Source organism: Pelodiscus sinensis, chromosome 13 (assembly GCF_049634645.1).
Source record: "Pelodiscus sinensis isolate JC-2024 chromosome 13, ASM4963464v1, whole genome shotgun sequence".
Taxonomy (NCBI): Eukaryota; Metazoa; Chordata; order Testudines; family Trionychidae; genus Pelodiscus; species Pelodiscus sinensis.
Window position 1 is genome coordinate 4982394 of NC_134723.1, and position 106661 is coordinate 5089054.

The 106661-nt window shown below is 52.4% G+C and overlaps 4 protein-coding genes across 10 annotated transcripts; 2 read left to right on the forward strand and 2 right to left on the reverse strand.

Annotated features, from left to right (window-relative positions):
* Positions 1-904: 904 nt before the first annotated feature.
* Positions 905-24915, forward strand: SYTL4 (synaptotagmin like 4). Of its 4 annotated transcripts, none has more exons than XM_075896739.1 (17): positions 905-1040; positions 7781-7944; positions 8193-8408; positions 9026-9135; positions 9399-9513; positions 11177-11275; positions 11997-12126; positions 12206-12296; positions 12567-12670; positions 13401-13484; positions 13828-14006; positions 14240-14342; positions 15830-15991; positions 17696-17789; positions 19062-19161; positions 23269-23477; positions 23770-24915. In XM_075896739.1, the coding sequence occupies exons 2-17, from the start codon at positions 7823-7825 to the stop codon at positions 23910-23912; spliced, it is 2061 nt and encodes a 686-aa protein (XP_075752854.1). In that variant the 5' UTR covers positions 905-1040; positions 7781-7822; the 3' UTR covers positions 23913-24915. The 4 variants fall into 4 exon arrangements, with proteins under 4 accessions (XP_075752854.1, XP_075752855.1, XP_075752856.1 ...); XM_075896740.1 differs by lacking the exon at positions 905-1040 and adding an exon at positions 1049-1221; XM_075896741.1 differs by lacking the exon at positions 905-1040 and adding an exon at positions 1259-1389.
* On the reverse strand, positions 24685-40605 carry SRPX2 (sushi repeat containing protein X-linked 2). Of its 2 annotated transcripts, XM_075896746.1 has the most exons (12): positions 40300-40605; positions 38774-38862; positions 38158-38322; positions 34444-34527; positions 33768-33959; positions 30160-30336; positions 29517-29643; positions 29254-29375; positions 28686-28865; positions 27252-27385; positions 27054-27175; positions 24685-26460 (listed from the first exon to the last, which is right to left on the reverse strand). In XM_075896746.1, the coding sequence occupies exons 3-12, from the start codon at positions 38225-38227 to the stop codon at positions 26280-26282; spliced, it is 1389 nt and encodes a 462-aa protein (XP_075752861.1). In that variant the 5' UTR covers positions 38228-38322; positions 38774-38862; positions 40300-40605; the 3' UTR covers positions 24685-26279. The 2 variants fall into 2 exon arrangements, with proteins under 2 accessions (XP_075752861.1, XP_075752860.1); XM_075896745.1 differs by lacking the exon at positions 38774-38862 and having other exon boundaries at positions 40300-40604.
* On the forward strand, positions 35777-59575 carry TSPAN6 (tetraspanin 6). Of its 2 annotated transcripts, none has more exons than XM_006137425.4 (8): positions 35777-35926; positions 51415-51603; positions 51918-51992; positions 53066-53164; positions 53837-53989; positions 54818-54901; positions 57898-57986; positions 58746-59575. In XM_006137425.4, exons 2-7 carry the CDS (start codon positions 51592-51594, stop codon positions 57964-57966), a joined length of 492 nt encoding a protein of 163 aa, XP_006137487.1. In that variant the 5' UTR covers positions 35777-35926; positions 51415-51591; the 3' UTR covers positions 57967-57986; positions 58746-59575. The 2 variants fall into 2 exon arrangements, with proteins under 2 accessions (XP_006137487.1, XP_075752865.1); XM_075896750.1 differs by lacking the exon at positions 35777-35926 and adding an exon at positions 48992-49150.
* A 9573-nt stretch (positions 59576-69148) lies between these two features.
* Positions 69149-88228, reverse strand: TNMD (tenomodulin). Of its 2 annotated transcripts, none has more exons than XM_006137424.4 (7): positions 88065-88228; positions 87766-87900; positions 80021-80161; positions 78468-78569; positions 75056-75209; positions 71465-71637; positions 69149-69731 (listed from the first exon to the last, which is right to left on the reverse strand). In XM_006137424.4, exons 1-7 carry the CDS (start codon positions 88092-88094, stop codon positions 69522-69524), a joined length of 945 nt encoding a protein of 314 aa, XP_006137486.2. In that variant the 5' UTR covers positions 88095-88228; the 3' UTR covers positions 69149-69521. The 2 variants fall into 2 exon arrangements, with proteins under 2 accessions (XP_006137486.2, XP_006137484.2); XM_006137422.4 differs by having other exon boundaries at positions 88047-88226.
* Positions 88229-106661: the final 18433 nt, after the last annotated feature.

The window sequence follows — 106661 nt, forward strand, 5'->3', positions numbered from 1 at the left end:
GTTGGGGGGCTGGAATAGCTCTGGGGTTACTAGGGCGGGGGTTGGGGGGGCTGGAATAGCTCTGGGGTTACTAGGGCGGGGGTTGGGGGGGCTGGAATAGCTCTGGGGTTACTAGGGCGGGGGCTGGGGGGGCTGGAATAGCTCTGGGGTTACTAGGGCGGGGGTTGGGGGGCTGGAATAGCTCTGGGGTTACTAGGGCGGGGGCTGGGGGGCTGGAATAGCTCTGGGGTTACTAGGGCGGGGGCTGGGGGGCTGGAATAGCTCTGGGGTTACTAGGGCGGGGGTTGGGGGGCTGGAATAGCTCTGGGGTTACTAGGGCGGGGGCTGGGGGGCTGGAATAGCTCTGGGGTTACTAGGGCGGGGACTGGGGGGCTGGAATAGCTCTGGGGTTACTAGGGCGGGGGTTGGGGGGGCTGGAATAGCTCTGGGGTTACTAGGGCGGGGGCTGGGGGGCTGGAATAGCTCTGGGGTTACTAGGGCGGGGGTTGGGGGGGCTGGAATAGCTCTGGGGTTACTAGGGCGGGGGCTGGGGGGCTGGAATAGCTCTGGGGTTACTAGGGCGGGGACTGGGGGGCTGGAATAGCTCTGGGGTTACTAGGGCGGGGGTTGGGGGGGCTGGAATAGCTCTGGGGTTACTAGGGCGGGGGCTGGGGGGCTGGAATAGCTCTGGGGTTACTAGGGCGGGGGCTGGGGGGCTGGAATAGCTCTGGGGTTACTAGGGCGGGGGCTGGCCCCGCATGGGGGTTCCCAGGGCAGGCTCAGGCTGGGGCAGGGGCTGGCTCAGGGCGGGGGTCCATTCCCGGGGCGGGAGGGGGGCGCTAGTGACCCCGTGCGCGCTCCACCCGCTGCCCCCGGCCCGCTCCCTTTCCGTCGGGCGCAGGTGAGTGGGGCGCGGCCCCTTTAAGGCTCAAGCCCCGCCCCCCGGGGGGGAAAGTTTCAGCCGGGCCGGCAGGCGCCGCAGGTAGCGCTCCGGGCCCCGCCCCCGGCTGCTGGGAGCCCCTGGAGCCGGGCGCGGCGGCGGATCGGGGCGGCGTCCGCAGGCAGGTCCCGGGGCCGGGGTGCGGGAAAGGGGCCCCCGCCTGACGCTCTGCCGGCCCTGCCCAGGGAGCCGGCCCCGGGCCCGCTGGCTGCGAGCCGCGCTTCGTGGCGCTGCGGGCGCGGCTGGGCTTTGGGAGAGCGGAGCCCGGCTGGCTGCGGACGCGTTCCCCTCCGGAGCGAGTGGTGAGCGAGCGCTGGATCGCTGTGGCCCGTGGGAATATGGGCAAGTGGCTGCAACTGCTGGAAAATTTCAGTGGTTCCATGGTTAAACCGGCTCCCAGCGCGCCCTGACTCCAGCCTGCCAGCCTGCTCCCTGCTCCCGGCGAGCCAGCTGCTGTCTCGGATACAGAGGTAGCGGCGCGGGGTGACAGCCGGCTCCCCCAGTGCAGAGGTAGCGGCGCGGGGTGACAGCCGGCTCCCCCAGTGCAGAGGTAGCGGCGCGGGGTGACAGCCGGCTCCCCCAGTGCAGAGGTAGCGGCGCGGGGTGACAGCCGGCTCCCCCAGTGCAGAGGTAGCGGCGCGGGGTGACAGCCGGCTCCCCCAGTGCAGAGGTAGCGGCGCGGGGTGACAGCCGGCTCCCCCAGTGCAGAGGTAGCGGCGCGGGGTGACAGCCGGCTCCCCCAGTGCAGAGGTAGCGGCGCGGGGTGACAGCCGGCTCCCCCAGTGCAGAGGTAGCGGCGCGGGGTGACAGCCGGCTCCCCCAATGCAGAGGTAGCGGCGCGGGGTGACAGCCGGCTCCCCCAATGCAGAGGTAGCGGCGCGGGGTGACAGCCGGCTCCCCCAATGCAGAGGTAGCGGCGCGGGGTGACAGCCGGCTCCCCTGGAGCAGAGCTGCTGTGTCTGATACAGAGGTACCAGCGTGGGGTGACAGCCGGCTCCCCCAGTGCAGAGGTAGCGGCGCGGGGTGACAGCCGGCTCCCCTGGAGCAGAGCTGCTGTGTCTGATACAGAGGTACCAGCGTGGGGTGACAGCCGGCTCCCCCAGTGCAGAGGTAGCGGCGTGGGGTGACAGCGGGTTCCCCCAGAGCGGAGCTACTGTGTCTGATACAGAGGTACCAGTGTGAGGTGGCAGCCAGCTCCCCCAGAGTGGAGCGAGAACCTGGGCAGAGCCGTGAACGTTAACCAAAATGTGCAGGGTTATTTGTTAACCGTAAACTTTACATGGTTAAACGGTCACATCCCTAGGGCAGGTGGTGCAATCCCTGTGATGCGCGGTGTGTGTGTGTGTGTGTGTGTGTGTGTGTGTGTGTGCATGGCTGCTTAAGCTGGTCCAGAATCTGCTCCCATTCCCTAATTGTTGGTTTCTAGCCCTGGGGCAGTTCAGGGAGGAGAGGAAGACTTGCAGCTTGTGTTGGGCGTGGGGAGTTTGTTTCCCTATCTGTTCAAGGGCCCCTGGTATCTTACACAGCAGTCCCAGGCTTCCTGCTGCAGGAAAGGGCCATGACTCTAATAACTCAGGTCCCTGCTTTGTTCTGCTTGTGGGAGGATGCATTCATTTCTATCTATGAGGCGAATGTCCTGTCATGAAAGAAGGAGGGCTGACATCTACCCAGATAGAAGCAGTATTTGTCTTACATGCTTGGACAGTGCTTGGTGTGCATGTGGAATCATAGCTATCGGACTGTTGTGTTGAAAGCTTCTCCACTTGATAGATGCAGGTAACCTTCCTCCAAGTCACTTTCCTAATTAGAAAACCTTAAACAACGAATAGTCTAGTAGCACTTTAAAGACTAACAAAACATGTAGATGGTATCATGAGCTTTCGTGGGCACAACCCAATTCAAACCTTCATCCATTTGCAAATATTTTCTCCCTTTGCCAGAGGTGTTCCTGTGTTGTAGCACACTGGGAGACCGGCCAACTTCAGATGGTGCAAGCAAGGTGGATTTGTTTACAGGTGCAGAGGGGTGTGTGTGTGTGTGTGTGTGTGTGTGTGTGTGGGAGTGTGTGTGGTTGGTATAACTTCTGTGGTCAGAAGGTGTAAATTGGAGAATTTCAATTCACACCTTGCAGTCACTTTTGTGTTATCCCTTTGCCATGCCATACGTCAGAAGCTTGAATCTGAGGACCCAATCCAGAGATTGTGTCGAAGCGGGTGGAGGGGTGGAACAGCTTTCATGTGAGGACAGATTAAGACAACCAGGACTGTACAGTTTAGAAGAGAGACTTCTAAGTATGGCTCTGATAGAGGTCTATAATCATGACTGAGGTGGAGAAAGTGAATAAGGAAGGGTTACTTACCCTTGGGGTAACCCATGAAGCAGGTATCAATGAAATTTATAGGCTGAATATTTAAAACAAAAGGAAATGTGGAAGTCAACTTGTGGAACTCATTGCTAGGGGAAATTGTGATGGCAAAAGTATAATGGGGTTCAAAAAAAGAATTAGACCAGCTTGTGGAAGATAAGTCCCTCAATGGCTATTAGCCAAGAGAGTTGGGGCCATGCTTTGGGTAGTCCTAAACTTCTGACAGTTGGAAGCTGGGACTGGATGGTAGGGGATGGATCATGTGATAAATTGCCCTGTTCTGTTCATTCCCTCTGAAGCACCTGACACTGGCTGCTACTGGAAGACAGGATACTGGGCTGCGTGGACCCCGTATGTCGGCTTGTCTGACCCCGTATGTTCATTCTTACAGTCTAAAGCCGTGGTGTCCAATGTGCTTGCTATCATGTCTGTTGCTTCAGAACTGGTTGGACGCCACGGTTCTAAAGGGTCTGGGTTACGTGTAGGAAAGTGAGAGTTTCAAGTCCAGCTGTTGTAATGCATATGCAGAGTGGATTAGAAGCAGGTGCGATCTAAAGAGGTAAGCCCTCCCTCTGTATGAACCAGAGTTGGCCCCGAGTGTATGCACTTAAACGTAGGCGAGGGAGGGTTCTTGCCTTTCCTATGCAGTTCCACATACAGAGAAGCTGGGCAGTCCCAGACCTTGTGTGGAAGTAAGGCAATGCCAGACACTTGGTTGGCTTCCCCTGGGTTGAAGGGAAGCCGTCAAGAAGCCGTGGAGCTGTGTAGCTACAGGAGAATAGAGCAGTGGCCCTTCAAAACTGGATTGAGATGGCTCTTTGGAGGTGGAAGCGGGTGCGTCTGAGTCCGGTTCTGGAGGGTGCAGTGTTCCTAAGGAAGAATCAAACTCCCCTCCCTTCACCCAGCAGACCAAGGAGCAAGCATCGGCGGGGGAGAAGGAGGGTTGGAAGTGTAGTGAGCAGAGAGCATATGGCTAGGCTAGGGGAGGTCCCCTTAGAGAGAACTGGCTTCCCATCAGAAGCAAGAGCTTCCTCAACTGGTTCAGCTTCATTCTTTCTCTTCCTGGTCACTGGGGTGTAAGCCGACACTGCACAGCGAGAGGAAAGGGAGCTGACCTCTTTGCATGGCACTCCTGGGCTTATGCAAAACAGCCTCCACTGCTCTGGCCTGGGTCCTTTCCCGCATCTGAGTGTGACCGTTCCATCTTCAAGTGGTGGCCCTTCTCAGCAACCAAAGTTTGGAGCAGGGGCCCTGGCAGTGAATGTCAGGGAGGATACTGGAATAGGTGGGACCGCCACGAACAAAAGAGCCTTCTGGGGCAGCTGCGCTAACGAGAGAGCTCATCAAACTCCTCAGAAGGAAAGATTCAACGTTCCTCTGTCTGGGTGCATGATTGGCATCTTAGTGTTAGTCGGAGCAAAGATCGGTCCGGACCATCTCCGGATCACCTGAGGCCAAGACGAATACTCCTGAATATAGAACAAAAAGGGAAAATGCTTGTCCCTCTGCACACCTGCCTTAGGACACCTAAGTAATTTAGAAAAGCCAATTCTAAACAAACAATCTAAGCAACTTCCATCCTCTCCCAGCCTGGCCAGTGCTCCAGCTGGCCTAGGAGCTGCTGCTGTTGATTTTCCTCAGATTTAGGACTTTAGGCAGCCATCAGACCAGAGCTTCTCTGTGAGGGAAAGTGCCACCTTGGAGTTGAAAAGGAGAGACCAGATGAGGGCATCCCCAAAGCCTGCTGATTGTGGGAGAGTTGAGGGTGTTTATTCAGCCCTTGGGAGCCCAAACCTTATGCTGCAGTAAATGTGGAAATGGCCAGCCTAGTTGTGATTTAGAGAGAGCCCAGATCTACATCCTGCTTCTTAGATCAAATCCCAGTAGCTGATACGGACTCGGAGCAAGGTGTGAGTTGGAGGATTACATTCTGAGTAGGACAGTGGGCATGGAGTAGGAAATGAATCGGCGTGTACAAGCATGTTGCTGGCAGGGAGACTGGCGTTACTTTGCTTGTTTCTGGATGCTCGATCTAAGTGCCGGTCGCTGGGGTACGAGGCTTGCCAGGATAACCAGCAAACTGCAAGTTGTGAAGTAAGAAGTGCACCTCGAGGGTCCAATCCCTGACAGGGCAGAGAGATGGCTTCAGTCAGGCTTGGTAGTTCAGATAACCCACTTACGCTCCCTATTGCTTTTGTTCTTATTGCTGCTCTTTGTTGCTTTCCTTTTAGCACCCAGATTCTAGCTTCTTGCATGTTTGTAGAGCAAGGCTGTTTAAAGGAACAGGGACAGTTTAAAATTCACGTTACGTTTCTTACGAACCTAAATAAAGGGCATCTTGGATTATTAAAAACGGAGTTTTAACTGGTTTTCAATGTTGTTTTGCTTGAACAATGGCCAGTTGATCAGTTTCACTTGCCAGTTCTCACATGCATTAGCACAGTACTGGGAACCAAAGGGTGATGCTTTTTAAACGTTCCTGGCAGCGTTACTAGTGATCTCAGAATCTTGTAAAAATCTTTCTCTTTTTAATGAAGAAACAAAATATTGAAGCCAAATCCTTTGTCTTTGACACCACCCTTTTGCAGTGGAAATGGTGGGCCTTTTTAAAACTACTACAGCACACTTAATAGACTGAGAAGGGGACTAAGGAACCAGCAAAGATGAGTTCTGTAGTAGAAGTGTCTCTTTAGAGTGCTGAGGTTTGTTTGACCTTTCGTTAAAGAGGTGGTTTACAAAATGGGGTGAGAATTTTTTTCACACCTGGTAAGTTACAATCTAACAATGCAACCTATTTTTGCTTAGTGTCTTCAATACGGAAGATGTACTTGTCTATCTAGGGCAGTTAACGAATGACTTGCTCTGTCTTGACTTGTGTTCTCGAGTTCATTCATAGGTAGGACCACACTAAATTCACGGTCCATTTTGATCAATGTCATGGGCATAGGATTTAAAAAAAAGTCATGATTTCAGCTGTTAAAATCTGATATTTCACCTTGATGTAATTGTAGGGGTCCTGACCCCCAAAAGAAGTGGTGTATGTGGCAAGGTTAACGTAGGGGGGTGGTAGTACTGCCACCTTTCTGCACAGCTGCTGGCAGTGCTGCCTTCAGAGCTGGGCAGCGGTGGCTGATGGCCAGAATCCCAGTTCTGCAGGCAGACCTGCTGCCAGCAGCAGTGCAGAAGCACAGATGGCAGGATAGGATACTGCCACCCTTAGTTCTATGCCGCCCTGAAGGCAAAGCAGAAGTAAAGGGGACTCCCTCACCCCTTCAGCTCTTTTGATCAGGGCTCTCAATCTGAGAAATGCGAGCCTCCCCATGAAATCTATGTGATATAGGGTAAACGCACCCACAAGGTCCGGGATTCGTTTTTCGTGGCCGTGAGTTTGTTAGGGCCCTTTTCATAGGCAAAGCCGAAGGCCCGGGTTGGCTTTCTTTTATATTTCAAAACAAAACTTTAACCCCCCTACCCCAAACACGTTTGAGCTGGAACGGAATGAGATTCGAGACCGCCTTCCCGGAGTCCTGGCCACCTGCTCCCACGGAATCTCTGAAGTCCAGCCCAGCTGTAGCCATGACAACCGAGTGTGATGTCATCTCGGAGGCAGGAAGGTCACTCCGGCAGCATCGGGAATGTGAACTTCCTGCAGGCAGTGGGGAAAATGCACCCCGGGAGAAAGCAGGGGTCCAGACGAGGAAATGAGCCAGCAAGGCTCGGCGTGAGCCAGGCAGGGACGGCGCTCGCGCTGCTCTCAATAGCCGTGTCTGCTTGCTGTCGTGTGCCACGCAGCCCCCGGGAGCCTGCTCCTGCCATGGGGGAGGGATGATTCCGAAGGCTCTTGCTTGGTGCTTTGCTGCCGTGATTCTGCTGGGCTGAGCTGGGACAGGAAGTGACCTAGATATGGGCCTAGATTTACAGAAATCGTGCTCATGGCAGCTTATAGAGGGGCCTGATCTTTTTGTTCGTTTGCCTTCTCTGGGCTCAGAGGGGAGTCTCGTAGGCCAGGTCCTCACCTCCATGGAGCTGGGGAGGGGTGTGGGGCTCAGACTCTTGGGCAGGTGCCAGCAGGGAGGAGCAGTGCTATAGCTCTGAACTCCAGTCCATCCTGCTCTTCCCTCCGTCGGCCCCCTCGGTCTGGACGCAGGCAGGAAATGCCAAGCGCGCTGGTGGAATGACTCAGCCACTGGATGGTTCCACCGAGGCTCATTAAGGCCACGTGCAGGGAGCCAGGTGCTCCCAAACACGGAACCTTGTGTATTGGGCACTGGGCGGGCCGGCTCCTAGGCCAGGGCAGGATGCCGGGATCCTGCTGTTGTGACTAATGCACGGAGCACCGGGGACTCCCTGCAGCCTCGCTTTGAGGTGGGCCCCACGGCCGCAGTGAGGGGCAGTCGGACGACTGGGGGGTCAAGGCGTTATTGCTTCGTACAAATCCCCAGTGGGTTACGGGACCCCAGGCACTTGGCTGGACTAACTTGCTAACTTGCCCCCAGCTCTGAGGAGTCCAGCGGCTGCCAGGGGAGGGCCGGCAGGTCATGAGAAAAGCCATGTCGGAGGCTATGGACCTGTCCTTCCTGTCGGAGGCTGAGAGGGAGGTGATCCTGCAAGTCCTGCAGCGAGATGAAGAGCTCCGCAAAGCGGAAGAGAAAAGGATCAGGTGAGAGCCTTCCCCTGGCAGGCCCTGCTGCCTTACAGGCAAAACCCGCCAGGCCAGCATGTAGCAGGGTGGGGACGGGTCTTTCTGCCCTGCTGGTGTTGTGCCCTGCCCTTCCTGGAGGGGGAAATGGGTGGTGGTAGCTGCCCAGGCATCACTGCCCTGTTCGGACCCGCTTGGAGGGGCAGCCTCGACTCCGCTCCCAGGCCTGCGTGTGGGTTTAGCGGCTCCCGGGCGTGTGTCCCCGACAGGCGGCTGAAGAACGAGCTGCTGGAGATCCGGCGCAAAGGGGCCAAGCGAGGCAGCCAGCGCTACAGCGAGCGGACCTGTGCCCGCTGCCAGCAGAGCTTGGGCCGGGTGAGCCCCAAGGCCAACACCTGCCGCGGCTGCAACCACCTGGTGTGTCGGGACTGTCGCTCCTACAGCGTCAACAGCACCTGGCGCTGCAAAGTCTGCACCAAGGAAGCGTGAGTGTGTGTCTGCCACAGTCCTGGTGCCCTCCTGCTCCCGTGCACAGCAGGGCTCTTGCAAAGTCCGCTGGCTTCCTCTGCCATCCCGAAAGCCCATCCGTCCGTCTCTTCTGCTGAGCGGGGTTGTCTGGCTTGTCTTCTGCTGCAGCTGACCCCCTGGGCTCCAGCCTTCCTCTTTCCCTCCCGCTCAGGTCCAGCCTCTGCTGCTACAAATCTTCCTTTCCAACGCCCCTCATCCCTGCTCGCAGCAGGCAAACTATCGGTGGTGAAAAAGAGCCCTCTCTGTTCCCTTCCCCTTCCATGTGTCCTTGGCTCCCCTTGTCCCTCTCCCACTGTGGTACTGCAGCGTCTCTCCTACTGCCGCTGGCTCTGGAGGAGCTTCCTGCTGCCGATGCACCAAGCATCCTGTGTCTTTCCCTTGCTGGCGGCCTTTCGGAGCCTGGGTGTGCCCAGGGCTATCCTGTCAGCTCTTCGGGGCCGGGATCTTGTCTTGCTGTGCTTCTGAATCCGGAAATTGCCATGCCCGCCTACGGTGCCCCACCAGCGGGGGGGGGGGGGAGAGGCTGACCTTGTGGAGGGCGAGAATGGCCTCTCACTGCCTCTTTCCCCTGCAGGGAGCTGAAGAAGACAACCGGCGACTGGTTCTATGACCAGAGAGTCAATCGCTTTGCAAACAGGCTGGGGAGCGACCTCGTGCGAATGTCCCTTCGGCGCAAGCCTCCAGGTAGGACCCAGCTGCGCTCTGGGTGGGGAGCCAGGAGGAACACCTCTGGGACGTGCCTTTTTTTTGGTGGCCTACGTGCAGAGCCCTGGTTCACCCCTCGGGGGCCCTCGAGGTCGGAGGCAGGCACTGGTGTTCTCCTTCGTAAGGGTGTCCAAGTGCTTGAATAGGGAAATAAGGCCCCCCCGGTCTCTGCAGGCTGCCCCACTGGGCTGCTGCTCTGCCGTCTCGGTCGCCTTGGCATTGTGGGTTTGTTTTTCTTCCAGCCAACAAAAGGGAAACAGTGGGGCAAACCCTCCTGCAGCAGGCACAGCCGAGCGAGCCGAAAGGCTCCACCGTGGCAGAGCAGAAGAGTCCCCAGGAGCGACAGAAGGAGCCCAGGTGAGCCTTGCATCCCCCCTGCGTGTGTCCTTGCTCGGAGCCAGCTCCACCCTCCCTGCATTCGCCTCGGATCTCTTGGGGAAGCCGTGACCTGCGTGGGCAGAGCAGGGGGCTTGGAGAAGATGCCATCTCAAGGGCGGAGAGCTGGTAATAGCAGAGGGCACAGCCTCGTGTTTGGCATGTGCCGCCAGGCCAGCCCCCAAAGCTTGGGTGGAGCCGGGGTTGTGGGAAAGCAGCGACCCTCCCTGCAGCACTCTGCGCTTGCTCCTGAATAGCTGGAGGGGCAGGGAGATGCCCTGCTGGGGTATTTGCGCTGGCACTGCCGGCAGGGCTTGGCGCCCTGCACCACGCAGCCTCCTGGGGAGACACAGCAGGTGCGTGTGCATGGGGCTGCCGGCGATTGGGGCTCTGCGATGGCGGGTTCCTGACCCACCCTCCCTGCTGTCCCTGAAGAGCCAGAGACGGGTTTGCCAGAGTGACCGCTAGCACGAGCGGGTGACTGCGCTGTAAGGTTACAACATGCTGTGGAACCCCCGGCGTACTCGGAGCCTGGCTGCTGAATGCTCGAGCCGACGCCTGCGGGTCTCCAGGACGTGGCAGGCAGATTGGGGAAGAGCCCGTCCTCGCTTAAAACTGGGTCACTTGAGTTGCCCCCAGCTTTACACAGGGAACCCCCAACAGGATGGAGTCCCAATTGCCCTGGCTTGGCGTGGGTCTGGTACCGAGCCTGGTGGGCAGTCAGGAAATCACGTCGGGGGGGATGTAAGAATGGCCAAGAGCCAGGAACTGCGGAAGGGAGGAACGGGTGCTGCTGCTCCTGCCCCATTCCTTCAGCCAGAGGCCCCGGGGTGATGCCCTCCCCTTGCTAGGGTGATGCTTTGGGGCCTGTGGGTGGCACGTCTGTGCGGGTCCACGGGCTTTGTGTGAGGTTCTGTCCGTTCAGCTGGTCGCTGGCGTCCTCCTGCCGGCTGCAGCTGGAACGCTACCAGCCCTTTGGCAACGGGGCTCTAGGCCATGCTGGAATCTGTTGTCCCGAAAGAGGAGCCCGGGGAGGAGGGTGTTAACCCAGCCCGTGGTGCTTTCTGGCTCCTGGGCAGCTCAGTTGGGCTGTGGCATGAAGCTGTAAATGACAGGAGCTGACCAGTAATGCTGCCTGGCTTATGGGGCCCATATGCAGCTAAAATAGAGCAGGCCTTTTTAAAGCGCCCTCAGCTTGTTGATGCTTCTTGCCGGGCTGCTTCCTGGTGCTCTTAGCTGAGGAGACTCTGCCGTTGGGTGATCCAGCCTTCCAGTGGAGTTTCCCAGAGAGCCTCAAGAGGTCTCCACGCCAATCCACGAGCAACGTGCTTAGGCAGGTCTGATCTGAGCAAACTCGTCTTGTACTGACCCACGAATCAAGCGGCTCTGTGTACCTTAAACCCATCTCCTGCCCTTATCGATGAAACAGCTGTGTTCAGGGCTGGTGTCTTCCTCTAGGCCCTGGGTAGCTAAGTTCAGTGCTGCCCAGGGGCCCCCAAGGCCCTTGTTGCTATAACAGCATAGTGGTGGACACCCTGGTTCTCCCTGCCTCTCGGGAGGGCTTGGCCTCCTGCGTTGCAGTCTGGAACTGCCCTTCCTCCTGTCGGGACAGACCTGTTTGTTTTCTCTCTCCCCCGCACCCCAGCATGCCCCCTGAAGCCTTGGACCCACGAGACGGGAGGAGTGATACCGAGTCCATGGAGAACATGAGTCTGGATGGGTACAGACCCCACGTCAGCTCCAGGTTAGAGACTGATTCCTGGGCTCTGAAACAGTCAGATCCTCGGCGCTTCCTGTCCTGCTTTCGTCTCCTGCTCCCCTGCCTTGAGGCAACGGTTCAAAGGGCAGAGGAAGGGTCCTTTGGACACCGGGAGCAGGAGGAAAAGGGCAGGCTTGAGGGATGCTTCTGAGGTGAACGGGGACCTCGTCTCCACTCCCCGAGAACGCTTATCTGAGACACTGACGGGGAGATGGCTCCAGAGGTTCCCCCCCTTCCAGCAAATGCAGCTGCCTTCCAAAGCCTGGCCCCTTTGAACCCAGGGCTGCTCTGCTCTGTGTGCACGGAGCAGGCTGGTGTCCAGCTGCTTGTAAAATCCTGACACGTCCTAGGAGGCCGGGCGCCACGAGCGGGGCTAGGCACCAAGCTGCTGCCACCCAAGCAGTAGTTAGCTCTGAGCTGGCTGTGGTGCAGAGGACAGGCCGAGCGGCAAGTGCGGAAGGCAGCTCTGGGAAGAGGGGTTGGGCTGTTTGGTTTTAAATCTGGCCCTGCGTGGCCAGGGGTTCCCCTGCTCAGCCCGTTAGCATGGGGCTCTAGTGAGCTGTGACACTCAGTCACTCACAGGGCCGTGTGGTGCTTGTTGAGAGAGACAAGTGATCTGTGGTGCGGGTCCTGGCTCTCCCCTCCCCCACGAAGAGCTCTCCGGCCGATGGAGACAGGGCAAGTCTGACTTCCCCCCTGTCCGCAGGAGAAACTCCCTGGAGAAAACCGTCACTTTCCAAGAGGGGAAGCAAAGGCCAGGTCCCGTGGGCACCAAAGGATCCACCCTGCCCATCCCCAGCTGCTCCCGAGACACTCATCTCTCCGGCTCAGAAAGCGTATGTGTCCACTGTGGCGTCGGGGGCTGCTAGACACACACTGCTTCCTCCTCTCTGACCAGTCCGTTTTCCTTCCTAGGAAGCTCGTGTGGGGAGTCCCGGGGCGGCATCCGCAGATGAGAACGAAACCGTCTTTAAGAAGAATCCCAAGAGAATCCTGAGGCCTTCAGGTGAGTCGCCCTCTGAGGGAAACCAACACGGGGCCGAGTCGGGCAACCGTGGTTCTGTTCCTGACTCTGCTGCTGGCCTGCTGGGTGACCTTGGTCAAGTCACTTCACCCCACCTCGGTGCCTCTGCCCATAAACGGGAAATGGGAATGCTGGCCCGCTTCCGGGCGTGCTGTGAAGAGCGAGCCAGCACTAGCTGCATCCGTAGCAGCCCGCGTACGCTGCATGATGGGCTGGGATTGGCAGCGGCTCGCCCTCCTGTCTCCGACACAGAGTACACCAAGTCCGTCATCGACCTGCGCCCGGAGGACGTGGGAAGTGAAAGCGGCTCCTTGGGAGACAGAAGCAAGTCGGTCCCAGGTCTCAACACTGAAGTGGTGAGAGCCGATTGAGCTGCCTCGAATCCGCTCGTTTGCTTTACACAGAGAGGCTTCTCCTTTGCACCCCCCCATTTTCTGAGGCTCGTGGGATGGAAGGGGAGTTGCTCCCCACCTAGCCCCCCCCACCAGTACAGCTCGCTGTGAAGCACAGACCCTGCTGCGGGTCTCGAGCGAGAGCCCCTTGTCCGAGTGAGCCCTCGGCGGAGAGCTCTGCTCTCTGAGGCTGTGGGGAAGGAACTCCGTCAAGGGCTGCCGGCCCTGCTCCCAGGGAAACTGCGCTGCGGGGCCGGCAGCCCCTGCTGGCTCGGCTTCCGGGGAGCCAGCGTGTAACTTGGGACAGGAGGCCGGGTGAGCCAGCCACAGAAAGGGGCTGCTCTTCACAGCTGGAGCAGCCCCCTGCCCGGGGTAGGCCCCACGGGCCTGGGGCAGCCCCTACGGTTAACCAGACAGATGCTTATTGGTCAACCGTTTACATCCCTAGTCAGGGGGTGGCGCTCCTCTGTGCTGGCTTGCTGCCCGGGCATCTTCCCCCGGTCTGAGGGGAATGTACCTGAGAGGAGTTTGCGTTGGGAGACCCGCCCCCCCCTTCCCGGGTTTTAGAGTCTGGGCCCAGGCCGAGCCCGTAGCCTGCCCGGCTCTCTTTAGCCCTGGAGTGGGCAGGGCTGCGTCTGGGGGGTCTAGGTGCCTGTTTCTCCGGCTGGTACGTGTGGCCATGTCCCTGTTGCAGGAGGAGGAGGAGGACATCGACAACCTGGTGGAGATCCATCGCCGGAGGACGGCCAGAGGCAGCATGCGCAGTGGCACCTCTTCGGTGAGTCCCTCCATTACTCCCTCCCCCCAGGCCTGCTGGAGGAAATGCTTGAGAGAGGACTGGGGTTTGGGAGCAGAGAGGCAGCGCTGTCTTATGGTTAGAGCACAGGGGCAGGCAGAGCTAGGGACCAAGCCAAGCTCTGCCTGGGACTGGCAGCTTGAGCTTCTCCCTCTGGCTCGCAAGGGGGTGTGAGGCGTCTGGGAAGTGCTCGGTGCCTTTCACCCCCTGGCGAACCGGTTGATGTCCCGTGGCCGGGAGGGCAGACGTGGGTGGAGGAATTGGAGACGCCCTGGTTCTCCGTGCCCCCAACGGGCACAAACCTTACCAGGGCCGTGTGTTTCAGAGCACGCTGGGGAGCATGGTCAGCATCTACAGCGAGGCCGGGGACTACGGCAACATCTGCGTCACGGGAGAGATCGCCTTCTCGCTGAGCTACGAGCACACGACACAGACCCTCTTCATCCACGTGAAGGAGTGTCGCCAGCTGGCCTACGCTGACGAGGCCAAGAAGCGCTCCAACCCGTGAGTGCTGGCCTGCGGAGGGGGCTGCCTGACACAGGTGCCCCCCTTGCAGCGGGGCCTGGACTCGTCCTGCGCTAGCTGCTGCCGTCTGGAGTGGCAGGGTAGCTCCTGTGCTGGGGTCTGAGCTGCCGTCCGGAGGCAGGCCTGGTGGTGGGGAGGCGGGAGCCGCAGCACGTGCCAAGTCTGGGGCTAGGCCTGTGACCCGGGTGACGCTGCCTGCTCGCCTCCCCTAGATACGTCAAGACGTACCTCCTGCCTGACACCTCCCGGCAAGGCAAGCGCAAGACAACCATCAAACGCAACAGCATCAACCCGCTGTACAACGAGATGCTCAAGGTGAGCCCCTGGGGTGGGGGCCATTGGGACGTCCCACCCACCCCTGAGAGCCCCATCGCAGCTCCACTGGGGAGGCAGGTGCTTCACCCAACTCGTAAGACCCAGGGCAGGCAGGCTGCTCCACCAGACACCCCACGCTTCATCACTGGTGGAGGGAAAACAGCCCCTTCCTCCTGGCCCCTCAGCTGGGGCCCCTGGCAGGGGAGGGCCGCTAATCTCCCATTCAGACCAGGACTCTAGAAATCCTGCAGGCAAGCGTAGAGCCCCCGGAGGCGCCAGGGACTGACCTAACTGACAGCATCTCCATGCAGGGCTCTCTAGTGTGGTCCTTGCGTTTTTTTGCAGCCCCTGTTGCCATGGTGACTTGGCCTTGCATTAAGTGAGAGCCCTGATCTGTGTAGGATGCTATGACCTCCCTGCAGGGGCGTCGCTCTCCTGTTCTGCTTGCTTCTCTTGTATCCTGCTGCCTCCCCAGAGGGGGAGCGGCTCCCCACTCACAACACCCTTCCCAGCTCTGAAAAGTTGCTTCCCGAAGCCCCCTCCGGGCCATGACGATATCACTGGAGGGCAGCAGTGTCACAGGAGCAAGGAGCCGGCTCAGTCCCAGCACTGTGGCTCCAGCAGGGACAATGCTGCCAGACGCATGCGTCGCTTCCTCGCTTCTGCTGCAGAGTCCGTGCTGCAGCGACCCAAGGAAATGCCACGCAGCCCCCTTCCCTGCTGTAAATGCACTGGGCACAAAGAGGAGAGGTTGGAAATTCAGAAAGGGGAACCAGCAAGCTCCGGGGGTTTCCAGAGCCTCCTGTTTCAGGAGCCTCCCCTCCAAATCTGTGAGCAACTCCACTCTGCTCTCCCGAGGCCAGGCCTATGCTCCCCTGCTTCCAGAGCTCTACCCGGTGGTGCTTCCCATTCCCCCAGGGGCCAGGGCTGCCCAGTGTAGTGCGACCTTAGAAGGGGTGTGCAGGCCCTGCTCCTCTGTGGTCTGGAGCCTACAGCAGATGAACACACCTGAAGCTGCCTGGGCAAAACAGGTAGTAGGATGGCTGGCCCACTTGTGCCTTCAGCCAGGTCCCTGCTAGGGGGCAATGTTGAACTAAGAACACGACTACCAAAGCTGGAGTTGGACCTTAGCTCGACTTACCACCGTGTCCCCACTGCAGGGGGGGTCAATGGGAGAAACTCTCCCATCAACTCCCCTTACTCCTCGTGAGCCGGTGAAGTACCGGAGTCGACAGGAGCAGGATCAGCGGATGATTGAGCGTGTCCTTATTAGACCTGCTAAATTGCCCAGCTCTCGGGGGTGAAACCCTGAAGAGAAAAGGAATGTGGCAATAGCCAGACATACCGGAGAGGCTCTCAGGAGGAAGTGGGAGAACTTCATTCTCCCTAGGAAAGACTAGGGCCATCTCCTCATGGTGCAGGCTTCAGATATGGTCCTAGCTGCTCCTGGAAGCCACCCTTGACTCTCTGCTCCTGTCTTTTCACAGTATGAGATCAACAAATCCCTCCTGCTCTCCAGGATCTTGCAGTTCTCAGTGTGGCACCACGACCGCTTTGGCCGAAACATCTTCCTGGGGGAGGCAGAGATCCCCATGGGTTCCTGGAACTTTGAGAGCCAGCTGGAAGAATGCCTCCCCTTGCATGGCAAGGTAGGGCCCCTGCCGCTCTTGCAACTGACCTGCCCTAGGAATCCACCGCACCTCCTCCCAGCCAGGGAAGTGGCTCTGGAGCCAATGTGAACGTCTCCTACCCAGGGCTCTTCATTAGTCTGGCAAGGGCCTCTTGTTGTGGGAGATGCTGTCTTCCCTCTAACGTAATGGCACAAAGGGTACGTCTGCATCCACCCTGGGCTTGCATCGATGTACCTAGTTCTGCTCGGCTGGCGCAGACAGCAGGACCAGCTAGTCACCCGAGCACATACCCAGGGGACTCTGGCCCATCAGTCCGTACGTGGCAGTGACGCTTAGCAGGCAGCCTGCTTCCTATGAGGGTGGTGGGCACCTGCTTGTTTTATAAAGACAGACACGTGCCACATCTACCTTCAGAGATCTGGGTGTGATGAGCACGTCCACCAGACTGTCCATAGTCATATAAGTCTGGCGTTCTGGGTCTGCTTCGTGCGTCTGCTTGACGTGACAGCAGGGGAGTCCATGAACGTTCTTAAGGTGGCGCGGATTCCTGCTGCTGCAGGGTGTCAGCCCTCCGGCGTCTCCTGCTGAGAAGCTCCAAGACTGATGGCTTCTCCCATGGACCTCCGAGGACTTGATCCAACCCCTGTTGCAGGCAGGCGAGTGCCATTAGCCAAGCACTGTGGAACAGCTGCCGTCTTGGTAAACTCAGGTTTGCACGGGCAGTAGAAATGGCTGCGCTTCCGGCTGTCTGGGATTCTGCACGAGTCCGGTTCTCCTGCATCTCTGAGACCTTTGGGAGAGCCCCACATGAGAGAGAGAGTGTGTGTGGGTGGGTGGCAGCAGCTTCCCTGAGGCTGGGTCTGTACCACACCTTGTCCTGGTTATCAATATAAGAAACCTGTCTCTAGGTAAACACTGAGGGTATGTCTAGACTACATGCCTCTGTCGGCAGAGGCATGTAAATTAGACATACCAACATAGTCAATGAAGCGGGGATTTAAATATCCCCCACTTCATTAGAATAAAAATGGCCGCCGCGTTGTGCCGGCATGAACCAGCAAGGAAAGCCTTTGCCGACCGATCCTTTATGCCTCGTGCAACAAGGTTTACAGGATTGGTCGGCAAAGGCTTTCCTTACCGACCGCCTTGACTGCCGGTTCATGCCGACAAACAGCTGAGCTGGCACAACGCAGTGGCCATTTTTATTCTAATGAAGCAGGGGATATTTAAATCCCTGCTTCGACTATGTCGGTATATCTAATTTACATGCCTCTGATGACAGAGGCATGTACAGCCGCTCCCTGAGTTACGACCACCTCCACTTACGACCATCCGCATTTACGACCAAAGCGGTGGTAAATGCAGATCTGAGTTACGAACGGCGATCCGCGCTTATGAACAGCGCGGTCGCCATGTACCTCTATGGGATCCGAGTTACGGACCAAGTGTTGGTCTATAAGTTGTTCGTAACTCGGAGAGCAGCTGTAGTCTAGACATACCTTGAGTGTTTACATAGGGTTTGCACTGGCTAGGATGCCAGACTTGATTGTAAAAATCCAATTGAGTCCACACAAAGCAGCACAGACATGTAGCTAAACTGGCTTTAGAAGAATAAGCCCTTGATGTTGGGGGCGTGTTAGTGAATAGACGAGGCTGCAGTGGTAGGAATCTGAGATTTACTAGGGACGGGTGGCCCTAAAATACCTGATTCCCATTTTTCAGGACGGTGCTGGCTCCCAGCAGTACCGAGGGGAGTTGGTGGTTTCCATGAAGTACATCCCTTCCTCCAAACACCCTGGGGGCAACGGGAAAAAGGGTGAGTTGAGGTGAACTCGGCTCGTGGGGTAATGTGTAAACACAAGTGCAGAGGCTAATGCGTGCTGGCGTCCACTATGTAATCCAGTGTCCACACATCCGGAGCCCATCCAGGAATGGGGACTGCTTGTCGCGTTCTCGGGAGGAAGCCAATCCATCACTGGACCAAGCAGCTGTAACATTTTAACCATCCGCGCTGAAACGCGAGTGACCTCCAGCAGTGCTGCAAGGCGGGCTTTCCTTTAGGCAGATCCAGCCAGAATGGGAATGGGTAGAGCCCTGCGCAGGTACAGAATTTGCATCTGTATCTGTAAAAATGAGCCCTGGATATCCGCAGCCACAGGCGAGCGTAGCAGTGGCTGTACAGCTGCTATCCGCCGATTTGCAGGGCTCTTGATGCAAAACTTGTATCCGTGTCTGTATCTGCAAAAATGGGCCAGGGATGCGGATATTCATGGATTTACAGGGCTCTAGTGACGGGCTTCTCATGCAAGCTAGAGCGGGATTCCCGGAACTTCTGAGCGGAGAACTGCACTGGCAATCTGCATCCGTTTCCTGGCGCAGATCAGCTGCCCTTGTCTAATGCAGTGGGATAGTTCTCCTGAGGTCCAGGGCCCTGCCTGAATCAGGCCAGGGACTGATAAAACACAGCATGCTGGGACTGTACCTCTGTTACAGATGGGGATGTCAGAGGACCTGCTGTTCTGGCATTCATGAGCCGGCAGTTCTGTTTGTTTGTACGACCTTGCTGCTTAGATGCCCCAGTTGTGGGCCGGGACCTCATTTTCCCCACTGTGAGAGGTGCTGTACAAACACAAAACAGTCCCTGCCCAGAAGGGGTTGATGTAAGTATAAAACCAAGAGACAGTGGATGGACAGACAGCTGGAGTACAAGGTGGACAGCCGGTGGTCCTGGTGCACCAGCAGCCTAAACGGTGTCAGTATTCTGTAGGCATCACGGCAAAGGAGAGCTAAGCGGGGTTTTGAAGGCTGACCGTAACGGAGCTTTGCAGAGAGCACCGGCCAAGCACGAGGGGCGGCATAGGGTCAGGCACTTAGGGGCTTGTCTGCAGATGTAACCAGTCAGCAATGGAAGCTGGCAGCAGGGGCCCTGGGAGGGGAGGACCGATGGTTCGATAGCAAACGAGGGCTTGGCCGTGAAGAGTCTTGCAGCGTGTTGGATGCCAGGGGAGGGATACACAGAGGGGTCGCCCCCCACGATTGGAGAGAAGCTATGGCTGAAAACATGGGTGACTCAGACTTTCTCTTCTAGGCAAAGGGCAGGAAGGAGGTGAACTCCAGGTCTGGATCAAAGAGGCCAAGAACTTGATAGCTGCCAAATCTGGAGGGACCTCAGACAGCTTTGTCAAGGGGTGAGTGTCGGGACCATGCCCGTGAGAGGAGATGGACAGTGTCAACAAAACAGCCCTCGCCATCCGCCGGGGCCCTGGAGTGGATTGATGCCGGGGCATGGGAGTGCATGGGCTTTTCTGCCCTCCACCTCGTTCCCAGCTGTCTGGTGCTGGGACACAGGCTGTGTTAATGCTTAATGGGCTTGTGCTGAAAGGGGAGGGGTGTGGAGCAGCTCGGCTCTGTGCTTTCAGGAGAACGCTTCGGTTTGTCACCAAACAAAGCTTCGCTTGATTCACAAGCTTCCTCCCAGGGCCTGGCCAATTCCAGCTCTTGGGCCTGGACCCAAGTCACAAACCAATAGACGCGCACAGCCTTCCAGTAGGGGAAGAGCTATTCCCGTGGCGTGTCAGCCTCTAGCAAAGAGGAGAAGATGGATGGTGATCAAGTGCAGGTAGGGACTGAAGAGAAACAGGTCCCTTCGGTTACATCGCAGGCAGGCAGACACATTGTAAGTTCTTGTGTACAAATCTAGATGTGTAAATGCTAAGATGGATGAACTGGAGGGTTGGTTATTGCATGAGGCTATTGCTATAATATGACAGAACCTGATGACAACAGGACACTGTATTTTGTACATGGGTATATAAAGAAATGGGAGAACATGTAGTGCTAGGGAGTGGTATCAAATAGAGAGCATATCACATACAGCTGAATCCTGATTATCTGATCTCACCTAGGCCCAGGCCAGATGAGATGATCCAACATGTGGATAATTTGGAGAACAGGAAAGTGCAAGGCTGCAGCGCCATCTAGCAGCCACAGAGGAGATGGCCTGTTTGTGGGTCTGTTTGGTGGCAGCTGATGTATTACCGAGAGACGGATAAGGGAGGGTTAGATAAATGTGGTTCTGTTGCATAGTCAGAAATATTAAGTGAATCCGACTGTACCGTGGAATGTCAGTGGATAGAAATTCCATGCTTGAATAAGAGTAGCGTAGTAGGACCATACTGCCAATCACCTGATCCGAATGCTCAGGGAGATTAGAGAGACGATAAAAATAAATAGTTCGGTAATAACGGGAGATTTCCCCTTATTGATTGGGAAGAGGTCACCTGAGGACAGGATGCAATGGAAGTTTCTAGATGCCATTAATGACTGCTGCTTAGAGCAGCTAGTCTGGAACTCACAAGAGAAGAAGCAATTCTTGATTTAGTCCCAACAGGGGCAGATGACTGTTTTGCGGGGCCCCGGGCAGCATAACTCCGCGCCCCCCCCCCCTTTGCCACGGCGCATGCCTGGGGCTTTTTTAAGCACAGGGCCCGGTGCGCCCGCCCCGTTCGCCCTGCCCTGAGTCCCAAGTAGAGCGTGGGATCTGGTCCAAGAGGCGAATATATTGGAACCACTCAATAGTAATTAAATTTAACATTCAGGGTGTGTGGGGGAGGGAGGGACGGGTGATACTATAGAAGCCCACTACAGAAGCATAAAACTTAAGGAAGGGACGCTGCATAGAAATGAGCAAGCTAATTTAACAGCTGTTAACAGGAACAAGATTTAAATGCCTGTAATCTGCATGGAAACGTTTTGAAAACCCCAAAAGAGGCTTTAAGGAAATGTATAGCACAAATTAAAAAGAAGAGTAAAAGGATCACTCACAAAATGCCACCAGGGCTAAATAGAATAAAAGATGCTGACACAGACAAGGAGGCATCTTTTACAAATTGGAAGTCAAAGCCTAGTGAGGAAAATAAGTGTAAAAGTATAATTAGGCAGGCCACACAAGGATTTGAGGAATTAACTAACTTAACTTTTGGTATTAATTTTTGAGACCTTTGCTAGTCAGAAGCAGGAAGCCTGCTAAACAGAGAGGCCCCTGGATGCCCAGGGTGCTAAAGAAGTACTCAAGGAAGTGCACTCATTGCCAAGAAGCTACATGAATTCTTTGTGTCAGTCTTTGAGGTAGAGGACGTGAAGGAGATTCCAATACTTGGCCATTCTTTTTACGTGTCAGATCTGAGGAACTGGCTCAGATTGAGGGGTCAATAGAGGAGGGTTTGGGAACAAATTGATAAACAGTAGAATGACCAGGACCAGGCGAAATTCACCCAAGAGTTTTGAAGTAACTCAAATATGAAATTGCAGAACTACTGACTGGCATGTAACCTATCGCTCCTGTGCCAGATGACTGGAGGGCAGCTAACGGGACAGGTGATGAGGGATACTGGAACAATTTTTATTGTGCTGATGTTGGAATCTACGTATTTGGTGTTCTTACTAGAGCCTTGCAAATTCACGGCTATCTGCAGGTATTCAAGGATGTGGATGTGGATATTTGTGGCTCATTTTTGCTGATAAGAATGCGGATACAAATTATGTAACTGTGCAGGGCTCTAGTTATTACCACTACAAGCCAGGGAGTATGGCAGCACTCTTAGTTCCAGCACTCCTGGAAGTGATCCTGGTAATAACAAGCCGGTAAACCAAATTTCAGTGCCAGGCAGATTTGGTTGAAAACATAGTATTGAATAGTTAGGCTTGTAGATCAACATGATTAGTTGGGGGAAGACTCAACATGGCTTTTGTAGATGATTTTAGCAATTGACTTATGCCAGGCAACTAGTATTCCTTTTGGGGGTCAACAAACATCTGGACAGGGGTGACTGAGTGGACCCAGTGTACATAGGCTTTCATAAAGACCTCGACAAGTCCCTCATCAAAGGTTCTAAGCCAAGTAAGCTGTCATGGGATAAGAGGGAAGGGCCTCTCATGGGACAGTAACTGGTTAAAAGGCAGAAATAAATTGTCAGTCTTCAGAATGAAGAGAGGCAAACAGCTGGGCCCCCCAGGGATCTGTACAGAGGGCTGTGCTGTTTAACAGATTCATAAATGATCAAGGGGATAAACAGAGATGGCAAAGTTTGCAGACATTACAGAGATGAACTAAGATCGTTCAATCCAAAGCGGTCTGTAAAGTGTTACAAAGAGATCTTGCAAAACTGCATGACTGAGCAAGAAAATGGCAGGTGAAATTCAATGTTGATAAATGGAAAGTAAAGCACGTCAGAAAACATAATCACAACTTGACATACAAAATGGTGTTGAAATTAGCTGATACCAGACGAGAGAGATCTTGGAGTCAGTGTGGATAGTTCTCTGAAAACCTCTGCTCAGTGTGTAGCAGCAATCAAAAAGAGGCTTAACTATATATTAGGGACAATTAGGAAAGAGACAAGATAAAAATATTATAATGCCCCTATATAAATCCATGGTATGCCTATACCTGGAATACTGTGCGCCCATCTGTAACAAGATGGTATACAAATGGAAAAGGTTCAGAGAAGGGCAACAAAAATGATGAAAGGTCTAGAACAGCTTCCATATGAGGAGAGTAAAAAAGACTGTTCATTTTGGAAAAGAGATGACCGGGGTGGGGGAGGCTATGATCGAGGTCTAGAAAATGTGGAGAAAATGACTTGGGAAGTGTTATTTACCTCTTCTCCTAACACACGAGCTGGGAGCCATGCAGTGACATTAACAGACAGCAGGTTTAAAAAAAAGGCGGGACTTAGACAGCACAGCCTGTGGAACTCACTGCCAGGGGATGTTGTGAAGGCCAAAACCAGAGCTGGATTCAGAAAAGAATTGGGTAAGTTCATGGAGGACAGGTCGCCAGGCCTCTGACTGCCTGATGCTGGGACAGGACACCGGTAGATGGGCCACTGGATTAGTTTGCTGTGCTCGTGCCCTTTGAGGCACCTGACATGGGCCACTCTTTGGAGGACAGGATGCTGGCTACCTGGACCATTGTGGCTGCTGTTCTGTTCACGTTCCAGAACGGATTCCTGTGGGTTGGAACTGCACTGAAATCCTCTAGGCTCTTCTCTGAACGACTATCAGATGCAAATGACGTGGCCAAGTCCAAAGCTGACGTCTCGAGACTGGGTGTACCCCAGTTGGGCCCAGCTGTTTGGGCCCTCTACTGCCCTAGAGAGGCTGATCTCTGCCGTGGAGGGCACAATGTCTCTGAGTCCCCTTAGCCCATTACCAGTCTCCTGGGCCATCGCTGTCTCTCCTTTGTTTGAGGGGGGAGTTGCTACCTATATAATATATAAGGGCTTCTCCCACAGCTACCTGCTGCCACTCCGAAACAAGGCCACCAAGAGGAAGACTCCTGTGATGAAGAAGACCCTGAATCCTCACTACAACCACACCTTTGTCTACAATGGCATCAGCCCCGAGGACCTGCAGCACATCTGTCTGGAGCTGACTGTCTGGGACCGCGAGCCACTGTCCAGCAACGACTTCCTGGGAGGTGTCAGGCTGGGCGTTGGGAACGGTGAGGTGCCCCCTGGCTGTCCTTGTGTGTGGCTGCCCTGCTCTCCTAGGGCTGTAGCAGGATGCGGTGGGTCACTCATGTTCTGTCCCCCTTACCCCAGCTTTGCCCTGGAGACCTCCGTGAAGGTGGATGCCTACTAGGAAGCTGAAATTTCAGGGGACCACGATCATCCCCACACAGTCCCTGGCATTACCACCCCTGCTCCATATTTTCTGTGGGGCTGGCGGAGGCTGTTCTCGTGCGCTCCGGGGAGGGGGCTGTGTGCTGCACTAACTCACCTCTGCCCCCTCAGGTATGAGTAAGGACCAGGTGGTGGACTGGATGGACTCCACAGGGGAGGAGGTGAGCCTGTGGCAGAAGATGCGCCAGTTCCCGGGATCCTGGGCAGAAGGAACACTCCAGCTCCGCTCCACCATGGCCAAGCCAAGACCATAGCCTGGGCGCTGGGCCCAAGGCCAGTTCCAGCGAGGCGGCACCCGGCAGAGCAACCGCAGCACTAGCAAGGGCCACAGCCAGGATCTAAGGGAGTGGGGAGCAGGCTGTGCCTTCGGCCCGTGTAGTAATAAAGCTAATTGTCTTCAGCAGGCTCAGGCTTACAGCCTGTTCTTGGCTGTAGCTTATTGTAGGGAAAGGGTTTTGGTCTCCGAGCTTGGTGGAAGTGAATTCCCCAGGGTTTCCCCCTAGCAGGGGCTAAGTGCTTTTAAATCTTGTTTTTCTTAATGTTTTCACTACTCCCTGTCCCGTGCAGTTCGTTTGATTGCCCCTCTACAGCATCTCCTGCTGCTTCCCCTACTTGCTCTCCTCCTGGTAGGATGCAGAGCCTCTCAGACTAAAAGGGGAGGCTGTACGGGCATAAGCAATCAACATGAGGGCTGGAGAACCTGAGATCTAGTGGTGCTGGGACTGTGGGGAGGGAGAAACCAGCACCCGCCTGTTACGATCCTGTGCTCGGGTCAAGCTGTTTGGCACAGAACTGTAGCTGCCTGCCCCTCTGCCAGGGGCACAATCTCACAGAGGGAGGAACCGCCACGTGCTGTCTCTGGAGAGCAGACCCTGCTACTGATCTGAGCCCGTAGCGGGGTATCCTCCATGCCAGAGCGGTGGGACTTCTCTGGTGGGGCAGTGGCCTGTTTCCTCTTACGTGGTTTTTGCTTCTGCACCTCCCACCCACCAAATCCTCCCTGCTGCCCAGGAGGCCGGCTCCCGCTACCTTCCGCAGATTTATTCATTGAAAACACAAAAGGCTGTTTAGGGGGCAAAACAGTTGTCAACAGATAGGCAGCAGCCCCCTCTTGGAAGAAAGGAAAAGCGAGTCGAAGGACACGAGTCGAAGTCCACATTCAGTGTCTGGGAAAGCAGTCTGGGTACTGGCAGCTGCTCTGCTGGTCAAGGCTCACCACAAAGGGCCACCTGTTTTAATAAAGGTTTTCTTGCTGTGGCTGGTGGCGTCAGGACTGGAGTCATTCCCGCGTCTGGCTGAGAGGGCGCTTACCCCTGCCTCTGGAAGGGAGTGCCTGGAGCGTGGTTGTGAAGGGCAAGGAGCAGGAGAAAGTGGCTGCTGCTAATTGTGAGGGCGAGAATAGGCTCTTGTCTGCCCCGGCCTGTCTGTTCTGTGTGGGTCCGGCTGAGCTATTTGCCTGAGGGGCTGCTTCAGCACAGAGGTAGACTTCGAATCTTGCAGCTGGATGTTTGTGGAGCTAAGGGGGTGGGGGGAGTGTGTGTGTGGGGGGGTATCTCTGCCACTTTGCGCACGGCCAAGGCAAGCTCACTCAGCCCTTCATTGCTACCTGCACTCTGCCCTAGGGCCTGTCTTTGTTTCACCTCTCCACCCGTCCTCGTGCCCCTTGGAGAAGGGGAATGATGAGGGTGGGAGGTTAAGAGAAGCTAGGGTGGCAAACCGGCCCCCTGCATTACTAGCCTTTCTGCAGGAGTCCTGCACCGAGGCAGGAGGCTGGACTGTGGCCCTCAGACTCGGCCAGGCCTAGTGTATAGGGAAGTTGGGGGATCTGGGGTGGGTTTTTTAACCTTAATTGGTTAAACCAAACTCCCATCAGATTTTTAAAGTAGGAAAGAAAATCCCTGGGTGGCCAGAGCCTGCTGCCTGAGGAAAGCTACAGGCAGCAGCCTGGGCCCGCTCCAGGCCCTGTAGGAGCCAGGTGGGGATTCTGACCTTGGGCCTGAGGCAAAGCTCAGCCTGTGTAGTTGTCTGATTCCTAAACCTGGGTCTGCCCTGGACCTCAGAGAAGCTCTCTTCCCTCAGTGACTGTGTCTAGCTCCTGCCGGGAGGCAGGGGCTGCAGGCGGCCTAGCCCCCTTCCCGCTCTTTGGAACAAGCCTCGTGCAGTGGCAATTCACAGGGTGTTCTGGGCAGGGCTCACAGCTCCCCCTCGGCTGGCTGCGCTGAGGCCATGCTTGATGGGTTTGTAGGGGTGGCACAGGCAGGTCTCGCTGTGCTTGTCCTGCATGGCAAACCGGGGGGGCACACTTCATAGCTGGGAACTCTACTGCTGCTGGAGCTGGTTTCTTCCAAGAGAGGAATGAAATAACCGTAGGAGTGACCTACATCTCCCCATTGATCTGCTCCTGCTCCCTGCTGCCTGACCTGGTCTGAGAGTGATGGAAATGGGTAGTGTGGGGTGCTGGTTCTGTGACAGCTCAGCCCTGCTGCTGCTTCCCCTCCCTCCCCCCCAGAAAGTCTGTGACATTTGGCAGCATCTCCTCCCTCGCCGCTGGCCCAAGGGCCGTTCCTGTCCCCTCAGGCTGCGGGGCTGGGATGGCGAAGGGCTGCCCACGCGCCAGTGGCTCACTCGCACGTGTCCCTGCTGTGCGCGCGCTGGGTGGCCTCCTGGCCGCTCAGCAGGTAGGTGTCGATGAAGGTGAAGAGCTCCTCCGGCGTGAGGGGCTCGATGTAGCGCTCGCGGTCCAGGCCCTGCTTGTCCAGCAGCACCATGTTGAACTTGGCGCGGGTGACGTGCAGGAACTGTCTGTGGAAGCAAGGCAGGGGCAGCTGAGAGCCGGCCGGAGCCGCGGAGACTGGCGGCAGCTGGGCCCATCCCCCCGCTCCTCTTTATACACCCCGTCCTGCGCTGGCTGCCCCGTTTCCCAGCCTGCATGAGGGACCCTCACCGGCTACTGGCCCTGCCCCTCTGTGCTCTAGGATCCAGGCTGCCTCTTTGTTTACGTGAGTCCAGTCCTAGCCTGCCCCTTTCCCCTGCCTGCTGGATTTTGTGGGACCCTTTGGTTTTTCCACAAGCCAGGGCAGGACCGTGGGGGGGCCCTGTTGAGTTTGGGGGGGAGGGGTCTGCATGGCAGCCAGGTGGCAAGCCTGGACACGGCCATTCCAGCTGCACAGACACCACAGTTTGTCCTCCCCACTAGTGCCAGCCGGCGTCACGCATCCCGTGCTCAGGATGACGGGTGCCTTTCCTGTGAGCAGCTGTGTCTGGAGGCTCCGTCACTGTGCTCCACCACAGTCTGCTGGGCTGGGACTCCGCCCCAAAAGCACAAGCCCCTTCTCCGCCATCTCCACGCATTTGCGAAAGCAGTAGCTACTGCGTCTGTCTCCCACCCCATCTACCTGAGCTCCTCGATGATGCCAGGGGAGAGCTGGTGCTCCCGGATGCGGCCCACCTCGTGGGGGGGCTGCCCCACCAGCTCCAGGACGGTGACGTGCCGCAGGTCCAGCCCGCAGGTGGCTTGCTGCAGAGAGGAGAAGAGCCCGTCACAGGCTGCGGGCTGGGTTTGGGGCAGGAGGCGGCGCAGGGGAGGGTCTCACCTGCAGCATGGCGATCTGCATCTTATAGTAGCGATCGGAGGGGTCGGGAGCCGAGACGAGGAGGAGCCGCCGTTTCTCGTGGAACTGATCCAGGAGGCTCGTGGCCGAGTTCACGTCCACGTTGATCTGCATGGCTGAGGCGGGAAGGTGGGCGCGTGAGGGAGGTGGCTGGCAGGGGTGTCCGACGCACCTGCCCCTCTGTCTGCAGGACCCTAGCATGGCCTGCTCTAGAAGTCAGCTGCCTCTGCCCTTCTCCCAGGGGCTGGGGGCCTCTGGTCTCCATCACCATTTCTCTAGCAGAGGGCAGCAAATATGCCGGGGGGGGGCAGCATCCCTGTGTCCCATGAACTGGGGAGTTTGCATCTCGCTCTGTGGAGAGGCCCAGACCTGCACCGCATCAGCTGCAGCGAGACGAAGGACCCATCCTCGTCTTCCCTCCTGCACCCTGAGCAACGCTGACCCCACCAGGGCCACGCCAGCCAGGCCACGCAGATAGGGCCGCAGCAGGCCACACCTCCGTCTCCGCACTGGGGTCGGGGACTTCACGGTGGGCAGCCTGGCCGGCTTGGCTGCATTACTGCCTGGCCAGCAGGACACAGGGCTGACTAGGGCTGGTGTGTGAGACCATTTTAACAAATGGCCAAACCCGGGAAGGCTTTGACTCTTCCCCATCACCAGGCTTACACTGCGGGGGCAACTCCAACGACTTCTGGGGCCGCGCTCTAAGGAGAGCAGCAGCCTGCGACGTCCCTGTATCGTGCCCTTCAGTCTCTGGGGCTTGCGAAGAGGCAAGGGGTATTTTTGCCAGGCAGCACAGCTGCTGGGATTCCAGGAACCGGCCATGTGCCTATGCCCCACGGCTCAGATCTGGACCCACCCCTCCTTAGAGGCAGGTGGCATTCAGCTCCAGGGGTTGCTTTGGCACCATCCGAGAGGGGGCAGCTGGAGCCTGAAAGGCAGGGAGGTGGGAGTGGGGGCTCGGTGTGTGTCTGCGCCAGGGACAGTGAGACTATCACAATCCCTGGTCACCCACTACCAGGGCGAGCCCAGGGACAGAGTTAACTCCAGCTGAGGGGCTGCTGGGCAAATCCAGCCCTGGAGGAGGAGGGGGGGAGAGGGGGATGCTGACAGAGCTGCACTGTGCTTCTTCCCGTATCTGCTTCATCTGCATAGCCAACCAGCCCCGCCGGCAGCCCGTGCTCCGCCCAGCGCCCCTGGCCGGGGATGCTCAGGCCGTGCAGGTGCTGCCTGTGCTGTCACTGGAGATATGGTGAGCTCTTGGGGCCTGGAGCCGCAACAGCCCCATTCAGGACAAGGGGGCGCTGCCGGGTGCATAAAACCCAAGAGTCGGGGCCGAGGCGGCTCAGTGGCTTGCAGGCTCTCGCCCCGGCCTGCGTGCAGCCGCCCCGCCCACGGCTCGCCCCGGACACTCACGCACACAGATGGGCTGGGATCCTGACCAGTGGCGGCTGGACTGGCAGACGCGTGAGGGGGTCCCCTGGCGTTCGTAGCCCCCGTCGCATAAGTACTCGCATGTGGCGCCGTAGTTATTGCCCTCGGAGGTGCAGCTGAGGTAGCCGTGCTGCGGCGGCTTCAGAACAGGGCAGCGACTCACTGCAAGGAGAGGGGAGATCAGGGAGGCGGCGGTACTGGGGGGTGGGGCGGGCTACCCCGCAGGCCCAAGTGAGCGTCCAGGGTCAGAAGTGGCCTACGTGCCCATAGGACGGGGGAGGCGGCCCCAGGCAGCCTGGTATGGCCAAAGGCCACAAGGGAGAGGCAGAGAAAGCATCGGGTGGGCTGGCGTGGCCTGGGCTTAGCAGGGCTTTGGCAGGGCAGGAGCATGGGACCCGCAGGTGACACAGGGAGGCAACATGCAGGAACCAAAACTCCTTCCCACACACCTGGGGCCTGAGCGTGGCCCCTATGCTCCCCCAGGGAAGACCTGGACGCTCCAGCCGAGACGCGGGGAGCTGAGGTCCCAGGGCTGTAGGCTCGGCCTTACCTAGGACTCTGACGATGAATTTGCAGCTGGCTCGGTTGTAGGCCTGGTCGTAGGCGGTGTAACGGATAACGTGCTCCCCCTCCGGAAACTCCGACCCGGGTTCTGGGCCCCGCAGTGTCACTCTGGACCCAAAAGACACAGAGCTGCTTCGGTGGGGGGTGCCTTTCTCCCAACCGGGGCTTTGTTCAACCCCCACGTGGCCACTTCGGGGCAACAAAACCATCAGACCCCAGGGAAGGGGTCCTGCAGCCCCCCGCACTCACCGCTTGATGATGCCATCCGCAGAGTCCTTCACATGGGGCGGGTCCCAGTATACAGTGGCCGTCAGCTTCTCCGGCTCTGCCATCCTCTCGCGTGACTCTGGGCAGCGGATCTTGGGGGGCTCAATATCTGCCCGGGCAAAGCAAACATCAACGCCAGGGGGACCATTTGGGGCAAGGCCACAGTACAGGGAGGGGGAAGTTCAGCTAGAAACCCCGGGAGGAGGCAGTAAACCTCAGGGGGCAAGGAGCTAGGGGAAAGTGCAGGGACATGCAATAGTTCCTGCCCTAGCCAGGGCGAGCCATGCAGACAGCCCCCTGGGGCAGACACCCAGAATAATCTAGTGGGAGGGAGCTAGGCCAAAGCACAGGGCTAGGCCAAGCAACCCCCCTAAGCCAAAGGCCCATGCTGCCCCAGGGGCGTTAAGCAGGGTACACCATGGGACGTGACCATGGCACTGCAGTCCCTAGCAGACAGCATCCAGGATTAATGGGGGTTTGTAGTCCCCCCAGGTGGGGAGAACAGGGAGAACCCATGAGGGTGGTAACAACCCCACCAAGCCGAACCTCTGGGCCGTTGTGGTCCCTACGGCACGTGTGCAGGATGAGCCAGGCTGGCAGGAAGGACAGCAGGGGGAGAATTTACCTACACAGACTGGCTCGCTGCCGCTCCACCGCCCATCCTCCATGCAGATCCGGCTGCGGTCGCCCTCCAGCTGGTACCCGGGGAGGCAGGAGTAATCACAGTGAGAGTCCAGCAGCGCCCCAGCAGAACAATGGTAGGAGCCGCTCAGCACGGCCGGCAGCACGTGGCACCGGATCTCTGCAACAGACCCAGCAGATCGGTTCAGCAGCTAGGCATGCAGAACCCCCTAGGGTAGTGTTTCTTAAACTTCTTAAGACAGAGGAACACCAAACAATATTTTTTTTATGAGGAATACCAAGGATTTTTTTGTTGAGAGGAAAAAAAAAAAGGTCGGGGGGGGAGGGGGAAGGGTCTTGGGAAAGTTATTGGGGGGGGGGGGAGGTTGCCTGCTCCTTTAAGGGTGGCCATTTTGAATTCTGTTGTTCTCCACGACACACTTCCGACTGCCCCGCAGCACACCGGTGTGCTGCAGAACACAGTTTAAGAAACACTGCTCTAAGGGCAGCACACAATTCGGGGCTGCAGCACCAGGGCTGGCATGGAGCTCAGTTGCTCTAGGCCATGGGGTGGCTTGGCTGATAGGGCCCCTGGAGTTTTCTTCCATCCTTCAGGCAGCTGGTGGGGCAATAAACCGCAGGGCAAAGCTGCAGAGGTGAAGAGGGACATGGAAACGAAAGGCCGTCTATTCAGGCATGCAGAGATTAGTGATGGCTATAGGACACGGGTAGGCGGACCCTAAAAGAGCCTGTAATAATGTGTCTGTCCCCACTCTGGCAGAGAAAGAGTTAACTGGAGCCAGGCAGCAATGCACCTGGCCCAGCTGAGAGGTTCTGGGTGATGAATCAAAAAGGAATGTAAGGCAGGCAAGGAGACGGTGGGAAAAACCAGGTCTTGGGATCTGGCCTGTGGGGTGGTCAGGAGAGACAGTGGGAAGCCACAGGAAAGGAGCAAGCTCCTGGAATGGCCCAGGAACCCTTTAATCCAGCAGGCAAGCGGGATACAGGAGTCTTCTGGGTCATCAAAGAATGCCAGGCCAGGTCTTAAAAATGAAAGCCAGGGCCAGGATGGCCAGTAATGTTGTTGGGAATGACCTGTCCGCACACTCTGAAAATACGCTCTCAAAGGCCGTGCCAAGGCAGCGCTGAGACACAGCGCATCTGCCAGACGTGTAAACGAAGCCCTGGTGAAAGCTGCATTTGCATACAGAGTCCACGGAGGGGAGGATGTGAAATCACCAGGGAGGTAGCACACGAGAGACCAAGCCATGGGGGTTATCCTGGCTCTAGGCACCGACAACCAACTTCGGGGCTACCAAGCAAAGGCAAGGAAGACACCCCTTGATTCTCACCTAGGAAGTAAAGGGCAGCGTGACCACATTCATGAAAACTGGATCCCACCTCTAGTTGGCTGGAAGGCAGCAAAGAACATTCAGGGTGAGACAAATGTCTTTAGACTCTCTCTTGGCCCTCGAATCTTTGACAGCAAACTGCTCACTGCCTGCACTGTCGGTCTGCCTCAGTGCTGTGGGCAGTGCTCCACAAACGGAGCCTGAGTTGAATCACTCAAGGTGGTGTGTGCACTGTTCCCTGCGAGCAGCAGACCTGGTATTTCTGTGGGGTCAGGCTTCTGGTGGAAAGAGCCATGGACACAGAGACCATGGGGAGAGGCACATGGGAGCTGGGACTCCAGGAGAAAGAACTCGCAGAGCCTGGGAACGGGTTGGGGAAAGGGCTCAGAGCCAAGGCGAGGTCGGAAGTGGTCCAGGGAGGCCACTTGGCTGCTGAGGATGATGCTGAGGAAGCAGAGGTTGGCTGCCAGCTGCAGGATGCCTAAAGTAGAGGGAAGGGCTAGGCCAGCACAGAAAGGGGGTAAAAGCCCCTGAGGAAATGGGTGGAAAAACCATTGAGCCCAGAGTCTGGGTTGAAAGCTAAGGTTGCTGGACTAGTGTTTGGTGGTATTTTCCGCTACGCAGGAGGGGTGGCGCTGAACGGGATCTGACGGGAGACTAAGCCATGCGAAGAGGCAGGACACTGCAGGGGTGGAGCAGCTCCAGGCAGGAGGGGACAAAAGACGACCGGCTAGGCTGAACCAGCCACGAGGGCACCGGCCAGCATCTCACACTTCTACAGCGCCCAAAACGCTTTACTAGCTGCATGCTGCAGCCGTTCCCTGTGTGTGCTGCTTGGAGCCCGTCTGGGCACCGGACCCAGCATGTGCCCTTTGTGGGTATGTCTAGACTACATGCCTCTGCTGGCAGAGGCATGTAAATTAGACTACCCAACATAGTCAAGGAAAGCCTTTGCTGACCGATCCCTTATGCCTCCTGAAACGAGGTTTACAGGATCGGTCGACAAAGGCTTTCCTTACCAACCGATCCACGTCTTGACTGCCGTGCTGTGCCGATGATCAGCTGAACCGGCACAACGCGGCGGCCATTTTTATTTTAATGAAGCGGGGGATATTTAAATCCCCGCTTCACTGATTATGTCGGGTAGTCTAATTTACATGCCTCTGCCGGCAAAGGCATGTAGTCTAGACTGAGAGTCTCCAATGCGTTGTCACCACCCTCAGAATTCAGCAGTCAGTCTGGCTTAGGAATCATTTGAAATCATAACTGTGGGGCTCTTTGACTATTGGTTCCTGAGCTTTAAGGTGTGTCTGGGTCACGTCCTGCCACTTTTCTTCCCACGCAGGAGGGCTGGCACCCCGTTTTTAATGACAGCTGGGAGTGTCTCCGAATCACGGGTCCTGGAGCTGGGTGTTTAAGGCAAACATCAAATCTCAGGAGACGTGTGATAAAATTGTGAGTCAGCAGCTCTGTCGCTGCCGTTTCCTGTTAGTGAACGGAGGTCAGGTCCCATTGGACATGAAGTGCTGCCCCTAGGACCAATGCCAAACAGTCCCTCCCCGTTGTCTGTCGCATAACTCAGCATGCGTCTCCATCAGGACAGCATGCTCACATGCACGGGAATGTTCATGTGCACCCCAGGACAGCATGCTCATGCGCATTGGAATGTTCACACTCACCCCAGGATAGCATGCTCACATGCACAGGAATGTTCACGTGCACCCCAGGACAGCATGCTCATGCGCATTGGAATGTTCACACTCACCCCAGGACAGCATGCTCACGTGCATTGGAATGTGCACACTCACCCCAGGATAGCATGCTCACACACACAGGAATATTGATGTGCACCCCAGGACAGCATGCTCACGTGCATTGGAATGTTCACGTGCATCCCAGGACAGCATGCTCATGTGCACTGGAATGTTCACACTCACCCCAGGACAGCATGCTCATGCGCACTGGAATGTTCACGCACACCCCAGGACAGCATGCTCATGTGCACTGGAATGTTCACACTCACCCCAGGACAGCATGCTCACGTGCACTGGAATGTTCACACTCACCCCAGGATAGCATGCTCACGCGCACTGGAATGTTCACACTCACCCCAGGACAGCATGCTCATGCGCACTGGAATGTTCACGCACACCCCAGGACAGCATGCTCACGTGCACTGGAATGTTCACACTCACCGGAGGACAGCATGCTCACACACACTAGAATGTTCACACACACTCCTCTCCCATACAGGACTTACGTCTGCAGTAGGCAGTGCCAGTCCAGCGCCGGCTCGGCAAGCACTGCACCGATCTCTGCCCTAATAGCCGGAAGCCTCGATCACATGAGAGTAGGCAGCGCGTTCCCAGGCTGCTGCGGTAATTCCCTCCCCGTGGGGAGTAGCAGGTCGCCTCTCCATAGTGGATATTTAATGGGTAGCACCACTGGGGAACTAGGAAACAGAGAGAAGAGGGGAGATATTGATGCTAAATATTCAGACAGGCTAGCCTAGCTAGACAGATAGTAACACTTTACACCTAGGTCTTAACAAGGACACTAATTATCTTACCCATTACAAAGATAGCTTCCCCAATTATCACTTCTAATATCGTTAGCTCACAGACATTTACCTCCCCCCTTCATCCCCCTTCTGTTCTGAAATTTGATTTGTCCTTTTCATATGTGTTAATTTTTTTGATTGTATCCTTTGGTATATATGGTCATGCCTATTTTCTTCCACACTTTGATCTGAGGAAGTGGGTCTGGCCCACGAAAGCTCATCACCTAATAAACCATCTTGTTAGTCTTTTAAGTGCTTCATAGTCCTGTTTTTTTGTTTTAGCTAGACAGACTGTGCTTCGTTTCCAGACATTTGGGGTAGCTTGAGGCCAGTTCTGGTCAGGGTGCCCTACTATGGGCCGGCATGCAACTGTTACCTCGATAGTCCAGAGCAGGAGCTGGGGGAACCTCTTCCACATATACTTCATTGTTGTACGTCTCCGCAGTGTCGTAGCCAGAGCCTAGGAAGAGGAGAGAATGGTGAGGTGGGGTCTTAGCGTGAACACCATGCTTCCGTATCCCTCCCCAGACTCGCCTGTATGAGGCGCTGGGTGGGGGTGGGGGTGGGCAGAGTAACAGTGACAAGAGCTGCACAGATGCTGGTCTCTAGGGAATTAGCCCTCTCCAGAACGCCTGCAAAGAGACTTGTTCCCTGGGCAACATCTGCTTCCTACAGCAACGCCTCCCAGGCTGGGGTCTCCTGAGAGGGGAACCCCCCCACCCAGGCCCTGGCTTCCCCTCAGCATTCACAGCCCTTGTTAAGGGTCTGTCTCCATCCCCCTGGCAACCTGGAACGCCGGTCTCCTCCCGGGCTCTGTGGTACCCAGGAGCAGAGAGCGGAGGCAGACCCACTGGGGCAAGGCCTGCACTGCCCCACTGCCCACAGAGGGGGAAACACTGGGATTCCCTCTGCACTGGAGTGAACCCCTCAGGCCTATCAGATGAGTGTGGTCACCTCACGAGTAAATGGCTGCCCTAACAGCAGGCCTAAAGTCCTGCAGGGATTGGCTGCTGGAGCAGGCTGAGGGGTTTGCTCCTTTCTCGCTGATACTTGATTCTCTCCCTCGGTCCCAATCTCCGTAGGCAGAGCTGCAGCCGAGCGCTGAGGGGGGAGCCCATCCAGGCAGGCGCTGCCCTCCTCCCCCAGCGGGCACTGGCAGTGACGTGGGCTGTGTGGCTGGCACCATCCAGCAGACTAAACAGCCTGCTGGGCCAGGCTGGTTCATGACAGGAAGTGGGTGTCGGCGCCCAGCTGGACAGGGGACAACTCGGTTCTTTCACGAACAGCATTCCAGGAAGCCCTGACTGATCACTCCCCTCTCGTGCCCCCCCTGCCGCGCAGTAATGGGGGGAGCGGTGGGAAGAACCGGATCGGGCCCCTGCTCATCCCCGCTGTGCAACTCGGCAAAGGGATCCCTCTCAGGCTAGGCTTGGGGCGGGCAGAGGTCCAGCGCTGAAAGCCCATGGAGACAAAGGGTCCCTCTCTTAGCCATGGCCAGCAGCGAATGCATCTGAGCCTCACTGAATGAAATGGGCTGAGGGGCAGCATTCCTGAGCTGTGAGCTCACCTTTCCTCTGGATTTCCTCTCCAGACCCTTTCTTTCCCGGCCTATTCCAGAGTCTATGTGAGGGGCTTGATTTTGCTCCTATTTTTAGTGCCTGTGCCTCATGCATCATTTCTGGATTAGCCTTGAAAGTAGCTGTGTGTGCTAATCGGGATCCCAGCTGTTTCCCTGCACAAGCGGGAGCGCAGGCTCCTGTGAGGCGTGAGCTGGGAAAGGAAAGCCCCGCTCAGAGCAAGGAGGGAGAGCGGATCATCCTGGCCTCAGGATCGGAGCACCACCAGCCCTAGGAAGACCGGTAAGTCTCACTGGGAGCTGCTCCGATCCTCCACCCCACTTCCCGCACTGACCCAACTGGGTCCAGAGACTTGCCTTCTCTGTTGCTCTCCCTGCCATGCTGCAGTGCTGACGGGTGCGGGGGATGTGGCAGGAGAGGAGTGTTTGCCACCTAAGTACACGCCATCCACCAGCCCCTCTGAAGCGCCAACATGCCGGGGGAAACTTTATGAACTATCACAACTCCCCTATCCCACCCTGATACCCAGCGAACCTGCCCTGTCCTCGGATCCGCTCGTTTCTACAGAGCCTTTCGCACACTTCCTACGTGCAGCACCGCTCGCGTGCAGCCACCTCTGGGCACCAGCACCCACCATGCAGGGAGCCTCGGGGGGAGCATCCAGGCAAGTGCCCTGCTCTGCTGCAAAGTGCCGGGAGACGTTTGACACCCACCCCAAGCAGCCAGCACCTCCGTTTTTAAGGCTCACACGCAGCAAAGCGCACGGGACTCAATGTATCTACCTCATCGGAAGGCTGGGCTGACTCAGCCCCGCTGCGATCTGACTGTGTGGTTATAAACCTGACGCGGAGGCCACAGAGCCACCCCCTCCAGGAGAGAGTGAGGCATACGTGGAGACAGGGCTTTTTCATCCCCGTCTGTATTTACCCAGTGATATCACCACTCAGTGTGAATCAGGCGGAGGCTGAGACAACAAAGCAGAGAGGATCAAGGATGAGACTACTGAGACCAGCCTAATGCATTTGGGTCACAGCTCTCCAGGGGACTGCAGAGGCCTTTACAGTGGTTGGATGTCTGGGCCTCCAGAAAGCCCCTTCTACCCTCCCCTGGCACTAGTTCGCAGCTGGGATGCTGGGTTTGGACAGCAAATAAGCGAAGGGGTTGTAAGTGGCCTGGTTAGCCACGGCTCGGATTTTGGTCTGAGCACTCGCGGTGGCGATTCTAGGCAAACAACCGCCTACAGTGTGGGAAAATGTAGCTCCTGTCACTGCGGCTGGCGCAGGGGAAGTTTGGTTGTTTATGCCTCTCTGGTTGGGTTCCTAACCCCAGTGTTGCTGGGTCTGTCTCTTCCACTCCCTACCCCCAGCAGAGAGTCACCGCAGGCTCAGCCAGTAGGGTTGCCAGGTGTCAGGTTTTGAACCGGGCAATCCAGTATTTGAGCTTTCTGTTCGGGAAACAAATTGAGAAAATATAAATGAGAAAATATAAACGTCCGGTATTTTCTAAATAATGTAGATTGTGATGTAATGTCAAGTGTGTCCGGTTTTTTTTTAAACCATCTGGCAACCCTATCGGCCAGGCCTTCTGAGCAGTCCTGTCAGACTGGCCCCAGTCTCCCGGGGTAGGTTCGTCTCTTGCTCCCCAGCTCCTTCCTAATCTCCCAACCGCCAGCTCCTCCCTGCCACTCAGCCCACTGCAGGGCAGGTCCACTTCGATACTTTACTTGTCTCCTCCCTACACGGCTGCCTGCTACCTGGATCCCCACAAGGAGAGAGAAGAGAGCACCTTGCTGAGGTGTGCCTGGCCTCCGTCACCAGGCCCAGGGCTGGCTTTAGGAAGTGCGGGGCCCAATTTGAACAATTTCGACGGGGCCCCGCAGCAATTTTGGTTGAGCAAAAGAAAGAAAAAAAAAAAACGCACACAAAAGTTTCAACGGGGGGGGGGGGGCAGAAATTTTTTTGGTTGAGCCAAAAAAAACCCAACAACACCGGCACACAAAACCCCCCCCAGCTACCTCCCCCGCAAAGCCCCGGAGGTAGTTAACACCCCCCCCCCCCCCCACGATGCAGGGAAACCCTGCACTCAACTCACACCTCCTGCGGCGCAGACAGCCGCTGCATTCCCCCTCTGGTGCTGATGCTCCCTCCCACAGTGCACCCAGCACAATTCCGGGTTCAGGGTGTGGGGCCCCTTTAGGCGCAGGGCCCGATTCGGGGGAATCGGACAAATCGGCCTAAGGCCGGCCCTTAACCCATTCCTAACGGGGTCACCTTTCCCGGGGTGCTGGGGTTTGGCTGAACTTAGTCCTTTATTCCAGCAAACTCAGAGCTCCCCTCCATGCTCCCGTCCCCCGCCTCCTTCACCACACTCGAGTGCCCCCAGCTATGTACTGCACCAGCTCCCGCTGCTCTACTCCTTTACCGACACCCCCAAAGAGAAGCAGGTTCTCCCCGGCCCTGAGAGAGGCCCCCTTCACTCCCTGCAGCCCCAGCTGCTGCTGGGTGGACACCGACCTTCATACCACGTGGAGGACACCAGCCTGGTGAGGAACAGCAGCAGGAGCGGTGCTTCTCCTTGCGCCATTGTAGCATGGACGGTGGACCTGTGCCTGGGGGGCTAGAAACCAGCAGGCAGGCTGCCGCCCAGAGAGCCCAGCAGGCAGCAGTGTAGACTGGAACCTAGAATAAAGAGAAATGGGTTTGAAACAGAACCCAGGGCCACTGGTTATTGCTCCACACATGCTTGTTTTCTCCCCCAGCTGTGCTCTCCAGGCCAGGGTGGTCAGATCCAGATTTTTCCCCGGTATTGTCCACCCCAAGCATTGACAACTCAGGAGTCTGATGCCTTGCCATCCCGAGGGGCTTAAAAATTACAAGATTTTGAAAAATAGCAAATGCTGGGCTCGCTTTAAGGGGTGTTTTTAGTTTAAAGCCTCCAGGGAATCCAATATTGAGGGCTAGAAACTTCCTTTAAAAAAATGAAAGGAGAGATTCCCTGAGCTTTCAGAACCCCTCTCCACCAAATCATGAGATTCATGATAAAATCATAAGAGTTGGCAACACTGTTTTCCACCGAATCAAAGGCTGGTTAATGTGGAAGAAATTCATGCTGAAATGAGACGGGACTTACTCCAAAGCGGGTAGTTTGAGACCAAGTTCCAGGGTTCTGTTAAGTAATTCTAATAATCTGGGCTCATTTCTAACGGAAATTCACCACACCTAGAGCACAAGCAGATCATAATTATTGGAACCGAAGGGCCAAGTTCACCATTGCCCTACATCTTGTGCGATCACTTGCACCATTGCCGTGAGTGAAAAGGCTCCCAGGTCAGAAGAGGTGTGTTTATCAACTGATTGATGCTAGTGTGAATGGCTGTACACGACAACAGGGGATTGGGCCCATATAAACAGGTAGAAAAGTGGAGAGCGTGGGGGGGGGGGGGGGGGGGGGAGGGAGATACAGAAGCGAGGATAAACCCTCCAGAAAAGAGGCTAGCTAAATGCACTGGTTAGTAACACCTCTTCCATCCCCTTTCCTCCCCCCTCCAATTTTTTTCTCCCCTCCTTCCCTTATTTATTCTTGGTTGTGGACTTCCAGCACTCCGGTCATCTGAAGAAGTGGGCTGTGCCCATGAAAGCTCATGATCCCATCGACATGTTTTGTTCGTCTTTAAAGTGCTACCAGACTATTGGTTGTTTTTTAAGTTTTTCCTGGTACAGACTAACTCCGTTACCCCTCTGAAACGTCTCTCTAGGACTGATTTTCTGGAGGAGGGCCTTGCTCCAGACAACATGGGGAGAGTTTCTTTGTGACTGACTCTCTAGGTTTGTTTGCTGTCTGAGTTAGAGCTTCCCTTCCCTCCTCTGGGATTCAGCCAGGGCAGAGCCTGGAGGCAGCTGCCCCGAGTGAGGACAGGTATTAGGGCCAAGGCAGGGAGCAAACATTATTTACAGGAAGCTCGGCTGGAACAGGCGTGAAAAAAAAAATGCGTGCTCACTGTTTAGTGTGGCTTTAGGTCAGTGCTACTGCAATAGACGAGTGCGGCGGAAATGCATAAGGGCTGGGGAACTGGGGTACAGGACAGAGAGAGGGGAAGGAGGGCAGGCAGTGAAAAAGAATGAGATTTGGGGGGTGGGGAGAGGCACACAGGCAGACAGACTGGGTACCAGGAAATCCTAACTAAGAACTGGGAGTTTGTCTCTAACAAACACAGAGAAATAGCCTGGCAAATTGGCAAGTAGTTTTTGAGTGGAAAAGCAAAACAGGACAGAAATCCCTGCTCCTTCCTGGCGATGCTGGATAGTATATTTAAAGACACCCCGACTCCCATTTCTATTGTTCCAAGTCCTCCCACTAGCTCATATCGCTCTTCTAGCGTGTCAGATCATGCTCATCTCTTGAACCCCCCTGGGCCTTCTGTATACAGAGAAGCTTGTCCTGCCTGTAGTAGTACCTGGTAGCTGGGATCCTTCCCCTGCCTCTGCAGGAGGAAGGTGTCTGGGGCTTGTCATGCAGCATGCAGGAATATTTGTCTTCAACCTCAGCTCCAGGGGCAGCCTGGTAGCTTAGTTCAAAAACTTTCTGTGTCCACGCTACCTAGAGGGTCCCTTTCCCTTGTGGATGGACGTCAAATAGCTGGTTAAAGCTGCTCTTACCTGTTGCGCTGCTGCTCCTTCTCCTCACCCTCTCTCTCCTCCTCGCCGTCTCTTCAGGAAACTTGTGTTTTAACTTTCTCAAAGTGAGTGGTTTGTTCCGGCATGTCGGAGACTCCGCTAACGCTGCCCAGATGTGCGGGTGTCTGCATCTGCCAGATGTTTTCTTAAAGCTGTAGTGTCCCTCAGAGAGGAGGGGGAGAAAAGAGAGAAGGCTAGGGAGGAGGACCTTAGCCGGAGCTGAAGGATTGTCACCCTATGCAGGGTTCTAAGCAGCTAATCTATCCACTGAAGCCCAAACGTGGACAGGACGGTGCCTCTCTCCTTGGCTTGCAGCCCACACTTAGAGCAATAGCTACAGTAGCTAAGCCTGAGTCTAGGATATGGAATATTGAGGGCTGCATAATTCATGACTCAGCATGAGCAGGCTCTGCAATCCAGGGGACAGCAGAGCAACATTTCATAGGCTCCACCGGGCAGCCACTTTACCACAGTTCCCTTTGGCTGCACCCTTTTCAAATCCAAGCCCAGACCCAAGGATCAGGGAGGAAGGAGAACAGGCTCCCAAACTGGGCTAGGGTTGCCAGGTGTCCGGTATTGAACCAGACAGTTCAGTATTTTCGCTTCCTGTCCGGTAAAAAAAAACAGAAAATACCAGACACTTAAAATGTCCGGTACTTTCTGATTTTTTCCTGGCCAGAAGGCAAAAATCCCGAGCTGTCTAGCTCAATATGGAGGCAGCCGGGCAACCCTAGTGCTTACCCAGTGTTTCCCAATTTTATTTGGCCATGGAACCCTTTTAAACTCAAAAGAATTTTGCAGAACCCCTAATCACAGTCTAATATATGGAACTGAAAAAGTAGACCACAAATAAGAATAATAATAAACAAATGCTAAACGAGGTCATGAGATCAACGTTTAGTTTAACTGCACATATTTAAAAACAAAAATCGCATCATATTAATTATTATTTTTTTAATTATAAAATGTTATTGTAATGGAATTTTCTCGCGGAACCCTTATTTTCACTTTGTGGAACTCCGGGGTTCCACGGAATACCGTTTAGGAAACGCTGGCTTACCAGGTTCTGCAGGGGAGCTGTCTGGCCCTGCGCAGGGAGGCAAGATGGCGGGCAGCCACCGGCAGCCTGTTAGGGCCAAAAAGCCTCACCACGTATTTTTTAAAGGAGCCACGTTTTTTGTTTTTTGGGGGTTTTTTTGCTTAACAACTCTCGGAGTCCTTTTTTTTTCGGTATTTTTTCTGAAACCATCTGGCAACCCTAACTGGGCAGTGTCTAGGGTTGCCAGGTGTCTGGTTTTCTACCAGATAGTCCTGTATTTGCGCCATCTGTCTGGTAGAAAAATTCAGAAAATACCAGACACGTGCAATGTCCGGTATTTTGTGAATTCCCGGCTGGGCACCAGAGGGAAGCCTGGCGGGGGCAGGGGAGCGACTGGAAGGCGGAGCGCAATTGGCTTTGGGAGCCCTGTGGTTGCTCGCAAAAGCCGGGTGGGGTGGAGCAGGGTGGGGGCCAGGACTCCCAGCCACCCCACCCCACCCCACCCCACCCCGGTTTTGCACGGGACCAGAGGCTCCACCTCCTAGCTGGGATCCTCTGGATGCGAGCAGAAGCAGGGCCGGGGGGGGGGGGGGGGGGGGGAGAAGCCGGTGGCTCCCAGCCCCGCCCCCGCCCAACTTCTGCTGGCAAGTAAAGGGAGTGCCTGCCGGGGGCGTGTCCGGAAGGACTCCGGCTGCGGCCAGTGGCTGCATCCCCCCCCTTGCCAGGTCTGCTTCCCGCCCCCTTTCCTCTGGGCCCCCCCATCCTCCCCTCCAGCTCCACGGCCCCGACCTCCCCCCAGCTCTGCTTCCCACCTCCCTTCCAGATGGTCCTCTCACCCCCCCACCCGACAAGTGTGTCCAGTTTTTTAGCAGGATCTACCTGGCACCCCTAGCAGTGTCTGACACTGGGTTGGCAGCCTACCCCATGTCATGCAATGATCTGGGCTGCGGCTTACCTTTTGTACACTAGGGGTCAATTTCTTTGCAGGTGTAAATTGGCACCAGTTTCCACCAGCAGAAAAGCTGGCTCTAGGATTTTTTTTCACAAGATTTACCATCTTGTGGGACACTTCCCACATGCCCTTCCAAGGTAGGCGACTTTGGTTATCTTCACCCCATCGTGCAGACAGAGAAAGCGCCGAGAGTTGTCCAAAGCCACGGCGGTTCTGAGCATGGGTGCAATCAGACGCTCCTAGCTATAGCCTGTGCTCAGATCGCTGAATTGTGCTGAATGCATCTGATCAACCTGGTTCTTATAACTCCAGGGCATAAGACAGACGCTTTGATAGGACATTACAAATGTCTGCTATCCACAACCATTCTAATGATGGCCCCTAAACTATCCTCCCAGGAACGTGATGTTGCTGGAAGTGAAAAGAGAGACAAGGAGACTAGCAGGCTGGGGATAGTGGTCTCAGAATGAATCGCATCATCTGTCGCTTAAGTAGATTCTATACTATCATTTCATGGCCATAGCGGGCAGCAAGATGTTCTGTTTCTCCGCCACGTCTGTCCCACGGAACTCCTCAGCTACGTCTACACTACATGGTTTTGTGGCAGAAAATATGCTAATAAGAGACTCATTAGCATAAGTTGAGATTTCATTTGCATGTTTTCTGCCAATCCGTTTTTGCGCAACAACAAGCAATGTGGACGTTTCCTTTTTGTGCAAAACCCCCTTTTTGCACAAGATTGATATGCCTCCCTTTTTGAGGCATAAGGATCTTGCACAAAAAGGGGATTTTGCGCAAAAAGGAAACGTCCACATTGCATGTTTTTGCAGAAAAAGCCCTTGCACAAAAACGGCTCGACTAGATTATGCAAATGAAGCGTGACAAAATGCTAATCAGTGCTTCATTTGCATTGCCGCTTCCAGCAAAAGCTGTAGTGTAGACATAGCCCTCAAGGAGGTGAATATGCTGCCCAGCTCAGAGCGCCTCCGGCTGGCTCTGGAGGTGGGCAATTGCAGTCTTCAGAATACGCTGATTGGATTTGGAGGGTGACAGGGTCGAAGGGGAAGTGCCACAGACCCTGGCTGTGTTCCAAACCGTCCCAATCACATGTTCTTGTGGTGTCAGAAGTGCTATGCAATCTGGCCCTGTTCCCATCCTATGTGGGGAGAGCCGGCCGGAAATGGAGGAGTGCTTATTGAAACTGTTCATTAATGGCCCTTGCTCTCAGAGAAAGTCAGTCGCCAGTGTTCAGACAAGCTGCAGTTTACATGTGCTCCAGAAACAACTGTGAATACTAATGTCCTAAACAGCCACCCCCCCAGTCTCTAACCTCCCCTTCCCGGGACAATTCACTGAGAAGTTTGCACTGGGCCAACTGAAACAATATTTGAAATCCCCAGGATCCGTGGAGTCCATCCAATTCAGTTTAGGAGCAGGCCCCAGCCCAGAAATGGTGCACAGATACGACCACAGAGAATGTGCTCTAAAAAGGGCTAGTGGGGTTCCATTTTTATTTAATGTTTCTTGTGAATATATCAGTGACTACTGCCACAGAAACAGGCAAAAATCAGTGCAAAAACGATTAATTTTAACTAATTAATATTTTGGTGGATGGAAAGTTGGGGGGGAGGAGAATATTCAGTAGATTAATGCTTTGAATTGTGGTTTGCTGCAGAACTAAAACAGAACTCAAAACACAATGCCATTTCCGATTTAAAAAACCCCCAATGTTTCTGTAATCCCTAAATAAAACATTTCATTCGAATAAACAGTTTACCGTTACAGACTTAGAATTATTAGACAAAAAATACTTACATTCAATAATTGGACCATGCCTTTGCAGTACATATACTCACCTTCATCCTTTTCTCCTTTCTTTGGTTTTTTTTTCAAAACTTTTGAATACTTTCTTATGTGCTGACACATAATCTGATACAGATTTTTGTTTTCTTCTCATTTTAGCATGTCAGCTCTTTACACCGTTATCTGCTAGCAGCTTGAAATGTGTATGTGGTGGGCGTGAAATTATCAGTATGTTTAGAGGTGCACACTCTTCAGTGCTTGCATGAATGCCTGTTTGTTTATTGGGTGTATCTTTTAGATTGATACATAGCTGCATTTCCAAAACAAGGTGTTTTTATATATTTGACTGATACAAAAGTAGGCTGAAAATTGAGGTGGGGGGAATGAATAATTTTGTAAAACCTAGGAATTTTTTTGGTGAAAATGGGCTTAAATGGCAAATGAAAGGGGTTAGAAATAAACACCTAGACAAAGCAGAGAATTCTGTGGTGACGATCCACTCAGGTCAAAAGCCAGGTCTTTTATGACATGGCTTGATTTTTTTCCCAGTGCCACTTCCTCTCAAATGCAGATCTCACCTCAGCCATCCTGAGGGGAGCTGACCCCATCTCAGCGCGGCAGGCTGAGGTGTGGGCTCCGTGCCCTGCACTTGCTGCCGTTTGCTTACTGGACGAAAGACAAGTTCAGGCTGATGATGGCCTCTTCCCCCACGACTCCCCAAGAGACGCTGGAATTCTCTGCCCCACCCAATGAGCTTCTGGACGCTAGAGGCATCCAGTATTGGGAGGCAGGAGTCTCTAGGTGCTAGGGAGGGGAACAGTTAACCTTCTAACCAGTAAGCATTACCAGGTGATGGTCACTGGTTACGGTTAACCAGCAGTGGCTGGAGCAGCCCCCATGTCCACTGCTGGTCTGGCCTGACTGGAGCAGGGCACCAAGGGCAGGGGTCCATCCCCGCCTGCCTGCCCCCTTTTAAGTGGTTAAACATAATATTTAACCAGTTAACTGATTAAGTGGGATTTTACATCACTACTGGGGCCAGCTGGCAGAGGGCACAGGGCTTGGGTTGAGTTTTATAGGGATCCCAGGGCTGCTGGCAGGGGGAGGCAAAGGGGGAAGTTGCCCCAGTGCCTGATAATTTAAAAGAGCCCGGGCCTTTTAAATCACCGCCGGAGTCCCATGCGGCACAGTCCGGCTGGCACGGAAGGCTGGCTAGGGGAGGCACCATGCAGTGTGGGCGGTGCCGAGGGCTGGTTGCCCTTTAGCCCTGCTCCCTTCTGCCTGAGGCCCCACCCCTTCTGAGGGTGCGGGAGCCGAGCCCTCTGCCCCACATGGCCCAGGGCCTGCCAAGTCTCTCTCGCCTAAGTTGGATGTATGCATTATAATTCATTAAAGTGGGTGGGTGGGTGGCTCTGACGACCCATAGCCCACTGGTTGTCACTGCGACATGGATGGGTTGGATAAGATTTAAAGAGCTGTGTGTCTGTACCAAAAATGATATTCTTATGGCAGGCAACCAGGACACGGCACATCGTGAGCAGGCAGGAGGTAGCAACAATTATCACGCTGCGGGGTCACATGTGTCCCGGTCATTGTATGCCGCACAGTTGGCGCCTGTTTGCCTTCTGAGCCAAATGCTAATTGAGGGATTGTGAAATCTTCAAGAGAGGAAATTTACAGGAAGAAATAAACAGCAGGAAGGGATCCTGTTTACAAGTAAAACAATGGCTAGCTGGGATGTCTCTGAGGGAACCGAGAACCCACATCTTTCACGGAGGAGGCAAGTTACAGTGTGTTTGTCTTATGAATGGAGCTGGCTGTAAGGGTGTCTGCTCTGCTATTAAAAGCCAGGTTGGGGGGAGGGAGGGGGAGGGGACGACAGAGGCCCAGCTCAGGGGCTAATTGTTGTGTGCTGTTTGGGTTTATAGTGGATCCAGGCTCTAGGACCCTGTGAGGTGGCAGGGTCCCAGGGCTGGGCTGCAGCCTCAGCCCAAATGCCTGCGCCACAACTCAGCAGCCTTTTCATCCGAACACCCTCCCCCAGCTCAAATCAGCTGGCATGGGGCAGAGGCAGACGCAGGCCTGCTGACAGCAATTCTGGGCACAGGACGGAACAATCAACGGGCCCTTTGCCCCAGTCTCTTGGCTGGAGCCACAAGTCTCCCCCCCTTCCCGAGAAACCCCAAGTGCCCTGCCCTTGAGTAGAGGACCCTCTGCCAGTCTCAGCCCTTCCCGCACCTGCTCAGAAGAGCCCTGCACCAGCTGCATCCAGGCCTCCCCTCCGTTCCCCAAACCCAGTCCAGTGGTAGCTGCTAGGCAGCCGTCCCAATCCTATATACACAGGGCATGTCAAAAGTGCCTTTGAAGACACTTTTCCCCAGGACAGGCTGGGTCTGCGGGAGGGAGGGAAGGCACAGCTGCGAGGGGTCTGCATATATGTGCCAGAGGCTGCTCTGGGCAGAGGCCTGTGGCCAGGCCGGGAATGGGGAGTGGGGCCGCGGCCACCCCTGGCGTGAAGGGCACTTGGAGTTTCTCTGGCTGGTGGGGCTTGTGGCTCTGGCTGACAGAGGGAGCAAAGGGGGGGTCTTGTGGCTTTTGCTATGGGGGTGGGTGGAAGGAGTGGAGCGGAGGGCTAGACTCCCTCAAAAGGGGCTCCCCCTGCTGCCCATGCACCCATGCCTCTGGCCTACCTGGGAGATTTAAAAAGGCACAGGGCTTTCTGGCTGCCACTACTGCAGCAGTGGCTGGGCCCTTTGGTCCTTTAATTGCCCTGGCCCCTGGGCAATTGCTCCCGCCCCTGGGCAACTGCCCCCTTTGTCTTCTACCCATTGTCAGGCCTGTGTAGATGCACCCTAAAACACTAGAAGGATTCTGAGTGAGCATTGCTGTTTAAGACATGAAAGCAGCACGTTAAGCTTAGCTTCTAGAATGCACTTGGGCTTCATCTAGACTGGCATCATTTTCTGCAAATGCTTGTAACGGAAAAGTTTTCCGTTAAAAGCATTTGCGGAAAAGAGCATCTAGATTGGCATGGACGCTTTTCTGCAAAAGCATTTTTTGCAGAAAAGCATCCGTGCCAATCTACACACTCTTTTGCGCAAAAAAGCCCCGATCGCCATTTTCGAGATTGGGGCTTTTTTGCGCAGAACAAATCTGAGCTGTCTACACTGGCCCTTTTGCACAAAAGGACTTTTGCCCGAATGGGAGCAGCATAGTATTTCTGCAAGAAGCCCTGATTTCTTACATGAGATCGTCAGTGTTCTTGCGGAAATTCAAGCGGCCAGTGTAGACAGCTGGCAAGTTTTTCCACAAAAGCAGCTTGCCAGTCTAGACACAGCCTTTGTGATTTTGTTTGCTGTGTAACCATTTCCATTATTGCTGCCTGCAATCCCTTGGATCTCTCTGCTTTGTTAAATACACTTGCACTTGTTTTCACTCTCCACATTAAAGTGTGGTGTGTCAAGCAGTGGTGAGCTGAGGGGAAGCTGGTAAGCTGGGATGTTGTACATCAGTGGAAGAACTTAGTGGGTGAATATTGTGAGTATCCAGTTGACCAGGGGCTTGGGCTAAGGGTCTCTTTAATTGCCAGGTACACAGTTGGGTGTGAGCTGGCTAGCACACAGGCCCTGGCTCTTCTGAGGTGGGAAGGGCCGCACCATCAGACCCCTAGAAAGCAGGAGCTTGCCTAGTTAACCTGCAGAGAGCAGGGCTGCGAGGCCTAGAGTGGAGCGTCGTGGAGCCGGGAGCTGATCACTGGCAGGCACAGACTAGCAGACCGGTGTGGGGTACATAGCAGAGTTGTTGGCTTGAGTCCCACGACTTGAACTCGAGTCTGACTTAAGTCGCCTAGGTGACTCGACTTGAGACTTGACTCGGGTTCATTGTTTGTGACTTGCGACTTGCTAATTTTGTTAAATCCACTTGGTGAAAAAATTGTCCGAAAATGCCGATATTGATGGCTTGTACAAAAGTGACTTGACATTTTTTAAATGAAGACTTGGGACTTGATTTGGGACTTGACTCGAAAGTGATTTTAGGGACTCGAGACTCGACTTGAGACTTGAACTGTAGGGACTTGAGAGTCGACGTGGACTTGACAATGACGACTTGAAGACAACCCCGGTACATAGGCCCGAGGCTCCAGAGGGATCCCCCTGTCCAATCTGTAGGGACCCCCACGGGCTCTCAGGTTTACGTGCCATCCCTGGGCGCGCTGTTCCCATTACGGGCTGTGCCTCGCTCCGGGGTCAGGGCCCTGCATGCAGACAGGCGCAGGATGGGGATGTGCTCGGCCGTGCCGGGTACTGGCGTGGCAGCGCCCGGGGGCGAAGCGCGTCTCTTCCCGCTCAGCACTCCCCAGGCTCCTGCCGCAGGCGAGCGGGCCCCTTCCAGTAGGGCTGGGCCCCCCCTCTCCCCACATACCCCCCCCGGTAATCTGGGCGCGTGGAGGGGTCTGGCGTGTGGCCCCCCCGGGGGCACTGTGAGAACTGCGGGGGGGGGGGGGGTCTGAGCCGGCCGGCCCGGCTCCCCACGTGCCCCCCCAGGTAATCTGGGCGCATGGAGGGGTCTGGCGTGTGGCCCCCCCGGGGCACTGTGAGAACTGCGGGGGGGGGGTCTGAGCCAGCCAGCCAGCCCGGCTCCCCACGTGCCCCCCCAGGAATCTGGGCGCGTGGAGGGGTCTGGCGTGTGGCCCCCCCGGGGCACTGTGAGAACTGCGGGGGGGGGGTCTGAGCCAGCCGGCCAGCCCGGCTCCCCACGTGCCCCCCCCCAGGAATATGGGCGCGTGGAGGGGTCTGGCGTGTGGCCCCCCCGGGGCACTGTGAGAACTGCGGGGGGGGGGTCTGAGCCGGCCGGCCCGGCTCCTCGCGGGGCGGGGCGGCTGCCCGGGGGCGGGGCGGGCTCGGCCCTTTCCGGCCAGGCGCGGGCAGAGCGAGCGGAGTGGCCCGGCCGCCATGGCGTCCCCGTCCCGCAGGCTGCAGACCAAGCCGGTCATCACCTGCCTCAAGAGCGTCCTGCTCACCTACAGCCTCGTCTTCTGGGTGAGCGGGGGGGCGGGGACCCCGGGGGGGCTGCTCCGGGGGGCGGGGCGAGGGGGCAGCGGGGACCCCGGGAGGGCTGCTCCAGGGGGTGGGGCGAGGGGGCAGCGGGGACCCCGGGGGGGCTGCTCCAGGGGGTGGGGCGGGGGGGCAGCGGGGACCCCGGGAGGGCTGCTCCGGGGAGCGGGGTGGGGGGGCAGCGGGGACCCCGGGGGGGGCTGCTCCGGGGGGCGGGGTGGGGGGGCAGCGGGGACCCCGGGGGGGGCTGCTCCGGGGGGCGGGGCGGGGGGGCAGCGGGGACCCCGGGAGGGCTGCTCCGGGGGGCAGCGGGGACCCCGGGGGGGGCTGCTCCAGGGGGCGGGGCGGGGGGGGCAGCGGGGGCACTGGGGGGGGGCTGCTCCAGGGGGCAGCGGGGACCCCGGGGGGGGCTGCTCCAGGGGGTGGGGCGGGGGGCAGCGGGGACCCCGGGGGGGGCTGCTCCAGGGGGTGGGGCGGGGGGGGCAGCGGGGACCCCGGGGGGGGCTGCTCCAGGGGGTGGGGCGGGGGGGCAGCGGGGACCCCGGGGGGGGCTGCTCCAGGGGGTGGGGCGGGGGGGCAGCGGGGACCCCGGGGGGGGCTGCTCCAGGGTGTGGGGCGGGGGGGCAGCGGGGACCCCGGGGGGGGGCTGCTCCAGGGTGTGGGGCGGGGGGGCAGCGGGGACCCTGGGGGGGCTTGCTCCAGGGGGTGGGGCGGGGGGGCAGCGGGGACCCCGGGGGGGCTGCTCCAGGGGGCGGGGCGGGGGGGCAGCGGGGGCACTGGGGGGGGCTGCTCCAGGGGGCAGCGGGGACCCCGGGGGGGCTGCTCCAGGGGGTGGGGCGGGGGGGCAGCGGGGACCCCGGGGGGGCTGCTCCATGGGGTGGGGCGAGGGGGCAGCGGGGACCCCGGGGGGGCTGCTCCAGGGGGCGGGGCGGGGGGCAGCGGGGGCACTGGGGGGGGCTGCTCCAGGGGGCAGCGGGGACCCCGGGGGGGCTGCTCCAGGGGGTGGGGCGGGGGGGCAGCGGGGACCCCGGGGGGGCTGCTCCAGGGTGTGGGGCGGGGGGCAGCGGGGAGCCCGAGGAGGGGGCTGCTCCAGGGTGTGGGGGGAATTGGGGACCCCGGGGGGGGGGCTGCTCCAGGCGGTGGGGCGGAGGGGCCTGCTGCAGGGTGTGGGGCAGGGTGTGGGGGAGAACCGGAGACCCCTGGGGGTGGGGAGAGGCAGTACCAGGCAAAGTGGGGACGCTTGGTGGGTAATGGGGTCCTGGAAGTTAATGAGGGCCCCCAGGGAGAGTGGGGGTCCCAGGGATACAAAGATGGATCCTGGGGGCTCCAGAGGAATAAGGGGTCCTGGGGGATAGTGGGGGCCTAGGCCAGAGCACCTGGGGAGTGATAGTGTGGGGAGGCCGGTTTGGCTGGACCCCTCTTTGGGCAGGTATTGGGGCAGGCTCCAGGCTCCAGACCACACAAGGCTCCCTGTCCAATCTGTAGGCACCCTAGGCCAGGTGCCTCCAATGAGCTCCAAGGTTTTTGTGTCTTCCCTGGGCTCTCTGTGCCGGTTACGGGGCTGTTCCGTGCGCCCATGTCACAGCCCTGCACGTAGGTGATGTGCTCGCCCCTGCCTGGTCTGGGTGTGTCAGTGCCCTTTGGCACACACCCTCTAACCTTATCCCTTTCCTTTCACCGCTCCCCAGGCTCCTCCAGCAGGTGAGTGTGGCCTTTCTATTAGCGCTGGGCCCCTCTACCTCCCCGTTGATTACTTTGTGTCTCCCCCCATGTAAGTGTGCATGCATGGAGGGGTCTGGGTTGTGGCAAGCATGGATGTTTGTAACAGAGCAAATTGTTTCCAGATGGAGAAAGTTAATTCCCAAAGGCACAGTCATCTGGGCTCATGTTTATACAATACCCCAGGGACTGAAGATCAGAGATAAAAATGCTCTGATAATACAAGTGCTTTCTGGACTCCCAGCGCTGCCCTTCTGACAAACAACTTCACGTAAGCAATTTTAATGCCCGCTTCTGCAAGGTAGTGTGTCCTGGAATGCCTCTGCCCATGCTGCCCTCCCACCCCTCATTTTATCTGCTCTTAGCCTCCCATTTCTCTACAATGGAATCCCTGACTTGCACACTTCCAGGGTATCTTGTGGTGCCTCATATACTCTCAGCGTGTGGATTTAAGTGACTATGAGTAAGTTAAGTGCTTTGAAGTGACAAGTGGAGTCAAAATGATTGAGTCTCTATTCTGATTTCTGCAGATCTCTGGCATTATCCTCCTGGCAGTTGGCATCTGGGGCAAAGTGGGCCTAGAGGTGTATTTCTCCCTGTTAAATGAGAAGGCCACCAATGTCCCCTATGTACTCATTGGCACTGGGACTGTCGTCATCCTCCTAGGCACTTTTGGCTGTTTCGCCACCTGCCGTGGAAGCACATGGATGTTAAAACTGGTAAGTGGTTGACTGTCAGAAGAGTCACAAATCTAATACCCTGCTTCTACAACTCAGAACTTCACCAGCTGTCTGCCCTGCCATGTGCTCCTCGTGTATCTGCTTTGGGAAAGTCTCTGTTCTCTCTAAGTATTGGACCATACATTCTTTGACTTTCTCAAATAGGGCACATCCCAGACTCCACCCTCTTTGGCAGAGCTGAGGTGCTGGCATTTGTGGCTAATAGATTCTCTCGCTGTAGCCTTCTTTTTATGTACCCATGTTAGCCTGGGAATGTATTTGGCTTTTAATTACTCTGTTTTTCCTATCCACAGTATGCCATGTTCTTGTCCCTCATCTTCTTGATTGTGCTGGTGGCTGCTGTTGTAGGATTTGTTTTCAGACATGAGGTGAGTTCAGGTGTGATTGCTTTCACCCTTTTCCCCTTCTTCTTGAGGCCAGGGCTTGGATGGAATTCCCCTGCAGAGTAAAGAGTTTAGACTTACATTTGTTTCCTCTTACTTTGTGCAATCCCTTGGTGGTTGCATATTGAGAGGCAAATTCTTCTCATTTCTATTGAGGTATAAATCTGGGGTAACCCTTTTGACTTCACTGGAGTAGTCTGGATTTACAGTGTTGCTGACAACAGAAGTTGGCTCAGTTTCAGATTCCAAGTGATCAGTATGCGCAAAAAGGACAAATAAGAACATTCTTCCAGTCATTTAAAGATGTGAAAACTCAGTACTTCTGAGATTTGGTTGCTACACTATTTACCAAATTAACCAGTATTTAACATCAACAGGGATTTAGAGAGAATATCTGTAGAGTGTCTAGGAATAACCACAATGGATGCATTTGACGCTATTCAAGAGAACTTTTAGTCACTAATTGGGTCTCTTAAAGTTCCTTAAATAGTGTAGAAAAGTATTTCAGGGATTAGAAATAACCTGACTGAAATGAGATGGGGGAGATATTTAAAGGCATAAATGAATATTAAGCACCTACTCCCCAGTTGAACCTCTCTCACAAGGACTGTAAAGTGCAAACCCAGATCATTCCCTTGTTCATACTAAGCTTGACAGACGTGCACATTTTTATAAAAAACAGATTTTTTTTTTTAAATTTGTGAGCTGGATCCTTCACCTGGAATGTGCTAGTCAGAATGTTCCTGCAACATTCTGGGATGGCCCTAAATAAGGCCCACGGAAACCATGATTTTCTTGTAATGTCACGGTAATTAGGTCTGCTTGTAAATGCAAGAATTAAGTTCCAGTGCTTGGTACAGCAGGGGCTGTGCTCCCTGCCCCAACCCTCAGTTCTTCTTTATAGCCGGTCTCACATCTAGATAGTAACAGGAGTGACTTTCTGAGCCATTCCTGGTTCTCTGTTTCTGATGGAGCTGAGTTTTTTAAGGTGACAAGAAACTCTTTGGGACCTGTAGCCTTTGGAGGCTTAGGTTACAGAAATCTTTCTATTCTTGCAGATTAAAGACAGCTTTGAGAGCAACTACAGTCTTGCTCTGAAGAACTACAATGCAACCATGGATCTCCGCAGCGAAGCTGTGGATACCATCCAGAGAACTGTGAGTACTTGTGGTTGGTTCCTCCAAAGAAACTGGTGGGGGAGTCTGTATCCTGCAGATGTATGGCCCAGCATACCCTGATGTGCTGAGCAGCAGCTGAGGCTGGGGTTCCCATGCACAGGCAAAGTACAACACAAGGAAGGCTCTGGCTTGCTAGGAGGCATTAAACATTAGCTGCCTTCTCTGTTACTGCCAGACCTGTCCCTTAGGAAGATGTACAGTAATCTCCTCTTGCCTCACTACACAGGGGAGCAGTACTGCCCTAATGTTCCCAGTTCTCAAGCACATGAAGGACAGCCATTACTGTGGACAACATAGAGGGTAGCTGTGTGCACATAGGTGGCTTTGCAGGGTATGTGTTATGCAGATCTTATCTGACTGGGTAGAGTGTGCTTGTCCCTATACCAAACTGGCAGATGCACTGTCCTTGTCCTGCATACATCTTTATCTCTGAGTCTGGTCTCAAAGTATTTGTGTATGAAGGAAAAATAGCTGTTCTGTGCTGGTCATCGGAGGTGTCAAGTAAAAGGCAGGTGATACGTAAGTGCTGTTGGGTTGCATTGGGGAGGGGAGGAAGCATTTGGGGTATCTGCAGATTGGTGTAGCTGCGGGGATGTAGTGCTCTGCGGTTCAAGCACTGCTCCTTACTGTTCTAAAATTTGATTTCTCCAGCTACACTGCTGTGGAGTCCAGAGCTATTTAAATTGGGTGAATACGACCTATTTTGCACAGAATGGAATTCCTCATAGCTGCTGCAAGCTTCAAAACTGCTCAGACGAAGACCTGAAGGACCTGAATAAAGCCAAGGCAGAGGTGTTTGGTAATGTAAGTGACTCTCAGAGATGTGTCCTGGAAGCAGGTGTGGGAAGAGAGAGTTGAGACCTTCTTCCCCGGGTTGTCAGATCCCTGTAAGTGGTCAGGAACTTTGTTCTAGAAAGAGTGTTGTTGGGGTACAGGAAATTGCTGTGCAGTAATGGGGGCGAAGGCTGTGTTGCCGCTGACAGGAGAAAGAGGCATAGAGAAGCTGTGCCCAATGCATTTTCTCAAGTTCTCTGGAAGTTCCAGTTATTCTTCGTTGTTGGGAAGAGATTTGTGTCTGCATTGGCTTGCCTTTGTCTGTATCTGTCTGCATTAGCTTGCCTGCGCTTTGTGTCAGATGGGATTATGTGAAGAACTCTATTGTATCATGCTTTACATTCCTGTAGCACTTAATGCTCACACTCCCCTATGAAGAAAGTATACAGGGGACTGCACAGAGATGCAGAGGCAGGTAATGTTACTTAGACCATCTAGTCCCATTTAAACTATTGAGTTCATCTTCCCTCGCTGACTTGATCCTCAGTGAATCATGTTGCTTTTCTGGTCCTATACATCCACCTTCATAAAACAACGCTTGGCACAGTGCCCAGGTGAAAGGTGCAAAGTACAAAGATGTAAATGGATTGCCCAAGCTCAAACAACAAGCTAAATGGCTAAATTCAGAACTGATTCCAGAATGCCCTGACTCCCAGGCCTGCCTTAGATTCTTTCCTGAGCTTGTTCACTCCTCAAGGTACCTGTGCGATGGCTGTGAATTGGATGGATGTGTAGTTGGTGTCTGGCAGCCTGGAACTACCCCTGCTATACTCAGATGCAAACTTGTTTTTTCCTCAGGGTTGTTTCAGTCTGGTAACAACAGTTATGGAGTCCAAAATGAGCATTGTGGCTGGCATCTCCTTTGGCATCGCTTGCTTCCAGGTAAAATCTCTCCTTCTGTCTAATGTTTTCTTATGTGTGCAAAGGACAAAGCATATTTCAAAGAGGAAGAAATAGTTGATTTTTTTCCCCACAGATTACCATTTTATTTAAATACCACAGTCACCCAACTCCAAAAGTGGGGATTAAAATGCCAACTTCCCTTCAGAGAGCCGGTGTATGTCTTGAGAATAGCTCACTCCGGAAACAACAAACTTCTAACCGATGCTAATACAACCAAATCTCTCCTCTTCCGATCCAGTGTTACCTATCTGAATTTCTGTTTCCAGAACAAACTGTCACCTGTGCTTCTGCTGCCCCATTGCCCTGTCAGGGTGAGAGTTGGATTAAATGTCGGTGCTTATAGATGATCAAAAATATTCTGAAATGCCTATCACAAACTCAGACCCAGCTAATGCAATGACCCCATCTTCTGTTTCTTTCCCTCTGATTCTTTAGCCTGAGGTTTTATCCTTGTGATGAAGGAAGCATTATGTCTCAAGCAGCAATGGAACTAGTGTTTCCTCATCTGACCAACCTTGTCTACACAGGAAACAAGAGTCCTCTGGCCTGAGCTCCTTGCTAACGTCACCTTTGTGCATGGGGAACGTTTGGGAGTGGGTTTTTGGAAGAGCTCTGTAGACTGGGTGCAAGTTGAGTGCTGAGTAGTTTGAAAAGCTGATCATGAGTGCCCTGAGAGACCTTTATATAGTTGAGCTCTTTGGAAAATGTGACCCCACTTTTGGTTATCGAGCACTGGAAAAACTGGCCTGATGTCTAGCCTGGATATCTGGGCTAAGGTTGGCATGTCCTGCCTTCAGATAGGATCTCTCTTACCGATGGAACTTCCTGCCATATTTGTTTTCAGTCTCTGTCAGCTAAGCAGATGATCAGAGTAGTGTTCCCTTAACACGTTTATTTCATGGCTTGTCGGGTAAGCGTGTGCTCTTGCTATCTCTGTATCATCTTCCATTGTGTGCCAGAACTTTAAGCCTTAAATTCTCCCTAAAAGATAGCTGGTGCTGATCTTCCTTGTTCACAGGCACTCTCAAACGCTGATCCTGTCACGGGTCCCCATACACACAGAGGGGCTAACAGGGCAGACTTCAGAACAAGTTTCAGAGTTGGATAATATGTGGAGTAAAATCATTGACTGTACTGCGTTAGTCAGGGAGGGGAACTTCCGACCCCCGGGCTGGATTTGGCTCGTAGCAAGTCTCTGTGCTACAGGCAAGAAGCCCTGAGTCTCAGCTACCCTCACAGCGCTGGACTGTGAGCAGGACAAGCCTCACCAGTCCAAGCTGAGTGTGAATGAGGGTTGTTGGCTTTTTTGTTCGTTTGTTTCTCACTTGGAACAGGCAAGTGAAGTCTTTCTACTTTTGTGTGGTCCTCGACTGACTTTTTTGCGGGTCAGTGGTCTCTCACCAAAAAAGGTTCCCCACCCCTGGCCGAAGTCTTGCTGAACGTCTCAATTGTGTTCTGAGCAGTTGAGTTTTCTGTGGCAACTGCTAGGCTTGTGGAAATCCCCTGAGGGGACTGTGATTGTTTGTAGGGTGTCTAACTGGAACACCTTGCAGTTGGCAAGAAAGGTGGCAACAGACAGACACAGACGACAGACTTGATTACTTGACTCTTATTTTGAGGTGATTTCCAGTCTGACTGAAATTCAGAGTCACAGATCTCTGTATCGGTTCCAAATGGCAAAACTCCTTAGTTCCTTCAAAGCATGTTCACTTTTAAGTAAAGAGTATGAAGAAACAGCAGTTTGGAATTGATGCAAAGGAGTGGGCAGACCCAGTAACCAGGGAAGAGACTGACAGAGTGAGATTGCTTATTGATTGCTTGGTTTATTTTATCTTTAATTTACTCTCCTTGGAAGGAAATTGCCTGGCGACAGTCTGTGAGGTATCCAGGCTGAGGCAAGGTTAACATGTAATAGCATGAGCACAGAGAAGAATCTTGGCCAGCCAGTTTTTATTCTGATATCAGTTTGTCACTGTGCTGTTTTCTGTAACAGACACGGAATGGATTGGGAGAGGCTGGAACGCAGACCTTTACCTTGCGGCTCATACGCTTGCAAACTCTTTATTGCATTTTGATGTCACTGTGCTAGGGCTGGAGCCAATCTGTCTCTTTCAGCTGCTATCCATTTCCTCCCTCCTCCCCCCTATCTGCGATGTGCAGCTCACATTCTGCTCATTACAGCTTCCAGATCTATACTCCAAATAGGGCAGCAGAGTTTGACTGATGAATAAGTGTGTGTGTGTATGGGGGCGGGGGGATGTGCTTTCGTCAGCTCTGTGAGCGTAACCGCAGTGTAGCGGTTTCAGTCTTTGAGGAATATATTGTTGTTTGGGACTTAGAATCATATACACATTTTGTGATTTACTCTGAAGTGAACGTTGATGGTTGTCACGCAAATGAAAGGCCCTGTTCTGCAACTTTGCCTCCCATGAGAACAGTTACATGCATGAGTGTTTTTTAGGATCAGGTCCGAAATGTCTTTGATACAGAAAACAGCTGTCTGGAGCCCACACAACAATAATAACCGATGTGTGTCCTTCAGTATTTTCACATCAGCCTTGATTCTGTCATTGACCTTGGAGTGGGGAGAAGCGGTTGATATTTTCTACTGTTTGTGTAATGGGCTGTAATGCTCTTGATAGCCATATAATCTCTGGGAAATTACCATAAAGCAGTCGATGGTTCATAAAGCAAATTCTAACAAGAAGTAATGTTGACTCTCTCTCACAAGGAGTGCCTTCCTATGCGGATGGCTGCCAGGATCCTCTCAGCTTTATCTACCCTAAAGCAAAGGAGCCCATATTCTGATTTTGCAAAACCTCATCACCCAGACTTTGCTTTTACAAAACCAAAGCGAAGTATCCAGTGCTTCAGATCTCAGTTGCATTGTGTCCAAATTGTTGCATTTCAGAGAGTGGTGCAGCTTAAACGATTTCGAGTTTGGGTCCACTTATATTTATTTTTTCACATTTCAGTTGGTTGGGATCTTTCTCGCCTGCTGCCTGTCCCGGTACATCACAAACAATCAGTATGAGATGGTGTAACAAGCCAGCCTGTGACCAAGGTATGCCTGCCCTGTAGGTGCATGTATTCATGTTCCTGTCTGCAGATCTGAGAATGAGGGAGGTCTTTTGGAAGCTTGCACTTCCATTGTGCTGTGTGCATATGTCCACAGGAAGGTCCGAGCAAGGTAACATGTGCTCCATGTACCGGTCCATCCATTTGGAGATGCGCAGGGTCTGCTCCATCTGCGTGTTTCTTCTATAAGCATCTAGCTGAGCGAAGAACCCACATTTTGTAGTAAGCAGTTCTTTGACTCTTAAAGTTTAAAGTGAAATAGACACCTTCCTGGACATACAAGGATAGAGCAAACAGGTGCTGTGGAATTTCCTACACATACATGCTGACACACCTCTGTTAGTTACTCGACCTCCTTCCCATCTTACACCTAGACCCTTTACCTAAACCGACCTTCCATTCCTGCCTGCTCCTACAGAACTAGTTCTGCTTCTTCCCAGCTCTTTTAGCACACTACAGTTCTTGCTGGTAATGCCCCTGCTGTTCTAGTACTGTCTCTCCTCTTGTCCCCCTCCCTTCCTCTGAATCTGCATCTCCGTATAACCCACAGGTTATGTATTGGGCCTTTCGTAGCAGGGATGAAGATACTGAATGATGGTGCATTGTGCTGTGAGGACCAGTATTTGCTGTGAAGTAGCATGCAACCCACAGTCTTACTTGTGTAATAATTTAAGCTCACTGGGATCCTGATCTCTAGAGCTGGGAAACATGTTCAATTAACTCTCCTTTGCTTTCTGAATTTTAGGAAATGTCCTTTGATCTTCCTCCTCTGGAGAGCACTTCCAGTTTTCACCTGGTCCCAGCCTGCTGAAATCATGTTTGAACTGACTGATCCTCTTCAGAATCAGCTCACGGAACTGTGCGTTAACAGCTGTTCCGCTGTAATCGGGGACTTGTCAAAACACTATTCTTTTGTAACACTGAATGGGGTCATTATTATAGCTGAGGTAGTTTTAATAACTACTTTCCTTCAGGCCCCTACCACCTCATCTCCTCTCTAGAGCACAGGCAATTTGATTGCACAGTGAAGTAGCATGATATGACACTAATCGCATCCCATTCTTAGACTCTCTGTTAGTTATTTAGGAAGGTGGTCTCTGATAACTGGAATTTACTGTTAGTTTTGGAGGTGTGTAGTGTGCATTAAGAACGAAGTACTCTTTGCTTTCTCTCTTGTGCAGTTGGCCATTTAAATTATATTATGCAACTCAGACTCTTACTGATCATTGAAACACCTACTAGTCCTATCATGCTATTCAGCCACACTGCCATGTTTGTTTGAGGCTCTGTGTTCAACAGCATCTGTTTCCAGGTTCTTTTCCCCAATCAAGGGTTTTATATCACTTTTTTTATAATGGTATTTTTTACCTTGTTCCTCTCTCCTGATCAGGTTGTAGTGATCTTTTGTAAGTTGTAGCGTGAGGTTTGGTGGTGTAGCTGTCTGGCCCATAGTTTTTTAGCTATGCCTCCACCATGTTGGGCATGTTTTCATTGTCAGTATTATGTGCTGCTTTAATTGTGTTGTGTATTAAATAGAAATCTTGTTTTGAAACACAATAAATATTAAATATTTTACTCCTAAAGTGTTAATGCGCATTTTGTTCCCAGAAAATTCTGCCATGATTTCAGTGCAGGAATCTACTGGGGACGTAGATTTCTCTGCCACTCTTAGTGCATCCATTTGGCTTGGCCCCTGACCCTTGTAGCATAGTGGCACCTATTTTGTCTAAGGTATCACCATGTTGGAGCAGTTTCAGTTAGAGAAGTTATTTGTATTCTATGCCTAAACACTGTTCTGCAGCATTGTTGATGGAGAACAGCCAACTCCCGGGATAGAATGCTGCAGGTGAAGTTCTCCTGAGCGAACCTTCAGCAGAACAAAGTTCAGTTTTCATGTAAGTGGCCACACCCTCTGCTATCTTTGTGGCTGTTGCTGGATTTGGCTTGTTCTAGAAAGTACTTTGGGATCCTTCAAAGGAAAGGGTACTATGTAACCGGAAGAGAGGATTTGTTCTTCCTGGCCGTGTTTGGATGAATCCACTGACCGGCCACAACCATTCTCCAATAAGGAAGCACTTCCTGGTGAGCCCTTTCCTAGTCCTGAAGGCATTCTAGCAAATTCCTCCTTCCCAGGCGTTGGGTACCCTGTTAGGTTTGGAATGACTGCTCAGGAAAGTCTGGGAGAAGGGAGGGTACCGTCCGCCAGGTACTGCTACTGTAATCATTGATTCACATCTGGCATGAAAGGAGGGATTAGAAAGGGCTGGCCTTTTCACACCACTAGCCTGCCTTCCTGTCACCAAAACCAGTGCTGCTGAGAGGCAGCCTGGCCCCGAAAGCCTGTGCAGGGTCAGTGTTCGAGCAGCACATCATAGCCATGTTCTGCACGTTGCCCCGAAAGCGCTGTTACAGGCCATTGCCAAAGACAGGCTACTTACTGAGCAAGATGGACCATGGTCTGACCCAGTGTGGCAGCTCCTAAATTCTTTTGTTAGCTTGTTAGGAACGGCCCCATTAAACTGGCTTCACTTCTGACTGCAAAACTTAATATCCTGTTCAGCTTCAGAGAATAAATGAAACTATTTTGTACGTCAGTCCCCAGCCGGCTTTGTTAAAAGGCCTCCAGGGTTTTCAAGGCAAGGCAAAGTGCATTAGCACTTTTGACCATTAAAGTAGCAATATAGACATTGTCCAATTTAAGCTAATGACCGGACAGAGCTTGAATAAAACAAATGCTAAAGCAGGGCTGCATCCATCGGAGAGCCTGTGCAAAGACGAATGAGCCTGCACACACACGTTTTCGGCTGGCTTGTGCTGCATCCTGTAGGCCAATAAGTGCAGCCCCAATGTAATCTGGTTCTGAATTACCAGGGTGTGTCTAGATAAACAATTGCACCTCAGTTTGCTGCTTTTTCACTGGGCACCGGGTGAGTGCACAACAGGCCACCTATCCATGTGGACTTGGGATGTCAACATATAGTCGACTACACGATTCACCGATAATCCTGGGTTTATCAGTTAATCCTATCAACTATATACACTTTCCCCCTCTGTATCAGGGCGGAGGGGTGGAGATGGGAGGCTCAGCCTCTGTTTGCGGCGGAGCTTGGGGGCCCCCCGCGCATAGGGGCTGCTGCGGCCTCGCATTGGTGCCTCATATCAGAAGCAGCAGAACGGGGCGGCAGGCGGGAGCCAGTCTATGCAGGGAGCAGATTTTAAACTAGCTCCCCTTGTGGCCCGGTTCCCACCTGACACCCTGCGCTGCTTTCTCCGTAGGCAGCAGGGGGCTCCCTGGCAGTGCTGCTGGCCCCACCCCTTGGGACTATCAAATAATCACATAACAGCTACGATTTGATGCGGTTACACAATTGTTCGATTAATCGGTATCTAAAACATCCCTAACGTGGACCCTGCTGCTGCTCCTAGAATGTTCCTTGGTGCACTTTGGTTTCCTGTTTCAGAGCGTAGTGGATCACACAGCACTTGGGAAGTGTTAGTGTGCAGTACCAGGGTCTGCAGGGCGGGCTAGCACACCCCTGCCTCCTGTGCACTAGCAGTTCATCTAGAGAAGCCCTTGAATGGTGATCGTTGCAAATAGTGTTGGTCCCTTTTTAGGCCACGTTTAAAACCCCATATGCTGCCGCCCACTAGACCATGGGTTCCCAAACAGGGGGGTACGAGGCGACCCAGCCCCCCCCGTCAATCCCACCCCAAGTTTTGCTGCTATTTTTTTGGGAGGGGGGGCATGAGGGTTTCTCAAAAATCAGAAAGGGGGCGTGATGTGGAAAAGTTTGAGAACCACTGACATAGACTCTACTTGGTGGTAGTCACCTCACACTGTCCTTAGCCATCAGGCGTTCGCGTTGATTGCCCTTCGCTGATCGGATGGCTGAGTTGGGGCTTCTCTCAGTGAGCATGTGGTCCTTAGATTTACTTAGGCCCGGTGGTCCCGTGATGAAACCACCACCGTTACCACTAATTGGGCCTCTTGGTACCCTCAGCAGAAGCAGTGACGGTTGCAGGAGTGTGGAGCGTGACCTGTGTGGAGCGTGAGCGAGGCCAGCTTTGAGGCATGCGTTTCCAGAGGTGTCTTCACGCTGCCTGGGCAGACCCAGAGTTGCTACTGTCTGATCCTTCCCACAAACTTTTTTTTTTTAAATTGGCCCTGTTGAAGTTACTCCCCTGAGACCTTCCAGATCTCCTTGCTTTGGTGACAGGGCCAACGGGCCGTTCCCCTCTTTCCTGGCTCGGTGCCTACGGTCACAGTGAGAGAGCCCAGGCAGTGTTTTCCGCTGGGGAGCCCGTTCTGCTAGGACCCATCAGAACTGATCCCGTCATGCTGGCCTCTTGTTTCTCCTGTTAGGATGCTGCTGGTGATGAGAGAGGGGAATGTTTAACTGGTCAGCCTCACTCTGACTGGTTAAGGTTATCCAGTGGGGGCTGGACGGGCCTCTCCCTGCCTGCTGTGGGCAGAAGGTTGCAGCAGCCCCTGCCTGGTATGAGGGGGGCCCACCATCCATAATGGAGCGACTGCTGCCCACCCTCCCCTTTAAACATATTAACTGGTTAACCAATTAAGTGGGGTTTTAACATCCCGCTGGTGACTCATCTTAAATCAGCAGATGTGCCAAGATTTATAGCTAACTCAGAAATCCCGCTGATGAACTTACAGCGCCACACACCTGCCGGAGGGGAGGGAGGAGGGATTAGAAAGAAGCACTGAGAGGCAGATGTGACTTGCTAAGGATGCTCTGCATCCCTGCCTCTTCTAAAACCTTATGGAGAGGGGTCCAAAGCAGGGAGCAGCAGGAGTTGAGGGCGCTCATGAGACGCTGCTATAACACCTGTGGCAGGGGAGAGCGTATGCCAACCCTTCTTCAGGGAGTTAAAAAAAGGAACGAGCCCCTCATCTCTCTTCCCATGTTCCCTTGTCCCAAATGTAGCTGCAGTAAATAAGCCATGAGCACTTTGCGTTTTGGCTCAGCTCTGCCCACCTCCAGAGAAAGCAGTGTGAGCACGGGGTCATGCAAACCACAGGGCTGGCTTTCTGGGTCGTGTCCCTGCCGGCTTCTGAATCGCAGGCTTTCTTTGCTCTCCTGTTCTGGGGCGAAATGGAGGGGGTGCAGGGTCTGCAGACGCTGCTTTGTCTTTCCCGTACAATATTTATATTACACGAAAGTGCGGGAATTCAGTTTCTGAAATAGCTGCAGCTCTCCCCCTTGGCCAGCAGAGAGCAACCCTGAGAAAGCTCATTGATTTCAGAGCCTGTATAGCTGGAACCTCCACCACATTCCTTGCTGAATTCTCTCCGGGGTGGTCGGGAGAGGGAACCTCGTCCATACCCCCTCATCCTGTGGCCTTGCTAACAAGAGATTCTGTGCAAGTATGGTGTGAATACCTAGGCCAATCATTCTATTGTACATTTTAAACATAGCACAAGAGAGCAGGGTGGCTGACTTCAGTGCGGCTCTCTTTTTATTCATAGCCCTTAGGGCCTCCAGCTGTGGAGCAGGGCCCCATGGTGCAAGGTGCTGTACAAACACAGAACCAAAGGCACCACAAGGTCAGTTCTAGGAGCTTAATGATCTAAGCAGGCCGGGCCATCCTGAGGCTTTATGGGACACTGCGCAGTACTATTAAATGGGGGCCCTCTGCCTATGGGAGATGGTGATATTTTAGAGCTGTGATTTTTATAAGCTTCAGCAACACGCTAATGAAATATTTTTAAAGCAAATTTTAAACTAAGGTCCAGTTGACTCAGTAAATCCAGAAACTGACAATCTCTACCTGGGGTTGGCAAATACTTGTTAAATGGCTTCATTGCCACTGGAATGGCTCTTTCATAGGCTCATTGTCTGCTAATAGGCCTGGCGGGCATTTTCACTTGTAAGTCAACTACGTCCTCTGCGGAGGAAGCAGCACCACAGAACAGGGTAGGAAGAGGTTGGTTGAGTGGACATTAAGACCCAGTGGTGCCCCAAATTTTTGGGTACCTCATACCACTGCATATTCTGTGTATTATGGGTGAGGACGGCCCTGTAAGCAGGGTCTGATGTAGCTCAGCTACTCAAAATATGTTAAAGGCAACTTGGACAACACCACACACTCTTTTTTTTACTATGTTGCGAACATACTAGATTTCTGTAATGTGGTTGGGGGTGCTTTGTGTAGCTGAAGAATAAGGAATATGTTGCAATCTGTTGCTCTCCGTGTTTTGCAAAGGTGATGGTGGTGATCCCATTTTACCGATGAAAGAAAAGACACAGAGTCGCTTCCCTAAGATCATATGAGCACGGGGCAGAGTTTTGCACGGAAAGTCAGGTCTTTGACATGTGAGTTGACGCCTAAGTGCAGCTCTTGGGAGGTTTGAAGGAGCCATGTTTTCTCTGTTCCCCGTCAGTTTCTTTGTTCTCCTGTGGATGCTTCTCAACACATCTGCAAGCCTCATGCATTGTCACTTCAGATCTTTTCCCTTCCCACCACAGATTTTCAGATGTGGCTAAATAATGGGCTGATCTCCGGCTTGGCAGCTCTGCTCAGGAATCCAGAAGATTCCGAGTTGCTCATTCATCAATCAGTAATTGGGGGGTAGATTCCCCACTCTACTTCTGGCTGCTCTGTGTGGCATGGGCAGTGCAAAGTAGCCTGAAGGCAGCCACAGTGGGAAAACCCCTTGGGCAGCCCCACTACAAGTTGACATAAATGAGAGCACCCTTCATGCTGTTCTAAGTTGATGGCCTCTGACTACCCACAGGATTGTGGGAGGCTGGGGGGTGGCTCGGAGTTATTTTTGTCCCCAGCATCTGCTCTGTGCCCAGGAGTGAGCTATATCAGTAACCCATGAAAATTTCAATAGGATTCAAGCGCAGCCTCACGTCTTAAAGTCACATTGGGACGGGAAGGCATTGTGGGATTGCACTGGATTATTAACGGAGGTGTTCCACCGAGGCCGTTTATTGTGGCTCGTCCCTCTTTGATGTGCGGCATCGGTGGTGTTGTTAACAAGCTGCTCTCTGGATTTAACTGTGATGTTCCTTTCCAGGGGATTTTGAGCTGTGAGCAGCGTGCCCTGGGTTTCCTTTGATGGAAGCACTTGTCTGACAGCACCACACAGCCTCATAAATATAATTTAAAGAAAGGAATAAAGAAATTCTGCTTCAGGGTATATAAGGATCCCCACGGTCCCTGACATGAACAATCTAACTGGAACAGAGACCACCCGTGTATACCTCATTAAGATCTGAGCTTTAGATGGCAAAGCCGAAATGGCCATTCTATGTCCAGCCAGACCATGGACTTGATGCAAAGCTCGGGGATAGATTTTCTACTGGGAGTCTCATAAATCCATGCAAAAGAGCTCCGAGCAGCCCAGCCAGCGAACAGCTTATTCTCTGAAATCTACAGAGTGATCACGGCTCTTGCAAAGGGGTTGTGAGTCCACAAAGATGACTGTACAATGAAAGGGCTTTTTATTTATTTATTTTACGCAAGGCGGGGGTGGAAAATCAAAGCGAGAAACACAGCCCGTCCTGGGAATGCAAGAAGGGCTGAGGCTGATGACAGAGCTCCATGTCTTTGTTCATCTTGGCGTCCGTTAGCTGAAAGAAATGCCTCCAAATGAGGCCTGGGCATGGGTGAATGGCCTAGAAGTAACATAAACTTATTTAACCTTCTTCCAAATGTGCCCAGAAACTTTGAGGCTTGGAAAAGTTTATTCTTTCCCTTTTGTTTGCATATGCCTTTGCTCTTCAGGTCCCCGACTAAGTTAAGAAGCATAAACTCTGAAACAGCTCAGGCTAGGGTTGCCAGATACTTTCACAAAAAATACTAAATTAATGGAGATTGCCTTGCTCCTAGAGCTGGAAGGGACCTTGAAAGGTCATTGAGTCCAGTCCCCTGCCTTCACAGCAGGACCAAGTACCATCCCTGACAGATTTGCCCTAGATCCCTAAATGGTCTCCTCAAGGATTGAGCTCACAACCCTGGGTTTAGCAGGCCAATGCTCAAACCACTGAGCTATCCCTCCCCGCTAAATTCTAAACATGGCGGGGAAAAAAATTGGTTGAGCAAAAGGAAACGGGGGACTGAATTGAGCAAAAAAAAAAAAAAAAAAGAGTCACCGTGCCTTTAAATCCCCCCTCTCCTCCCACCCCTGCCAGAAGAATGTCCCATGCGGCCTTCCGTCTGGTACATGCAGGGGCAGATGACCATTTTGCGGGGCTCCCCTTTGCCACGGCGCATGCGCTGTGGCGCCACGGTGCATGTGCGGGACTTTTTGAAGCGCGGGGCCTGGGACGGCCACCCCGCTCGCCCTGCCCTATATCCGCCCCTGGGTACATGTCCGGTATTTTCTGGGTTTTTTACCAGACAGAGGCCGCAAATACCAGACTGTCTGGGCCAATACCGGAAACCTGGCAACCCTAGCTCCGGCTCCAGAAATGCCCCATTGTCTTACGTTGGAAGCTCTGTGGGGCAGGGGAGCTTCTTTTTGTTCGGTTTGTCTGGTGCCTGGCACAATGGTGCATGCTGAGGTTTGCTAGGCACTACTGCAATACAAATGATAACGGTAATAAACACTGGTTCACCTCCCCTGAGGTTCGTAATGTTGGGAGGCCACATGTGAAAGAGCCCCTGTCTGCAGCCGCTGCCGGTAATTAAATACGCTTGATTTGCTCTGCTGTGAACGAGGCTAGATGACCTGCGTAGGGCCTCCAACCTTGTTACTGCTGATGGAGCCGCAGTGTTCGAGCAATGGTGAATGTCCCTAGTCCAGGCTAAGCTCATGATGGAGGCTAGTCTCATGGAATTTCCAGTCCAGCTGGGACCAGGAATTACCTGCTTGGAGGCGGTGGTAATGAATGAGGTATAAAATGCTAGCTTGATGGAAGTTTCTGGACACCTCCGGCCCAGTGTGTAGGCCAAAGAGATGTAGAAAAGCCTAAGAGGCGTGGAGCTGAGTGTTCAGAGGCTCATCTGTGTGGACCTGCCAGACCTTCTAAGGTTTCTCAGCAGTCAGGGAGACTTACGTTAGATGAGAGAGAAAAAGAACAGTACAGGTTGCAATATCGCTTCAAGATATTGGTGTATTTGCCCTGTCCCCGTTTGCCCATTCTCTACCATAGCAGTCCTGTGGTCAGTACATCCTTCCTCTTACTAAAACAAGCACTTAAAAGAACGAAATAAAAAATCAAATTAGAAAAAAATAAGGGATGTTGGCTGTTAGCCTGTACCACTGCTATATGCCAAATGGATTGTGTGTGTGGTTAGTCCGAACAGTTTAAAAGTTTTTTCTGTTGCTTTAAAGTCAGTGGAGCCAGATGGCTAAGGCACTTTGATTTTGTAGCTACAGGGCCTTGTTCCTTTTAAGGCTATGGAGGGGTATGTCTACACTGCCCCCCTAGTTCGAACTAGAGCCTAATTCGAACTACCTACTCCGTGCCACGTGAAGCCGCGGGCACGGAGTCCGCGCTAAGGGGGATTTAAAAATGGCGGCGCCCGGCAAGATGCAAATGAAGCCCAGGATATTTAAATCCCGGGCTTCATTTGCAACTTCGAATGCCTACATTAGCCACCCTAGTTCGAACTAGGGTGGCAGTGTAGACATACCCGAGGGGAGATCCAAGATGCCTGGAGAGAAGGGGAGAAACCATAGAGCAGGGTGGTCCAGGAGATTGGGCCTTGGACGGAAAGCTGTGGGACCTTTGGCAAGTCATGGTGCTGCTCCGTGCATCAGTTTCCCCATCTGTAAAATGCAGTTACTGATACTGACTTCCTTGGTAAAATACTTGATGATCTTGGGGGCTATTCAAGAACGAGGTTATGTAATCGTGAATAAAGCACGATACAAGGCAATACATCCTTGCCTCCCGGGGCTGGGAGGGTGAGTTCCTTGATGCTTGTAAAGGGGATGAGCTCCTGGATGGGAGATGCCATGTAGTACGGAGTATTATTCTTTGGTAATCATGTATTGGCTTGCCAGACCCTCATTTAGTGAGAGCATCTTTGGAGTAGCTACTGCCCATCTTGCCACCTCTGATGTGTTGACATTTGTCTGCCTCATCTATAATCCCCCCTCCGCAGTCTGCTCAGGGCAGGACAGCGGTTTCAAGTGGTTTTTCTTTACCTCTTGGCACTCAGCTCTGTGCCAGTTGTGTGGATCGGAACTCCTGCTGGTTGCAGTTAAAGCACCGTGTTGCTTGTGCCTGGCTTCCCTGTGCCTGTGATTCCTGCTTGTGGTTTATGCCCGAGATGGCTACTGTAGCAACTGCACCCTGTCCAGGCACGGTCCTTACAGCCACCTGTGGGGCAGAGGGAGGCCATCATTCTGCATCAGCAATGCTGTGCAACAGTTTTCAAATAAGTGGTCCATCCAGTCCTGTGACCTGTGGCAGGCAGCTGATGCTTTGGAGGAACGTGTACAACCCCCGTAGTGGATAAATACGCAGTAACCTGCACGTGGGGGCAGATTTTCCCATGAAAATGGAAGTGAAGGCTACTGTGTGCTACTGGAAAGGCCGGGGAAAGTGACCAGGCAGGATGCAGTTACTCAAGTAGGAAACTTCCCATGTGAGAAGTGCCATGGGCTATTTCAAATGGGACAGGTACCAGGTCTAGGACCTCGGCCAGACAATGGCATCACACTGAGCTGCTGGCTTGGTAGAGTGCCGGCATACGAACCCCCGGCACCTGGATTTCTGGTGAGCCTGTCCCCCTCGGCGTCCTTTCTGTCTCTAGAGAAGAGCTAGGGTTGCCAGGGGTCTGGTTTTGAACCGGACAGTCCAGTATTTGAGCTTTCTGTTCGGGGAAACAAATTGAGAAAATATAAATGTCTGGTATTTTCTACATAAGATATAATGTAGATTGTGATGTAATGGCAAGCGTGTCCGGTATTTTTGTTGAAACCATCTGGCAGCCCTAAGAGGAGGTGGAAGGGCTGGGCTGCGGAAGTCGATCTGTGTGCTGGAACAAGATGTGCTTGTCTAAACGAGGCCGTCTGGCACAGCAGCGACCCGGATACCGTGCTGCCAGCCTCCCTTGCCTTTGTACAACCTTGGCTAGCGGAGCCAGCCTAGGACCTGTGACCTGAGCTACGCTGGCACTGGCACTGCACTGTCACAGCCACGAAGCAGCGGAGACGGCGACGTGCAATTGCTCATCGAAAATGTTTATTGTTTGGTGCGTTTCTTAGGACTCGGCACAAACAGCCCTGCCTTCCCGTCCTCTGTCTGCTGCCCACGAGCTTTCCACTGCAAGCGGTGCAACGTTCAGCCGCACCTGCTGTGCTGAGCAGGCCCTCGGATACTGCAGGGACCAGCAGCACGATATGGACTAGACGGGAACAGCAGCACAGGCGGTGCGATCTGCCAGGCATGGCTGGCGCACGCAGCAGGAATCAAGGAATGAAGCAGCCTGCGTTTCACAGGCTGGTAGCACAGGGAGGCTATTAGGGTGCAGTAGGGTCCCTCTATACAGCGAGGGGGTACATGAGTTAGAGTTCCCTTGTTCCTGCAGGTGTGTGGCCCTACACTCGCCCGAGCATGCGTGCCACCCACCAGTTGCAGGGCATGATGATTCTGCAGATCACCCTCCCGCCCTGGTAGCAGTAAGGGTACGGGTAGTAGCCCAGCAGCGGCTCGCACACCCGCTGGCAGTACCGGTTGGCGCGCCGGCACTGAGCACAGCAGTAGCCACGTTCGTCCCACAGGGGGTGGAACTCGAGTCCGTTCTCCGTCTGGAAGAGAAAACAACCAGGAGCACGTCAGAGGGAGGAGGTGCCAGGGGCAGAACCCAAACCACGGGGGCTGGCGAGGTCCCAGCTCCCGCTTGGGGGATGCTTACACTGCCCTAGATGCTCAGCTCACCCCAGCACCTACATCTCAGCCCAGCTGTGCACAGCCAGGCCCCAGGTGCAGCAGGGCCGGAGAAGCCAAGCAAGGTCTCCCCCAGCCTAGAGCTTCTCAGTCCCTGGACACCCACGACAGACGTTTGCTGTTGGAACATTGGGCCTCACTTTCTGCCTGGTGGCCAGTGTTTCATCCAGCCTCCTCCCATCCCATCCCTGCCTCATCCTTCTCCCGCCTGCTTCACACTCCCAGGTCTCCATGCTGCTCCTCTTTCCTGTTGCCACGGCTTCCCGGCTGGAGGGACCAGGCTCCACAAAGTGCTTCTGCCCCCTTTTCCAATAGGCCTGTGATGGAGAAGCAGCAGAAGGTACCAGGAGGGAAAGCAGAGAAGCAGCAGGCTGGGGAAACCACAAAATCCCTGAGGGTCCTGTGAGGAGAGGAGCCGAACCCCTGGGAGCTTGGGAACGGGAAGAGAGCCAAAGCCGCCAGGCACTGGAGAAAGGCGCAGAGAGGGGCAGATTTCATCTGGTTCTCCTTGGCCCTAAAGGGAACAGGACTCAAACCGGGAGGACCTTAGCAATGCTGCTGCCTCATCGTATGAACACCAGACTGGGAGCTCAGGATTTCTGAGCTGCAATCCTGTTTCCGACCCACTGAACAAACCATTTAACTGCTCTGTGCCTCGGTTTCCCCAGCTGCATAATGCGACTAATACCACTTCCTTCACTTATGGGGAGGCAGTGAGGATTAATTATTATACAGTGCTATCTTCTTCTTGTTGTGCTCCCAAGATCCAGTGATAATCTAGTGAAGTCATCCAGTGGCGTTATTCACCAGAACTGGGCAATTCTTGGAAAGAGAAGCAGGTGATACTTCTCAGCTCTGCCCTGAGGGGATAGAAGTAGCCTGGCTCCGTAGAGGAGGGTGTGAGCACCGCACACAATTAACAGAATCGATGTGAACATTTGGACTCTTCTGGAATTTGGGTAGCCCACCAAGCCTACGCGTTGGTTGTAGCTGCGGTTTGGAGTGCTCCGTTTTCTGTCGAGTTTGGCACTTTCTCAGCCCTCGTCCCTAGTATCTGAGCACTTCTCGGCCACTAATAGGTTTTAGCCTCATGGGCTCCCTGGGAGGTAAGGAAGCATTATTCCCATTTCAGAGCAAGGAAACTGAGGCATATTGGTTACTGAACTCCCTATAAGTCACACAGAGAATCTGTGGCTGAGACAGGTTTTCCGAGTCCCAGGCCCTACCCACTAGATCCCAGTTCTCCATAGTCAAGCTAAATGTGACATTACAATCCAAGAACCATGGCCTCTCCTACTATGAAGAAGGATTGTGGCCAGCTTGCTCTACTATGACTTAACCATGCTTTGGGGGCACTCAAACAAACCCTCTCACTGACATGACCACTCCCTGCCATTCTAATGTCATCATGTACTGGGATTCTTGTTTTAATGAAGTGCTGACACCCTCAGAGTCACGTGTCAGGGGCAGCCAGTGGTCAGAAAAAGGTGATCACGTAGACCAGGTGCTGGCGCTTGGGAGTGTTCCTGCTGTTGAAGTCCATCCCGAGTGAGAGACATTGATCATTGCCCATTAATTATTCCCCAGGACTCACGTAGTCATTTACAGGAAGATCCTCTTCCGTTAGCTGCCGGCTCCGGCGTTTACTTCCTGGCCTCGCATCTTTGTCCACATGGTGCTCGTTCTGTCTCTCAGCCCTGGCTCGTTTGTTCACAAGAAACTGGACCTCACTTTCCCCTCCCTCTTCAAAGTCCTGCAACTCAGGAGCTAGGAGCAACAACACAAACAATCATAACAAATAACAGCCCCGGAGAGGGTTGTATGGACCATGGCATGTTCACCTCTAACACAATATGGCACAATGCCCTACTATTGGGATACTCAACATGCGACCTGTTTGTTTGTGGTCCACGGTGCAGTTTGGGTTTACGTGGGGCTCAACATGTGGCCTGCGGGTGGGAGCCAAAACAAAAAAAGTCGTCAATATAACAGTCTTCTGTTGAGATGCGTTTTAGTAGTTAAATTCCTGGACTGTCATTGCTCATTAAAAGTGCTGTTATATGGGTGAAACAAAAAACAGGACTGTGTAGCACTTTAAAGACTAACAAGATGGTTTATTAGGTGATGAGCTTTCGTGGGCCAGACCCACTTCCTCAGATCAAATAGTGGAAGAAAATAGTCACAACCATATATACCAAAGGATACAAATAAAAAAATACATATGAAAAGGACAAATCAAATTTCAGAACTGAAGGGGAATGGAGGGGGGAAGGGAGAGGTAAATGTCTGTGAGCTAATGATATTAGAGGTGATAATTGGGGAAGCTATCTTTGTAATGGGTAAGATAATTAGTGTCTTTATTCAAATTTGAGTGTAAAGTGTCGAATTTAAGCATGAATGACAGTTCAGAGGATTCTCTTTGAAGTGAAGTCTTAAAAGGTCTTTGAAGCAGGATGCAGGTAATCAAGTCGTTGAGACAATGTCCTTTCTGGTTGAAATGGCAAGAAACTGTTTTTTCTTTGTGATCCTGTCTGATATCTGTTTTGTGGGCATTGATCCAATTGGGTAAATATTGCATTTTATTAATATCAGCAGAACTGACTTAAAATGTGGCCTGTGCATTGTGTAGTCTTGCCTTAATCTTCGTATTCATGTCCATCAGTGTGAAAGAGGCTATTTGCATATATTGGCATATATATTTGCATGTATATGAAACCACACTTAAGTTGCAGCATGTGCTGTGAGTATCATTGTGGGGCTTCCAAAATTGCGTAGCCCTGCCCTCCTACTAGCTCCAAAGCTGCAGTAAACCACACCCAACATCATAAGAATGCTGGGTCAGACCAATGGTCCATCATGCACAGTATCTGATCTTCTGATGGAGGCTAGTGCCCAGTGCTTCAGAGAGAGTGAACAGAACAGGGCAATTTACTGAGTGATGCATCCACTGTCATCTAGTCCTGGCATCTGGCAGTCAGAGGCCTGTGACACCCAGAGACGGGGCTGCCTCCCTGGCCCTCCTGGCTAATAACCATTGATGGACCAAGTCTCCATGAACCTAGCTAGTTCTTTTCTGAACCCAGTTATTCTTTTGACATTCAGATGTCCTGTAGCAAAGGTTGACTGGACGTTGGGTGAAGGATACCTCCTTACGAACATCCCGCCTGCTGTGCACCACGCATGGGCAGCCCCACATGACGCAAGCTGGAAAGCAAGCCCATCAATGCCTGCCGTGTTGCTGGGTCGAGAAGCAGGGGGCAGCTGAACAAGGGGTTCATCTCAGCTCACCTTCCCCCTTGCTTTGCCCCGGTGCTTGGAAGAAGGGCTGTAAATTGACGCCTAGGAAAGAGGCGAACACTAAGAAAGAGAAGGTTCCCCACCTAGAGTCATGGGACTTGCTGACTGCACTTGGCTGTTGTCTGCTGACCAGGTCCTTAATAGACTCCGCCCCTGCCCATGGCACAGAGTCTGCTCTGCCAGCCTTACAAACTGATCCGTTTTCAGAGCCAGTCCCGGGAGCGCCCGCACAGGGACAGGTTCTGCTGAGCACAAATGCAGATCTTTCCCAGTTGACTTGGTTCCTTCACAGCCCCCCCGAGGCACCCGCCTGTCTTGTGGCTCCATCAGACAGGGTGACCCCTTGGGGGATGTTCAGCCAATCAGAATTGGTTCTGGTGATGTCAGGCCTGTGTGTTGCCACTGGATATGCAGCTGGCCCGTGGGCAGAGGCAGCAGAAGCTGCTTTGAATGGGGTGGGAGAAGCGGCACAGCGAAGCCTAACCCCGGGTAGGGGGGAGTCAAAAGCAGCAGGAGGACAGTGGGGTGGGTGCTCTGCCTTGAGGGTAGAGAGAGGTGGGAGCGGTGGGGCAAAGGAGGGGCAGTCGGGATGGCAGTGCTAGGAGGGGAGTGGGGTGGGTGCTCTGCACGGGGAAGGGGCAAGTCATTGTCAGAGGTTGGAGGGGAGCAGGGTGGGTGGTATGGGGGGAGGGGCAATCGAGGTGTCGGGTTGGAGGGGAGCTGGGTGGGTGCTTTGCATGGGGAAGGGTCAAGTCATTGTCAGAGGTTGGAGGGGAGCAGGGTGAGTGGTATGGGGGAGGGGCAATTGAGGTGTCGGGTTGGAGGGGAGCAGGGTGAGTGGTATGGGGGAGGGACAATTGAGGTGTTGGGTTGGAGGGGAGCAGGGTGAGTGGTATGGGGGGAGGGGAGCTGGGTGGGTGCTTTGCATGGGGGGAGGAGCAGTTGGGGTGTCAGGGAGAGGACGGGAGCAGGAAGGAGGGTCTGCATGGGGGGGGCGTAACTGAGACTTGACCTGATCACCCTGCTCCCCAGCGGCGCCATGGGGTCACGCTCCCACCTCTGTGCAGCAGCCGCAGAGCCACGCCTTGGCCTGAGCATGCCAAACAGCTTGCTTGTCGCAGAGGGGAAAACGTAAACCCTCCCCTCGGTGTTTTCATTGTGGGGGTCCAGTCCTCTCACCCGCGCCGTGGATTCACCACCCCGGCCTGAGGTGGAGTTCTGGTGGAGTCAGGAGTTTCCCACTCTCCTGGTCCATTATTTGAACTGAGCTTCTCAACAGAGCAGTGTCTTTCTGGCTGACCGCCTCACTCTTGACAGTTACTACTCCACACAACAGCCACGGTTCTCTGGTTCACGAATAGAAGAGAATTTGCCGTTACTCTAGTATCTCTCAACGCTGCTTTAGAAAGGTAAGTGTTGTTATCACCACTTCACGGATGAGGAAAGAGACCTCAAGGGGCTAAGTAACTTGCCTGAGGTCACGCAGTGAATCAGTGACAGAATTTAGTTGTCTTGGTTTCCAATCATGTCTTCTAGACAGGGTTGGCTTCCTTTCAGGTGCCAAAGAAAGGTTTCTCTTTGTTCCTGTGATAGAGGGCAGGCTGACTGAGGGCTGATAATGAAAGACAGATTGACTTTTTGCAGGGAAAAGGCCTGGATAGTTATTTTACACTGGCTCTTTTCTCATAGTAGTGGATCTGTCTGCATTCATTTCTTTGATTTATAACTCCACTTTGAAAACTTGTTCTGTGCCAACTCACAGCACACAAGATTTCAAGGGGAAGACCGGACCAGTTCATTTGACTGCAAAGCTGTTCCTGGAAATACAGGCTGGTTAACACGTTAGTCTTGTGGGAGCCAGCAGGAGCGAGGGAAAAGCCTATTTTACCTGTGATCAGAGTTGGATGGATCCAGTGTATGGTCACATTTTTGCAGATGTCAGAAATTCTGGAGCTCTTTAGGAATTCCTTGTTGGCAATAGGTTTTTCCTCTGGAATCCAGACCATGGACTGCTCAAAGTAGGTTGTCATCACTTCACCCTCCTGAAAGAAGAATGAGGTGTCACCTTGGTGTACCGCCCTACACCCCACCTCCTCCCATGGCTTCTACCCCTCCTCAGATTCCTTTGGTAAAGACATACCTTGTTGAAACAGTGCGCTCCCTGGTTTTAAAGCTCCATGGATTTTGCCTTAAGGTTTAGGGCCCCTGTTCTGACCTCTAGCCCTGGCTGTACACTTCAAATGATGACCAACCTAGCTGAATTGCTCAGAGGTGTGAAAAATTCACACTTCTGAATGCCACTGTTAAACTGACCTAATCCCAAGTATAGACGCTAGAATTCTTTTGTCAGCTGATCTACCGCTGCTTGAAGAGGATTACCTACATCGCCGCTGGAGAAACCCCTTCCATCAGTGCAGGTAGCGTCTATGCCACAGCTGCATAGCTTAGCATGTGTATTGCAGACGTGGCCCCCTGGAGTAAGCCCTACTCAATTTAATGGAGTTACTTCTGGTTTACTCCTGAAGAAGCAGAATAAGCAGGGCCCTTGTCTCTTTCTACGCCCCTTTGCTTGCTTAGCTGAGGGCTTGCCTATGCCACAAATGCTTTGCCAGCATAGCTCCGTCAGCAGGCAGAGGTGGCTTTTTTCAGGCTCCTAGCCAACCGAAGTAAGCCTGACTCCAGCCCTCCATTCTCTCCTGTCACATGCCAGTCAGAGGTGGGACTGAAGCATGTGTGGACATACCCGAGCTAGCCTGGAGGTACCTAGCTCCAGAAACCCTAGTAGTGAAGCTGCGGCAGCTTGGGCCCAGGATCCCAGATGGGCTTGGACAGCGCATGCTGCTGCTTGTGCTGCTGCAGGTCCACCGATGCTGTTATTAGAACGTGGTAGATCAGCGTTTCTTAAATTGTGTTCTGTGGAGAACAGCGTTCAAAATGGCCACCCTTAAAGGGACAGGCAACCTTCCCCCCCCCCCCAATATCTTTCCCCCAACCCTTTTTCCCCTCTGACTTTTTTTGGGGGGGGGGCTCAACAAAAAAACCTTGGTGTTCCTCATAAAAAAAATTGTTTTGTGTTCCTTGGTCTTAAAAAGTTTAAGAAACACTGTGGTAGATCAAAGCTGGCTTGGGTATGGCTATACATGCTGCCGTCACATCATACCTCTGTGTAGACGTAACCCAGTCTAGCTTCAAAACTGCCATTTGGAACAGCCGTCTGCGTTCCCCCATTCATCCATTCTCCAACTCCTTTGGAATTTCAGCTTGAAGCATCTCCTTTCTCCCTTGCTCATTCCTCGCAAATTCTCTCTCCTTCTGTTACTGATTTGGTGGCCAAGCGCGCTCATTTATTCCTCACAAGACACCGCTGCATGACAGTTTTCTGTCATTTATACCAGATGTGTCACATATTTCATTTGTTTGTAGCTTATTTTGGCATGCCGATTTTATGAATGAGACTATACAAATGAATATTGCATTGGATTGTACCAAGCTATTTACTAAATACCCGCGGGTAGGCAGAAGGCTGGCATGTTGTTTACTATTTGCCATTGCTAAATTATACCAAGACTCATCTCAAAGCTGCTGAATTCCCCTTTGTATTTTGATCTGCTTTAACCACCATCTATGATTGGGCTATTGAGGGGAGGAGAGAAATGATTGTTGATCAGAGTAGCCATGAACAGGAAGAAATCACTAGATCTTAAATCTTAGTTTATCACACTGGGTTTTCTCTTCCTATTCTCTATCCTGAGAAATACTGTTTTGGTAAAGCTTTAAAAATCATGCTTATTTGATGGCCCAAAAGCTCTATAAGGGTACAGCTACACTACACAGTTTTTTTCCGGGATACATCCCGGAAGAACTGTTCCATGTCCAGGAAATGCGTTTGCTTTTCCGCTATTTTTTTTGGTGCGGAAGAGCAAACACACTCTTTCTGAAGCCCCTGTATTCCTCGTTCCATGAGGAAAAAGGGGGCTTTCGAAAGAGGGTTTTTTTCTGACATTTGGCCCGGTTTAGACAGGCCAAATATTGGAAAAGCCTCTTTCAACAAAAGAATCGAAAAAAGTGGCAGTGTAGCCGTACCCTGAGAATCTCATGAAATAACCAACGAACCTGTGGTTGAAAACTCAAAAGGCAGAAGCCCCCTTCAAAATGTAGGCCCTGAATCAGGAAAGCCCTGTGTAATTTTAAGCTCATGATTAAATTCTATTGGCCACAATGGGATTTAAGCACATGCATAAGCACCTTCCTGAATCCGGGCTTTACTGGTTTACTGTTGCCTAAACATGGTTGCTCTTGTTATTTCATGTCTTTTTCATCTTTCTTTTAGTCTTTGTCTACACAGCAGCGTAATAGTGAAATAACTGACGTTATTCCGAAATAATGTAGTCTGTGTCTACAGTACAAACGGTTGTATTGACATAATGTCAAAATAATGGCAAGCTGGAGGATTTCTCATTTTACGAGGAGTAAGGGAAGTTGGAGGAAGAGTGCTCTTTCTTGGACTTCCTGCTGTGTAGATGTGTCAAAAGTCGAAATTGCTTATTTTGGCTTACGCTACACAATTGACGTAGCTCAAGTTGCGTAGCTTATTTTGACTTTAGCCCTGATGTGTAGATGTGCTCACAGAGCACTAGGAAGATTCTTTTTTAGGGTACGTCTAAACTACATCTGTTTGTCGGAAAAAGCTATGCAAAGTGCTCTCCGCATTTTATGTAGCTTTTTCCGATACTTTTGTCGAAAGAGGCTTTTCCAACATTTGGCCCGTCTAGACTGGGCCAAATGTCAGACAAAAAACCCTCTTTTGAAATCCCCCTTCTTCCTCATAGAACAAGGAATACAGGGGCTTCCGAAAGAACGTGTTTGCTCTGCAAAAAAAAAAGCAGAAGAGCAAACGCGTTCCTTGGACACCGCAGAGTTTTGTATCCTGAACCCCTCCCGCAGTCTAGCTGGATCCTTAGGGGACTCATTAGATTGACTTCTGGCGTCTGCTAATCCTAAACTGTTGTGGCCTTTTAACTATAGCAGGATTATTGTTTTCGATTCTTGGTATCATACTGATGGGGATTTTGTCTGTCTCATCCCATCTCTTTCAATTGTCATTTTTACCAACAATCCTCTAAAAGAGGATAATTTTATGACACACTCACAACGCTCATTCTTCCATAGTAGCAAACTGTCAGTGAAGGGTGGAGCAGATGGAGTTGCAATGACAACACGCTCTGATTCCTAGATGAAACTATCAAAGTCAGTTTCACAAGGAGAGGCTTATGCAGAATTTTATTATATTATTTACATACCTCAAGTTCCTGTATCTCTGCCTCTGTAGTTTCAGGTATTACTTTCTTCTGAGTTTTGATGAAACATTTTTGAAGTCCTCCCAAAAAGATTCCAGTTATTCCCTAAAAGCAACAACAGCCAGGCAAGTGAAATGTGAACGTTTAAATAGCAGCACAAAGAGACTCTCACTGGATGACAGTTTAGTTATGGTTAGTTTTTGTGCAAACTCTCTTCAGCAATGTTGCTAAGATGTGTTTAAAAGATCTCCTAAGGGATATTGCGATGCATGTTTTTAGAGAGTGGTGCTATTTACAAGTAGCTAAATATAGGGATTAATAAAAGGCAGTCATGATGCCCATTTTTTTATAACCGTCATAAGCTTCAGTCATCACAAATAAATGAATAAAGTGTAATCTGGCATTCTGAATATATGAATCTTCAGCCTTCAACTCTTCCTGGATTATTAGATGCAGACGTTGGGAAGTGTCACTGAACAAAGTATTTTCATAGGAATTATATTTAGGTTTCAAGTAGGTTGTCATGAGGTTTTAATGCTCTCCCTACTGATGGACAGATCGACCATTTTTTTATAGACTTACTACAGTCACATTCATTTGCAAGGATAAATCCAGTGACTAGATTTTGGTTTCAAAACAGGTTTTCATGGGCCATCCCCATCCCCAAGGTGAAGAGCTCCAGTATTAAATGCCACTGAGAGTACCAGAAGGATGTCCAAAGCATGCTGTGGAGTGGCGTCCCTCACCCAGCCAATGAAATGCAACCAGCTGGGGCTAATTCAAACAGCACTATACAGCTCTTAGGGCTTGATCTCACTGAGAACCCCCTGCCCTAATCCAACAAAGATTTTAAGCACATTATTAGCTCCTGTGAAGTCGAGCTGTTATAAGGTGAGCCAAGACTTCTGCAGAGGGAATTCAAAAGATGGAACAATAGGACTAAGAATTTGGATAGGGGGTGATGGTTAGTATAGGGAGGAGTGTGGTCTAGTGTTTAAAGTACAGGCAGCAGTGGTAATCAGAAGACCTGGATTCAATTTCTTGCTTTGCCACTGACCTGCTGGGCAAAGTTGGGCAAGTCACTTAACCTGCCTCAGTTTCCCTACCAGTCTAATGGAGGTAATTGCATCTTCCCCTGAGGGTAATTCTGTTATTGAGAAATACCTGAGGATCCTCAGCATTGTTCCCTAGTTCCCAAATCTTATCTGTGAGGTTTTCCTATCCAACTATTTATCCAGCCTCATCCTAACATAAGAGACCTAATCGGAGAAGGAAATACCTTGTGAGACGTGGCTTCAGCGCAGTGGCACGTTTTCCCCCTCCATACCTGGTGTCTCTGTTATGACTGTGAACCGAGGTGCCAGCCGTGATAGTGACACTTTCTTACAAGAAACTGGGTTGAGACTGCCAGCCCCTAAAAACCCATTTGATGGTAATAATGCCTATAGGTCACTCCCAAGCTCTGCTACATTCAAACCGAGGCCAGCAGACAAATCCGTGTGACGTGACCATTTGGTTGCCTCATTGTAGAAGGGTTAGAAAATTGGCATACTTACATTTTTGAAGTCATGTATTTCTAAAATTTCCTCGCTGCCATTTCCAGATCTGAATGTCTCTGTTCTGGTTAGAGGATCTATTGCCATCCAAATCTTCTTTTTCTCCCCATGGCTAAAGAATGTGTGCTCCATATCATATATCTGAGAGGGCAAGAAATATAAATAGAGGCAGGTACATCTCAATGTTTTAATTTTTGTCTATGTAGCAATTAAAAAACATTTTTTTACATTGTTTTTGTCCCACAGTTTCTGCAGATGGTTATAAAAGTTCCTAAGCAACAGTGCCAAAGGGCCACAGTTTTGAAACAAGTTATCTCTGCTTTCTAGTATCTGCTGGTTGCTTTTCAAGCTGCTCTGCTCACCTATACTTCGCTCAGGCAAAATACTCTAAACCTCTATGCTTACAGATGATGGTGACAGATGTTACAGAAAAACTGAAGATAAATAGATGGATTTCAACAGGAGTCATGCCTGGGTCAGGCTCAGACACTTGGTCCATTCACGTATAGACATACTTCAAAAATAATTGACTCACGAAGGTGTCGACCTGGAGTTTGAACATCTCAAAGCCTGAGATTTTGGTATGGCCCAATACTCAGGTCACTTGCGAAACCTGAATCCAGATTCAGGTTGGATTTCAAAAATCTCCATCACGGCAGAACATGATCACTGCAATGATACGAATACTGGTAGATGCTAGTTATGGATAAAACAAACAGCAGCGTCTGCAGTGGCTTTGTCAACAGTAAAGGGAGAAAAAAGGAAAAAAAGTCTCTGATGGGGTGAACGTTTTTTGTCACCAAAACCGGGCATTTTTCCCAACAAAAGTGACATTACAGTGTGGACGTTCTTACTATTTTGTCGCCAAAATTTTAGCCAGAAATAAGGGCGTTAGAATACACGTCAGCCGTAGCAAGGTCTGTGATAGTCTAGAGAGGGCAATCGTCAACACCTTGCAGCATAACATGTCTGGTACTCTCCCTGTGCTGAAAGGGGTGAACAGCGAGTTAATCGCAGATCTCAGATACAATCCGCATTGCTCTGCACAGGTACCTGCTGCTGCCGCCGCCAGCTCTGGATGGCACTAGGCAGCCCCCTAGTCTCTTGATGCCTGACTCTTGAAGGCTGACTAGTAGCAGATGCTCTTTGAAGCATGCAAATGGCCCTCCTGGAGCGGTTAAAGCGGGTGAGTTGTCTTCCAGATTCTCTTTCAAGGATCAAAGAGAGGCCTCAAGCAAAGGGCACAGAAACCTCTGTAGAGCCAGTACGCGGGATGCCTGAACACAGGGTTATCTAATTCAGCAGCAGGGCCAAGGGCTCCGTGGCTTGGGGAGGCAAAGGCCCCTCTCGCCCCCCCCCCCCAGAAAGCCTCTTTAGAGGTTCAGTGGCATCTGAGGAGCTTAGACTGCTGCCTCTCCGAACGTGCTCTTTCAGAGCTCTTCTGGGGCTCTCTCCTTTCCCCCAGGGCTCAGGGGTGTGCCCCCCACAGACAGCTTGCTGCCAGGTGACAGTCCTTACCAAACAGTGGCCTGTGAGATGGGAGGGCCTCCTGCCGATTCCCAGGAGAAATGTGCCACGCCACAGCTAGCAGGGTCTGGCACCTTGTGGGCACTCGCCGCAGAGGCCAAGGACTGGGTAGTGACGGGCAGAGCTTGCACTGCGCTGCTGGTTTGTTTTCGTGCTGTGGCTCAACAGACATGTGCCCCCAGGGCTAGCAAAGCAACCGTCCTCATGGGGCCAGTTCCTAAGCCGGAGCAGCCAGGCTGTGGGGGGAGAGGCGGGGAGAGCGTAGCAGGTGTCACTGGAAGCGGAAAGCAGGGGGAATCCTTCCCTGCACCTGTCCACCAGCCCTAACCAGGCTCCAGCTCACCTCTGCTGTGCTCTATGGGGCCCAGGAGGTGGGCACCGTGCAGACCCTGCCCCCAGCTCTCTGCAGCAGAACTGCACCGGGGCTTCTGCGCCTGGCTCCAGCCACTGCCCTGGTTGGGCAGAAGTTCTGAGCAACTTCGATTTTAATAGAGAAAAATATTAGCTCAGAGACTCGGTGCCATCTTCAGGTCGGTCTAATCCCTGTTGCCTGGCTAGTCACTTCTGGCTGTATACACATCCCTGGATTCAAATCTGCATGAGGAGCAGACTCCGCGATGGCAATCCAGAGAGGCCACCAGTTCAGAGAGGGCTGGGTTTTCATGAAGAACACCTACCTCTTATATTGTGCTTTTCATCTGTCAGGTCAGAGGCCTTTACGGGGGTGGTCAATAGCATCATTGCCATTTTCCAGTTGGGGAAAGTGAGGTACATGGCAGTAAAGTGACTTGCCCAACGTCACCCACGAAACAAATGGCAGCGCTGGGAATAGAACCCAGCTATCCTCAGTCCCAGTTCAGTGCTTTAACCACTAGCCAGTGCTGCCTCCCACTTTAAAAATTAAAATACATTAATAAAATTCAGTGTCTCCCTGACAATCATGAACCTCTCTCGGTAGCTATATGCAGGATTTTTAAAATATACACGTTAATAGATTTTACTGTATGGAAAAATTAGGTTAAAAGCTAGAAAATGTTGGATTGCTGCCTGTTCAGAGAGGCAAAGTACAGCCTGTGCTTTAAATCATCCACAAAAGAATCTGAAACCATATTGTAGCCTTTCTTTAGAGTCCTCTTCTGTTTCAGGGGAATGATTTTTCTTGTGAGTTTAGCCAAGTAACCCATTTGGAGGCTTGGCGTAGCTGCTTATTTTGGGGAGAGTTGTACATTTTTAAATTGGGCTAAAGAGCTACGGATCGTTTTGAGAGTCATCTCAGAATTCATACAGTTCTCTGCATTGTGATCATCGTTTGGTTTGGTATCTTGTCATCTTTGTCCATATAAAGTTACTAAATGGCAGGTTCAGGTTATTTCAGCGTTACTGTATGAAGGTGGAGGAGGGCACAGCTATAGAGCCAAAACTGCAAAGGGGAAAAATTAGCCTATTGCTACGTTTTACTTCTTAAAGTCATAGGAAGAGAGCCAGAGCAGCTTTTGTGTTTTTTTAACATTAGAAACTCAACCCTTGTCTACCCTGGATTTCCTGGAAGACTCAGGACTGTTGGAAAAAGAGTTGTCTTGTGAAATCTCCAGAGACTGGAATTGCATTTGAGAGGAGAAGGATATTTGGATATTTGGACAAGCTGTTTAAAACTGTTTTGCTTTTGTTAACATGCGCGTTACTCCAACATCTACCAAGCCACTGGCAAAAATCTTTCTTTGGGAAAGATTAAAAACCGTGTCCCCTTGCAACTGAAAGCTGTTCTCAAGCCCTCCAGTGGGGCACGGGGAGCCAAGACCTGATATTTTTAAATTAAAACAACCCAAACAAGCAGGACACTTTCACACACGCCCCTCACTGCTCCACAATGAAACGCAAAGGGCACACACACACCGTTCCTTTTCTTTGTGGTCCACTTTTATTTTAATAGCTAAATAATAGAAAAAAATCTTTTTGACTCTCCATTGCAATGTTAAATGACTTCTCTTGAGCACTTTGTAATGTCCTTATTTTTTATTGGTACATCTCCTAGACGTGTGTAAGTAATATTTCTATCCCTGGTGGCTTGACCCTCTGTGCGTTTGGGTAACATTGCGTGCTTGCTTTTGCTTTACCCTTGCCTCTCTGTGTTGTGGATTAGCAGTGAGATGCAGGGGCGATGTTTCTATTGTGCAGTCCGTCTCCTTTAAGCACTCATTTTAAGCATGGGGAAGACCTTTCCTAAAAGGGTCAACAGCTTGTGCTCAGGCTTTGTGGAACTAGAGGATCAGCAGATGCTCTGTGAGGACCCGACGGCTGCCTGGAGATGGGCGTGGCTTTTATTTCTGTTTGATGATAAGAAAATACATTTTCAGGAAGTGAGACGCTTCCTGTCAGAATCGAACAACCACGCTGAGGACCAGCTTATGGTCTTTGCGCCGTAACGCTAGGTATGTTTTGAAGGGAGTCTCGTGCCCAAGGCCTTCTGGGTCTGTGGCGAGACAAAGTGGGTGAAGTAATGTCTGTGACTGGACCTGTCTCAGCCAGACCCATCCCCGTGGAAGGAGAGCTGCACTGGGCTCGTGTCTCCAGGGATGGAATTTCTAGGACCCCGCGACACATGTGGGTCTATTGTTCTCTGGGCCTTTACGGGATTAAGAGAGTCCTCTGTGCGCCGCAGAACAGTCACATCTAAGCCACTAGAAAACAAGGTCGGGATGAGGCTCATCTGTCGCTGCTGGGGCTTGGCCCAGAGCCTCTTGCAGGCTAAGTCAGTAGCTGTGATGAGTGTTGTGGGGAAGTTTTCATCCACTCCTCTGCCTGCTAGACAAGGGCTCTGATTCACTGCTGCCCTTGGGTCCCTCTAGGCCTCGGAGAGGGGTAAGTTGGGCAGCACCGGGTCTGTGAGGAGGCTGTGGCCAGGCTGGAGGCACGCTATGGGGCGGGCAGGAGAGGAAGGGTATAGATTTGTCGGCGGGAAGGGGCATGGCTGGGGAGGACCAGTGCCCCAGTGATTATGCACCTCTGCAAAGAGCATGAGCAGCAGCTAGAACAATCCTGGAGGCAGCCCTAGCACAGCCTGCCCCCTCTACGTCTCTGAGGAGTCTGTGCCAGAGTGGGGCTCTTTGCTAGGCAGTTGTTGGCTGACTAGGCCAGGGCCCCTTTCACTGCCCACTGCTAGCTAGGTAGCTCCCTGGAGGCCTGCTTCACAGCTGAGGCTCGCTCTTCCTGCACTGTTCGGCAGCGTTTGAGGGCCGATTAAGGGCCGTTCCCCAGGCAGGGAAAGCAAAGGATCCAAATTTCCCTCTGCCAGTAGCAGGAGCTCTGTGCCCAGCCGAATGCTGTCACTGCAGGCCTCTCGGCTGAATTCAGTTACAAAGCTACTGCTTGGCACTGGCCTTGATTGGAATGAAAATATCTCCAGCAGATGTCAGCTCTGAATAACGGCAAGCTTATTTTAAACAGATGTAGTCAAGGGAAGTAACGAAGGCCAGGCCAGGCTTCCAGGCAGCCCCAGGGTGCCCGTCCGGGCAGCACCAGAGCCAGATTGTAAAAGTTCCTTCCATCAACCTCCTTCCAGCCCTACCCCCGTTGGACCTTCTCTCACCACCCCCCTCACGGTGCAGAGTGAAATTCAGCCCTGTGCAGAGGGGACGAGGCCTGTGTCTGTGCCACAGACATTCCCCTTCTGCACTAGGCAAGGACTGGAGGCAGTTCAGGCAATGCCTAGGTCTTGCCCAGGCCCTCTGCATTGGAGTGAACCTGAGAAATCTGAGGGAGCTGGGCTTTTATCCTGTGGCCCATGTTGCACTCAAGACAACAACGCTGGCTGGTCCGGTGAACTCCAGCCCCAGGCTGTCCTGGGACCACTCTCTGTACTGGGACTTTATCTACAAGCAGAAGCCTGGTGCCGGGGTTGGGGGAAGGATGTGAGACGGCAAGGACCAGGCAAAAAGTGGCTTGTTGGTGTCGAGGACCGTGTTCTTGTGTCAGGTGTGCAGTGGGGAGACTACAGACCCTGCCAGGTGGTTACTTGTGTTATGCCAAGTGGTGTCTTTTCAACGTCTGAGGGCAGGGCTCGCGCCAGGCAGACCAACCCCTCGGTGAGACACATGACACCCGTCTGCTTGTGGGTCCAAGTATGAGTCTGGCTTTCAGTGTCCATGAGCCTGGCCAGTCATGAAAGTTATCGTACCCATCCATTTGTGAGGGAATGCCTAATCTAGACACTCCTTCCCACAACAGGGCAAGGATAAAGCAAAAGCAGAGTGGTAGCCTAGGCTGTGTCCAGACTCAGGGTTTTTTTCGGGAAAAGTAGCCTTTTCCCGAAAAAACTTCCCCTGCGTCCAGACTCAAGCCGCGTTCTTTTGAAATTATTTCGAAAGAACGCGGCTTTTCTTTCGATGGCGGTAAACCTCGTTTCATGAGGAAGAACGCCTTCTTTCGAAAGTTCCTCTTTCGAAAGAAGGCGTTCTTCAATGTAAATGGGGCTTCCTCGAAAGAGAGCATCCAGACTCGCTGGGTGCTCTCTTTCGAAAAAGCGGATTGCTCTTTCGAAAGATCCGCCTGCAGTCTAGACGTGATCTTTCGAAAGAGGCTCTTTCGAAAGATGCTTTCGAAAGAGCCTCTTTCGAAAGAAGCCTGCAGTCTAGACACAGCCCTAGAGGTTAGCAGTCTTGCTTTGGATGTGAGATGGGCTAGAATAAAATTGGGGTCATAGATGGGCTAGAATAAAAAGAAAGGTTTCCCCATACTGCAAATCTGAATACCCATCAAATGTTGCAGTTCCCCTTCAAAGAGGTATGCACACAAATAATGACATTCCTACCCCATTTGTTATCTCATATTTTGCTTATTGTAATAGTCACACAAGTATTATTTTAAAATGGTAAAGATCTGCAGTCTTTGTGCTTCAGGGTATAAACTGGTCATTCTCTGTGGTAACGAAGAACCCTTTCTCCATGATACTCTGGAATAGGTGCTAGATGTGGGTGTTCATCTAAAGCAGTGTTTTTCGACCTTGTTTTATAAAGTACCCCTTTAAAAAAAAAAAAGGATCCCCAGTATCTACAATTTTCAGACATACAATTTTTTTCTACCATCGAAACACATTTGTTTAAACAACTTAATCGTAGCTGGGTGGGCGATGAAATTTTTGGGCGTAAAAGGTACAAAAATAATAAATCGTTGTAAAACTTAAAACAAAAATTCAGTTTTCTCCAAATGTCATTTGGGTTGACGTACCCCCCCAGACTTCTCTCGAGTACCACTAAGGGTACTTGTACGTACCACTGGTTGAGAAACACTGATCTAACACACTTGGCATTGGCTACTGTAGATGGGAAATAGGACTCTATGGATCACAGAGACCTGTGATAGTGTGTGTGTTCTTAATGTTCCTAACTGGAAGGGTAGGAAGATGGTGTGGGAGGAGAATCAGGTTTGGAGGGGAATGTATCCAGCCTATCGCATGTCTACTGGCTCCAAAATACATGCCTTTCTGTGAGCCGCTATTTGAACAACTCAACAAACAGAAATATGCATCTAAGGATAATGATCCTATAAAAGTGAAATTCCCCCCCAAAAATAAGATTATTGGGCCAGTGAAGACAGCAGATTTACACCAGGGGTTACTTTGGCCCTGTTTCCATCTACCCTTTGCTACTCTAGATATGCACAATGGGAACGAGAGAACTGCAGGCTTAGGAACAGAAAATAAATTAACACAATCCAGTTAGCTGAAATTCCTCTGAAAGCAAGTGTGTCTCATTGTCCCTTAACATTGCAAACGCATTAAAATAAAAAATATAAATCATGACAGTCAGTCAATCTGGATTTTGGCTTCCTCTCCTCTTTGCGTGGTGGCATAATGACTTTTCCACCAGTTTATGGTAAGATAATTGAAACAAAATGGAAAATATTTTCATACTCATCATGAAATGTGCTGCTGGTGAAATAAAGTAATTTTAACTCGTTGTGGCAGAGTTCCATCTTATACAATTATTACTTATGAAAAGATTGCACTAAAACCACTAAAGGCTAGATCTGAATAATGAAAAAGAAAAAAGTTAGCAGGACTATTCTACAGCATAAGAAAATGTTTATCGAACTATTGCATAGATTTTTAGAGTGAGTAGTAAGCAGCACTGCTATTCATATAATATTTTAAAAAGATTGTTTGATTTAATTGTGTGAACTAACACTCTCTAAAAATACTGGATCAGTGAATTTTTACTTACTTTTTTAGGTGACGGGTTCCAGAAATATTTGACGCCAAAAAATATCAGAATAAGAAAAATAATCAGTATGCAGAGGAGCAATCCATAGATCTTGTATCTTTTGCAGATCTTCTTTCTTGTTTTAGATGCTTCTGCCTAATTAATTACAAAACAGCACTATTGAGTGGTCTGCTTATCCTTCCAAGGAGTGCTGCACACGTATATATCAGACAGTTGTTATGCTCCAGGTAATAACGATCACATGGGAAATTCTGCAAGGGTAAAGAAAATCATTAACTTACATCTAGAAAGTGACAGACCTTGGGGCTCTCCTGAGAATTCTTTTCCATCCTCTCTCAATTTCCTTCCCTTTGTGTGTGTGGAGAGGTCGGAGAAACCACTGCTGAGGTGGAGTTACAAATGATCAGGACTGCACGTGCCAGAGAGGGAAGAAACTGTGCTACAGTGACTCCAATATGTCATGCTGAAGCCTGCTTTACCACAGGAGTTTTTAATGCTCCAAAATGTGTATATGTGTGTGGGTGCCATTGCATTCATGCCAGTGTTGTTGTTTTTTTTTTTGGGGGGGGGGGGAGAAAGCGATTGCCTTGTGCATTGGAGAAGTGACTCGGTGAGAGAGAATACAACAGCTTTCATTCTGCATTCACAGCTACATTGAATAAGCACTTCATATGCTTAATAACATTGGACAATAGTTATGCCCTTTCTCCCTCCTTGCATCCTCCATCTTCTCCCCCATCGAACTTTCCCAGCTGTGCCTCCCATCAGTTTTTTCAGCCTTCCCACTGTAACCCTCGCTAGCTGCAAGTGTGTTTCTTAAGAGCACTTTCGAAGGAGCCGTTGGTCCTTTGCCAGGGCGGTGGAACTGGGGGATGAAATGGGTTTGTCCAGCTGATGGCTGCTTTGGAGCCCCACCAGCGGAATGGCTCCAGAGCCTACGAAACTAGCATTCTGCCCCTCCTGAATCCTTCATTTGGAAACGCTAGGTCTTAGGTCAAATGCAACGCTGGTGTAAATGAGCAGCGTGCCGTTGACTTTAGAGGACACCTACTTAGACCGGGCACTGAATGCTGAACTGCAGCGCAAACATGAAAATGGAGGTAAACCCATCAGTATGCATCACATGATCTCACTGCCCTGGCTTTGGGGCATTCAGAATAGAAACAGGGTTCGACTCACTTTTAGTGACGTCTCATCTCCCTCTGTGAAAACTTGGCATGTCCTGGTTCCCAGAAGATAGCTCAGCGTGTGACCTCACCTACCCCAGCGGGACTCACTGAGCACCGGCTCAGTGTGATCTCCCAGCAGGGTGCATTCTGGGATAGCATCTGTGATGTGAGCAGTGCCAAGGTGTTTCCACAGGGAAGGAATAATTTAAAAACATTTATTGAAAGATACTGCTGTGCCTTTAACTCATCGTAGCTTTGTTGACTACTTGTGCCGGGTGAGAGCGGCTAACACCTGACTGCAGAAGCTGGAACAAGATCAAAAGTGGGGACCACGCCAGAGTTCCTGCAATGTCCCCCTTTATTCAGAGGCTACTTTGCAATTTTCCTGTGTAAAAGTCCGAGTACTACGCTGTTTAGGCAAAACTCATCTTACATCAACGTAGTCTTCAGCGGGAAGGGAAGACAGGCCTTTCAGTCCCAGATACAAAGGTTTGTGTCACTTGCACTGTAAGAAATTGGAGTAGCTTATCAGTCAATAGCGGGCTGTTCTAGTTCCTGGAACTGGCCACTAGGTGGCCCATGTTTGTGTCAGAACTGGGACAAAGGTCAATTAATTTTACTTTGACTTTATTTCCCTACTACTCTGAATGGGACAGGTGCCTCAGTCGGTGAATCACTACTGCGCAATGGGCACGGCAGGGTCCTTTGTGTGTTAGTTACAGCTCCATTGAGACCAAATTTGCTCTCTGTTCACTCTACCTTTTATATTTATCTGGCTCCATCGCCACAGAACCCGATCGCCTCACACTCTTCAATGCCTTTATCCTTACAACGCCCCCGTGAGGTAGCATGGTCAATAGATCTCTGTTATCCCCATTGTATAGGTGCAGAAGGGAGACAGAGAGACTGACTTGCCCAAAGTTACCCTTCCTTTGGTGGAGGATGGAATTGGACCGGATCTCCCGAGGCCTTGGCTATTGCTCTAACCATTGTACCGCCCCAGCACAGAAGAATTCAGCTTTAAGATCTCTGTCCCTGGAACTGTGGCTGTTACTGGTCTGTGGTCATTCCTGCCACATGCCAGGACCATGCTGCCTCTGAGAGCACTGCTGTTTTGGCTTAGTGTGCAAAGACAGAGCCTTCCCAGGGCTGTGACCTGAAGCTATGGAGCTTTCTCCTCCAGCAGCTGACACACCTTCAGCTCCTCCACTTTCAGTCCCAAGAGTACTTTTCCAACTTGCTTTTGCTAATAAAAGCTAACCGTGCACCACACATTAATTAAAATTACCTTAAAAAATCCACATGCACTCTGAGCATGGGGTAGGGGGAGAAGAGGAGAACGAATTGCAGGCGACAGGCCATGTAAGTGTCAGGAAAACGAGGACCCATGTCTGCAGGGCTCCTGCTGCTGAATAATTCCTTGCTGGCAGCCACAGCAGAGCTGCAACCCCTAGGCCCTGCTCTTGTGCTGACCACTGGGCCTGGTTTTACGTGCCAGGCCAGAACATCCATGTTTCTGCTGAGGCAGGTGACCTGGCTTAACACACTACTGGAAGGCAATCAGATACCATAGGATGGGGCTGGTAGAGGAGCCTGACCAGGTGAGGGAAGCTATCCGCTGGTTCTGTGGTGAGTCTGAGCTGTGTACCCCCCCCCCCCCACCATAGGCTTCAGAGCCTGAGTCTCAACTTCAACGCCGTGTCTACATGGCTATTTTCAGAGCGCTAGCAGGGGGCCTGCTGGCCCAAGTCTGGTGAGCCGGGCTGGGGGGCTGCCTTCTGCAGGCTGGGAAGCCATGTCCTTTGTGCCTGCTGCCATACCTCCCCTGGGGAGGAGAAGACAGCCTGCTTCTTTCTTCCCTATCCCTTGTCAGGGGAGCTAGGCACATCCAGCAACAAACCAAGTGCTGTTTCTTCATGCCCCCTCAACGCCCCCCCCCACTCCCGTCCTGCTGTCCCCTTTCCCAGCCTCCTCTGCTCTAGCTGGGTCTTGAGTTGAGAGCTTCCTTCCTGCTCCCAGTGGGCAAGGAAAGGCCCTCCTATTGCCACTGGGCTGTTCTCTCCCACAGGCACGGTGCCCCACTGAGAACACTGGAGGTGGGAAGGGCAGCGTGAGCAGTACATCGCTGGATCTCTAAGAGGTGCTGCACAAAAGTCACAGCCCAGGGAGAGGTGGCTGTGGAGGTTTTAAACCATCTTTGCACTTGCCCAAAGCAGGGCTGTGCGGGGAGCGGCAGTGGTCCCTGGCGGAACAGCCCTGTGGGCCTGTGCAAGGTGCCCCAGCATCCCAGGGCTACTCTACCGGTGGTGGCACTGCCCCAAATCTCTGCTCTACTATGTGCTGTGGAGTATCAGAGGGGTCGCCGTGTTAGTCTGGATCAGCAAAAGCGACAAGGAGTCCTGTAGCACCTTATAGACTAACAGATGTATTGGAGCATAAGCTTTTGTGGGCAAAGACCCACTTCATCTTTGCCCACGAAAGCATGCATCTGACCAAGTGGGTCTTTGCCCACGAAAGCTTAGGCTCCAATACATCTGTTAGTCTATAAGGTGCCACAGGACTCCTTGTCGTATGTGCTGTGGGACAGCCCTGTCCAGACGTGTTCCTTTCATGTCCAGCCATGCCCTGTGTGCAGGGCTTGCAAGGGGGGTCTCGGAGGACAACCTCCAGCCTCCTTCCGCGGTGCTTGTCATGAGGGAATTTTTCCCTGGCTGGATTTGGGGCTTGTAAAGCCCCTTTATGCTGCTCCAGCTCCTGTCTTTGATATAAAGGGACTGAGAATCGTATCCAAAATGCTTAAAGTCCATTTAGTTTAGTAGCCGAAGTCATAAGCCACCATCTTGTTGCTGCTCTGCCTCGGTGTAGCTTTAGTGTCTCTTTCATGCATTCTTACTCTCCCCCCACACACACACACACATTTTTGAATGTGGTTGCATCTCTGGCCTAATAATTCTGTCATCCTTCCCCTCTTTATTTCTTCCAGAACCGTAAAATCATCTCAACATGGTGTTAAGAGCATGACAGCACACTCCAGATAAATCAGAACAAAGTGGTTGTCTTGTAACATACCAGAGAGATAGTGTTTGTGTGGGCGTAACTATTAGCATATACAAGCTCATAGGAAAATATTTGTTCACCAAGTTGGCTCTGTGTTTTAAAGTGAAGGTGTGGGAATGGGGCTTACCCATTGGAAGTAGGCTACACACTATACGCTTACCCATGGGCTGTGCAGCCTAGTATAGACACGGTATTCCTTACATTTCAAAGGCTGTCAGTTCAGGACTCTGGCTATGTCTAGACTGCAGACTTCTTTTGGAAGAAGTTTTTTTTCGGAAGAGATCTTCCGAAAAAATTTCTTCCAAAAAAGAGTGTCCACACTGCAAAGGTGCATCAAAAAAGTGATCTGCTTTTTTGAAAAAGAGCATCCAGACTGAATGGATGCTCTCTCGCATGTAAGCTGTGATTGCTATAGACGGAATGGCCACCTCCTCTTTCCTCTTCTTCCGAAAGAACTCCTTCTTCCCCATCCACACACATCATTTTGAGAGAGAGCTCTTTTGCAAAAAGACTTCTTTCTTGTAGAATGAGGATCACCAGCACTGAAAAAAAAAACCCCTCTGTTCTTTCGATTTTCTTATGGAAAAACGCATTTGCAGTGTGAATGTTCCTCAAGTTTTGTTGGAAAAATGGCTGTTTTTCCAACAAAACTCTGACATACCCTCATTAAGCTTGTATTTTTCTATCTGAAAAGCCTGTCCAACACCAGGAAATAATGTTAACCCATCAAACTGGTCAGTACCAATTATTTTTGAGGAAAAATTGGAGAAAAATCGATTTCCTGAAAAAAAAATGAAACCCCAATTTTTTGGCTTTCAAAAATATTTTTTGGTAAAAATATTCACTTTTCAAAAACTAGTAAGATTTTTTTTTACCAGAAACTGAACCAAAACATGATGTTTTGTGCCAAAAATTGAAAATTTGTACTCCCCAATTTTTGTTTTTTCAGTTCTTCACTGAAAAACTGAAAATTTTCAATCAAAAGGAAATTGTATTGCAGAAATGAGTGTTATGCACAAAAAAGCCATTTTGTCCCCTTCTCAAAAATATTGTTTCAGAGAGAAGCTTTTGAGATGCTTTATTAAAAGGGCACTTGGATTTGGAAGGCATGTGTAGTCCGTGCCATTAAATAAGCCAGCATTGCTTTGCTTGGACTAGAGTGTAGAAAATAGCATCCAGAAAGGGAATTAAGGGGTATTATTTTATTACAGGTACAAGGTAAATGCCATTTCTTTACATGGCAACCACTGTAGCTCTGGCATGAGTTGGCCACCTGAACTAGCGGCAAAAGGTGGGTGGTTCACAAGCCTGGGGGGTGAGGAAGCATAATAAGTGGACTCAATTTTGGTCAGTGCTTAGTGAGAATTAGGGCAAGATGCCAGCCCTGGGCACAAGCTGGGTGCTGACCAAATAGAGGCAGAAAGGCGGCAGCAGCTGAATCCGGGTGGTGGGACCCGGCTCATTGCACAGAGTCCCAGATGTATGACCACTTACCATATGAACACATAGGAACTGGCCAGCAGTCGGAGTCTCACACAGCTCTCCAGCGACTGAGGCAGCAGCAGATCCTTAGCTAAGGTAAATCAGCAGAGCCTCATTGGTGTAAATGGAGCAATGCTGATTTACACCAGCTGAAGCTCTGGCCCATAGGGTCATAGCTGAGCAGGGTCCCTTCAGAACTGATATCATGGAGGAGAACTAGTGACTGGGGGATGTCGATAGACAGTTTCCGGGGAAAGTCTGCTCTGCGGCTGCCCCTTTTCTGGGGGTGTAGGTTATTGGAGCCCAGGGGTATCACTAATACTTCTCACCCCTTCCAGAGGTACTAGGACCTATAGAAAATACCCTGTTTTTAGAGGCTCCTGCTTTTTGCCACTCAAATGGCAGTGTCCAAAAACACCCTTTGAGAAGAAGTCTATGCGACTCTTTAACTCTGATCTTTTGAACCCAAAGGCCAGATTTGTGAGAGTCAAGCCCGCTGGGAGGCTAAAGAGATCTCAGGCAGGATGTCTTGTGTTTTTATTTATGCTGGCTGAGTAATGAATGCTGAGCTTGTGGACTTCAGGAACAATTCCTAACCCCCCACGATCCCAGCTCAGGCCTCTGAACTCCCCCGACTAAGCAACACATGCAGCTTGGAACAAACGATCTATTTTGAAACCCCAAGCTCAGAGAGAGCCCGTGAAGTGATTCCTTCCAGAAAGAGACTTCCCGAGCAAAGAGCAATGTGGAGGCTTTTGAAATAATCCGTCCTGAACTCTGAGTTTCTGTGAACAAAAAGCTCTGTGTGATCAAAAATCGTATTAGGCTCATCAACAGCTGTGTGCATGGGAATTGTGCCGTGTGTCTGTCAGAAAATTCACCCAGAGAAAGAGAGAGCTGGGAGCAGGGGTGGAGGCTGAGATCCTCAGAGATGGAGATGGTCAGAGTGTGTTTTATTTTCCTGGGAACATTTTCAATTGTTTTTGAACGTTGAAATACCAAGAAATGTTGGCTGAAAAGAAACAAGGCATGAGTGAACAGATCAGTGTGGCCGGGCTCCGGGTCGGGTCGATGGTGCCCCCCCACCGGTATGTCCCAGCATCATCATCTTCATTTGTGAGATTGGTATGGGCTGCCTCTGGCATCGCGCCATCTCTGGGGACTGCAGAGAGGGAACAACTCAAGGCATTTGCTTCTCTGGCAGGGGCAGGTCCTGCAGACATTTCTGGTCCCCTCAGTGTGGTGGCTTGTGCAGCCTTTCTAAGCCCATCTCAGCGTCAATCAGGCAGAACCTCTGCTAGGTCCTCGCGTGAACTCCTTGCTGCCAGCCACTGATTTCTGCTTAGAGACGGGCCTGAGCTCTGAGACTTGGATCTAGATCCCGCTTTCCCAAAGGCGGGTCGGTAGTTTCACCTCGCCATTCATCCCTTGCTGCAGGAAGGCTTCAGGGGGTCCTCCAAGCAGGGCCAGCATTCGAATGGCTGGGGCCCATGGAAGAAAGCAGAATCCCTACAGCATGGGGCTGTCTCCTGTGGCTCTGAGTTCTGCCACCTGTGGCTGCAGTGAAAGCCGGAGCCACATAGCCTCACAGGGGCCCCTGTGGCCTGGGATCCCAGGCAGTGCTTGCTACCCCTCATGCCGAGCCTGGCAGTTAGATACAGAAGACCAGTGGTGGTTGTGGCATGGGTGGGCTGTGGAGTCTTTATAGCATGTTGGAGGGGCCTCAGGAAGAAGGAGGTTGGGAAGCCCTGCTGGAGGAGGCCTGCAGGCCTCTGTCTGAGGCTGGCCTCACCAGGGATGGGGTGATGCCCCGAGTGCAGACAGGTGTGGTCTGAGCACACCTGGGAGACAAGGGATTGAATTCCAGCTCTGGAGCTGAGTCCCTCTGTGGCCTAGGGCAAATCACTTCTAGGGATGCAAAGGGTTAACCAGTTAACTGGTTACTTGCTACGCATCGCTCTTACCAGGTGGTGCTTATGGGTAACTGGTTAACCGGTGCCTGGTGGGGCTGGCACAGCCCAGGAAGCGGTGCAGTGGGCCCGGCCTGAGCAGCCCCTTCCTGCAGCATGGTGGGCTCAGCCCGGCCGGCGAGAGAGGCCTGCCACACCGCGCCGCAGGCCAGGGGCTGCTCCAAGATTAACCAGTTAAACCTAGCGTTGAACCAGTTCACATTTTAAACAGTAAGGAACATCCCTAATCACCTCACCTCTCTGCCTCACTCCCCCCTGTGTGCATGGGCAGAGCAGTCTCTTCTCAGACCCGGCATGCGGGGAAGGTTAATTAGTAAAGTGCCCTGAGAGGAAAAGTGCCCAGGAGTGTGGTGATTCCTGTCTCACACCCACGTCCACGCTCAGAGGTTATTTCCCGCAGCACTTCATGGTGCCCTACACAAGAAAAGGCTGTGAGGACAGTGATTTCACTCCGACAGCAAAATGTTCAGCAAAATGGTGTGGTCGAAAGCTGTCCTCTACGTAGTCGCAGACATAAGCACCCTGACAGGGGCACTGCTGCCATCTAGTGGCCTCCCAGGAAAGACATACAAGTGCAATCGTGTTCTTGGGAATGTCCCCAAAAGGGTCTGGAGAATTTTGAAAGGTTTTTATTTTTAGGGTTTATGTACCCTTTGGAGCTTTCAGAAAAACAATAACTATTTAACAGTTTGCAGGAAATGTTGGAAAGCTCTGGAGGACAATGAGTCATTATAGCACAAGTTGGCCTAAATTTTCAGAATTGTTGACTTATTTAAGGTGCCTTCAGTTTTGGAGGCTCAATGAAGACCCTGCGAGCCTGGTTCTTCTGAGGTGCTGAGCACTGGTACTCCAGCTGACTCCAGTGGCAGCTGCATTTGCACCGCACCTCTGGAAATCAGGCCCAATGGATCTCAAGTGGAGCACTTGAAAATGGGGCTCCTCACATTAAGAGAAATGAAGGCTGTTATGTTGTGGACTATCCCAGTTCCAGTCAGGTTGGAAGGCAAGGTTTTACACTGAGAAGGCTTATGAGGTCCACCCACTTTATCAAAGAAAGAGAGAGATGCACATTGGTTGCCCCCTCCCCTTCCCTAGGTAACAATTAGTTACACCGGGCTTGATACTAAAAGTGTTTTTATTAAATACAAAAGTTGGATTTAAGTAGTTGCAAGTGAAAGCAGTAAGATCAAAGGGTATGTCTACACTACCCCACTAGTTCGAACTAGCGGGGGTAATGTAGTCATCCGTGGAGGCGTACAGCTAGTTCGGATTAGAAGCCTAATCCAAACTAGCTAGTCCGTGCCGCGTGTAGCCGCGCGGCACGGGGTCCGAACTAGCCGGCATGTAAAAATGGCGCCGGCCGGCTTCATGCAAATGAAGCCCGGGAAATTCAAATCCCGGGCTTCATTTGCAACTGCGGATGACTACATTACCCCCGCTAGTTCGAACTAGCGGGGTAGTGCAGACATACCCAAGTTAATTACTAAATTAAAATTAACAAAAAAAAATCTTAGCTGGTTCTAATCCATTAAAGTGTGGCTCATCTGCAGGCAGAATCGAACCTGGGATTTTTGGAGCTTAGTGCATGAGCTTCCGCTGAATAAGATAAGAGCCAGCTGGTTATTAGCTGAGGCTGTAGAACAGACTCATTATTCTCCCTGTAAGTGTTGCCAGTGTCACTAGATGGGACCATGTTCCACACCCAGAAGGTGTTGGGTTACATATGCACATTCTTACCCTACATTCTTAGGCAAAGAATTTCAAGTCATCTGCCTTGGATCTCCAGCTTCTTCAAAGTTCTTTGTATCTTCTCAAAGACTATTTGATAGCCCCCAGAGTGGGGCCAGCAGCATGGGGTGGCAGGCAGTGTTTCCTCTACTTTTTGCATGTGCAGAATAAACTTTGTGCACAAAGGCATGTGAGGATGTGTACCACCAATAGAAACACTTGCTGCTGGCTGTGTGAACTATGGGTGCTCTGCTAATCAGATGGGCAGCACCTGACTCTCTCCTGGGCATCTGCCCAAATGCATAGCTTAGAAGACTGGTGGCAGGTGGGAGCTGGTCCATTAGAGGAGCCAGTTTAAAAACCAGCTCCCTGCGCAGATTGGCTGCCTGTTGCCCAGTGTTGCTGCTTTGGATACAGAGGCAGCAGTGTGGGGTGGCAGCAGCCTCTGTCCTCGTGGGGGTCTGAACTCCCCACGGACAGAGGCTGCTGCTGTGGAGTAACCTTTATCCATGCACAGCTAGGACCCCCAGTGGACAGGGGCTGCTTTGCAGCCACCTTCTCCCCACCTCCCTGCTGCCTCTGATAGAGGCAGCAGTGTGGGGGTGAAGGGGCTGGCGGCTCTGCAGAGATAGTGCTGTAGGAGGCAGCAAGGGGGGGCAGGCGGCTCCCCATGCATCTCGGCTTCAGCCTGCCCCCCTCACCCTCTGCACTGCTGCCTCTCTATCTGAGTCAGCAGCATGGGGGGGCAGGTGGATCCCGGGCTTGTGGGGAGCCTGCTTAAAGCCATCTCCTCATGGGCACTGGCTTCTGCTCCCCCCACTTTGCTCCCTCTAATATAGAGGCAGCAAGGGGGGTGCGAAATGCATGTAGTCAATAAGATTAAAAAATAAGCCAAGGCTTATCAGTTCATCATGTGGTCGACTGCATGTTGGCATCCCTAATGTTCATGTCTTCTAGGGTCAACCACACTTTGGGCTTACAGTGCAAACAAGACTGTTCACAGGTCGTTGGTTTGAGTACCAAGCCATTATGTTTCTGGGGTATCAGTAATGGCCCTCGTTAGCACATTTAGAACTATAAACAGGTCCACACTTCATATTTCTAACTTGCCATGCAAGAATGATGCATCCACAAAAATAGGATATACAGATTCAGCAGACTGTGACATTAAAATTGATATGTAACATGATACATTTTGCATAAAGCGTCTTTGAGCTATGCATATTCATAAGCCAATGTTCATAAAGCATGGGGAACATGTCACTTGCCATTGCGCTGGTGTAGGGAAATGGGAAAGTAGCTGCAGCAGAGCCGAGACAGGCAGAGATGGTGGAGCACACACTCCAGGGACAGAAAAGGTGCAAGTTTTCCTTTGCTTGAGGCAGAAAGTCCAAGAGAAGAAACTTTACCTTGTCCCTCCCCCGCCCCCCCCCCCCCCCGGAATGAAGAAGAATGGAGTGTTCCATCCATCTGCTCTAGGGGAGTGGAGGCAACTCTTAGCCAGAGGGTCTGGACCCCTGGGGGAGAAGACAGACGGACAGGGATGACCTGCTGTGGGACAGACAGATGAGCTTGGCCTGTGGGCCAGAGTAGCTCCTGGCGTGGCAGAGGGAGACGTTGGAGCAGGATGGTCAGACCCGGGCTGGAGCCCAGGCCATGCTGAAGATGGAGAAAAGGCTGGTGGGTGACTGGAATGAACACAACCAGTGATGCAGCAGCCATGTGAAGAACAGCAGCAGTAAAAGGAGCCGTTCAAGTGGCTGCCTGGCATAACCCTGAGAACATGCCAGCTCCAGCCCCAAGTCTGGGTCCAGCCTGCTCCATTGGCTTCCCCTCCACGCAACCAAGCCCTGCAGCAGAGTGCCCAGTGCCCTTTCCCATGTGCATCCTGAGGAAGGAGAACCAGTGCACAATTCCATTCCATGGGGCCATGCCGCAGCGAGTGGCTTCATGTCTTGTGTCCTTTGCGCTCAGGTGGTGTCCTCAGCTTTCTTGAGTTTGTGGCACCTGGATGTTTGTTCTGCTTTGCTGTCCCGCTCCAACCTCTGAGTGTCTGAGAGCTTGGGCAAGAGGGCTGAGAAGCAATAAGTTTAAAGCCAAGTAAAATTTCAGATTAACAATTGACTAGATCGATTCTTTCTCACCAGCAAACGTATACAGGGTGCTCATGTGATTCTTATGTTGCATGTGAGCTGTCACCTTACCAGATTGCCCCTCTGGATGGGGACATCTCTGATTTCCCTGGGACCCTGCCCCAGTTATCAGGGTCATGTGGCCTGTTCTGAGCTTGAAAACCGGTGGTCTCAAACTCCTGGCCCACCTGCTTCTCCTGCTCAGGAGAGCAGGTCCAACACTTATTAACAACACAAGCTCTCGGCTCGGCTGGAGTATACTCAGGCTGGACACTCTTAATTCCGAGGGGCTTGCTAAGAGGCTGAAGACAAGCTCTCGTGTAGTCACCCCGTGCTATCCTCGTGTGTTCCTTGGGCTGATGGCTGAGGTTCTCCCCCTTCTCTCCCTGCATGGAGCAGCTGTGCTGGTTCCACCTCACGCTGCCTGAGTTCCTCCTGTGACCCGCCTCCCAGGTGAGCCCCAGCCCAGAGAAGGACCAGGAAGCAGGTCACAAAGGGGGTGGGGCTCCAAGTGTGTGTCACGGACAGGAGGGTTGCGACTTGCCTGCTTTTTACTTTCCAGTGGAGAGGGACCCTTAGGGAGTGATCCCAGCTATTCCTGGCTCAGCGACTCCAAAAGGGGAGTGTGCTGTCATTGTCTCCTCCGCTCTATGTCTCATTCCGAGCACCCCGAATCCGCAGAGCATCCCGTTCCGGCACTGAGAGGCTGGGGAAAGGTGCTGTGGGAGTGCAGGGCTTTTATTTCTGATGCCTCCCCATTGCCTCTTTCATTCTTTGCAGAGATGAACCTGATGCTCTTGTGTGCCAGGCCCAGCCAGGTCTTTGTCCTTTCTGACCAGCGCCTCTGTCACGTAGGTAGCCGTTGGCCCAAATAAAGGAGAGGAGGCTACTCCGAAAGCATCGGTGAGCCCATCTACTGATCCACTGTACTGGGTAAGTCCGGCTTCTTGGCTTGCAGAGCGTTTAGGACACACCGAAAGACCTGCTCAACGATGCCCAGGAGAAGGCCCCTGACCGACTTTGCTTTTCCCTCATGGCAGCTGTTCAGGGGCTGCCTGTGTGACCAGCGTGGCTAACCCGGCGGTGATGTTTTCCAGCAGAGTGCTGTTCCAGCGGGTGAGGTGGGGGGAATGGAACGCGCCCTGAACAGGGGCTCCATGAACATACAGGGATTTCTGCCCCCTTTGTATATCTGACAGGATGAGAAGGGAATTAAAACTGTGCAAGGCCACCGGGGGGAGGGGGAATCTAAGCAGTAGATGAGGTAGGTACGATGGCAGAATGTAGGGTGAACATGCAGGGAGTCCTGTGTTGGACTCGGCCATTAACCTGCAGTGTAGTTTTGGGAAAGCTATTTCCCCATGCTCTTTCTCTCTGGTTCTTTCTCTGCAAAATGGGGCAATGACACTCGCCTGATGCTAGACACCAAATAGTCCTTAAAAAGGTGCAGGTGACTTGGTTGTGCCATCTAGTGTCTCCACAGGACTGGCCCTGGGTTCCTGCTCTTTACAATGGCGTGCGAGTTGCTCCAAGGTGGAGCAAAGACAAAATACAAGGAACGGGCTTATTTCAGACCAAAGTTACATCCCCCTGGGGATGTCAAAGGCAGCAGCAATACGCACAACATACCTAGGGATAGCCACACAGTATGCAACAAGCGGCTATGATAAAAATTATCCCACCCCTGCCTCCGTGTATGGGGGCGATTGGAGGGAACCACAGTGCTAGAGTTCAGCACACTTGAGCTATGGAGTTGTCACAGACAGGACACTAGGCTAGATGGACTTTGGGGCTGACCGTTCCTAGGCATATACAGCCATTTTTGTATGTGCTTTTAGTCTTTTTGTAAAACTTGGGCTTGGAACTCTTTCTCCTGCTTCTGTTCCTTGCCCCCATTCCATTCTACCACTTAGCTTTCCCCCTTCTATGGTATATGGCAGGGTCTTTGCTCCAGCCCACAAAAGCTGATGCCTGGATAAATGTGTTGGTCTTTAAGGTGCCACAGGACTCTTGTCATTTTATTCAGTGTTTCCCATAGTGTCATTTTCTGACATTCTCTCTTGTTCCCTTGCTTTCCCTGATGTTCTTTTCCCTCTTTTCTCTGTCTCCTCTTTAAAGGGGCTGACAGCTTCTGTGACGCACCGGGCTAGGTGCGTGGCGGGGCCCAGCTCCATGCCCTAGAAGGGACAGAGCCTGGGGGCAGCCCGGAGCATGCGGCCAGGCTCTTCGGTGGTGACTTACAGGGTCCGGGACTCAAGCCACCGCCACAGTAGCCCCTTTGAATCACCAGGCCCCGGGGCAACTGCCTTCTTCACCCCCTCCTCTCTGCAGGCCTGGTCCCTGCCTTGTTCCTTCTGTCTTCCATTCCTAACTAGCAGCCATTTCCTTGTACCTTCTCCCCACTGTCTTCCTTCCCTCTGTCCATTTCTTGTGCTTTCACTCGCTCTCCACTCCCCCATCCCTCTCTCCTGCCCCCTCTTGACATCCTCCGTTGTTCACAAGCTATGCGTGCACCCTGCCTCCATTGCTCGATCTCCCTGCTTCTCCTGGGGCTCTAATTTCCTGTGCATGTGACGGTAGGTACGCAGCATGCATAGGACAGCGCAGCAGTGACAACTTGTCATGGTTCAGCTTTGTCCTTCCGTGCTGTCACAGAGAGGGCTACCTTAGGAACCCCTCTGACCACCCTGCCGACCTGCTTTGGAGCATCTGGCTCCTGGATTTTTCTTCCAGGCTTGTCTCTATTTTTTGAGGGCTCAGCTGTCAAGTGAAAGCTCCCAAGAGGATCTGCTTAATGTTGCCGTAAACTAAAATGATTGGTTTCTGCATATTCGCTTCTATTTTTTTTCCATGAGAAAATGTTCAATAAAGAAAACCCATTCTTCCTACTTACTGGGCGCTCTTGTTTGTCATTTTTATAAATCAGTGTTTATTGGTCTAATTATTGTAAATGCAGAGCCCAATAAAGGTGACTGTGACTGCAATTGCTGATAATGAATTTTATAACAAACCTGCTGAGCCTGGAAGCCACCAGTAGAAACGACATTATGTCAGGTTAATGACAGAGAGGAGAAATCATCCTTGCTAGTCTCCCCTTTTCCTAAAGCGTGAAGGATCTCTCTCCAAACTGCTGCTCAGATAGATCGTCAGCCGCACTGGAGCTCTCATTCTCCACTCCAGCTAGACTTCTCTCCCTGGCTCTGGTGTTCAAGGGAGCAGAAAAGGTCCCTAAGGGCAGGGCCAACCCGAGGGGGTGCAGGGCCTGGAACAATCCCCCCCCCCCAGTCCCACACCTGCTCCATCCCTTACCCACACTCTGCCCTTACCCTTGTCCCCTCCCCCAAACAATATGGCCGGGGGACTATGGGGGCCTGACAGGGGTCACCCCTCCCATTCACCGCACAGGCAGCTGGAGGCTACCAGGTCACTCTAGATCCCACTGCCACAGTGAGTGCAGGGGGGACGGACCCCTGCTCCTGTCCTGTTCAGGCCCCCTGAAATGCCCCGGTGCCCCCAGAGCCTGGTGTGGGCTCCCTGAACCGCCCTCTGAATAGGACGGCTCTGCCTAAGAATGCCCCTCAGCTTCCCAGGCTCAGCTGTAGGGAGGCGGGGGAGAAGTTTTGGGGTGTATGGCCTAGGTGGCTAGTCTTTGCTTCCCAGGGCTCATGGGGGGCCAAGGGAAGGAGAGTGCAGGTTAAAACAACCTCGCCTCAGAATGCGGGGAATACAAAGGTGGCTTAAAGCAACCATTGTCCCTCTCACCTTACCCCTCCGTGCCCTTCCCCCACGGAGCTGCCTGAGAACTGCTCCAACTTTTCAGCCATTGGGGGGAAGTGGAGATTGCAGGAAAACGCCAAACACAGCCTGTCGCCTGGCGGGACCCCCCGAGTTGGGCACCTTGAGCCGGGGTTGGCATCCCAGCCACTCTGCTCAGGTGCTCTCGGTGCTGGGTCCTAATTAGGCAGAGCCGGGCGACTTCAGAGGCCATTTCACAGACCACTACAGGGGCTCTCTCTGCCTCCCACCAGGTGGGAAGAGGGGCCGTTTCAGAGCTGAAGCTTTTATGCTCTTGAAAGGCTTTCCTTAAGAAGCGGCATGGTGTAGCCCAGCCCTGGCAGGCAGCATGGCTCTGCTGGCTTCAGGCTCGGCTTTGGTTGAGTGGAGACTCTAAACATGGCAGGGGTGAAACAAGGTGGGGGGGGGGGAGGCTTGTCTCTCTCCCCGTTTTTCCTCTGTGCCCGTTGACTGCGTTCCACGGCGTGAATGTCTAACGGAGACCCGGCGAAGTCGGTTTTAAATGGCACTCACACTGGCTTAGCTTAATCTGGGAGCAACTAGGGCAATTTAAAAGTTGATTGACCTACCTAGGTAGGTGGGAGTTTTCAGAGAGAAACACTGTAAGTGGCAAACCGTACCAGACCTGCCGTGTGCGTCTTTCCTTCCACCTGGCCTTGTTTAGTGTGAGAGCCTTTTCCCCTGGAGCACCTGCCCTCTGGAACAGCCCCCGCACCTCCCTCCAGCGCTCCTCCCCCTGCTCTCCTCCCCCTGCGCCCCTTTGCCTCTCTGCTGAGTGCTTGGGGGCATGGTTGGTGTGAAAAATAACCATGCAAACCCAGGACCTAGGGCACAGCTGTCCAAACTCACACTTCTCCCGCAGTCCCTGGGGAAGTTCCATACGGCCTGGGGCCCTCTTTGTGGAGGGTGAGGACCTTGTTGCAGAGGGACAGGCCTATCCTGCAACACCCTCCTCCCCACTGTAGTGTGGATCAGTGCTGCTCTTTCATCCCGGTCCAGGCCTGGCCACGAGTAACCCTTCTGACGGGATTCAAAGGCACAAATGCAGACTCCCAGGATGCGCTGTTCGTTCAGACGTTGGATGGGCACTAAGAAGAGCTGAGTCCCAGTCCTCTGCCACATGCCCCTGGGGTGAGTCATTTGAACTTTCTATGCTTCTGTTCCCCAGTTGTAAAGTGGGGCTAATAATCCTTCCTCCCCCCACCCTTTGTTTCAGCTATTTGGATGGGGAGCCCTTTGAGAGTTTCACTCTTACTCCATGTTCAGAGAGGTCCTATAAGAAACACCCCGGGGTCAGGGTGACTCCCTCAGGCCTTTCCCTTGCTCTTCCAGTCCCACCTGTAGGCTTGCAAGATGCTTTCACCAAAAATCCCGAACATGGCAGGAAAAAAACTTGGTTGAGCAAAAAAAAAAAAAAAAAAAAAGACGAAAGTTGTTGAAACGCAAGAACAAAAAAAAGGTCGCTGTGCCTTTAAGAATCCCTGCACTCCTCGCTTCTCCCTGCCCACACCAGACATGGCAGGGGAACAACAAACGTGAAAACAAAAAAAAGGTCGCTGCGCCTTTAAGAATTCCCACGCTCCCACGCTCACACCAGACATGTCAGGGGACCAATGTCTCTGCCAGCCTTCCATCCAAGAAAAACAGAAAATACCAGACATTGTACATGTCCGGTATTTTCTGTTTTTCTTTTTTTTTAACCGGACAGGGGCCAGAAATAAAGGACTGTCCGGGTGAAAACCGGACACCTGGCAACCCTACCCACCTGGCTTTTGTTCACTTCCAGTCACCCTCATCTAAAAGCCAGTAGACTAGTCATGCAGGCTGTCTTCCCCAGAGCTGCAGGGAGGGGCCCTGATGTTTCTTAAGATCCGGGCCCCTCCCGCCATAGATCCGTGGGCATTCAAGTAGATTTCCGGACCCTTTCTTCTCCTCCTCTTTGAGAAAGGCGGGTGAGGCGGGGTAGCAAACTGCATCGCCAGGACAACAACATTGCTGGGGGACGCTCAATGTTGCCCTTTGCATGTTTACCCTGCGCCGCTTTCCTGATTTTTATGAAGTGAACCTTTTAAGAGGCGAAATTATTTAGCGGGGAAATGGATGTTGTTTCTTGAAAGGTGCCCGGGTTGTGATTGTTGGCGGGAGATTTATGTGGCTCGGTTAGTGGCGCATTTACTCAGTGCTGAGTGAAGTTGTAATTATTGAAAGTGATGGTGTGTGTTGATGGGCCATCAGCGGAGTTGTCGCCTACACTTTAGTGCCACTGATGGACCTGCCCATATGGACGCTTGACAGAATGGAGAATGCTTTAAAAGAACTCAAATTGTCCTAGATTTGTAATGTGAAAGGTAAAGTCACGTTGCATGGAAGATAACGCTGTGCATGTGAGGGCAGAATTTAAACCTTCCTTTTATAAGAATTAAGTCAATGTAGTTGTCACAAATGGTGCCAGTCGGGCAGCCCTGAGACAGAGGACTTCACTCTACCCAGCGAATGAGTCTGGCCTGAGCTACACCATTCAGTCAGTGGGCCTGTGATGTGCTCACCTCTCACAAGCCCCACCCTCTGGCCAAGTGCGTTAGCCAGCACGGCCTCTTTAAAAGCCCGTTTGGCTACTCAGCCCTCCAGCCGAGTCACACAGCCTTGTGGGAGATCACAACCCCTTCTGGGGTATAAGCCCTAAAGGGGCCCATCCCCGTGCCCTCTGCTAGTGTCCCTTTCCTCTCACTTTGGTTCCTCACTCAGGAGCGAGTGGTGCCTCCAGGGGCTCTCCTCCTGCAGAGGGTTTCGTGCCCCTACCTCAGGGCTTTACCTCAGGTCATGATTCTCCGCAGCTCTCCATTGGGAGCTGTCCCTGGCTCTGCCAGCCAGCCACCCAGGACCTTCTCTCTTCCAGGTCTGGGCTGCAACAGAGCTGCTGCTACTCTTGAAGCTCCTTTTTGTAGGCCTTTCTGGCCCCTGATTGGCCTGTTCCTCCACAGCCACTCTAGCTGTCTGGAGGACTTCTCTATGGCCCTTTTGACCTTCGGGCCTAGCCCCATTACAGGGCTCCGTAGAACCTGCTGTAGGGCGAGAGCCCATTCAGTCCCTGTACCCTTTCCCGATGTTTGGCATAGAATGGGCCACGGAGAAGAGTTAGCTGGGTGTGTGGTCCTGGGACTTTTGGTTTCAAACCCTGGTTTACCCTGACGATCACAAAAATAAATGTAACTGGCTGGGGGGGCTGAGTCACAAGTCAAAGGGGACCCCAGTGGAGTTGGATAACGGGATGGCAGAGCCTGCAATGCCACAGCCACAGCCGTAGCCGCAATTTCGCCTCAGATGCCATTGGGCAGTTTGATCACTTTCCGCCAGGTCAGGTTTGGAAAGAAGACTCCCCAGACTTAGTGAGCTGGCAGCACAGTGTAAATTTTCTTTCTACTGAGTCCAGCAAATTGCTTTCACTTAATCCAGTTTGTTCACACATTCTGTAGTGTCAAATGTAGCTACTGCCAATGAACCATCAAGTGTACAAAACCCAGCCCAGCCCCCCGATGGCAGTTTGATACAGAATGTTTTGCAAA

What these genes read in the sequence shown, in the direction of transcription:
- SYTL4 (XM_075896739.1), top strand. Translation starts at nt 7,823, where the DNA reads ATGAGAAAAGCCATGTCGGAGGCTATGGACCTGTCCTTCCTGTCGGAG. An exon ending in ATCTCTCCGGCTCAGAAAGC is followed by an intron (nt 12,127 to 12,205) that starts GTATGTGTCCAC and finishes TTTCCTTCCTAG; the next exon opens with GAAGCTCGTGTGGGGAGTCC. An exon ending in GCCAAGAAGCGCTCCAACCC is followed by an intron (nt 14,007 to 14,239) that starts GTGAGTGCTGGC and finishes CGCCTCCCCTAG; the next exon opens with ATACGTCAAGACGTACCTCC.
- TSPAN6 (XM_075896750.1), top strand. Translation starts at nt 49,064, where the DNA reads ATGGCGTCCCCGTCCCGCAGGCTGCAGACCAAGCCGGTCATCACCTGC. An exon ending in GATTTGTTTTCAGACATGAG is followed by an intron (nt 51,993 to 53,065) that starts GTGAGTTCAGGT and finishes CTATTCTTGCAG; the next exon opens with ATTAAAGACAGCTTTGAGAG. An exon ending in TGGATACCATCCAGAGAACT is followed by an intron (nt 53,165 to 53,836) that starts GTGAGTACTTGT and finishes TGATTTCTCCAG; the next exon opens with CTACACTGCTGTGGAGTCCA.
- TNMD (XM_006137422.4), bottom strand. Translation starts at nt 88,094, where the DNA reads ATGGAAAAGAATTCTCAGGAGAGCCCCAAGGTCTGTCACTTTCTAGAT. An exon ending in AAATACATGACTTCAAAAAT is followed by an intron (nt 78,570 to 80,020) that starts GTAAGTATGCCA and finishes TGTTGCTTTTAG; the next exon opens with GGAATAACTGGAATCTTTTT. An exon ending in CAGAGATACAGGAACTTGAG is followed by an intron (nt 75,210 to 78,467) that starts GTATGTAAATAA and finishes TTCTTCTTTCAG; the next exon opens with GAGGGTGAAGTGATGACAAC.
- SRPX2 (XM_075896746.1), bottom strand. Translation starts at nt 38,227, where the DNA reads ATGGCGCAAGGAGAAGCACCGCTCCTGCTGCTGTTCCTCACCAGGCTG. An exon ending in CAGCGAGCCAGTCTGTGTAG is followed by an intron (nt 29,644 to 30,159) that starts GTAAATTCTCCC and finishes TTGCCCGGGCAG; the next exon opens with ATATTGAGCCCCCCAAGATC. An exon ending in ATTCATCGTCAGAGTCCTAG is followed by an intron (nt 28,866 to 29,253) that starts GTAAGGCCGAGC and finishes CTCTCCTTGCAG; the next exon opens with TGAGTCGCTGCCCTGTTCTG.